This window comes from Hevea brasiliensis, chromosome 2 (assembly GCF_030052815.1).
Source record: "Hevea brasiliensis isolate MT/VB/25A 57/8 chromosome 2, ASM3005281v1, whole genome shotgun sequence".
NCBI classification, from domain to species: Eukaryota; Viridiplantae; Streptophyta; class Magnoliopsida; order Malpighiales; family Euphorbiaceae; genus Hevea; species Hevea brasiliensis.
In genome coordinates this window covers 112,454,427-112,577,828 of record NC_079494.1, presented here as the reverse complement: position 1 = coordinate 112,577,828, position 123,402 = coordinate 112,454,427, and the positions used below count along the sequence as shown (strand labels likewise).

Genomic DNA, 123,402 nt, shown 5'->3' with positions numbered 1-123,402 from the left:
TTCATAGTTCCGACTTTCCCTAGGTAGTAGGGTTGTACTTTATTTCATACTGATACACACAAGGTATACTATTCTCACTAAGTTCTAACCAAATGTTTGTCATACTGCAAAAACTATCCAAAATTTCATACTGAACACTAGATAATCTCACTCTATAGGTGTCACCTTTACTTTGCAACTAATCTGAAACCTCTGGTCTGATGGCAATTCTTATTGTAACTCTAGCTCATGCTAGGGTAACTGAGTCACTGACTCTAGTTATCACCCCACTGTGACCTCTCAATATTCTAACTCTAGACCCCTAACTAGGAGTTCCCAACTCCTCTGCAGATATAGAACTCTGTTATGGTATTACTGTACCAAAACAGAGACTGCCTGCAAACATCCTCATCATAAGCACTACAGGGAAGTACGCAGCTCTACACAATAATCTCATGTCGATTTATAATCTGCACTTACAGAGCGGACATCGAGAACATTGTATAGTTACTACGATACGTCTGATGCATAGGTCTCCTAATTTCTTATCTCTCCTGAATCTTCTATTATCACAAACTTATTATGACTGGGTCATCTACTGATGACTGCCAGTAGTGGTATCCTCATCCTTATCTAGGGCAACTGTACTTTTAAGACTCACTTTTATGTAGTCGTGCCTTACACGAAATGGGCACACCATTTAAACCCATACTGACAAAAATATAATATTTCTTGGAGTACGTATCCTCATGATAGACCTCACATGTCTACTAACTCTATTTCACATTTCAGTGTACTCCACGAAAATCAAGACACTAACTGAGGTAATCTTATATTTCCCGAGGTATAACGTAGAATCTAGAAATAAAGAATTACAGGAAAAGACGAAACAGAATCCTATACTCCGCATGTGACTCCTAGTAGACTCTTCCCAACACTTAGATAATTTTTCCCTATGAATCTGGAGCCTAAGCTCTGATACCAACTTTGTTACGACCCAACCTATGGGCCGGACCGGCACTAGGACCTGGGCCAGCTTAAAGCCCCCGAGGCCCGTAGTAAGCCTAACTATTCCTCAAATCCATAACCAGGCCCACAATTTAGGCCCAATATGCATATAAAATAATTTAAATCAAACTGTTATAATTTCATTTCAGGCCAACTTAGCCCAGAAATTTTCAGAAACTAAAATCAGGGGAGCCCAGCTCAACCCTGTTATCTCATTTACAAACTGTTTAAATACCATACAAATCTTCATTTATTAATCTCAAAAATTTAAATTAACACAACCTCTACCAAGGTCCACACTATTTCTAACACATGCGGAGTTCTAGATTTTAAATTTAGAAAAGATAGTAAAACAATTAAATAATCGACGTTAAACCTGCGAGGAAGAAAACAGGTTGCTCTGTAAAATAACTCCTCCTGTGGCCTGGAAAAATATTGAACAGGAGTGAGCGTTCGACTCAGAGAGTAAAATATCAATTTTAACCATAATCTCTATAACTATCTAAAACTAATGCACCCTGTAGAGTGAAATGCAACATCAACAACATTTTCACATCATAACATCAAAAAGGCAATTTGGAGCACTCACGCACCCTGTAACATCAATCATAATATATGGGAGCTGATCCCCTATACAGCTCTCTTAAATCCAACCTGGTGCCAGCGAAGAACTCAGCTCGGACTTCCACTTAAATACCAAATCGGGGTCCCAGCGAAGAACTCAAGCCGTGTCTACCCCGAAGGACCGGGTCCCAGCGAAGAACTCAAGCCGTGTCTACCCGTCCTATCCATAGTCCACACCACATCACACGCACGCCAACGCACGCACACTGCTCCAAATTACCACAACAACATACATGGCACTTTCACAGTTATGAATGCAACATAAATCGTGCCTAAGGTTTAACTACATAAATATATGCATATAAGTGATGCATGGGCATGCTTGAACATATAATAATAGTGAAATTACAATTAAAATTAATATTTTACTCACAAGATAATCGATGACTAATTTGGTCATTGATTTAAAAATAGCTGATCTCGATCACCTAATAATTAAATTATAAATTTATTAGTACTAAGTTAGAATAAAACTCTAAAGAGGCAACAGACAGCTTAATTTATGCCGGAAATCCGGCAGAGTTTCCCCTATACCTGGGACCTACCCAACTTGCAAAAGGCTCAAACAACACTTCTAAATTCTCAATTCCCACAATCACATCTCATCAATATCACATGGCCCCTCCTGGGCCCTCCAAATCAGACAATACTCAAAATCTTAAAAATTACGTTTTAGTCCCTATAATTGACATTTTTCAAAAATCCACTCAAACAAGCTCTAAAAATTCTAAAAATTTTCCCCACGGCCCTTAATAATATTATAAGACTATTGCAAAAGGAATTATAATTTTTCGATCATCCACGAATATTTTATGAATTTTATTCTAAATCGATATTCGTCGAAAATGAGCAACTTGGAGTTCGGGTTTACCTATGCCAATTCTGACACCTGGAACGCGTCCAGAACGTCTGAAAATGCTAGGATTGACTGTAATATTGACCACATTCTGAGACGGGCCGTCGGGCAGCCGGATCTGGCTGAAAATGCAGTCCCGACGCCAGTGAGCTATCCTCGATCCGATCGCACCTAATTTAAGTCTAAATTTTGTTAATAATTATCATAAAATTATTTTTAAATTTTAGAAACCGAAAAAGTTCGAAAATCTCACCAAGCGATCTGGACCGTCCGATTATCGCCTTTTTCAAACAGTGTCCGATCGGAGCGGGACCAGTCCTATCTCGAAGATCTCGTCGTCCTGAGTCCATCGGTGGCCTCGGATTTCCGATCCGACGGTCGGATCGCCAGAAAAGTGATCGGAAACCGAGAAACCCATATGATTTTCTTCCAACTTTCCCTCGCCGGTTCTCTTTCCTCCGGCCACCAAACGGGGTGCCACTGGTCTCATCTGAAAGTTCATCATCTTGGGAGTCCGTGGCACTTGAAATCACCGGAAATGGCCGCCGGAGTTGGCCGGGGCGACGCCGCGAAGTCGGGCCCCTGCTGCGCGCTCTCCCTCTCTCCTCTCTTTCCTCTCTCCTTCTCTCTCTTTCTGCTGCTTCCTGCTCGGTGCTGCCGCCGTCTGGTGGTTGCTCCGACACGGGGGGAGGCCGACGGTACCTCGCCAAGACCGTCTTTGGCCGTACGAAAATGGGAGGGAGAAAGTGAGGGGGAGAGTGGAGTCGGGGAGAGAGAAATGGGGGGGGGGGGAGTGCTGCATTTTTTTTGTTTTTAAGTTTCTGCAGTTTTTTTTTTTTTTTTATATGGGTTGTTACATAAGCTTAATAATTATTTTATCTCAATTATTTAATTTTAATTTGTAAAAATAAAATTCTTATTTTTTTAAAAAAAAAAATCTTTTTAGCCTATAATAACAATTTTTCTCTTTTCTTTCTTCATCTCTCTCTCAGATTCTTACTTTTACTTTATTATGATTAATTGATACTTATTTATCAATAAATTTATTTTATTTTTAATAAAATTTTTATTTATTAAGTTTATTATTAAAATAATTTATTAATTTATATTTTTATTTACTATTATTTTTTATTATTAATTTAAATTTTGTTAAACTTTAATTAATTTCTTCAATAAAAAAATTTACAACACTATTTTCTGAAATTTTATTTTAATTAAATCAAATAATTTTAGTGTCAATTTACTTATCCTCTTTAATTAAAAAAAAATATATTCTTTAAAATATAATTACAATTAAACAATTATATTCAATTAAATTTTAATAAATTGAAATAATAATAAATATAAAAATTTAAATTAATAAATAAATTTAATAAATAATAAAATTTGTTAAAAATAAAATAGTTTTATTAATAAATAAGCATTAGTTATTTTGATCGTAAAAAATTAATAATGTGAGGGAAAAAAATAGGAAATTTGATAGAATCGCAATTTTCTATTTGCAAATGAGAGGTAAAATATTCCTATCAACCATCATCTTTAAAAATTCATCTAGCATTACTGTTACAACTATTATTATAAAAACTTGTTAATTATACTAGTTAAGATCTATTTGGCATTGTTGTTGCATTCTTCCATTGCTGTTTTAAAACTCTTATTTGTAAAACTGCTATTTTGAAAAAGCAATTTATTTATTTGGTAACATAATAAAAAATTGCTGTTAAATGAAAAAAACCATTTGATATGCATTTGGTTAAAATTACTTTTTAAAATGCTGATACATGCAAAATGACCAAAACGGTTAATAACTATAGGCATATTTTTTTAACTTTATTAACAATCAACCATTTATTTATTCCTATTAATTTTTTATAACAATATTTAATTTATACAATAAAATATATTTAATTTTATTTTTTTGGTAAAATATTAACAAACATCAATAAAACCATTCACTAATATTTACAAAATAATTATAAACTAGTACTTTATATTAGGACTGAGCAAAATTCGGTTCAAACTGAAAAATCAAATCGAACCGAGTCAATTCAGTTTAATCAGTTTGGTTTTAAAATTTAATCGGTTCAGTTCGGTTCAGTTTTACATTATAAAAATTTCGGTTATTTCGGTTCGGTTCGGTTTTGAAGAGAAAAAAATCGGTTAAACCGAATAAAACCGAATAGTAATTTATATTCAAATTGAACTAAATCAAACCGAATCGATTTTTGAATTGATTTATTTTTATGGGAAATTTATGAATTATATTTAATTATATATATATATTAATTGTTTAATTTCATTGATTAATGGTTATTAGGTTCAAACCAAAGTCAAAATTAGACCAAATAACTTGAAAATAAAGTCTAAATTAAAAAATTAATCAAAAATAAAAACCGACCGGTTTAAATGGAATCGAACCAAAATAGAGCTGTTCAGTTCAATTCAATTTTTCACCCGTTTCGATTCGATTCAATTTCTAAAATTTAAAATTCGATTTTTATAATTTAATTCGATTCAGTTCGGTTCGGTTCGATTCGAACCGAATGCTCACTCCTACTTTATATATTTGATTGCAATACAATTATTTTCCACATGAATATTTTTAATAACTAAATATTTTTAAATTGATGAAGTATTAATAAACATCTATAACAATTATCAAATATATTTACAAATGATAATAATTGGCGATTAACAAAATGTTTCTCCACCAAGGGTTTTTTTTTTAACAACTTGCTATTTTTTTTTTATAAGATCTAAATGTAATTAAATTGATCCAATAAAACAGCACAGAAGTTTCTGCTTTTCACAAGTCACCCATAAGATGCATCATTTTTATTCATTCAACAACTTGATATACTACCATAACAAAAGCTGTTAAATATGAAAAGATAGATGATGGTGCTGATTAGAACAACTAATAACCAGATTGATGATGCTATAAATGCCAAGACTTGCTAGAACTTCATTTCAACACAAATTCTCTTTGATGAAACAACTAATACATGGTTATAGTGGTTAAAACCTCTAGAACTTTGTGCATTTATCAATTTACAGTGGACAAAAGCAATTTAGGGAAAGAGTAGTTTAGAATTATACTCCGTAATGATTACTAAAGAACCACTCATGTTTCAATTTCTCCATCAGACTCTAGAAAGAATGAGACTCAAATCTTCAATTCATTGTCAATTTTCCTTGCAAAGATACATGATTAGATACGTGATCCCTTCAGTAGCTCAAATATCTAACATTCCACAGTTTAACAAGCAACAATAACATCATCCATATTATACCATCGGTTCTCAACTTTGGTTTAGAAATACTCTTTCCTTCTTCCAATGATTCCAATTTGTAAAGTGAGATTGCATAGTGAAGTATAGCATCCCTTGCTGCATAATAGAAATCAAGTGCAATTCTTGGGAACGACAAACAAACATGCTGCATCAAAACACCACCTATCATCAGCAAAACAAACTTTATGAGTGAATTTAGGGACCCTTGTTAGATTTTTCATCAATACTATCAAAGAAAACAATATACCCATTGTCATTTATGGATTAGATGGCCATGCAACGCAAGAAATAATATACCCATGCCCCATTGTCAAAGAAAACCTCTTCATTTATACTCTTTTATAGGTGAAAACAAATTCTGGAACCTTAATGTATGTTGTAGTGCCATTTCTACAAATAATTTTTCAATGCAAATGACAATAGATATCTAGCAACCAAGAATTTGAGCATTATTCATGTTGGTCAAACTCACCAAACTAAAATCAGTTACAAGCTCAACATGACATTGGACATATTTTACCATATCCATATGCCCTATAATTTATAATAGAATGGCCGCAAAATCTCTTCAAGTTATAATAGAACTCAAAGACTTTGAACTTCATCATATAACTCAATAGTAACCACATTCCTCATAATGCAAGATGCCATAAGTTTAAAAAATTAATTCTAAAAAAGCCTAATAGACTCTAAATAATGAAAAGCATAACAATCACAAGAGAAACCATCTTGATGTCAAAAACAGAGCAAACCAAACTATTTAGGAGTCATCTTCGTTGATTTGAACTAGGGCAAGTAGGAATTCATAAGGACAACTGCAGTTTATGAACAATAAACAATAGGAAAACAATAATAAACCAGTACTTGCGATTGCTACTAAAATTAGGAACTAACCATTAAAACAGATTCGGCAGATGCTAATAAAGAGTATTATATCATAAGAGACTCACCTGAAATGGAAGACTTGTAGTTACCGACTAGGTTTCTGCAAGAGAAGGAGAGATTAGAGGCTAGAGAGTGGAGTTGCAAAAAAAAAAAAAAAATCCCAAAATTTCAATTCTCAAAAACCCTAGAGCTTCTAAACGATTCAGTGTAGAAAAGAAATGGAAGCCATTAAAATGAACGGTGAAGACATGGTTTGCAGGCGAAGCAAAGTAAATTTGGATTCAATTCGGTTTAGGGTTAGTAAATATGAGTAAATATAGAAACATCTAAACTAAAAATGGTTTCAACTTTCCAGTGTAGAAAAAGAAAATTTAAAGCTAGATTCAATTCGGTTTATGAATTGAGAGAGAAGATGTGAGAGAGACGAAGGAGAGGAGAAAGCGAAAGGGTTTCTTCAGAAAAAAAAAATGAAATGCTTTTACACGGGTATAATGGTAAATATAATAACATCTAAGTTTATTTTTATCCATAAAAATTATTAAAATCTGCTGCCCTCATTTTTCCGTACCTGCGTTTCTGAAAAAGCACTTATTTGCTGCTTTTCAAAACAAGAGTTTGAAATGGTTCAAACTCAATTTGAGATTTTAACCAAACAGTCTGAAAAAATACTTTTCATCTCAAACCTGCTTTTTCTCCTCTCATTACAGTGCCAAATGGGTCCTTAGAGTATATTAGATTTTAATCCAAACTTAAGTTTTATTTTTTTCCCCTAAAAACAATACAATTATAAGATTTTTTCAAGTAATTTTTGTTTTTAAACATCTAAAATTGAACTTTAAAAAAAAAACATTTTTTTTAGCCTTCAAACCTTCCTAATGGGCCTTAAGCCTCCTCGAACACTCAGGGCCTACCAAGACGATGCCCATCACTTTTGCAAGTAACGCATATCCGGGGCCATACTCAAACTATACCTTTCACAATCAGCTTGTTCATCAATCAACCATCTATAATTCAAGACACCGTTATCTGTAGTAAGAAGTCGACTACTTCTATTACATTAAAAGATATTTACAAGAGAAATTTGTTATAATAAGGCTATCCTTAAAGAAAAGGCCGAGGAGCCTGACACCAAAAATTTATATTTGTAGACCTACAGAAAAATACAAATATATATTTTTTTTCTTTTTAAAAAAAAGGAAGGGGGGTAAAAGCAAAGAAAGAAAGGCTCGGGCTGCTGGCAATATATTCTTGCCAATGGCAAAACTATGATGAAAAATCATGCATATGGTTTCCCACAACTCAAGTTACACACTTCCTAGTCAGCTTGCAACCCTCAAAATGTGCAGGTCCACGTTCAGCTAGCAGGCTAAGGTATCACTAACAAACATAACATGATCACAAAAATAATTGCTTGAGGATCAAGAGGACTAGCATGATGAAACACATAATAACAAGCACTGTTGCACACATCACCATCCCTCCTTTCTTCTGCGATCTTTCTGCCTGCAATTCCAGGATACACAACATGATTATTGGTCGATTGATCTCTAATGCTAGCGCAAACAGCTCAGTATACACCAATAAATCCCAACTAAAATCGAATACATAAATATAGATGGATGTTCTTAGCAAAATACATATTAAACCTCTGCAAAAAAACATATTCTTAAAAAAAATATATGAGCATGTGCATGTGTGTGCATGTGGTGCATGCCCACTCGTTTTATGTGAAAGAAAAAGACAGAAAACCTTCTGCAGCTGTTTAAAGCCCTCCTCTACTGATGAAGCAACATTCTGAATGTTGTAGTCTATCCGATCAACAATTGTACCCTGCTTGAGAGAATAAGTTTCTTTAACACCTCTACCTGTAACTGATAAACCTACCCACATGACGATATAAATTTGAGGCTCAAACCTGATCTATCACAAGGACAGACAGATCCCTCATGATTTGAGCAAGCTCATTCACTGATGCCACAACCTACAAAGAGAGATTACAACAATTACAGGGGAACTCAAAAATCCACTTCAAAAAATCAATTAAATCTATTTTAATACCTGTTTGATCTCTCTTTCCCTTTCCTCGGTTAAATGTTCACTCTTCTTTAGGTGAATTGTTTGGTGCTGATCAAAATCCTGGATTTGTCAACCATGGAACCAACAAATTGAGTGACATAAGTTTACCAATGTTTTTCAGAGAAACAGTTGTGAAGGAAAGTCCAGAACCAGAGCAGATACCCTTTAAGAGAAAATGTTGGGCTGTGGGTCCCACCCCCAACATTTGGGCGAAATCCTCAGAACACAAACTTTTTGACAGAAGGAAGACTTAAATCAATTATTTTACATATCCAGAAGGATATATAGAGAAAAATTCGAGGAAGGATATCTAGTGACTAATTTTATAAGTAAAAAATTCCAGAAATCAAGTAGATCCTACTAACTGTAAGCTATAAAAGGAAAGGAGCATACCGTGTCACTGAATTCATCATCTTTATATCTAGATTTGTTCTCATTTATGTTCATCTGGAAGTCAACCCCATCGTGTCCCTAAACCACCAAAAGAATAAATATTGTATGAAATAAGAACAGAAAAATACTACTGTAAATAGTAACCACTGAAAGCAGACAACAACATAAAACCACAGCAAAAAGAGCAGCCAGTTCCAGATTATATAACAAGAAACCCAAGGTGGCCAAGTGAGTGTACTTGTTCCAATAGAACAAATTGACTTTATATTTTCCTTGTTAGTAACATGTATGTAACTATGTTAATCAAGGATGCACGTATTTGTACATGTGTGAGCATATGCAGACCTCTTTTTGCTGCTGCAGACGCTTAAGGTATGTTGACTGTCTTCTCCGAAGATCCATTGAAATGTTTTGAAGGTCTGTTGCAAGAGAACGCTGTGGCAAGAGAGAAATCTCAAATCAACTAAAAATCTTCAGAAAGGATATTGAACATATAAGCACAAGACCATCCTAAAATGCATGAAGTCTGGAGCCATTGGTGAAGGTTGGTAAAGTAATGGCATATAAAGTAGTAAAAATAATTAGCAAGAAAACAATTTGCAAAATAAGAATCAGCAGTTGCACTACAGCAGGAAAACTAATCAATGCAATAGGGCCTAAAACATTAACAGAAGTACAGAAATATAAGAAATGAAGCTCTGAAATTTAGTGCATCATAACGTCCTATTGAAACAGAATGCAGTTCACATTAACCAAACAGAACCATACCTGCACATTTTTTCTAATATTTGAATCCTCAGGAGACTCACTTGCAGGAAGTTTCTGTAATCTCTTCTCAGATTTCCTCAATAAATCAGTTATTTCTCGAGTAAGGGCCTCAATCCTTCGCTGATCATCTTTGCCATCTCCAAAGGAAGGCATTAAAGCTTTCGCATGAGCCTTGACTAACTCAGCCATTTTGGTTCGGACAATCTGAATATTGGCAGCTATTTCTTCAGTATCATCCACCCAGGCCGGTGGTAAACCAATTGTAAAGGCGTCACCACTGTACCAAGGAAATGGCATTCTCAAAATGAAGACGCGTTTGTATTTTCAGAACACATTTTCAAAGACGAAAACTGAACACGAAGTGTGAAGGGAAAATGTAGGAGCAAAATTAAGAAGTTCCAGAGCTAGAAATTTTTCAGCAAACAGAAATTCCCAAAATTATTTCTTTCCAACCAACCGACATGAAGCAAGAATCAGCATACTCAACAATACAATTACAAAATTATCCAACATAGAAACGATGGGTGCAAATTATAAAAACATTTTCCTCATAATGCTACTATAATTAGGTATATTGAAATGAATGATGCATTAATGGCCAAAATTGAAAGAGTTGCCTATTTCCTTATAATTTTAATAAACAAATAGAATAATCAGGACTAAGCAACCAAAACAAAGACCCATAAACCAAGTTCATATATGGTAGTGGACAGAGAATAGTTAACCAAAAAAGGGGTTACCCAGAAGGACCGGGATCTTCAGTGCTGAGGGGAGTATAAGAGGCACGTTTGGAACGAAGAAACGAAGTGTTAACCATTTCAATAACCGGACCACCCAAAACTGACGCTGACGATGACAAAGGAGCACGCACGCTCTTCACTGCATCCCTGTGCTTTCTGTACTGAATGGTTCGGTTTCTCGTCGCCATCGATGACCAAAAAACTGGAGAAAAAGAAAAATAATCTGGGAAAGAATTTGGGATGGGAATTTGCAGTGGGTTTATCGGTGGACAAGGGATTTGTGAACAAGGAAAATGACTTCTTTGGATTTGAAGAATGTGAAAGTGAGCGGAATTGAACTACTCATGGAAATTAGGATTTTGGGGGGTTTTTGGTGGAATGGGAGAGTGTGATGACGGGTGCTTCAGCTTGAAATTTGATCTCGCGATTCAGAGGAAAGCTTTGAAAAGTAGTAAACTGACAGAATGTAATTTTGACGCTAAATTTGTGCAAAATTAATTTTAATTAAACATAAATATAAAAATTAGTTTTTTTAAAAGTAAAAAAATATAAAATTAAAATTTATTTCGAAGAAAACTAAAATTTTGTAAATATTAAATACATAAATTTTAATTTATATAATTAAAATATTTTATAAACTTTTATATTTTTATATTTTATGTTGAATTAATTCTTCTTATAAATCTATTTATATTTTTTTCCTTGAAACCGTCACGTAGTACTTGGTGATAATATCAGCTGCTGCCACGTGATGCTTATCATTTATAAGTTAATTTATTTATATGTTAAGTGTTTATTTATTTTTTTTTAATTTTTAATTATTTTATTTTATTATAAAAATTTAATTATATTTTAAAATTAATAAAAATTTAAAGTTATGTTGTAAAAATCTATAAGGAATTAGTGATTTTCTTCTAAAACAATTCATACATTTATTATATTACTTATTAATTATTATACTTAATTTTTTTATTATAATAAAATATAAATAACACCTGACATATATGTAACGAATATTTTGTTTATTAGAATTTTTTTCTTATTTAATAAATTAATTTTAATTAATTAATATATATTTAATTATATTAATGGAATAATAATTTTATTCATTAATTATTTGAATCATTTTTTAAATTTATCAATAAAAAGAAAACTAAATGGATTTCATGATTTATTTAAAATTTTAATTAAATAAAAAATATAAAAAATTATGTTTTAAAGTTTTTTCACTTTTAAAATCTGATAAATAAAAATTTATTTATTAAAAATGTTAATTAACTAAATATTTTAAAATTACAAAAACAATTCGTCCAATGCAATGCACGAGGATACAGCTGATGGGAAGGAATAAGAAGCAAATACAACCTTTTCGTAAACAAATTGAGGCTGCATTTTCATATACAAACTGGGCTACCGTTTCACCGAGACCAGGCCGTTTCGTGTTTGGGCTTACATTAGCACACTCTACACCTCTAAACTGGACCACGTAAAAAAGACGCAAGCAAAGAAATCTTTGGACTTCGGCCATAGCAGACGTGCAAGAAAAGCTAACAAAATGGCGAGCAATCCTTTGGGATATGATAAAAGCCATACAAGACACCAAGTCCTTTAATCATCTGGTCACTATTTATATAGCCGCTTTCTCCACTGGGGTCATTGCATCTGCCATCATGACTACGCAACTCCTACAAGGCATATTTACTTCCTAAATTCTTTTCTCCTCAGCTTTTTTTTTGGTTGGAAATCAATTAGATGTTGCACATTTGTTTGCTGTTAGATAAAAAATTTTCATGTTGAATCATAAGAAGCTCTAGTTTGCCCTGCCTACTGGATGAAAACATTATTTCTACTGCATGTCCCAACTCTATCTAGTGTTATATCTCAATATTTTAACTAATTTCTTGTCTAAATGTTATTGAAATTCTCGTGATTAATAGTCTGGGGGTGCAAGATCCTAGGCTCTAATTAAAGACTTGTGCTTTAGGAACTCTTTTAAAGTGATGATTAAGCACGTAGCTTATTGTGTGACGATTCACAGCAATCTCATAGATGATGGACAATAGTGCCATTCCAGTGACAATCCTTCAGGTATTTGGATCTCGTTGATTGGGCGCCAAGCTGCAGATGTTGCAAATTTGGTGAAATGTTTACTGTATCAAAAAACGCAAACCCGCGGTCAAATCTTCCTTATAAACCACAAGGCGATAAGGTCCTGCATCTTCATTAGCCCTAAAAGAGGGTGAGGGTCTCACATCTCCAAGCCAAGGAAAATGGAATATGATATTGAGCTGAATCCGTATCAAAACTCTATCTGAAAGTGTACTGGCGATATCCCTAATTCAAGGATTGCTTCATGGAAAGTTTGCCATAGTTGAAAAATCAGCAGACATACACCTTGCTTGTGTAATTCTCGTAATGATAATGGATGCCCTGCAATTGGCTTTAGACTACTTTTTTTAATAGATACGCGAATAAGTCAGTAGTTGGTAACATTTCATTGCCAAATTGCTTTACTAGGAAAGGAATGTAAAGCTTTATTCCAGTTAGTTTGTCTCTGCAAGAAACAAAATCTATTGCTTCTGGTGCACACAATACAAACCAAGATCTCATTCTTGTTCAATCACTAGAACAATCACCAACCTAACATCCATATGTGATATATATTCTGTTGCAGCATAAACCATCAGGAGTCAGGACTAGCAGTCAATTAATGTTGCACCTCGGCTATATCCCACATGCTTCTCTCGTAAACTTGGAAAACCGTTTTTTCCACTTTCTCCCCCAGCCTTGTTAGCGTTTCTTCAGAGTCCTCTGCCTGTGTCTAGATCATCGGAAAATAACCTCGTATGGAACTATACCAGCCGAATCACATCCACCATCTAACCTACGCATCATTTCAAATGCCCAAAAAAAAGGGCAAAAAAAAGATCGGATCAGATTGAGCGTTGGCACATGAAGACCATGGAGAGAAATGATCCAGCTGCAATCTTTCAACCTTCCTACAAATATGTTCAAAAGATCAAAATCAATACTGTGTTCTTTCACCATAACTTTGTTATTATCATACTATTCATCTTGTTCCTCAGCTTGCTCTGGCACCCAGTATCATTTATCATCTTTATAATCATAATGACTGCATGATCCCCTGGTGGTTTTAGGCACTGTAATCTCTGATGAAGTCGTGATATTAATCTTGTTGACGCTATAATTATCATGCTTTCTATTACAAACGTAACTGATAATATTACAGTTGCCCTGTTCTCTGAGAAAAATTAGGGTATCATCGCATTTTGGCTCGCGGGGCATTTAGAAACATTGATGTTCGATGTTTATGAAGGTGAAGAAGGGTTTGGATCGGCTGGCATGTTGCGCTTCCGAGATAATGCAGTCACTTTGCCTCTTAAAACCGCTGCATCTCCTTCTTTTTCTGCCTCCTAGTAATGCACATAGTGGTTTTTGGTTCTTTGGTTTCTCCTCCATTTATAGATTTGTTGTTCAGTATAATCGTCCCTTTGAAACCGGTGATATGGTGCTTTAACTAGTCTTCTCAGCATTTTGATAAGTGTTTTTTGTGCTTATTTTTCACTGGCTTTTGTATTTTTCCAACCTGAGCAAACTCATGTAATTCAAATGCATGTTCATTTCCGTATACGGGACAAGCCTTATTAAAAGTTCTAGTTCCATGTGCTACTCCGTACTCGGGTGATACTGCACTTGCGAAAAAAGGAAGAAATGGTTTGGGCTGGCTATACAGCCTTGTTCTGGTTACTATTGAACCTTAAATATTTGCTTCGATTTTTGAGCGGCGTGTTGGAGTTGAGAGGGGTCAAAGATATACAACGAAGGAACCATCCACAGACAAGCAGATACGTGAGCTAGTTATGCAGTAAAGTCTTGCTGGTCATAATTCTTGAACTGGGGAAGTCTTCTTTTATTCTTTTATTTGCACAGGCCACAGAGTAGTTCAAAGTTCAAACCTTTTGGTTGGAGTCTAAATTCAGGGATTTGGCCTCTACAAGGTGTGCTATTGGGTAGTTTCCTTTCGTTCAAGTCACGTAAATCATCATACCCATGTTATCAAACCCCGCACGTATAGGGTGGAAAATGAAAGAGATTTGTTTCTTTTAGTCCCTGCTAGGGCAATCCAGAACCACCTGACTCGATTACGACGTAATCCTGCCATAATCAACAACAAGTGATATGCACTGCCACTAATTCTTTGATGATATGAGTCAAAAAGATTAACTAGTTTTTATGGTCGACACTTGTGCGATAGTGTTATCAGCAATGATAGCTTCTTTTGCTCCATCATAATCGCACATAGTGTGTGTTAAAGCGAATCTCCTGTAAATATTGGAAGTCCAAGTCACTACCCTGCAAACCAATCATACTACTTTCTGCTGACACCAATTCTAGGGACAGAGGACTCAAGCATGTCTGCCGTCTCTACTCTGTGCTAAAAGAGGAGCTTTAAAAAAAATCAACAGCCGCAACTGCCTTTTCCTTGCCACGGTCTCATCACTTAGAAACGGCCAAAACCCAAAAAGAGTCCACAGTCCCTTTATTGAATAACAAATCAAATTGTCCTTAATCGACTTGCAAATCAGGTGAAATTATTCACACGTCTTCCTTATTCATTGATGGATGAAACAATCTTTACCATCTCAATTTTACTTTCTCATGCAATAAGAAGGAACAGAACAAGCAATTTATTTAAACTTAAAGAGAAAAAATTTTTGTGCACAATTTGCATGTAATATGCAGCACCAAGTGAAAGAACATGAAATCTAATGAGAGATCGATTGATTCATTTCAATTTTTCATGGCCAAGAATTAGCCCTCAGAACAATTACAAGGAGAGACAGTGAGGAAATTATTAACACAAATTACCGATAGAGACAAGATGATTCAACAAGACTTCAAACCGCAATGGAACACCTTGAACTCGCACTTGGGTGAAATCATCTGCAAAAGCAACCTTGCCGTGTACTCCTGTCTCACCACAGCCCCTTCTTTCTCCACTAATACAGCAGCCACGATCTTCTCATACCCATCACCGCTTCCGCCCACCAAATATGCCACAAGAGCAGCCTGTACAGGCCCCAGGCTTGGATTATAAGCAGCAGACTCCATGTACGACCCTCTATAGACCTTCCCTTCACAATCCATCAACGCCACCCCGGATGGGCAATTACTATACGGGGCATGTGATTTGTTGGCGGCCTCTAAAGCCTCATATTTCAAATCATCGCAAACACGACTATTAATCCCATTTGGGATGTTACTATTAGAATCGCTTAGAAAGGACAAGTGATTATGATGTGGTTCTAAAGCTAAAGCAACATTCTTATCCAAAAGGTCATCTGGCCCGAATCTGTGCGGTAGAAAGTGGGACAAAGACTCATATTTATTAGCATCTCCATTCTCAGCCACACCACCGCAATTATTACTGTTACTATCGTCTGTGATGAGGATCTGGATATCGGGGGCGTTGCGAATTTCCTGGAAAAACTGACGGCAGTGGCCACAGGGAGCGGCGGAGACGGCCAAGTAGTTGAGGCCGGGTTCAGCATTGAGACTGAGATTGGTGATGAGGAATTGTTCGGCGTGAACGGATTGGTGTAGAGGCAGGCCCGGGAACTCGAGGTTGGCTCCAAAGAAGATGCGGCCGGAGGATCCAAGGCCCACCGCACCGACGTAGTAGTTGGATATGGGCGAGCGGGCCAAGGACCGGGCCTCTTTAACTAAGGTAGGGAGGAGCTGGAGGACAGTAAGGCCTGATTGTTTCGCCATTGATTCGGCTTCGGATGCTTCGATTACGAATCTACGCTGCTCCATTTTTGCAGTGGGATTGCTTGGGATCGGAGATTTAGATCAGGGAATAAACAAATAATTTAGCAGGGGAGAGAGCCTACCCGGAAACGAGGAGGAAGGTTTAGGGGCTGTGGGGGGGAGAGAGAGAGAGAGTTGGAAGAGATAGGGATTATTTATAAGGGGGATGCGTGGTAAATTTTGCTATGTCCAGGAAGATTCCTCCTGCCTCAGATTTTCCAAGCAAATTTTTTTTTAAAATAATTTTGACCTATTAAAATTTAATTTTTCATGATTCTCATGCTATTAAATTAAAATTCATTATATTCTCTTATTATATTTTAAAGATATTTAAATCTTTGATTAAATTAAATTTATTAGCTTAGCCACTTTAATTTTTATACAAAGTATATGTGGTATGAAATTATTCATATACTTAAAATAATCCATGATGATGATAATGATGATAATGATGATGATGATAATGCGTAACAACTTATTCATTATCCTTACATAGATTTACTTTTAAGTTTATTTTTTTGAAAATAATAATTTATTTTATTTTATAGATAATTTATCATCTTTAATAATTTATATTTTAATAATTCATTCAAATAATCAAAATCATTAAATAAAAATATAAAATTTTTTGCAGTTACAAACATATTAAGTTTAAATGTATAAATAAATTATATAAAATTCATGGTTATAAGCAATTCCTTATAATTCTTAAATTTTGCTATATCCAGGAAATCAAAATTATTGTCCAATGCATGTACAGTTGTCAAATAAATACAGATTAATTTGTTGAGTGAAAGCATAAACTTTCTCATTAAGAAATATGATGGGGCATTCTGAATGAGAAATTGTCATTACTTTGCCTGGAAATTGCAATTATAATTAAATTAAAAACATTAGATAGAGATCAAAGACTCTTTTGCTTTTAATAATTGCAATTAGATTATTGATATGATACAAACTACAAATGGGTCCAGTCAAACTCCAGCAAGTCAGTGAGATGCAACCAAACAAGGGTATCATAAGCAATTTGTTTTATCATCATCCACTGTTGCTTGCAATTGACAAGTTACCTTGGAATTTTCTTTCCCTACTCATGGCTTAGCTTAAAGGCCTTCTAATAAATTTAAATTATAAAAATTTAAAAAAAAAATTCATTTTTCTTACTATTTGGGCAAATTGCAACTTCACCTTTAATCCAACTTATCTTTGCATGATTCCTTTCCTCATGAGATAAAAAAATAAAAAATAAAAAAGAGGTCTCCACACTGCAACCAGCTGATTAAAGAACATATGCTTTTAACTAATTGATGCTGATGCTGACATTGATTCACAGTGCTTGGAATTTAATATGTAGTTGGTGCAAGCTTGCAAGCATTTGTTTATTTGTTACTATGTGATGTTACTCATGATAACATCTAATAGTAGAAAATATTGTTTCTTTTGTCACTGAAATTGAAGCCCAGCTTTGTCCATTTATACACCTACCCATAGTTGGTGATAACACATGTCTAGTTTGGTTTCATGTGTTACAATATTTAAATTTAGTTGGCTGACATGCTCAACAGCTCAAGTGATCAGAAAACACACAACTTATCGTTAAACACTTATTTTAATTTAATTATAAGATGAATTATAAGATGTATACCCTGTTTGATTGTAAGGAAAGAAGCATGTTCTCCTAAGCATCTAATAAAATCTCCTCTCCTGCTGTCCGCCAAAACAAGTCAATGATTATCCTCCATTATTATACTACATAGCCTCCAAAAGCAACATGAGCTTCATGATTACACAATTAGAACGAACTGAGCCAGGGAGAAAATTAGCTTGTGTGTGGAGAGAAATCGATGGCCAAGATCTGTCATGGGCACAGCATTTAAATTAAGGGACTCAGTAATGGAAATGATATTTAAGCCATTTTAAATTGAGGATTGCCAATGATCTAACCTAACAATTAATTTTAGTGTCCTTCACTCACAATTAATTTTAACATTTTTTAAATTATTTTTTTTACTATTTAAATAAAAAATTAAAAAATAAAAATCATTAATTTTTTTTAATTTAATTAAACTAAAAAAATATTTTACCTTTTTAAAATATAAACTTATAAAATTTAACATTTTTTTAATAAATTAAATATGAAATTCTATTAAATATATGACTACATTAAACTTATCTTCAATTAAAAATTAAAATTACAGAGAGCATGCCCCTGTCAACTCGACCAAGAGGATTGAGTGGGTTACTTGATTTGATGGACCCTTTCCTACGGATAGAACTAATTCGATACTGCGAGATGGTTCTTAAGTTTGCTACGATATTTTCGATTACGACCTATATTCCAGGTACCGCAGAAGGTGCAGATTCATGCAAATAAAGTCAAGAATTTCCACTCTTCCCACGGATTTTCAATAATTTCCTAATTGAATGGCTAAAAATTCAATCTCTTTCCAAGAAACGAAAGCAATATTTTTGTTGATGTATGTAGCAGCAAGCAACGGCGCCAACAACTTTAAGAAATACAATGGGCAACTAAATCTCCTCCGGTTTACATTTTATTTCGGATTCTTAGTGTATGTACACCCTCACCCTCACTCGTGTGAACCTCATCTCAAAATTCAAGGACTGTGAATGTTTGATGCATGTTTAATTTGCCCTTATTTTGATGATTCTCGTGGTGGCAATCACTGTAATCTGGTATTGCCTTCGGTACCATGAACAACGATGTTGGAGCAACCTCGCAACAATAAGAGCAGAGTCACTTTCAGGTTTTGCCTAGTTTGCTTTGGGTTCATTTTCTTGAATTGCCATTTGCCAACCGCCGGCATTCTCACCAATTTGTTTAAATTTCTTTGCAACCCACCACCATGATCCACTTTCTCAAGAAGAAATTATCGCTATTGGACTCGGTTCATTTGCACTAGTTTCAATCCATTTGACTCAAAATTCACGCATCTTCTCCAACTTTGCATCTTCTCCAACTTTTCACGTAGTGATGTGGCGAGTTGATTCTAGTTTATCTTCTTCTTGTGCTGGTTTGCTCTTCTGAGTCAATATTTGCATTGGATCATTCTATCTTGTGGGACATTGGAAAATGCTAAATTATGAGACCATTTCTTTTCAATTACAATATTTTAGGCTAGTAAAGTTGTCTTTTGCCTGGTAAGTGAATTTGTTTACTTTCTCTTTTATCGCTTGGCACAGCCTAACTTGATATATATGCTGCACGGAATTTGACTTACGATGGATATCTCTTAAACATATAAAACTAAACGCAAGCAAAGGAAGAGAAGAAGATTTCGATATGTTAAAGCTCTCGTTACGTGGGGAAGTGAGAGTTGTTATGAGTTTCTATCAAGATCACAAACCATGGTAATTACCAATTAGTTGGGCATACCAAATCTAAACGAGATGGTTTGGCCCATAGGCCATAGCACAGAGGAGTGTGGCATACAAGAGTTAAAGAGTATGATGAACCTGTTATCCCAAGAGAAGTGTGGGAGACAAATCAAGACTGCACGTTAGATTCTCCTTCAATGGTTCTGCTCCCCAGTCATCTAATCTTGGACCGATGAGGCATTCTAAATCGCTGTGGACGTTTTGTGCAATTCCTACCCGTAGTTTATTTGAAATTTGAACCCTGAAAGAAAGATGCCAAAAGTGATGGCAAGTAACCAAAATGCTCCATTCCATCCACCATCCATGTCTGAATTTTCCGCCGAAAACAAAATGGATACTCGTTGCTGTAGGCCTCTTTTATACCCCAAAACTGTCCTCTTTTCGAACAAACGCAGCCACAAAATTCATATCAAGCTAATGGTAAGGAACTAAACTTTACAGTTTAGGAGAAACAACCTCAAATAAGCATTATGACCTGCCAACGAATGAACAATATCTTCACATGGACCTATGACTCTGGGCGAAGCTTCCTTATCAACCATTTCTTTCGTAGTTTGACATCCAGTGCCATAAATGTTTTAGCTTTCGTTTCATCCTCTAAGAAATCACATGCATCTAGTATAAGCTCTTCGTCCATGTCTGGCAAAGCTTGGACAGTTCTAATTACATTCTCTATCGAGATAAAGTTTGAATTCTCATCCTTCCTTTTATCTGATAAAGAAGAAACTGCGGTTGCCATCTCACGGAGGGCACTAGCCATGCCCTTGTCTTTGCCTCTCGCCTTTTTAGAGTGAGCAGAATTTGACTGGGTTTCCGATTGACGTTTCTTCTTCTGATCAAACACAACAGTTTTTGAACCTGTATGTTCAGACTCCAACATATAACGAACTTCTTCCATGGATACTGATGCAACTGGAGATTGAGAACCCTGTGAGTCACCAGGAAACTTGACCTCTGGAAGATCATTTTGCAGCTCCAAGCACTGAGCAGAGAAGCAGTCACTTTCATCAAAGTTTTGATCATTGCATATCATACACAAATCTTTGTAGTATGGGACAGGTCGAGTCATGAACTGCCGTGCATCTGTATGTGTCTGCATATCATCACGTCAAAGCTCTTAGAATGCTGTTGATTCACTTTCTTACAAGTCTTTAATTAGTTAATTTTTAATGATTGACTAATAATTCCAAAATCTAAATAATACAAGATATTCAATTTTGTTCTCATGGTTTCCCAACAAACAACACATACCTTGATATAGTCCTGCCAGACATAGTCATCAGCGGTCACCATTTGGCGAGTATCATCCCAAGTAAACCCAGCCAATTCAAGAAGGTTCTTTATAACATTATACTGCCTTCTCAGAGTTTTGTAGCGATTTTTCAGAACATCCACATCATAGTTAAAGCCAAACTTAGCATTAAAGGATGTAATCATATCCATCCATGCTTGTTTTCGGAATACACCATCAATCTGATTCCCTTTCCGCATATGTTCCAGCATAAGGTCAATGAAATAGCGATCCATTGGCGGTTGCCAATATGTCCTAGTACGGTTGCTTCCTGTGCTTCCTGTTCCATACCCTGTAGCCTGATGCACATCATCTAATGACTCCTTTGATGCAGAATCATCAATAACCACATTTGATACAGAGATACTGTAATTTTCATCAACTGTAATTTCATGAAAAGTCCCTGGAGCTCCCTCAGAAACACTCTTTACTTGATCGGTGTTGATGATTTCATTACCAGCTGAATCTGGCAGTGACTCTGGCACATTGTCACCTGGTTATCAATAGCAGCAAATTTTAAACCTTTCAATAACTTAATTGTATTTGATTCAGACGACATCAAGGCCAGAGTCTTACCTTTTTCTTCAATGTTAGTGTCTCCATATATCAAGCACAAATCTTTATAATATGGGATAGTTTTTATCCTATATGCACGCGCATCAGGATGTATCTGCAACAATAACCCATTAGACTTACCAATACCAATACATAGAAAAATCTTTAAATTAATGACAAGTGAAGCCTTTTCACCTTGATATGTTCATCCCAAACACTATTATCAGCTGTCACCATTTGCCGATTTTCATCCCAGCTGAACCCCCTCTGATCAAGGAGCTTCTTTACAGCCTTGAATAAATTCCTCAACGTTTTGTGCCGATTTTTCAGAACATCCTTTTCATACTGAAATCTGAACTTGGCATTAAACAATGAAGTCATATGCTTCCATGCCCGTTTACTGAATAAATGATCATCAAACTTATTCCCTTTGCTGACCTGCTCTAACAGAAGACCAATAAAGAATCTATCCATTTCAGGTGTCCATATGGTTCTCAGACGATCATTACCATTCCTAGCTCGGACACCCATTGCCTCTACAATTTTAAGAAATGCTCACTGCAAATAGAAGCACTGACAAATACACATTGCACTAAGATTAATACACTAGAATTGAAAAAAATCCCAACATAGTTTGAAATTCTAATCGCTTTGCTATTTCCATATGACAGAAATCTCTATAACATGTTTGCCCTTTAAACATGGTGAGACCCATTATAAAATTTTCCATTTTCATTAACAATTAAGCGTTTCTGAATCAAACACAGCCAACCCATATCATAATTCCAAGAGTTGTATGCAAACTTTTGTTGTTAACATCCTCAAATACACCAACCAGAACAATGAATAAGCAATAACTAGAGAGAATAGAAGGCGAGCTCGAAAGAAGTCGATCTAATGTAATATCCAATAGAGAATAAGTTTAGCCTGGTTACCCAGGAGGATAAAAATAGAACCGTGAGGGGGATAGATTAAAACTCACCTTGGAATCGAATGGAAGGACGCGGGACAGATGCAATTGGGGTTTCTGCAAGTTTAGGGATAAGGCTTTCCTGGATAGCGCTCAAATAGCCTCCTAGTTGGGATTCAGCGATAACCCTGATCGGATTACGCTTGTCTGGCACGGGGTATTGTATGACAGTTTGCCTCTGTAATTTCTATTATATATTGTATCCATTTAAGATTAAAAAAAAAAAAAACTGTTAGATAGAATTGCATTTGATGAAAATTCAAACCCTACACAGTAACACTTTTACCACCGTAAAAAGCATATAATTAGAGGAATTAATTTCTCTTATATTTTATAGATTTATGTGGTTTTCTGAAATCCCCCAAAACAAACGTGGTCTTTGAAATTATAATCAGGAGATAAATTATTATTTATCTGTTGTATAACTATTTATCCTCATAGTGAAAATAAAATTATGATAAAAGATAATTGGCAAATTTGGCATTCCAGCAATTGACGATTAAGATTTCATTTCGTTAATATATATATATATATATATATATATATATATATATATATATATATATATTTCGTATGCTTTGCCTTTTGGTATTGTTTGCTATAATTGAAACTTAAATTTAATACTTTACCACTCTAATGTTAAAGCAGAAAAAGAAATAATAGTTAATATAAAATTAAAATAATAATAATAAAATTAATTAAAAATTAATAATAATTAATAAACTAATATATACATATATAAATATATACATTATATTAATATATAATTTTTAATTTATTTCATTAATAATTTTTATTTTTTAAATTTTATATCTATTATATTTATCTATATATTTATCCATTATTCATATAATTTAGTGTATAATACAAAAATAAAATAATAAATAAATATAAAATGTATAAAACTTTTATGAGCAATTCTTCTATTTTCATTTGGATATTTAGATATTAAATTAAAGCCTTTTATATGTCATTTTTAAAAAATTTTGTGCATAATTATATGTGATTTAAAAAAAATTAATGAGTATTATTTTTTTTTTAATTTTATCTTTATTTATACTAAACACAATAACTATTTGTATAATTTTTTTAAAACTCATCTTAATATCTTATAAATTAAAGAGTATTTTGTTATAATTTAAATTATTTAATTATCATGTATAATTATTGTGCTCAATAGAAATAAAGATAAAATTAAAAAAAAAATCAATTAATGCAACCGTAATCTTTTAAGAGTGACCATTAATTTTTGACAAAATAACTCTTAAAAAGTGAAATAAAAATGAACGGAGATAATAAATTGAATGAAAGATTAAAAGTCAATAAATGTTAGTATTAATGATAAGACATTTGATTTCGTATACAAACTGGATTTCGCATATGCATTGAGCATTAGTTTGACACATTGAATGCACGAAACAATTGAATATCCATGTTAGAATTGAAATATTAAATTAACCTCATACACTAATTCTGCTCTTTTTAAACATTTCATTTGCAAGACAGCACGAGATAATTAATGACAATAATTTAAATTAATCCTTTAGCACAATGCTTCCAAAAAACTAAGAGAAAATAAGTAAAGTGGGCTCCACACATCATTACTCGAACAAAGGCCGTAATAATCCTTGATCACAAGCGAAATCTCAGTACTGAACCAAACGTGGCAATAGTCTTTGACCACAAGTGAAATCGTAAACTGCTTAGCGGAATTACTACGATGGGTAATGTAATGTTGACAAAAACTTGGGAGTTTTCAGTGGCTATAAATCCCCTTCTTAATAGATGTAATATTGGGGATGTCTTAGTTGCGACATAACTATACAACTCAAGTAAACTCAAAGCACCAACTGTTAGCCAATTGATGCAACATTTAGAGTAAACCTAATAAATTACAAGATATCCTCCTCAGAGCTACTGGTATGGGTGTAGATGGGAAATTTCCTGCATCAATTTAAAAAGTTCGGCGAGGAAATCACAGGAATCAAACTAGAAGGCGTGATCAGTGATTTAACAAAAAGCCCAGATTATAAAGTCATGAAGTTCCCCATGCAGCGCCAATAGGCAAGAGTCCAACTACATTCCCCTTTTTTAACATCTCCAATGAATGCTGCCGCTGTGCAGGAGAGGAGAGAACTTAAAAACAGCAAAATAAGCTGTTTGGCATGTTTGGAAGATTTTTATGCAGAGGCTACATCCCCGCCTCTATCATCGCCACTATGAATTATGTGAAACAAAAAATTGGAAATCAGGAAGATTAACGTCCAAACTTCGAAGCCAAGTATCAGCAGCCTGCAATAAAGAGTTTGTTTGCTCCCATTCATGGGCTCCACTTGGAGTTAAAATTGAACCTCTCAACTTGTAGGAAGCAAGGCCAAAAACAGGTAAAGCAATCTTGGAAGAAGCAATTGTGCTATTGGCCTTCCTGCCATCGAGTTCCTCAAACTGTACCTGATTTTTGCCTGTAGAAGTTACAGAAGCCAAAATAAAATCACAACTCAGTGCCAGGCACATACCATCAATTAATGAAGACACACACACACACACAAATATATATATATATATATATATAGAGAGAGAGAGAGAGAGAGAGAGAGAGAGAGAGAGAGATGTACTTCTAGCTTTTGTGGATAAGGAATGGAAGGTCAAAAAAGATGCATCCAGATTTTGTAGTGTTGGACCCGTCGGTATTCTATATATTGGGTACCTGTATCCAATTTCCAATGTAAATAAATAAGCAAGCAGAGAATAATTAGAATCACCATTACAGCATCCAATACTTAAGAATTCAATAGGGGAAACAAATACCAAGCCACAGATACCCAACTCCCAGGCAATAAATCACAGCTTCTGTAGATTTTGATATCAGGAAATTGAGATGCAAGAGATGAAACCTGAAGAAAGGGTCAGGGCAAAGGGAGTGCACAGGAGGCTGAGTCAGGACCAAAAACTGACCAAAACACAACCTTGAGATGTTAATATTCATGAACATGGAGTCATGGACTTGCCTTATCATATAAAGGCTTTCGATAATGTGGTTGCTCCTGTTCCAAATACTCATAAACAAGCAGCCCATGTGAGCTGGAAATCTCAGTTTCATCACTGGATGAACAATGAAGAGGTTTATCTCTCAAGGTAATCCTCCGCACTCCCCGGAAGTTTAGGTTCATGAGATTATGCCGACCCCACACTCCATCAACAAAACCTTTACCTCGCATTTCTGCTTCACAGTCACTACTACCAGCACTGTTCGTCTCCCTTGAAGACTCAGCATCACTATCCTCACCATGCCTCCTAATTGAATATAAAAGGCAGATATCTATAAAGAATGAGCAAGCATCTCACAAAGTTGTACATAAACACAAAACATTTCTAAAGAAAGTATATGATAATTGAACTCATGAAATCTATCTGTAGTATTGAACCTAAAACACTACCCTTAACACAGTTTAGAGCATATCCTTGTTTCAACAGATTAATTTGTCTGATGAAAGACAGATAGCAGGGGCCTTCTTCCAACAAGTTGCAGCTTTGTACAGAAAAGAATTGAAAAGGACAGGCAAGAACAATGCTGCTCAAGGTACAAGTCATTGAGAAAAGGGTTTTAATGAGACCCTCATTTGTCATATAACTTCTCTATATAAAAAACTAGAGAAGATGGATGGAATTTTTACTTTTCTAACATTTTGAATGCTCATTTGAGCTGCTCTAGAAATCAAATTGTGAAATCTAGTGGCTGGAACTACAGCATTTTACACGTCCATGAGCCCATTTTGAGAGACATGGCAAACCCAGATGAATGAACATGCCCACAATAACCATGTGTCAGGTTTGTCCGCACTTGAAGCCAAACAACTCATGATTCTTGAGCCACAATAACACTTGCAACATGGTGACTGGTTGCTGTTTTGTTTCTATGCCAGCAGTTGAACAGGCACTTAAATTTCTTAAAACAAGACTAGTTTGCATCTACTTTCTTAGTGATGTGTGTGAAAACAGACGGAAGTAAACTCAATTTGGAGGAAAACCAACAATAAGTGTCAGTTAACTATTGTGTTACACTGCTCACTTTTTTGGCATGACAAACAAGGTTTCTCTTAACTAACAGTTCAGTAAATCAGACATGCTTATCATTTGCTGCATGCACAAATTGTTTAGTTACTGGGATTCCCAGAAATATAGTTGAAAGACATTCCAACCCAGTTTTCACCACTCACTTGATCAATGGCTACCACCTGTGCAAATCAATTACAACATCTGATAATTGTTGAAAATGCTCGGATGGAACCAATTTTGATATTTGACAATGTCTTGTATCTATATCTATAGTCAATAAATCCTGAAGAAATGTGGCACCAAGTGCTAAATGATGGATTTGAAACTAGAAAAGATGTGGAATAGCCAGACACGATGTTCTACTAAAATTATGAATAACTAGGATAAAGCTCATATATGCCTAAAGTAAGCAGCCTCACCCGTCACCTGTCCAAGATGTCTAATGACAATGGATTGGTTTAGAATTCCAAACTTGCAAGTAGTTCACTCTAGCAAGTCAAAGTGATTTCATTCGACTGATACAAAAACCGAAAAACAAAAATGTTTGAAGATTTTATAACAATTCAATAATTAAACTAAAAACAATAGACCAAGGAAATTATTTCAAACAGAATTCAGCAGGGGCACAAATGGCTCTTGGAATATTTCCAGACCTGTTTATAGCCACTTAAATGTAAAGATCCATAAGAAATCCAATATAGATGAAAAATCTCTGTTAATGGCATCATGATCATGTCTAAATAGCAGATAATACAAATTAAAAGACACAGCATAAACCCAAAGCATCAAGGCAACCAAATGGTACATCAAGGCTGCTGATGAAGAAGCTATACAATTTAATATAAGAAGGGCACATGACAATGACACAAAACATAAGCTTCATATACAAACAAATGCAGCAGCAGTGCACCATCATGAGAAGCTACCCAAGAATGAGTTTATTTAAAAAGTACATTATCAAAAAATGAGAACCATGTGACCTTAAAATAAGGAGTCATGCAAAAATTTCTTCAAAAATTACTTTCTTTCACTATTTCAGTTCTAGACCTAGTTCTATTTATTGTCCACAGCGTGATATTGATTTCAGCCCTTGTATTGAGTTCAAATTTCAATATTTGAATAGGCTTGAGTGTAACAAAGTTTCCATTCCCATTAAGGAAAGATAACTTTATTTATTTTCCACTGTACTCAATCCCTGTTCAACCATATCTTCCATTTTTCTTCTGCTAACATGATTAACTACAAATGTGACGCTCAATTAGAAGATGCTCAATTAAGGATGTATGAGAAGTTTCACATTCTTTCTACTCACTTTCAAATAAGGAACCAAAAAAGCTCAATTCTAATCCCTTTCGTCTTGCAATCCATCTTAGTGATAATCATTATTCTAAGAACCAATAGACTTGAATTTCAATGTATGCAATGAAATCACCAGTCACTCCCACAAAGAATGTGTACATTATTAGTTGCACTGAATTTCCTGCATAATTCACAAGGCCCCACATGTTAAGGAACAAAGAACACACAAGGCTATATCTGCAAGCATGAGCCTTTCTGATTAACATACAATGCATGAGAAGGAAAGTTGAGAACAGATCTACATAACAGTTCAGACCACAAGATTTTTTCAGATAAAACTAGTAAAGGAAGAGTAGCCTAGGGCATAGGTCATCAGAACTTGAACAGTGGCTACATAAAATAGGAAAAAGAACGAACGTAGACTCACCTCAACCTACTTGGATCTAGATACAATTGTATGCCTGACAAGGATGGGACATAGTACTGTTTAACGGTGTCCTTCCCATTTAATAGGAAAGGCACTCCTGCTCCGTACACACTCCACTCTTTGAATGATTCCCATAGATCCCCAAGACAAAAAAATGGTTGTATATCACTGTCACCGGTTCTCTGACCCCGTAACCTTGCCTGTGGACCAAAACTGAATGATTGACAATAGAAAAAATTCCCTGGGATTGCCAAGTAAATGCAATGAAAAATTAAGGCTTTTTGCAAACTCTGAATTCTCCAATATTAATATCAGATATGTGATTTGGGGAAAAAACCACCTAAGCTGAATTGTAAGATAAATTTGACTATCCAGTGTAGTTCATCAGATCTTTATCCAGCAATTCAAAGAACCTTATTATCCTTTTCCCTCTTACGTATTGAAAGAGAACTTCAGCAGGTAAAACATGAATGGATATTATGAATTTTAAGTAAACCATTCCTTTTTCGATAGCATATAAAATAAACTTAGGCAAAGCTCCACTTCTATTGATTCTAGTTGATTTCACCAAGCAATATTTTAACTCATTAGCGCTTGATTGCCCCCAACAACTAACATCGGACCAAGCAATAGCCCCTATAATAGAGTCAAATTCAACCGTTCATGAAAATGCAAATAAATTTTGATATTCACGAATCTCTTAAGCCTTCAAGCAATCTATCAATTTCTATCCTGAACTTTTCAACTTCTATTACCAAGCACCTTAGTCCTAACAATAGTCATTTTAACTTGGCTTTAGCCGAATTTACATTGTCTTGTAAAAGGAACAGAAACTCAATAGCAAATTCTTTGTCAGAGCTACGCGTTTGAAATATATTTTCTACTGCGAATTACCTCGGCCAAGTACTGAGCAGGAACAACAGGAGTAACCGATTCCATAAGCCGATCTAAATTAGTCAAATTAGAGTTAACAGTAGGAGAAGCCGACACCGAGTTGGACATACACAATGTCGAATCGTCCGAGTCAACACGGGTCTCTGCCTCAGCCGAATCGATTCGTTTGTCGCTGACGAATGACCTCTGAAGTTGTTTCTGCAGCAGTAGCTGGTGCTGGAGGCGTCTCATCGGCGGCGGGTTATAGAATCGGTCCCCAGAGCGAGTCCGAGTCATAGCGTTAGACATTGTCAAAGTGGTATTTGGAGGGTTTTATTGGGGTTTTAAGAGAGAATTCGAGGGGCGAGTGTTAATGTACATAACTGCGAGTGTTTGCGTGTGTAGTTTTATGATTTGCATGTTCAGATTTGACTAGGAAAGAAATAAAGAGAAGCGACGACGAATGACTCGCTCAGCTGGGCACAGCTATAAATTAATTCAATTTTAATTAGTACTAGTATTTTTTAAAAAATAATTACTAATTTTAGTTTTATATTAATTATATATATAAATATATATTAAAAAAATTACTCTCCTTTTTCTCCTTCCTGCCGTTTTTAAATCTTGGTCCTACGCCATTGCTGCTTCTTCGTCTCTCATTGTCCATGGTTGAAATTTTTATTCAGTGTTACTATTATATATATGTAATTGTTAATCATGATAAATTTTTTATCACGTAAAACTCATTTCAATTAACGATTATATTATAATAAAATTATTATATATACATTAATTTTATTATATATATTTTTTTATAGCTGTAGTTTAATTTTTATATTTTAATATTTAAATATACGTGATTTAATTTGTAATAAAACTTTGCTCTATGTTTTATTATGTCAATACTTTAAGAATAAATATTCTAGAACCATTAGTTATGCTAATTAATGTAATAATCGTTGGTGTCCAATATCGAAAAAATAAAAGCAAAATGAAGGAAATATAGAGTTTGGAAAAGTAAAGCTAAATTGGCCAAATTTATTTTCACGGAGACATCTTTAAACTCAACGTACATATAATTCTGGGCAAATTTCATATAATATCAAAGCATGCCATAATTTAGATCCAAAGAAATATTACAAGTTAAGCTACAATAATGAGCCACAATGAGTTAGATTTGAGTGGATCTAAGCAGTAAAAAGTTATATTATGTTTGGATTGAAAGAAAATAATGGAGGAAAAAAAATTTGAGAGTAAAATAACTTTACTTTCCACTCACTTATGTTTGGTTAAAGAGGAAAATAAGGAGGAAAAAAAATTAAAATAAAATAAGAGTTAGATTTCACTCCCATTTCTCTCCAAATTAGGGAAAAAATAGGAGAAAAATGTTTAAAATTATAAAAATATACATATAATTTCTAGGTTTTTTTTTAACATTTAAAGGTAAAATTGCAATTTTATTATAAAAAAAGTAACTTTCCTCTAAATATTTTCTCTCCTAATTCAAATATAAAATGAAAAAATTATTTTCCATCCTAATCATTAAATCCTTTTATTTTTCTTCTATTATTTTCTTTCTCTCTCATCCAAACATAGTGTTAAATACTAGATGAGCCACCATCTATAATTAAGTAACAATTGGATCTATAAACTTGAGTAAGTTGAGTTGCACCTTGTAGAAGCTTAGGTAAAAAAAAAAATAAAAATGAATAAAATATAAAGTAAGGGGAAGTTAAACAAAATTAACTTAAATTATTTTAGTATGGCCCGATATTGATGGTCATCTACACTCTTTGACTCAAAGCAAATTTTACAATGATGCAATTATCATAATATAATACTTTTAAAGATTATTGAGTCTCATAAATGATGTGAAATTTTAAAAGGTGTTTTGTTTAGCTTATAAGTTAGACAAAATTACTTATAAGTAAAAAATTATAAATAGATTAATATTTGGTTGGGCATATAAGTTAAAAAATATACTCAAAATGAGTCAAAAGCTATAAGTAAATATGTCTTATTTAGGTAGGGATATAAATGAGTAGAATACCAGTGAAAGTCACTATATTCAAATCTGATTAATATTCTCAATATCCGAACCTTATTTAAATTTTTTCTTAATTACCCGAATCCATTCCAAACCTGCTTATTATTACCGGGTAAATATCCGAACTCGTTTAACTTTATATATTTTAATTAATAATTTATATAAAAAAATAATTTTTATTAATAATTTATATTTTAAAATTTTAATAATTCTATAAAATATTTTAATTTTATTTTATAAAAAATAAAATATATAAAAACTTATAAATATTATTATAAAAATATATTTTATATTTAATTATGTATTTATCTAAATGGGTTCGGATAATGGATACTTAACATGTAAAAACCCAAATTCAACCTAAACACATCAGGGTATTAAATTCCAAACCCGATTATATATTATCCAAATTCATTTTATTAGGGTTCGATCATATCAAATACCCTAAAAAATCTGATCTGTTGCCATCTTGTACTTAAAAGATATTTGACGTAACTATTTACTTCTAACTTTTGATCTAAATGTATTTTTTAATTTATAAAATAATTTAAAAATAAGTAATTAATTATTTGATAAAATTATTTAAAATTAATTTTTAAATAATTTAAAAGTTTAGTTAAAAGTGCTTAAAATTAATTTAATTTGTGAAAATAACAAAAAATGATATGTAATTAAATGTCGTGGATGTTAAAATAGGATAATATTGATATTTTAAAAAATTATTAGAATAATATAATCTTTTATTTAGTTAAAAAATAGTTTTAAAATAAGTAAATAAGTTATAAGTAAGAGATACCTTACTTATGATTTCTTACTTATTTTAAATATTTTTATTTTATAAACCAAATTAAATATTAATCGACTTAAAATTTTTTAGCCATATATAGGTTTGATTGACTTAAAAGCTAAACAAAATACACTCTTATGATTTATGCATTTATTTAAAAACTATTATTTGATTAAATAAAAAATTATATTATTATAATAATTTTTAAAAATATATGTATTATCCTCATTTTAATAACTATAATATTTAATTATATATTTTTTTAATAATTTTAATCAATTAAATTACTTTTAAATACTTTTTAACTAAAACAGTTAAATTACTTAAATATTATTATTTTAAAGTAATTTTATCAAATAATTAACTACTTATTTTTAATTTAATTTATAAATTAAAAAATGTATTTTAAGTAAAAAAAATACAAGTAGTTAAATCAAATATTTTTTAAAAATAAAAAACTAAAATGGTAAAATTTTTTAAAGAAAATAAAAATATAATTATTATTTTTTTTATTTCAATAGAGTACAGTGAACCAGTTACAACTGATGAAAAAAATGTAATTTTATTATATTGGCATTACACTCTCACATTAATAAAATTAGCAATGTTATTAAATTATTCCTTCTTAAAGTGCTCAGAATGTAAAGCTTATAGTAACATTTTGATAAAAATTGAATCGTTTGTCTATTTTAATTAATTGTATCATATCGTATTGTATTATATAATATGAATTTTATTAGTATTATTTTTTTTAAACATGCATTGTATGTTTTCTGTATTTGTTATATGCATTTATAATTTAATATATTTTTATATATAATTTTTATTATTTTTTATATATAATATTATTATAATATATTAATTATTATTATTATTATTATTATATAATATTTTTTATTTTGCATAACATGTATGTTATATTTGCACTATTTTTAGATTAAGTTAATAAAAAAAAATTTATCAATAAAAATAAAAAATTATAGAGGTAGAATTTATTATGAAATTTTTATTATTATAACGTAATTTAAGTGTTTTATTAATATATAAACTTAAATATTTATTATTAGTTCATATATTTTCAGATTAAATATATTCAATATAAAGTATTCAGTTTATCAAAACAAATTAATTTTTGACATTTTATAATTTTTATAAAATATATATAATTAGCATAAAAAATTAAAACTTTTTCTAATACTATTTAAGAGTTTATACATATAATAGCAAATTAAATTTAATTTTGTATAGTTTTATATAATGTTAATATTTTTTTTTATTTCTAATATTTTTTTATTTAATTTTTTTTATTTTGTTTGATAAAGTTAACTATGCGCCCCATATCAACAAGCATCAATATTATTAATTTTTATTTGACATGTAATTTACATAATTTCCTACTTTCTCATGATATGTAGAAAAACTTTAAAAATGATATTGACAAATATATTAACTAAATAAATTATTTATAAATAATAAATTAATAACTAATTTTTTACATAAAAAATAAAAAAAATTGACATTAATATATTATTATTTTTAATTGGAATGATTATAGTAAAAATGTATAGATAATTATTCGGTTTACAGTAAGACTCTTTATCAAACTAATATAAAATATATTTTTAAATTATTTATAATTATTTTTTTAAATGTAAATGTGAAATTTCAACTAAAAAAGTTATTAAATCCAAATAAAATAAAAAAATATATTAAATGATATAATATTTATATTCATATAAAAAAGGTATTATTTTAAAACCAAAATGTCACTTTGTGTTTATATTTAAATATAAATTTTTAAATTAAAATAATAATTTTACATCCAGCGTATGATTTTTAATTTTTTTTATAGGTATTCACTATTTGTTAAGTTAAATACTTAAAAAATAAAATTTATTGCATTTTTTTTATATATACGCATATTAACATTTTAAAACTTTTAATAATATACTGTTTTAAAATAAAAATTATATAAAACTTATAAATTCACTTTTAATTATAACTAAACTTATAAGAAATTAGATTAAAAGAAAGTTTCAAAAAACTTAATAAAAGAATTCATATATTTAACCAACAAAAATTAATATATTTTCTTATTCTTTCACTTAAATTTAAATATAATTATATTAAAATATTTTTACATAAACAATTATAAGATAGAGATAAAAATTCATCATGATTTATTAAAAATATGATTCATATAAATAAAATACCTACCTATTTTTGTAAATAATATAAATTATGAAATTATTTATAAAATTTTATTTTAAATTATACTATATTAAAAATTTAATGAGGTATGAATTAAATAAAAGTAGGATTAAGAAATTTATATTTATATAAACTCTAAAATTAAATTAAATAATAAAAAAATATAACTATAAATAGTATAAATAATGAAGGGTAATTTGAGAAAAGCTAATATTTTCTCCTCCCTTTATATGTTTATATATTTATATATTATATAGATAAGATAGTTTAATAATTTTTTATTATTTAATTAAATAATATTATATAATAAAATAAATATAAAAATTATTAAAATATTCTTATTATTATTTTAAATATATAAATAGTTATTATATAAAATAATAACATAAAAATTTAAAATTATTTCCACCCACTTATTTTATAGTTTAAAAACCTACGGTGATAGTTGTGAAACTATCATTTTACAACTCAAAATTATTATTCTTTTTCATGAATAATTTAAATAAATAAGGAGTATAACTATATTATATAATATGAAATCATAATAAACCATCTTCTTGTATTGATTGAAAGAGAAAGAGTTGCTGATTGTATTTGATTGTTGGTTTTGTTTTGTTTTGTTTAATTGCAATCAATGGACATTCTTTTTTATTTGCTTGAAATCAATGGACGTTTGTTTTATTTGATGGTTGAGATTGGGAAGAATCAATGAATTTAACCCATTTATTTTAGTTTAATTTAATTTAATTAGTCTCTGGAATATGTTCAGTTCAATTGCTCATAAAGTGGCTCGTCTGGCTTTGGTCTAGCGATAATGGCACAATAAACCTGGAGCCACATACTTGGTTCGATCCCCCCTCCCCATATACCTATCAAAAAAAAAAAAAATCATAAAGTACATTATTTTTGTCACACCTTACCTCCTTATAAGGTATAACATGATCTCGTAGTATACTCAATGAATCACTGAACTTCACTAATCGGTAACTCATTAAATACACTACAAGGGATTTTAACCCATTTCAATTCATTTTAATTGGTAAAATAATGTTAAAGTATTATTTTTAAACCTTTAATTGGAGTTTAAACACTAAGTAAGAAATTTGGTAAATTTTATTTTTTATAAATTTTATAAAAATTTCGATAGAGTGTCGTCTATAATTGAGAAAATTCAGTTATTCTAACACCTGTAAAAACACTCCAAATAAATTTATTTTTTCAACCTCAAACTCTAATATAGTCTCAAATCAACACAAGTCAACACAATCTCAAGACAGTATAATAAAACTTATCATCATTTCATTTAACTTAATTTACATAAACAAGTCTCCATTTATAAAAAGAAAATAAAAAATAATATTATTACGGACTTTAAAGTACAACTGCTCAATTAACTACATAGATACATATGAACAAAATAATATTTACATCAACTAATTTACAAGGGTATAAAGCAATACTCGCACAAAAATTCTTAAAGTAGCTCCTCTAACAACTTAGCAGCTCAGTCAGCTGCCTTATCTTTTGTTTTATCTGCTACCGCAAATAAAAGCTATCGCTGAATAATGATTACTCAGTAGTGCACAATAAAAATATAAAGATATTGAATATCAAAACATACATCCATAGACACAAATTTAAACCATTGCACAAGATAGTTGATATAGTTCAAGTCAACTTTTGTGATTCCATTTTGTCAAAATAATTTGTAAACCACAGTGTTGCCAATCCATATACAACTTAGGTCATGAAATAAAATTTTCAATCAATGTCGTATTGTACACCATGACAAAGCAATCTCAACCCTATTAATCGAAATCAATGAGAGAAGTGGCTAGCTAGCTATATGAGTACTCATCCGATATCTACCTCGACTAGCAAGCCAGAGAGGGAGGAATATAGTCTATCTCAACCCCATGAATAGAGGAGGAATACAGTGATACTGTCATGCTAAGTGTGAATCCAAAATCAATTCCAAAATCATGTTACTCAAACATTTTGTGCAAGGCAATAACCAATTTCATTTCAAATTTCAATTTATAAAATAGGCGACACAACAATCATCAAAGCATTATTCAACATAAATTATTCAAAAAATGCATTCAATTAAATTTTCTAATAGTAAACTAAAAGTGAAAATTTATTGTGCATAAACCTCGTATGAGTCACCTCTAGGCCTTGACTCACTTTATCCTTATCTTTCCTAGTTCCTTCCTCTACCGAAATATATAATTTATAGTGTTTCAGTATCATGTCTCATAATTAATCCAACAATTAATTTCATGCATACTTGATTATACCCCTAAATTTTCTTAAAATAGAATTCTTTGTATTTGGCATTTTGGGGTTACTATTCATTGCACTATTCAAGTCAAAATATTAACTTTTTCATATTTAATAGGTATGTTAATTATAATTACACCCACACGCCACATTTTGGATCACAAATATGTTGGCATTGATTGCCAATTGCCATTCAAAGTTTATTAAAGTTAAATCTTAAAATTTCAGTTTTGGGTCACTAATTTTACTATTCCATTGATCTATTTACAGTGGGAATTTGATCAACTTTCTTTTATTAAAATTGTTCTTTATTGTCTTAGCTTTAAATTCCTTATTAAATCACTCAATTTGGAGTTTTGTAACTCAAGTTATATTAATTTCAATGTGGCTGGTCAGATTGGTTTTAACCCAGAATTTTGGGTACCAATTATGTTCTGGCAATTTTGGTGTGTCAACTGTGGCTCACTTTTCAGATGGGTTATGATCAGAATTTGGGTTTGTGTTCTACATTAAAGTTGTAGTGTTATGTCTCAGCTTTCCATCGGTATAAATTTTAGATTATTTGGACCTTCCTGGACCAAGTTATAACCATTTGAACAAGTACTGTTCATATGGTCAATTTTGTGCAGGGTAGTATGCCTAAATTCGGATTTGACCTAACTTTTCACTAACTTAAGTTCATTTTCAGGGTAAGGTTTCAATACAAAAATTATTGCATTATGTCTTAATTTTCATCTTCAATTAGCGTCACACTAATTGGAGTATCAGGATTTCAATTTTGATCCTTTAAGTGGACCATGGTCAGGCTGTCCAAAATTGGACCCTTACCAATCAGCATTCACTTACAATTCTCACCATTCAAACACACTCTAATTGACCCCAATTTGACCAATTTGAGTCTCAAGTAGGTCATATTGCTTCAATTTCAAAAACCCCCAATTTTTTTCCTAATTTCTAAGGGCTAAGAACCCTAATTTCTCTAAATTGCATAATTAATGAAATTAATGTATATAATCACTCATATACATTTAATTGAGCTTAAATATACTTTTAATTCCATCAAAATCCCTCAAACCCTAACATTTCTCATGCTGCCGAATTCTCTCTAGGTCCCTAAAATGTTGTTTTGTTTCATTTTCCTCAATTTCTAAGTTAATTCAAGTGTACATGCATGAATATAAAGAGAGATTAGATGATTTAGAACTAACCTCTTTATGTAGCTTTTGAACTCCACTTTTCTTCAAATTTTCCTTCCATTTCTTGCTTCAATCTTCTTTTCAAAATGCAAGGGTAAGATTTAATTAAGAAAATTGAGAAATTTATGATCAATTTTAGGGTTTAGAAAGCTTGAGTTAAGCTTTCATGGAGATTTTAAGAAAGAGAAATGGGAGAGGAGAGAGGGAGGGCTCACGGCTAAGGAAGAAGGCAAATAGGAAAATTGTTTTCTTTTTATTTTAATTTCTATTTATAATAATTATCTCTAAAATTAATTAAAGATAAATTAAAATGAGTTATTAAGTCATGCTTATGTTACCTAGGATGATGTCATAAATCTCTTTTAATTTTATTTTCTTTTCATTTCTTTTTCCATAATTTCTTCAATTCAATTTTATATTTCAAAATTTTAATTTATTACATTTTATTGAATTAACCAATTTGCCCATCGCCGGTCTTATCCGATTTACCAATAATTATGTATTTTTTATAGAATCTTGATCTAATTATTTGACCTGATTCTCAACTCTTTTCTATGGTTTTCTCATTTTCACTAACTTCGCAATAATTCTTAAGACTGCAGTGTCACAATATCCCGTACGAAATTAGGGTTACAACTGACTTCGCAGTCACTTTCTGGTACGGTCACCCATCATTGTGACATTGGCTCATTTAACATTTTATGCTTTGTTTCATAGGTTTTCATTTCATCATCATGTAATGGTTATTTATTTTCATTCATGGCTTTTTTAGGTGACTTAAACATGATTCTAATTCTCTTAATTGTCTGGACAGACATCGACCATCACAATAGTGAAATATGCAAAACTATGCGTGTAGGGGTATTACAATTTTTATTTGCGTAAATATAAAATTCATCTTTCATAATTAATGAGAAGACTTACTTATATATTAATATAAAAAATAATAAATTTTTATGCTCTAAATTTGCTGAATACTCTCTCAATAAATAAAGCGCCTAATGAATACATTGAAAATCATCAATTTGAGTTGGAGTTGATGATTTTTAATTGGCAGATGGCATTCCTAATGGCTGTGCGATGCTCGCAGAAGGCACCAGCAAACTATACATACAGTTAATAAATAATTTTATAATTTAATTTAATTTAATTTAATAAGATTTTGTTATTTTTATTTTTTAAATTTTATTCATCATGATTTATTAAATAAAATACATGATAGAATTCATCTATTAAAATTAATGAATATTTTTTAATATCTTTAAATTATAAGTTACATTATTCTAAATAATAATTTTTCTATTAGTTTATTAATATATTTTTATTTAATATATATTAAAAAATAAAATTTAATAATTTTAAAAATAATTTAATGATATAAATTATTTAATTTTCAATGAATTAATACAAGTAAAGGATGTATATATTAAAAAATTAAATAAAATTTATTATTTTAATTATATTTTCTAAATTATGCAAAAAGAAAAATAAATTTAGGGGAAGTAAAATATTAAAAATGACGTAAAGATTTGAGAATTTTTTTTGTTTGCCAAAGATTTGAGCAATTGACCGCGTCAAATTTGGGCATTTCATACCTACTGCCATTGCTTTGAATTATTAACTATATTTTTTAAATTATGTAAAAATAGTAATCTTCTATGTTTATATTACTGTGAGAGTAAAAAATTTGTGTAAAATTCAATTTTCACTCATATATTTATTAGAAAATTTTAATTTAGTTTATTTTTAATTTTTATTTAAATTAATTTAATAATTTTAATTTAAGTTTAATTTAGATAAAAATTTTAAAAATTAAATTTTTTAATTTTTAATTGAAATCAAAAAATAAAAAATTTAACTTAAAAATAAAAAAAAATCAACTTCTCGTTTTTGTATTTAAATCAAGAAATAAGTATATAATTTTAATTTTTTAATTAAATTGAGATTAGATTAAAAATTTTTAATTAATTTAAAAAAATTTCAAACAGATTAAATTAAATTTTTTCAATAAATATAAGACAAAATTGAACATCTCGTCAAAAAAAAAAAAAATGACATAAGGATTTGAGAATTGACCGTGTCAAATTTGGGCATTTCGTTACCTAATATCATTGCTTTGAATATTTTTGTCACGAGTGGCTGCCTGCCTAGACATTTAGGATTCGAATGTTTGGCTTTTGGGAGCTGAAGCTATATCTTGAATCTAAAATATGTTTTATTTTTTAATATATTAGCAATTTACCAATATTAATTCAGTTAAAAAAATTAACCAATATTAATTTATTAATTAGTAAATATTTAATATTTTCATAATTCCTATTTAATTATATTTTCTTACATTTAAGCTCATAAAAAATAATTTATACATAAAAATATATATAAAAAAATATTTTTTACTATTTAGTTATAATTTTAAAATAATAATAAGTATTTATTTTATTTAAGTATAAATATATTAATATTTTAATAAAATTATTGAATTTTAAAAAATAATTTTATCTTTTAAAAAATAAAAATTATTTTAATTAAAAATAATTTAATATTTCGAAAAATATTTTTTATTAATTAATATTTTTAAATGCTTTAAATATCTAAAAAATAAAAAATATTTTTAAAATTTTTTTTTCACAAAAATAAATAGTCTTAATATTTTTATAAACTCATGTAAATATATATTTAAAACAAATATCAATTTAAATTTATATTTTAAATAAAAAATTATAAATTATCGAAGGTGGACACTAGGCTGAAAATGTATTATCTAATCAACTTTCTACAGTGAAAATAAAAAGGTGGCTTTTTTGTTTACCGAAATTACACAGTGGCCTGGAGAAGGAAGCTAAGCCAACCAAAAATATAAAAGAGGCTTTTTCATAAAAATAGAACACTCGCCAAATCTTATCTGGGACCCACGAGCTGCGAATCTTACGGCTGAGAGCCGATAGGCCAAATGAGATTGGAAAGAAGGGAAAGAAACAAAAGCCTCACGTTTTTGGAATTTGGATCCGCGAGCTGCACGTAATCAGGAAATGAATATCTCCTATGACCCCAACTAATTTCATGGCGATTCCGACGTTTCCCTCTGGCTCGATCTTATCGAACCTCGCCTCTACCTCCACATTCTTCCCAATAGCTCCCTCTCTTCTCTTCACTCCACATATTGACCAAAACCCTAAATCGGAGTGATTCGACTCACTCAACGCGCGCGCTCACAAACAGAGAAGTGTTGTCCTCTGGCCATGCGACTCTGGTTCTCTGCAATCTCCCTCTCCAAAGAGGACTTCTTGAATTTTGTTCAAATCTCCGCTTTCAAACTGCTTGATTGTACGAATTCTACAAGAAATGTCCACCGATTCTCACGCCCCTAATCCCAGGGGTGTTCTCTGCAATGCCGGCGCAGGGGCAGCTGCCGGTACTCCTTTTTCTTTTTCTTTTTCTTTTTTTTTAATATTTTTATCTTTTCTTCTTTCTTTTTCCGTTATTTATATTTTTTAATGTGCTGGTCAAACAATAGTACAAGCGAGAATTTGGATTTGTGATTGTTTCCCCTTAATTTTGACCTTTTTTCGATTTATTGTTTATTTCTTTTGTTTTCTTTCTGGTAATGCTGGTGCAGGAGTTATTGCTGCAACATTTGTGTGTCCCTTAGATGTCATCAAGACTAGATTTCAGGTTCATGGGCTTCCGAAGCTCGATAATGGAAGTATTAAAGGTATGCTTGTCTCTTCACCTCTCACACACGCATTATGTATTGGCATTAGATCACATTGGCTCAGGACAAGCATTATTTATGTTAATTACCTTTTTAAGGTCATAATTGTAATGAATTCTATTCTCTTCTTATTAGGCAAACGTGTTTTTATTTTTATTTTTTTTAGAAGGGGCAAACGTGTTTGTTTGTTTATAATCTACTACTACTACTACTACTACTATTATTATTATTATTATTATTATTATTATTATTATTATTATTATAAAGTAGGTATTTTTTCTATGATGATGCTACATGGTACCCTCTATGAAGAGATTGCCACATAAGATTAAAATTATGACTATATGCTAAGTGTATATTAAAATTATTTTCTCTTTTATTTTAAATAGATTGCCATATATGAGTATCTAATAATCACTCTCTTAATGCTATAATAAGTAGCCATTATTAATGGGTAAATATATTTATTTCATATATCTATAATTTTATATATTACATAAATATAATTTTTTTTTCTTTTTGCACCATCTTTTATGCTTTGCAAATTATTAATATTATTTTTAGAATATTATTAAAATTACTAAAGAAGATAATAATTGAATATATTATATTTCTTTAATATATTTAGAGGATATAAAAACTTTTGACATTAAAAGTGATGAAAATGATCATATGATTTAACCAACTTAAAATTATTCCATATCTTTAATCGATATTTCTATTATATTGTTATATTTTTATTATGAAATCTTTATTAAAAAATTGAGAGAGAAAAAGTTTAGTTTACATAAAAAGTAATGAAATAAAATATGGAGTAATTAACAATAAATTTAAAATATTATTTTATTTATTAATATTAAATTAAAAAATATACAAATTAAAATTATTTTTAGCCATGTGCAAAAGCACAGGCAATTACCTAGTTCTATTAGTATATCAGGATCAGGCATTAAATTGAAATGCAGTCTTAACAGTTGCTATCCATTTACTGTTGCTTATAAGTTTGTGTGCACATTCATGAACAAAAATGCAATTAATTATCAAATTTAACTTTGCCAGGAAGTCTCATAGTGGGTAGTTTGGAACAAATATTCCAGAAGGAAGGGCTACGTGGCATGTACCGGGGCCTTGGTCCTACCGTGCTCGCATTGCTTCCCAATTGGGCAGTATGTGATATTATTTCCTGAATTTATTTTCTTATTCATGCTTCTTGGAATGCTGATTTTCCACAAAAGAGAACGAAAAGAAAGAATACAGGGAATCATGCTTGTTAGTGATGCGTTTTATGATGATTTCTCTGCTATGTAAACAAGTTGAATATGAAAGGGGAAAGATTTTGGATTCCTTAGTCCTTACTACTTTGTATTGTTCATATAACTTTATCTGCAAGTGTTTTTAATTAAGGTCAATGTTCAATAATTATCATTGTTAAATTTATTGACTCTCTTTTGGAATGAGTTGACTTATAGCAATTTGTTGCTTTGAAGTAATTCTTATACTATGCAACACATTAGATGCATCAAAGTAATCTTTTATACTTTTCTGTGCACATACCTTCTGGAACCACTGAGTGGACAAATTTCCTAATTCTAAAGCAAAGCTTTGTTTAGGAAACGTAGCATGATTGATGGTCTGACGTCCTAAACAATTGGGATAGTGAAAGCTCAAAATTTTATTTTATGTTTCTTTTGGCTCAGGAATCTTGGGTAATATTTTTAACCCAGGTAACTTGATGAAAAGAGGGTATTGCTTGGTCTATCTATGGATGTTTTCTTTGCGAGTCTAGGGACTACTTATTTCTTCATTGCAAATGGGTTGAAGGATCTTTGGAGTTTTGTGTATGCTACCCTTGGAATCATTTCTTTCTGTGCAAAGAATATAGAGATGGAATTAGGTGTTGCTAGTTGCTCTTGGTATAGGACCAGGTATGGGGATATGTTGGATGCTATTCATTTGGCTATTGTTTGGAGTATATAGAGGGACTAAATTTTGAGGGTTTGAGAATTAAGATTGTAGAAAAACCTTTGTACATATAATAAGGAGAGATGAGTGCATGCTCTTCAAATATGGATGACAAGGAATTTTGGGTAGATCAATTTGCTTTTATGAATTTTGTTATTAGTGTCTATCAAAGAGACCCTTAAATTGTATACCCTGGGCTGACATTTGGGGCATCCATCTGGTTGATTCTGATTTATTTATTTTATATCAGTGTAATGCCATTCAAATCCTCTGTTCTATTATAAACTATGGTAGGTTGAAAAGGATTAATTGCACATTGGAAAGCTAAAGGATTTCCTCTTTTGATCATTTGCTGCACCAATTATTTTAATGTGATTTATCTATTGGAATGATTAAAAGCAACTACTGGGAAAGAAACAATGAAAGGAGAAGATAATTTGTTCATAAAGTGAAATAAAATATGCCTATTAAGTTGAATAAACCATAATCAACTTGATTGCCAATTTGAATTTTACTTCTTAATCCAAAATTTACTGTGCGGGGGGTTGTTTTAAAGGTAAGATGTGATCTTTAAGCTACTTTATATTGTGGCCCTCTACTCTGAAACATACCATTAGTGAGGCCACTGGTTTAATTTTAAGGATATTAAGGTTTTGGCTGATTCAGAATAATTCTGTCTTTTCTTGTTCCTCATTTTTTTAGTGGCTTTATGGGGCTTGTAATTATTCCATTGTAGTTTTCTTTCAAATGACCCAATTTTTTAATGTTTCAGGTTTATTTTTCAATATATGAGCAGCTCAAAAGCCTTCTTTCTTCCAATGGTCAGTGCTTACCTGTTGCTTTCATTAGAGATGATATAAAGCATCATTCACACTTTATTTTTTCATTTGGTGCATAGATTTTTGTGGAGGTCTCCTTGATGTTTCTTCTTCTTCTCAAGTGTTATTATGCTTGTCATTATTTGTTTTTCTTAATGCCAAGTCTTAATGTTTTTGTAATGCTGGTGCTTGTGTAGATGAGAATCATCTTTCAATAGGTGCAAATATGATAGCTGCTTCTGGTGCGGGTGCTACAACAACTATTTTCACAAATCCTCTTTGGGTTGTAAAGACAAGACTTCAAGTGCGTTCCACAAATTCATGTCGTCATTTCTATATTATTAAGAAAGAAATACAATTATTGTCACGTTTTATCATCTCTTGCTTCTTCCTCCAATAGCTTTACCATTAGTAAATTTATTGCATGCCTTTGATTTTTTCTTTCAAACGTTGAACTGTAGCCACAACCAGAAGGTTTGGGAGGGTGTTTGTATGGTGAAGAGACAAGACACTTGAGTTTCTTGTTGCTGTTGTTGTTACTTCTGATTATTGATTTTACTTTTAACTTGATAGAGTTGGAATACTTCTTGAAAGAGTTACCTTAACAATTTTATGCTTTATGCAAGATAACAAAAATATAAAACAAATCCTAAATTTACGTAATGGACATTATTTGGTAAGCAAAGCAGAATAATAGAGGAAGAATCAATGGAAGGGAGAATAATTTTAGCTTGTCGCTTGCAAGAGTTGAAAAGTTATTGCATCTTTAAAGATTTGGAAGCACTTCAATTCACTTTTTCCTCTCTCCTTTTGCACTCTAGACCCAAGGAATGAGAGCAGGTGTGGTTCCATACAGGAGTACGCTGTCTGCTTTGAGGAGAATAGCTCATGAAGAGGGTATTCGTGGGTTATACAGGTGCCATTTTCTACAGCCTATTTCAGTGAACTTATGTGAGTAATTTATTCTAGTTGCAAAGATGAAACAAAATAATAATTTTAAGCTTTGTGTGGTGAGCAGTGGTCTTGTGCCTGCATTGGCTGGCATCAGTCACGTTGCCATTCAATTTCCAATATATGAGAAGATCAAATTTTATTTGGCCAATCAAGGTAATTGCTTGTCTGTATGAGTCTTCAACTATATTGATCTGTAGAAATTAATTTTAAATTAAAGAGAATGTCACAGATAATACTACAATGGATAAACTAAGTGCACGTGATGTTGCGGTTGCCTCCTCAGTCTCAAAAATATTTGCTTCCACATTGACATATCCACATGAGGTATGTTGCTGAAAAAGTTTACTATTGTATATACTCAACTTAACTAAGCCTTTATCCCAAAAATTTGGGGTCGGCTATATGGATTCGCTTTATCTACTCTAAACGATTTTGGGTTAAATCCTCAGAAATGTTTACTATTGTATATACTCTTAGTAAAACATATATATATATATCAGCATGAAGAATAGACAAATCATGGTTGCTAGTTGCCTTGTTAAATTTCACTCCTCCCCTGCACCATGTTCAACCAAAATAATAAGAATTGAAGGATGTTTGAATTTTACAGATTACATCAACTTTTCATGGGAGGTTTGGCTTTGGTGTTTTGAGGGCCCAAATGTCAAACTGGATGGTAACAACTAACAACAGTTGTTGCTATCTGTGTTGCCTTAGTTGTCTCAAGAAATAATGAATTAGTTCTCATATGATATTTTCAGGTGGTACGCTCAAGGCTTCAAGAACAGGGCCACCATTCTGAGAAGCGTTACTCTGGCGTAGTTGATTGTATAAAGAAAGTATTTCAGCGTGATGGTTTTCGTGGTTTTTACCGTGGGTGTGCTACCAACCTTCTTAGGACCACCCCTGCTGCTGTTATTACATTCACTAGCTTTGAGATGATTCACCGGTTTCTTGTTACTCTTTTCCCCCCTGACCCACATCCTCACACATTGTGAAAGTGGATTGATTCGAGAACGTTTACGTGGATAGACCAACTTGCATCACCATGGACAACTAAGTGGAAGAATTGCTGAGGTTAGGTTGACATTGTCTCGGTGATGATACGTTTCTGGATTGCTTGTGTTATGTATTTATTTCAGGTAGTTTTTGTAGCAACAGTGACGGATATTAAAGCTACATCATCCCCGCATAGAACTTCTGCACTTAAAAGTGACTGAAGGGGAAGGAAATTTATATTGTACTGATAGTGATAATGACGACAGCAAGGGTACTTTGTGCTTGTGGACAAATATTCGAACATTTTTTCTGTGATGACTTCTGAATAAATTTTATGAGAAATTTTTTACTTTCAACTTATTTGTCATTCTAGCAGCAGGATTGCACCATGTGGACTTGGTAATTCAAATTATTATTTTTTTTCTTTTCTGAGGAATTGTTGAATAACACGAAAACCTTGTTCACCATCTGTGTTTCATTGGCTGTCTTATTCGGTGTTCTAGCCGCAGGGGTACTATCAGTCCGTGGCGACATGAATGTTTACACTTCTAAGATTAACAATGCATAGCAGCCAAGTCTATCTACTCTTAAAAGTCACGAAGGTAACTGTATGCACGAAGATCTTTTATGTACAATTCTGTAAGACGTTTTAAGATTAAATTACTCCACTAAAGACACTCTCTTGGTGCGTGGCTTCTGCTCCTGTGATTGGTCACTGGAACTTCTCTCTATCGAGGAATTTGCTTCTAAAGCCAGTAGCCCAATCGGGACTCGTAAAAGAAAGTGATTAAGCTGGGAACTGGAGAGCATAGGCTTCCTGAATGCCGATGGCCAGGCCATGCAGCATGGAGATTGGCCTAATAGTATCAGCCTTAAGTTCACTCAACTTTGTTCAACTTGAACTACACTGGAAAAACATGCACAATTTGCCTGTTTGACAGTAGGATGTCTGTCAAGGAAATTAAAAGTCCCTGGGAGAAATGAAAATATTGAATCCTTCTCTAGCAAGTTGAACTGTCCGAATCAAGGGACCTCTGTTAGTCTATTTATGTCCACCCGGCAAAGGCAAAAACATGAAGGGATAACCCAATGGTCTAATCACTCAAGTTTCTGTGCCCGATAATATCCCATTGGAACGTCCGTATCATCATCACTATCTCCTTCTTCTTCTTCTTCTTCTTCTTCTTCTTTCTTTTTATTTTTATTTTTTAAGGGGGAAGATAATTAATGCTATATTATTTGGGTTAAGATGCAAAAATTAAGTCTTAATTGTGCTGAATTATGCCTGTCCCTTAAAGAAGAACATCCCTACTAAAAAGCTTTGTAGTGCTAAAAGCCTAAAACAATGAACTTGATTTGAAAAATCTTCTCTTTCTATCACCAATGCCGGTTAAAATTGTACTAATAAAGGAAATAGTGCCCATAATTTGACGACTCATTAACCACAAAAGGGGATCCTATGACCTTCATCTCCTCATTTTTGAAGATTAAGATAACTTATAGGTCCGGTTAATAAATCAAAGGGCCTTTTATTGACTTTCTTCAATAAAATTATCTCCCTAATTAGTTGGAACAACTGGATTTTTTAAGATATTGATAGAAGCAAGAAAACACAGCCACTAGTTATGACCCAAAAAGTTCATCAAATCACTTTATACACATGAGGCTGTGCTCAAAAGAACATTCCATGTAGCAGAGCAAAAGAAAGTAATAATTTGCAAGGAAGCATACGAATTCCAACTCGTCTTGATGATATTCATTTTTTTTTCTTTTTTTTTTTTTGTGGGGCTGAAATATTACAAACAATATATTTGCAACAAGTACCATCCCATCCCCAAGTATAATTAGAGGGCAAGGGAATATAAGGAGCAAAAGGACTACCCTTTCATCACCCATCATAATTTGGTCGGTTCAAAGGAGTAGAGCCACCAAAAGATCTAGGAGTGCAATGCTTCATGATTCATTGGGAATGCTGGTTGCCCCACCCATAATTAAAAAAGAAAAAGAATAGTTAAAACAAAGGACCAAACCTATGATGCTTATTCCCTCTCTTCCTCCCTTTATCTCCTCTTCTTTTTCATGTCTTTTGATTATGGTTAAACCAAACGCCCTTAACAAGAACCACTTGGTTGCTAACTCATTAACTAAAGATTACCCACTGGCAATGAAGTTTGTTCCATCTCTTAACAAACTGCCCTTTCTTGAATGTAAAGGCCTCTTATTATTTTTTATATGTCCTATGTGAGATTTGCTCTGCACTTCTGTAACTCTATATTTTGTCGAGAATTCTCTGGTGTTTGCTTTCCAGAGGGGACACAAAGAAATATTTTCTTTCTTGAGTCCTTTTGACATTCTGGCCACCCACGAATAATAATTGCAATGATGGTTAGTGCTTTTTCTAAATCTTGCCCCCTGTTTTTATTCTTTTACTAAGTGGCATCCTGTGTGGGATAGCCTACAGTTACCCTTCATTCAGAAGTCACTGTTATCATTAATCTACAAGTTGCATCTCTTTATCCTTTTCAGCCATGGCTAGAGCTTGGAGGGTCACCGTGGTTGTAAAAGAGTATCCATAGCCTTCAGAAATCAGAAGGATGTATTAAAGGGTATCCAAATATAAGCAGAGTGAGAAGAGGAAGGGAGAACAAAGATGACGCTGAGAAATTTAGTGTTAGATATTGATGCAGACTTTGTGTCTAATATAATTAAATGGCGAAAAAATAATTTATATGATCAATTCCAACTAGTTTAAGATTAAGACTTAGATGCTGTTGCCGTAAATGTGGGCAGCAAGAGATCAATGGCTAGTCCTAGTACCTTGCTTGGATGTTGCCCATATTGAGAAATCATTTTGCTTTAGTTAGTTGCAGAACATTTGATGTCTATATATAAATATTCATTAATTTCACCTAGCCTAAGATCTTCAGCCATAACTACCAAAACAAATCTATAATCTAGACTAGAAGGTGAAGCAATTAATAAAATAATAGTAATAAAAATGAAACATAGATAGATATGGGGCAAAAGCTTCAGTAGTTGTTGTGGATAAGTGAAGCCATGTGCAGAAGTGCTCCTATTGCATGATGTGGCTTGCCATCTTCAGAACAGAAAGTGATGTGCACTGCCTTCTCAATTCATCATTTTAAGTGGCAATAGTCAAATTTTGTGGGTTCACCAAACATGTGAAAACAATTTACTCCTAAAACTGAAAATCTGAAATACTTGATTCACACTGCTCAGCCACAATAACAATGGAAGATATTCTTCTTTAATTTTGGTTTCTTCTTCTTGTGAATTTGAAATTTTTAATATATTATTTAAAAGAAACATAATTGGAATTAGCGAACATGATTCAACATTTAATTACAATTTGCATACAAACTAGGAATGATTAGCATAATTGCAGAATCCTACTAACAAAACGCGTTTGGGATTTGCAGAATTATGCAGTGTTTCCTCCTTTCATGGATGTCATATGATTATCACCCCTTGCCGTTCCTTCCAAGAAAATTCTTACTGGAAGCGCCTTAGCCTTCCTTCCTGAGTATAGGGTTAAGCTTAAATTTGAAATTATTTTTAAAACTGCTATTTAAAAAATTATTTTTCTAATATTTCAATTAAAATATATTAAAAATAAGCTATAAGATATTTATCTCAAAAAGAAATTTAAAATCTATAGCTTGTTTGTTAGAAGGGAAGTCTCGAGGAATAAAAAAAGAAAATTTTTTATTTTGATATTATAAAAAGAAATGTCTTGTAATGTAAAATTTTAATAATTTTATTTTTTTAAAGTTATGCTAAGCAATTTAATGAAAGTTTTAATTGAATTTTACTTAATTAAATCAACCCTCATTAACAAGTAAAACAGTGTTTTATTAAATATTAATTGAAATAAAAAATAATTAAAGTATAACATGTTTTTCTGTTTTAGTTTTATAATAACTAAAATTATATATATATATATATATATAGTTATAAAATTATCTACACATTTATATTAAATTTTATACACATTATGTTATAATTAAGAAACATAATAAAATTGAATAATAAAATTTTCACGTTTATGTAAAAATATTTTATAATAACACTAATGAGATAGGAATTTACTGTTTAGTTTGAGGCAAAGAGGAACTTTCCATCGAAAACAGATCAAATTTTTACGTCCTTAGCACGAAATAGAACTGCAGAAGCTCTCCTTCCATACTGCCATGATCATTTCTCCTTATTTAGAATCTGTAATTTTACCCAAATTTAATTTAATTGATTTTTTTTGTCAATGAAATAATTCATTTTTTAATTTTAAAATAATCATTTTAAAAAATAAAAATTATACGTAATTATGTAAAAATTTAATTAAATTTGAGATCTTCTAACCCCGTTTAAATAATCATTTAAATAATAATGTTAAGTAGATCTAACAGAAACGCGCCAGTAAGGACAACTGTTGTTTTACTAACCACGTGGCTCTATCCTATTGAAGCATTCTAAACAATCTTCTATAAGGCTGTCATATGATGATAGCCCCTTGTGGAAAATAAATAATCCAAGGCCGGAAGAATCCCCGTGAAGTGGGTCCAGGAAGGCCGCGCCACATGGGCCTTCCCGGGGTCCGAACCTAGTTGCTTCGGTACCGAACCATCCATTTGAATTTTTTGAACGTTAAAGCCACGAGCGTCTACTTGCTAATATCATATATGGCCTTGGATGAGCAAGGTTGTATTGTTTTGTTTTGTTTTGTCTGGATCTCTCTCAAGTTTTTTCTATCATGGGCAAGCTAAGGCAAGTTTCCCTCTCTATGAGATTTACCATAAAATTGTGTGTAACTCTTCTTCTAACTTGTAAATGAATCCAACCCCTCAAAATTAATCATATTTTCCTATTTGTATTAATAACTTTTGAACTCGAATGAGTTTTTCATTTAAGATTTTCAATTATTGAAAAAAAATTCAAAATTATTGGTAAGCTACTAATTCAATGATTAAATGCCTGAATCATAATGTAGTCTTATTAAAAAATCAAATTATGACCCTCATCTCGTTTCATAATTTTTAAAATAAAAAAAAATTAGTAAATCCCATGTATCTTCTAGCTCATTGGGTTACGCTTGCTCACTACGGAAATGCCCATTACAGGGTAAAGCCTAGTATGAATGTTCTTCATTTACAATGATCGAATATTCAATTTTGTTTAAGGGATCTATGAATTTTTACCACTTGTATCAATTTTATTGATTAAAAAAAAATTGAAATTATACTTTAATGAAATTTGATTACGCATTGTCAAGCTAGTTAATTAATAAGATTTGGATTTACTAAAAAAAAGATTTGGATAAAATAATACAAATAAATGAAATGCTTTTGAATTGTCATTTCCAAAATGTTAATAATTGAAATTTAATAAAACTTAGATAATCGAATGGAATATTTAATTTAATTTGATTTAATTAATTAGAAATATAATTGATATATTTTTTTACATTAATTTATAAATTGTTAATAAAAATAAATTATAATCTTTTTTTAAGGATTTTCAGTTAGTATTTTAGAGATAATCAAATTGATAATTGGAAACTAAAATTTTCAAGAATCATCATTATTGTCAAATTTGGACCAGATCAATTGATTTAATATAAAAAATCGGGAACTTGATTATTCGAGTTACTTTGGAAAATAAAAAATTATGTACATCTAATGTAAGTTTGAACTCATATTAGAATGAAATTAACGATTTTTAGATTAGATATTTACATTAAAATATATGTAAAATTAATTAAAATATATACAGAAGACGCATAAACTTACATATAAAAATTTAATCTACTGATTGATAAGCTTATCCTTGTATGAGTTGAGCTCTTTACAGATAAACCCTAAAAAATTATAAATTTTGGTTAAAACTCAATTGTGTAATCAGTCGGTTCACTAACGAGATATATGGGCACGGTAGGCTTTGGCCCCCTTTTTTTTTTATGTTAATTTTTGTACAAAACGATGTCATTTTGTATATCTAGTGGTCGTTTGTTAATGTCTTAATGACATATGACAATCCTTTACTAAAAAAAAAAAAATGCTTTTGTTTTATATATATATTTTTATGTCCCATACGTAATGGTGATTTCTATTATTTTTATTCATTTAATAATTTAATATTAATTCATAAAAAATGTTAATTTCATAACATAAATTTAATATTTATTAAATTTTGAATAATATAATATAGACTTATTATATTAATATTAAAAAAAATAATATACTCAAATCAATGAATGAAAAAAAGTATTAATAATTTACATTGAATCGATTTGGTTTTAGTTTAATCTAATTAAATTTTAAAATTTAACTATCTATCTTAACAATTTTAAAAATCTGAAAAATTAATAATTGAACAGAATTGATAATCAAATTACCTTTTATCATAAAAACTTAAATTTAATAACTAAATTTAACAAATTAAATTTAAGTTTTTATTTACAATCCACTAATTTTGGTAACTTGGATTTCAAGTTGATGAACGATGTGGTATTTGGTTAAAATGATGATTATGAATATGAAGGGAAGAGGAAGAAAAGGTTTGGTAACCGTTTTTCAACAAACAATCTACTGCGTGAGAGAAACACACTGCCTAACAGATGTGGTGCGTTTCGCGTAACTTTTGGAATGCTTGCTTCAGATTGCGTTGGTTTCTCATCCATTTTGCGTGCTTCTTCGCTTTAAAACTCAAACAACTTTAATAGTAAGTACATGAATTTTATTTACTCCACTCCTTAAAAATTTTATTAATAAATATTAATTCAATAACTCTAAATTTTAACTGAAGTTAAATTAATTTAAAAAATTATTTTTTTTCAATTTTTAAATTAATGTCAAAATACTTTTAACTATTTAAATAATTTGTTTTTTCCCTTTTTTTACAATATATTAAAAGCTTATTCTGGCCAAATTATTAAAAATTATCTTAAAAGCTATTGTATAACAGTGTCATAGAATGACAAGTTAGCGAGTAAATTGCAAGTCAATAAGAATCAATAAATATATAAATGGGTCTTATGAAATTCTTTTTTTTTTTTTAACTATAATTACCTTCATGCTTAGACGTCTTTTTATAATTAGTTTATGATTTAAAAAATCCAGAAAAACATAAAAACAGTTCCGTGTTTTGAATACGGAAGGCTCGGAAACAGCTTCGGATGAGTAGGTTTGGAAGGAGAGATGGAACAGTGAGAGTATAAAGCAGAGGCAAAGAAAGAGATAGTAAGCTTTGTATGGATACTTCGTAGAAGAAGAAAAAATGAGGCAAAAAGAGAAAAGCAATAAAGCTCACTGAGAATGTGAGTCTGTATTAGTATCAAAGTTATCTCACCACACCAAACAAATATCAAACTCTTTCGCTCTCTCTTTCTAGTCTCTTTCTTGTCCGATCTCCCGTTTTATCAAAGTCTTTTGACTGGAGAGATTGCAATTGAAGCTACAATTTGGCAGGAGTTGATCAGTGATTGTTCCTTTAAAACTTTCTTTGCTTGTTTTTGAGAAGCTGGAGTGAGGATTTGATGGTGGAATTGTGAGACACAGAAGAGAAAATAGTAGCAGTTGTCGTTCGGTGGGAGAAATGACTGGGGAGGGAGCATTAATGTCGTTTTCAGTGGCTTCACTGGTGGAGGATGTACTGCAACAGCACGGCAATAGACTCAGAGATCTTGATTTGGAGTCTAGAAAAGCTGAAGAAGCAGGTACTTTTTTTCTTCTTTTTTGTCCTCCTTCTTTTGTCTCATTTAACTCATTATCGATGAGATCTTTACGCTTAACGCTTTCTGTTTATTTGGAGTCGGCAGTTAACATTTATATTTGAAGAATTTAATATTCTGGAATTTAGGATTTAGTGGAGCTAGTTGAGTTGAGATGATCTTTTGCATTTTGCAGCATCGAGAAGGTATGAAGCCGCCGGGTGGTTGAGAAAGATGGTTGGGGTGGTCGCGGCTAAGGATTTGCCAGCGGAGCCTTCTGAGGAGGAGTTTAGGCTTGGATTGAGAAGTGGAATCATCCTTTGCAATTCCCTCAATAAGGTTCAGCCTGGAGCTGTGCCCAAGGTGAATTTTATTTATTTATTTTTAACTCTTGTTTTAGCTGACATTAAATTTTTTGTTTGGTATATCCCTACATGGAATGATAATTTAGAGTGATTCATTGCTCTTAGGTGGTTGAAAGTCCTTGTGATGCTGCTCTTATCCCTGATGGAGCTGCATTATCTGCATTTCAGTATTTTGAAAATGTGAGAAATTTCCTTGTTGCCGCACAAGAGATTGGGTTTCCTACTTTTGAGGCATCTGATCTGGAACAAGTATGCATTGCAATTCATCTATGTATAGCAAAATGAGTGGGAAAAGGAGCAAATACTTGTTTTTAGAATATCCTTTATAGGATTGAATATGAGGGATTCTTCTGACTAACCTTTGTAGTTAATTATATTTGCTAAAATTTCAGGGAGGAAAATCTGCCAGGGTTGTGAATAGTGTTTTGGCGCTTAAATCCTACAGTGAGTGGAAACAGACAGGTGGAAATGGAGTGTGGAAGTTTGGTGGAAATGTGAAACCTACAATCTCAACAAAATCTTTTGTACGAAAAAACGCTGAGCCATTTATGAATTCCTCATCGAGGAATTCGACAATGAATGAAAAATCTTTGAACGCTCTGTCCACTGAACTTGACTCTAATAAAATGGTTAGTAAGCTTAACTGTTCTAAAATTTGTGCCTCTGCGGGCTCTGTCCATCTTGAATATAAAGACAAATATATTTTTTTGTTCTTTTTTTCTATACAGTCTACTTTTGGTTCCTTGAGTACACTGGTTCGTGCTGTTTTGTTGGATAAGAAGCCAGAAGAAGTTCCACTGGTAAGATATTAGTGCACTTGCCACTGCTAGTTAAATTTTCAGATTTGATTAAGAGTAATATGCTGACATAGTATAACTCACCATGGCGGATGAATTTCTCTTCTGCCTAAATTAAAAATTTAATAATATCAACCTTGGACAATCTGAGGATAGAAAACCTGCCTTATTGTTTAATACTTATTTGCCAATTTGTTTACTTGGTTTGCACTACCTCAAGGAGACATTTACACTGCATTTTGACTCCTGAAACCTGAATTAGCAACACTGTCATTCGGATTTAGAATTTTTACTGCCACTACTTCCCGTAGTTCTGCTTCTATGGCTTATAACTCCAAATTTTACTTTCTTATGTCTGCAATAGTTGGTGGAATCGGTGCTAAGTAAGGTCGTGGAAGAGTTTGAGCATCGCATTGCAAGCCAATGTGAGCTGGTATTCTACTATCATTTCAGAATTTATTTTTTTCTATTCATAGAAGAAAGTGGAATTTATTCAACCCAGCTAACGGTTTGATTTTGTTTGCCGACCAATGTTGTAATTTGAAGATAAAGACTACTCCTAAAGATGTGGCTGTTTCTCAGGGCAACAAATTTGTATTTAAATCAGCATCTGATGATAAAAAGGTAAATCATCAATCTTTTTACCTTCTAAATAAGTGAAATGCTTTTTAAAATCCAAGGACATCCAAGGAATACAATTCTAATTTCTCAATACATTCTTATCTATTCTATGAAATCATACAGATTGAGGATAGACATATCAGAATGATAAAGAAAGTGGAATGCCTTCCTGAAGAGGAACTTAAAATTCAAAACCTGAAACAGCTGATGATCTTTGACCATCAACAAAGAGATATTCAGGTATGATTAGTAGAGATATTCCTTTCTTAGTTCTTGTAACAAATTAGATTGCTCAAGCCTTTTTTTTTTTTGCCTTTTCCATCAGGAGTTAAAGCATGCACTTCGTACAACAAAAGCTGGAATGCAGTTTATACAAATGAAATTTCACGAGGAATTTAACAATTTAGGTAAGTAATCTAAAAGTAAAGTTTTTTTTTTTTTTTCTTTCTCTTTGTGTGGATGGTGGGGGCAGAGTTGGTTAAGAAGAGTTCTTATCTAAGGATTGCGTTTGGTCTTACTTCATAGGCATGCACATTAAAGGTCTAGCTCATGCTGCTTCTGGTTACCGCAAGGTTCTTGAGGAAAACCGTAAGCTATACAATCAGGTGCAAGACCTCAAGGGTAAGTTACTGAATGCCTAAAGTCTAGATATCATGCTTGTTGTCCTCATAATGTACTTGAGCACTTAAGCCCTCTTGTAACTCACCAGGAAGTATTCGGGTTTATTGCCGAGTAAGGCCATTTTTGTCTGGAAAATCGAACTATTTAAGCACTGTGGATCACATAGAAGATGGAAATATTAGTATTAACACCCCATCAAAACTTGGGAAAGGACGCAAGTCCTTCGGCTTCAACAAAGTCTTTGGACCATCTGCAACACAAGGTGATTAGTTTTTCATTTGGAGTTTATTCAGATTAATACAAATCGATATTGCTTTTTACGTATTGTACTCCACTGAATTGCAGCGGAGGTCTTCTCTGATATGCAGCCATTGATTCGGTCTGTTCTTGATGGATACAATGTTTGCATATTTGCATATGGCCAAACAGGATCAGGAAAAACTTATACCATGGTATAAAAATTTGCTTTTTGCTCACGTTCTTTTGATAAAATGCTCAAATATTGTTGACTTTTTACTGTTCATATTTCCAGACAGGACCTAAAGATCTTACAGAGGGAAAACTGGGTGTAAATTATAGGGCATTGAGCGATTTATTTCTTCTAGCAGAGCAAATGAAAGACATCTTCTGCTACAATGTTGCCGTGCAAATGATTGAGATTTACAATGAGCAAGTCAGGGATCTCCTTGTCACTGATGGAAGCAACAAAAGATATCCTTCATTTTTTCCCTCAAGTTTATGAACCAGAATGATCAGTTCCTACCTTTACCAAAATTATCTTGACAAATTAAGAACTTAATAAGTCGTTCAAAATATTTTGAATTCCATTTATAATTTGGCTATCCTTAATTTGTTCACACATTAGAAATCCGCAATAGTTCTCAGACAGGCCTGAATGTACCAGATGCAAATCTAGTTCCGGTGTCATCGACATCTGATGTCATTGATCTGATGAACCTTGGACAAAGGAATCGTGCTGTTGGTGCAACAGCCCTAAATGACCGTAGCAGTCGCTCTCATAGGTGGTTATTCTTTTTCATCATCTTATATGTTTCTCTATACATGACTCTACAGCAATGACTTTTAAATTGTTGTGTTATAGTTGCTTGACTGTTCATGTTCAAGGAAGAGACTTGACATCTGGCACTATCCTTCGTGGTTGCATGCATCTGGTTGATTTGGCGGGGAGTGAGAGGGTGGACAAATCTGAAGTGACAGGAGATAGACTAAAAGAGGCACAACATATTAACAAATCTCTCTCAGCTCTAGGTGATGTAATTGCTTCACTTGCCCAAAAGAATCCACATGTTCCTTACAGAAACAGCAAACTTACACAGCTGCTTCAAGATTCACTTGGTAAGACCAAAGTAACATATTTCAGTATTCTTCTGTTCTCATCTCCCCTTTTTTCTTAATATTATTATTTGGAATTTTCCATTGTCATTTCAGGAGGGCAGGCCAAAACACTAATGTTTGTTCACATAAGCCCTGAGCCTGATGCTGTTGGAGAAACAATAAGTACACTAAAATTTGCAGAGAGGGTGGCCACTGTTGAACTAGGTGCAGCTCGAGTGAACAAAGACGGTGCAGATGTTAAAGATCTCAAAGAACAAGTGATTACATTTTCCGTCTCCTTTACAGTTTACTTCATAGTTGCCTAATCATGCTTCAAATTTTATATGTACTATATGAAAATTTATATATATATATACACATATTTTTCTTTTTCTAGATTGCTAGCCTAAAGGCAGCATTAGCGAGGAAAGATGGAGAAGCAGAACACTTCTTACATTCTGTATCTGGCAACTCTGAAGGTTACAGAAGAAAAGAAAATGAGTTATCACCATTTAATTCTAACCAGCGGCTTGGGGATGTGAATGATAGCAATAGCTTCCCGCAACCCATGGGTGATGTTGGCAACATGGAGGTGAATCTTTCTATCCCAACATCTCATTGGTTATATTTTTTCCTAAAGCTTGCTGATTACACTTGTATATTGATTATCTATGCTATTGTATTAGCAGCGTAGCAATGTCCTATTCTTGCAAAAGATGAAATAAGCTATAAATATTTTTATCTAAATATTGATATGCTGCATCTGCAGGTTCACACAAACTCTACTTCTGGGCAAAAAAGGCAGAGCTTCGATCTTGACGAGCTATTAGCAAATTCACCTCCATGGCCTCCAGTTATTAGTCCTAACAAAAATTATGGAGAGGATGAGAAGGAAATGGGGTCAGGCGAGTGGGTAGATAAAGTCATGGTGAACAAGCAAGATGCTGTAAACAGGGTTCAAAACCCTCAAGGATGCTGGGAAGCAGATAATGGTCATTTGCCTGATCTCTTTTACCAGAAATATCTTTCACACTCTTCCAAAATTTACCCTGAGCAGTCCTATAATATGTTAATGGGTAACAACCGTTTCAACAGTAGTAGTACTGAAGATATGGATGATCTTGACGCCGCCACTAGTGATTCATCAGAACCTGATTTGTTGTGGCAATTCAATCAGACCAAACTTTCTGGCATGGCCAATGGGATTGAGTCAAAAACAAAGAAGCCAATTTCAAAAGCAGCAAAGGATCCAGACTTGAGGTATTTATGATGTGTTGTGTTGTATTATGAGATATGAAAAAAATAACATCTATCAAGTGAATTTAATAAAATCTCTTAACAAATTAACTTTTGCAGCAGGAACTTAAATCCTATGCTAGGCCCTTCGCCATCACGAAAATTAACAAATGGAGTTGGTGCTCCCTTACAACGGAGGCCAGCTCCTGTTGATATGAAACGCAGAACTGGAAGTAGAAAGTAGGAAGTGTTATCCACGTTGACGGAGAAATTTCAGATTTTTTTTTTCCTTTTTCTTCTACTTCTTATATATATATATATATATATATATATATATTTCTTATTTTTTTTATCTGAGAGAAAAAAGAGAGGTTTTATTATATATATATATTTTTTCTTTGTAATGTTTATAATACAGTAAAATGGAGCAATAATTCCAGTTGCTTGTTGTTGTCCATTGGAGAGTTAACCAGATGTATCCTGTGAATCTGTGTTGCCATTCTTCTTTATGAGAAATATTGGAAACTCGATTTCTTCTCAAATAATCCATTTCTGAAATATGGTGTATCAATGAACGTGATATAATTGTAAAATTTTGGATTTAAGTTTCGGTTATAGTTACTTAAAAAAAAAAAAGTTTTTTTTAATAGATAAAATATACGCATTCACGAATTAATTAAAGAGATACTACAATAAAATATTTTGGCTTATATTGTACCACTTTCTTCAATCAGAATATTATTATCATCACTATTATTATTTATTTCACATTTTCATTATCATGCTTAATATTTGTTGTCACGATCCAACTTATGGGCCGGACTGTCACTAGGACCTAGGCCAACCTAAAACTCCCGAGGCCCGTAGTAGGCTTAACTATTTCTCAACTCAACTCCAAGGCCCATTTGGGCCCAATTTCAAGAATTCAACCGGACAGAGTCCGACCATAAAATGAATCATTCAACGGAGAGTTTTTGACTCGCCCTATATAATAAATTGGGGAGCTCAGCTCACCCTCTACATAATCAAAATGTCATAACTCAAAACTCAAATAGGAGCTGAGCTCTCTCATCCAATCCCATCATGCATACAGTTAATAATTTTACAGGTCCAACATAACTTTTATAATACAAGTCCAAAATAAAAATAAGTGCTTCTAGCATATGCGGAGTCTAAAATTTAACTCAATTGTATAAAATATATTAAATACTATTAATGGACCTGCAAAAAAGAAGAGCAGGTTAGCCATAATAAATAATCCTCCTGTAACCTAAAAAAATAGATAAACAGGAGTTAGTATTCAACTCAGAGAGTAAAATACAAATTTTAATCATAATCTCTATAACTATCTAAAGCTAATGCACCCTGTGAAGTGAAATGCAACATCGTCATAATTTTCATATCATAACAGCAAAAAGGCAATTTGGAGCGCTCACACACCCAACACTATCAAACAATACATATATGGGAGCTAATCCCCAATACAGCCCTTTTAATCTACCTCTGCCAGCGAGTGTCTCTTAAGCCGGATTTTCGCTTAATAAACCAAATGCGGGGTTCCAGCGAGTGTCTCTCAAGCCGTGTCTACTCCGAAGGACTGGGTCCCAGCGAGTATCTCTTAAGCCGTGTCTTGTTAGTAATATGTCCTAGAGCATATCATTTAGTATGTATCTTGTACATGTTTTTTAATAAAAGGCATTTCCACTTTTCCGTTTATATAATATATTTATATGTAATAGAAAAGTTCTATTGATATTTTGTTATAAATTCTATTCTTAAGTTGTTAAGAATACGAGTGACAGTATTTCTAGTACAAAGTATCATAAATAGGTTCACAATCGAGGATACTTCATAATAAGGACATGACTTATCCAGAAAGATTGTATTCATGTTTGTTCCCAAGTTATTTATATGAGATATAAATAAGATAGAATGGTGAGTCTAATGCCATATAACAAACATGATAGGCACTTATACATAATAAGTAGGCCGAACCAATGACACTTATCACAAGCACATGGAGTTTACTCTTGTCAATGCATTATCATAAATCATATCAGTGCATATAATCTTTAGACCTGAGATAGCACAGTTATCTTGTATACAGGTGGTTTGAGTTTGATACTGGTTTCATACTTGTACTGTGTATGGGTATATGGGCATGTGTTGGCTCCTACTAGTTATATATGGAGGTAGGTGTTGATCAAGATGGAATATGTTCCTCTAAGTAAATAGAGATAAAATCTTATATTCATTTAATTGTTCTTGATGTTTCAAGTTCCTGGCCAGGATAGATAGATTTATTCAGAAAAGAGTTTCTGATGAGAAAATCTTTAATCAAGAACTGGAATTAAAAGAGAACATAATATTCATAGCAAATGGGGTTTGACATAAACCATGACTCCAGCTTGAGTTGGGATTTTGTAACAGAGAGATTCTAGTGCATGGTAACATATGATTATAGGTTCATTTAAGGTAAACCTTATTACTAATTGGATGGCCATGGCATGCTATGCTAGGTGTTAACCATGGTCTATGAGGTGCATAAAATGATTTAGAGAAATCATTTATGGTAAAAAAGAGTTCTGATGATATTAAGAGTTGACATTATATCTCATTGCCAATTAGTGATGAGCCTAGTAAGTCACACACATACACAAGTTATCACCTAATTAAATATGATTTAATTAATTAATTAATTAAAGAGTTTAATTGATTAATTAAATAGGTTTGGTTTGCAATTAGATTGCAAAGTCCCTAGCATGACTTGAAACCAATCTAGATTATTGGATGTACAGTATAAGTTAAATTTATATTTAAAGTGTTTAAATATGAATTTAATTAATGAGAAATTAATTAATAAAGATTAATTGATTGATTTATATTTGATATAAATTGATTAGAAGAAGAGAAATAATTATTTTGGGTTGAGAACTCAAAATTAAAACACAGGGGCATTTTGGTCATTTTCACAGGGTGACATGTAGCACCATGAAATGGTGACATATGGAATTACATATAAGCTTGCCAAATATTTTTAATCATGTAAGATGATTAAAATTAAGATTAAATATATGTTTGACACTTGGCACAATGTGATTTGGTTAATTAAACCTAGAACCAATCAGAGGGTGATATGTGGCAAGGGTTTAATGTGTTAACCTACCTATATAAGTATTGTTATGAAAAAAAATAACACAACCAGCAGCTATTCTCTTTGGTGCCGCCACCCAAGAGGTTGCCCTTCTCTTTTTCTTTATCTCTCACCAATTCCAAGATATTAGCAAACAATTTCTTGAATTAAAAATACTAGAAATTATTTATAGTGTCCTGTTTACATATTTAATCTCTTAAAAGGCAAAACTTGATTTTCTAATTAATAGAAAAAGCCTTAGAAGCTGTTTAAGGGCTGCCATAGGTGCTCTTGTTGTGGACAAGCTAGAGGGACAACATCTGGTGTCCTGAAGATGCATCCGAAAGGCACAAATGTATTGCAGTGCATCAAGAGGTTAGTGTATTTGTTCTTAGTCTAATCTAGGATTCTAAAATTAATCTAATTAATTTTTAAAATCTTAAATGGCAAATACAGATCCAAAACATATTAAAAGTGTTTTAATATGTTGTTTATCATTGAAATCAAATAGATAAAAATAAATCTTGCATGATGCATGTGACCCTAGGTGAAAATTTTTGAATTTAATGGTATAAACATGTGTTTTTCATGCTTTCGCTCCTTCAATTGGTATCAGAGCCACTATATTTTCCATTTAGATTATTGATTATATGATTTAATTGTGTGTTTTGATCATGAGATGATTTATCCATTGCTGGTTGCAATGGATGTATGGTGGCATGCTTGAAGAACACTATCTTTGGTGCACCAATTTTGGCTTCCATGGGTGGCTCAAGGTTTAGCTTTTTAATTCTGCAATTGTTGTATGATCTAAGGCCTATCCTATAACTAATTAAAGTGTTTAATTAGTAGTTTTAATCACACAATTAAATTTTGATTTAAATTAGAATTTTAAAAATTGTTTGAATGTGATTCAAATATGAATTTTAAAAGTTATTTGAATGTGATTCAAATCTAAATTTTTAAAATTATTTGAATCATATTTAAATCTGATTTTTTAAAGTTGTTTGAATAATATTCAGATCTGAATTTTTAAAAATTGTTTGAATGTGATTCAAATCTGAATTTTTAAGGTTGTTTGAATGTGATTCAAATCTAAATTTTAAATTTGTTTGAATGATATTCAAATCTGAATTTTTAAATTTATTTAAATCATATTCAAATCTGAATTTTTAAGTTGAATATGAGATATTCACTTTAATTTAATTATGTATATTTTATTTAATTGTTAAATAGTGATATGCATGATGGATGATCATGGACTATAAAAGACCAATGTGATTAGATTTATTTTTTTTTATGTTTCTTTGGGATTGTGAATTAATTAATTTATTTTAATTTATTTTGGGCATGTATTATTAAGTTTGTAATAATTTTTGGGTTGTAATTTCATTTATTTAAGTTCTTGTAAATTCACCTTGGTATTCCAAGGATTACTATGCAATTGGATTGCAAGAAGTTCAAGGAGGTCAAGAGCATTAGTGGAACCAATGGGAGGAATTTAATATCAAGTGTTGATTATGTACTCCTTCAGTAACTCTTGTAAAATGAATGAATGAAATGCACCTAGGAATGCCCTGATTCAATTCTTGGTGGCTCAGAATTGAATCCCTTAGAAAGTCCATGATCATACCATATTTACTGCTTATCCATGAATGCATGAGATGTATGGGAATGTATGCAATTATATGATATATGCATGCTAAATGGATAATGTGCAAAGTGAGACCTTAATAGTAATTAGGATGACCATAAAATCTTCCAAACAAATGATTAAGTTGAAAATGCTATAATTAAAGTAATTATAACATGGGCTCTCCATTGGGGCAATTATTTTAACAAATTTTAAGTAGTTGCATAAGATGCAATTAATTTAAGAGATTTTCTTAAGAATAATTGTTAAGCATGAGATGTTGTAAATATGTAAATGGTTTGGTGGACAATATTGGATGTACCTGAGGACATTAAAATTATTTGCATAATTACTGGCTCAATGGGATCAACTTAACTAATGTGAGATAAGTCAATAATGGATATACCTAAGATTTTGAGCATTAGGGGCTAGGTAAATGATTGAATCTCACATGAAATGTGATGGGTAAGGAGTCACTTACTTATAGTTTATTGTAATTCCAATAATGGATGTACCTGAGGATGATCAATAAAATTATAAGAATTCAATCACCCACTAGAAATTCATCCAACAAGGATTTCTGTTTTCTACTTTGGAAGTGTAGAATTCGCTAAGTTAGTGGGAGGACCAATTTGATTAAAAGACCATAATCATTTTGGTTAATTACATGATACATTTACTAATTAATCTGGTTATTTTCTGCAGTTAATTTTCTGATAATAATGAGCACAGAACAACCACCACCATCCAATATCCTTGCAAGCATACTTGATCGCAATAGATTGACAGGACCTAATCTGTCTGATTGGCTAAGAAATTTGAAACTTGTCCTAAACCTTGAACATATAGGATATGTTCTAGATTCAAATGTTCCTGGTCCCTTACCTCTAGAGGCCACTCAAGAGGAACATGAAACTTTGAACAAGTGGAAGGAGCATGATATGAGAGCTAAGTGTTACATGCTTGCTTCCATGAGTAATGAGTTACAGAAGCAGCATGAGAACATGTAGAGTGCGAGTGAGATCCTCCTTCACTTACAAGAGTTGTATGGTGAGCACAGTAGGAATGCTAGGTATGAGATATCTAGGCAGCTATTCCGCATGAGGATGTCTGAGGGACAAAATATTGGGGATCATATCCATAAGATGATTCAGCTGATTGAGCAGTTGGAACATCTTGATTTCAACATGGATTTCCAACTATAGACGGATTTGATCCTTCAGTCCCTTCCTGAGTCTTTTGGGAATTTTGTGACAAATTTTCATATGACTAAACAGGAATGCACCTTAGCTGATTTACTCAATATGCTGGTTATTGCCCAAAAGAATATGTCGGGCAATAAAGGAAAAGAGGTTGCTTTGATTCCATCTTTTTCTGCTGGAAAGTCCAATAAGAAAAAGGGCAATAAGAAAAAAAAAACCTCAGATTCCTGGTCCTTCCAAGAAAATAGCTAAACAGAAAGGGAAGACTAAAGCTGATGGAGGCAAAGGAAAGTGTTTCCACTGCCAGAAGGATGGGCAATGGAAAAGAAACTGCCCAGAGTATCTTGCTTCTCTGAAGGACAAGAATGATAGACCTTCGAAAGGTATATCCACATCTTGTTATTTAGATTCTGATGATACTCATAGTTCATCTACAGCTTAGGTTTTAGATACTGGTGCCAGTTCTCACATTTCTAATGATATACGGGAAATAGCAAATAGTAGCAGCTTGCATTCTCGAGATGTTAAACTCCGGATTGGTAATGGCTCAATTGTTGAAGCTTTAGCCATAGGATCTAAATCTTTTTACATGTCTGGACATGTTTTATGTTTGGATAATATTTTATATGTACCTGATGCTTTTAAGAACATCATTTCTATATCTAGTTTGACTAGAAATGGCTATGAATTTCAGTTCACAGATGATGTTTGCAATATTTATTTTGGAAATAAATATGTTAGTTCGGGTTATATGAATGATGGTCTTTATTATTTGGATAATAATGAAAAACACAAAATGAATGCAAGTGATCTAAATGAATGCAATGCCATGGTGAAAACCAACTCAGGTTCAAAATATATTTGGCACTTAAGGTTATGTCATGTTGCAGAAGATAGGATTGCAAAAATGAAGAAAATAGGGATTCTATCCTCATTGGGCCCTGAGCCTACTCCAACTTGTGAATCTTGCCTTTAGGGCAAAATAACTAGATCACCCTTTGTTGGACAAGGGCTAAGGGCTGAAAATATTTTGGAGCTAATACATAGTGATGTATGTGGTCCATTTAAGGAAATGGCTAGAGGCGGTTTTCATTACTTTATTACCTTTACTGATGATAATTCAAGGTTTGGGTATTTATATTTGATGAAATATAAACATGAATCCTTTGAAAAGTTCAAAGAATTTAAATCTGAAGTAGAAAATCAAACAGGAAAGAGTATTAAAGCTCTTCGATCAGATCGTGGAGGTGAATATTTGAGTACTGAATTTGATGAATACTTGAGACAGCACGGCATTGTTTCCCAGCTGACTCCTCTAGGAACGCCACAGCTGAATGGTGTATCTGAAAGGAGAAAATTGTACCCTATTGGATATGGTACATAGTATGATGAGCTATACTGATATGCCAATCTCCTTTTGGAGATTTGCATTAGAATCAGCTTTGTACATTCTAAATAGGATTCCATCAAAATCAGTTTCTTTCACACCTTATGAGATATGGCATGGAAGAAAATCAAGTCTTAAGCATATTAAGATTTGGGGTTGTCCAGCTTATATCAAAAAGCTGAATACTGATAAATTGGAAACCAGATCAGAAAAAGGTCGATTTGTTGGATATCTAAAAGATAGTTTTGGATATTATTTTTATTTGCCTACTTCACAAAAGGTTGTGATAAGTAGAGATGCCACATTTCTTGAACAACAGTTTGTTCAAGAAGGAGGCAAAGGAAGGCAAATAGATTTGGAATTGAAGAATTCTGACCAACCAATAGATCAGATGGATATAGATCCATCTAGTCAATCTACACCAGTTGATGAAACATCTACAGCTGTTCCTTGTAGAACAACCAGGGTATCTCACCCACCAGTAAGATATGGTTTCTTTCATAAAGAATAACAAGAGTTGTCTACTCATGAAGAAGTAGATCATGGAGATGATCCACTTATCTATGAAGAAGCTATATCAGATATCGACTCTTCAAAATGGATTAATGCTATGAAATCCGAAATTGATTCCATGTATAAGAATCAAGTTTGGGATCTTGTTGACCCACCTGAAGGTATTGTACCTATAGGGAACAAATGAGTTTTCAAGAAGAAAATTAGTTCTGATGGAAAGGTAGAGACCTATAAGGCAAGGTTAGTAGCGAAAGGGTTTCGCCAAAGGCAAGGAATCGACTATGAGGAGACTTTCTCGCCTGTTGCCATGCTTAAATTAATTAGGATTCTATTAGCAATAGCTGCAGACTATGATTATGAGATTTGGCAGATGGATGTCAAAACAACTTTTCTCAATGGATACATTGAAGAAAACATTTTCATGGAACAACCTAGGGGTTTTGAATCCCAAGATGGTTCCAAGGTATGCAAGCTAAAGCGATCCATTTATGGGTTGAAGCAAGCTTCGAGAAGTTGGAACATCCGTTTTGATGAAGCCATTAAGTCATTTGGTTTTATCAAAAATGAGGATGAGCCATGTGTATATAAGAAGGTTAGTGACAGTGCTATCACTTTCCTTGTCTTATATGTGGATGATATACTGTTGATGGGTAATGACACAGGTATGTTGACAACTGTAAAGGTATGGTTGTCAAATACATTCTCCATGAAAGACTTAAGGGAGGCAACCTATATTCTTGGGATTCACATCTATAGAGATAGAGCGAAAAGAATAATTGGTTTATCCCAAAGTCTATACTTAGAAAAGGTGTTAAAGAGGTTTAACATGCTTGATTCCAAGAGAGGATTGTTACCAGTAAGACATTGTATCCATCTTTCTAAAGAGATGTCTCCAAAGACACCTGAAGGAAGAGATAAAATGGCTAGGATTCCATATGCTTTGGTTATTGAAAGTTTAATGTATGCAATATTGTGTACTAGGCTGGATATTGCATATGCTGTTAGTTTGACTAGCAGGTATCAATCCAATCCAGGTTTGGAACACTGGACAGCTGTCAAGAATATCCTTAAGTACTTGAGAAGAACTAAGTATTTATTTTTGATTTATAAAGGTGGAAACTTGCAATTGGATGGTTATACTGATTCTGATTTCCAATTAAATATCGATGATAGAAAGTCTACCTCTGGGTATGTGTTCATTTGTAATGGAGGTGCAGTCAGTTGGAAGAGTTCCAAACAGAGTACGACTGCAAATTCCACAACACAGGCTGAGTATATTGCTGCATCAGATGCTACAAAGGAAGCTGTTTGGATAAAGAAGTTCGTGACAGAACTTGCAGTAGTTCCTTCCATTGAGTCAGCAGTTCCACTACACTATGACAACAATGGAGCAGTCATACAGACTAAGGAACCCAGGTCTCACCAGAAAATCCAAACACATTGAAAGGCGCTACCACATTATCAGAGAAATAGTTGGACGAGGTGATGTAGCCATACAGAAAATAGCATCAGCTGAAAATCCAGCTGATCCATTCACTAAGCCTATGTCACAGACTCAGCTAGACCGACATCTTGAAAAGATGGGTCTAAGATATTGTAATGAATGGCTCTAGTGCTAGTGGGAGATTGTTAGTAATATGCCCTAGAGCATATCATTTAGTATGTATCTTGTACATATTTTTTAATAAAAGGCATTTCCACTTTTCCGTTTACATAATATATTTATGTGTAATAGAAAAGGTCTATTGATATTTTATTAGAAATTTTATTCTTAAGTTGTTAAGAATATGAGTGACAGTATTTCTAGTACAAAGTATCATAAATAGGTTCACAATCGAGGATACTTCATAATAAGGACATGACTTATCCAGAAAGATTGTATTCATGTTTGTTCCCAAGTTATTTATATGAGATATAAATAAGATAGAATGGTGAGTCTCATGCCATAAAACAAACATGATAGGCACTTATACATAATAAGTAGGCCGAACCAATGACACTTATCACAAGCACATGGAGTTTACTCTTGTCAATGCATTGTCATAAATCATATCAGTGCATATAATCTTTAGACCTAAGATAGCACAGTTATCTTATATACAGGTGGTTTGAGTTTGATACTGCTTTCATACTTGTACTGTGTATGGGTATATGGGTATGTGTTGGCTCCTACTAGTTATATATGGAGGTAGGTATTGATCAAGATGGAATCTGTTTCTCTAAGTAAATAGAGATAAAATCCTATGTTCATTTAATTGTTCTTGATGTTTCAAGTTCCTGGCCAGAACATATAAATTTATTCAGAAAAGAATTTCTGATGAGAAAATCTTTTAATCAAGAACTGGAATTAAAAGATAACATAATATTCATAGCAAATGGGGTTTGATATAAACCATGACTCCAACTTGAGTTGGGATTTTGTAACAAAGAGATTCTAGTGCATGGTAGCATATGATTATAGGTTCATTTAAAGTAAACCTTATTACTAATTGGGTGGCCATGGCATGCTATGCTAGGTGTTAACCATGGTCTATGAGGTGCATAAAATGATTTAGATAAATTATTTATGGTAAGAAAGAGTTCTGATGATATTAAGAGTTGATATCATATCTCATTGCCAATTAGTGATGAGCCTAGTAAGTCACACACATACACAAGTTATCACCTAATTAAAGATGATTTAATTAATTAATTAATTAAAGAGTTTAATTGATTAATTAAATAGGTTTGATTTGCAATTAGATTGCAAAGTCCTTAGCATGACTTAAAACCAAATCTAGGTTATTGGATGTACAGTATAAGTTAAATTTATATTTAAAGTGTTTAAATATGAATTTAATTAATGAAAAATTAATTAATAAAGATTAATTAATTGATTTATATTTGATATAAATTGATTAGAAGAAGAGAAATAATTATTTTGGGTTGAGAACTCAAAATTAAGACACAGGGGCATTTTGGTCATTTCACAGGGTGACATGTGGCACCATGAGATGGTGACACATGAAATTACACATAAGCTTGTCAAATATTTTTAATCATGTAAGATGATTAAAATTAAGATTAAATATAAGTTTGACACTTGGCACAATGTAATTGGGTCAATTAAACCTAGAACCAATCAGAGGGTGACATATAGCAAGGGTTTAATGTGTTAACCTACCTATATAAGTGTTGTTATGAAAAAAAATAACACAACCAGCAGCTATTCTCTTTGGTGCCTCCACCCAAGCGGTTCCCCTTCTCTTTTTCTTCATCTCTCACCAATTCCAAGAGATTAGCAAACAATTTCTTAAATTAAAAATACTAGAAATTGTTTCTAGTGTCCTGTTTACATATTTAATCTCTTAAAAGGCAAAACTTGATTTTCTAATTAATAGAAAAAGCTTTAGAAGCTATTCAAGGGCTGCCATATGTATTCTTGGTGTGGACAAGCTAGAGAAACAACATCTGGTGTCCTGAAGATGCATATGAAAGCCATAAATACACTGCAGTGCATTAAGATGTTGGTGTATTTGTTCTTGATCTCATCTAGGGTTCTAAAATTAATCTGATTAATTTTTAAAATCTTAAATGGCAAATACAGATCCAAAAAAACATATTAAAAGTATTTTAATATATTGTTTATCATTGAAATCAAATAGATAAAAATAAATCTTGCATGATGCATATGACCCTAGGTAAAAATTTTTGAATTCAATGGTATAAACATGTGTTTTTCATGCTTCCGCTTCTTCATGTCTACCCGTCTTGTCCATATCCAATACCACACCACACACACGCCATGCATACACACTGCTCCAAATTACCACAAACAACATCCATGGCACTTCAATAATTATAAATGCAATATAAAACGTGCCTAGTGTTTAACTACGTAGATACGTATTTATAAGTGATGCACGGCATGCTTGAACATATAATAATATCAAAATTACAATTAAAATTAATATTTTACTCACCAACTTAAATCGAGGTCACTGCGACGGCTGGACGGAGGAGGAAGGCTGTCCCGACTCACCTGACAATTTCATTGTAATTATTTAATATATTTGGCTCAATACAAGTTTAGAAAAGAACAAAGACACCCAAAGTTGTGCTGAAAATCCGGCAGAGTCTCCCCTATACCTATGACCTACCCAACCTGCAAAATGGTTCAAATAACACTTCTAAACTCAACCCATATCTTATCATCATTATATGGCCCCTCCTTGGCCTTCCAAACCAAGCAATAATCACAACATCAGACAACTCAATTATAATACTTCAAAACTAATATTTTTCAAAAACTATCCAAACTAAGTTTAAAAATTCTATAAACCTGTCCTGCGGTCCTTAACAATATTATAAGGCTATTGCAATAAGAATCGTAATTTTCTTATCATCCACGAATATTTTATAAATTTTATTTTAACCCAGTACAAGGCAAAAATTGCGAAATATAAAGTTCAAGTTTACCTATGCTAAATCTGATAACTGGAACGCGTCCAGAACTTCTGAAAACGGTGGGGTAGCTTATAATTTTGACCTTGTTCTGAAATGGTTCTAGCAGCTTATATGCTCGACCTGAAATTACAGATCCGGGTGACAATCGAATTTCCATGAAATGAAAGTACATACGCGAAGTCCACAATACCAGAGTTAGAATAATGTGTATATATATATATATATATATATATATATATATAATTATTTAAAAATTAGGAATATTACATTTGCATTCATTTGATTTTGATTAATATTATAATAATAGCGAAATCTATAATTTAGTATGTATTTTTCAAAAGAAATAATTTAATTATTAAAATTTGATAAGAGTTATAGTTTTATTTTTCTGTTTCATCAAATATATCGTTAAATATATAAAAAGATCATTAAAATACCCTTTACTCTTTAATTTTCTAACTTAAATAATTTAGTTTCTAATTTTTTTTATTACAAATAAAATAGTTTCAATCAATAAATTATTTTATTTATAAAGTTTAAATTAAGATAAAATTTTCTTTGAGGTATAAAATTTTACTCACTAAATTATTTAAATTAAAAAAAATAAAATTAAAAACATTTTAATCATTTTTAGCATTTTACTAAATCTCATGGATTAACGAACTTGATTTTAAAAATATATGATCTAAGTCATAAATTTTACTAAATTTCAGATACTAAATTATAATTTGTTCAAATATATAAATAAATTAATTGTAAGCTATTTATAAAGATAATATTATTTTTGTTTAATATTATATATTATTATATCTATTAAAGAACTTGATTTTAAAAGTATATGATTTAAGTCGTAATTTTTACTAAATTTTAGATATTAAATTATAATTTGTTCAAATATATAAATAAATTAATTGTAAGCTATTTATAAAGAAAATATTATTTTTGTTTAATATTATATATTATTATATCTATTTTATAAAGTGAAGATTTTTGTTTAGTTAAAAAATATTTAGAATTTAACCTTGATATATGAAATGATAAAATTAAACATGCTATTAATCTTAATATTTACAATAGTTTCTTAATTTAAATTTTAATAATTAATTTTGTTAATTATAAATTTATAACAAATATTTTTATATAATACCATATTATATATATTAATGATATTTCTTTTATAAAGTAAAGTTTTTTTTAATTAACAAAAAATTTAGAATTTAACTTTTTAAACAATTATAATAAATCAGAGAATAAAATTAAATATACTACAAACTTTAATAATTATAATATTTTATTAATTTAAGTTTTAATTATTAATTTATGATCTTCACCGACTATATATGTTAAATATTCTAAACCTAAAAGTAAAACTTCGTCGTTTAAGGAGTCCATCTTTTTCTCTCATCGTCTCACGCTTTCAGGCCCTCGGCTCTCCGCCTCGACTTTCGGCAGACTGCAGCCGGCTATTCACTCTCACAGTCTCTCGATTCACTCGGTACTCTCATCGCCATCTGTTTATCTACCTCAACCTCTTTCTCTCTCTCTGTCTCTGTCTCTGTCTCTCTCTCTCTCTCTCTCTCTCTCTCTATATATATATATATATCATTGCCTTCTAATCTTTCCGCCGCACAGAAGAATCCCCCGCCTCTGAATCTAGCCGCAGCACAGAAGCAAAGCGTTGCCTGCCCCTCAACCTTGCCGCTGCACGGAAGCAATTTGCTGCCCCTCATCCTTCCCGCATCACAGAAGCAATCCATCAGGTGAGTGGGTTTTGCAGCTCTTTGTTGTTCATAACTTGCGGTTGTTTATTTCCTTTTGTAAATTATATTGGAATTGGTAGTTTGTCAAGCGATGGATTTCTTGTAGTTTTGTTTCTTTTAAATTGAGCCAATGATATTTCATACGTTTTTTAATTACCTTTCTCAAACTAATGTCAAGAATTGCAGCAAATAGAGCCTAGTGCATTGAGAAATAACTCATTTTGAGCATTCACAAGCAATGACTACATGATTTAGTGAAGCAAAGAGCATTGGTTGGATTTAAACATAGCATTTACTTTTGACCCCTCAGACTGGACAATGAAACTAAGAGAAGTAGGAGCTTGGAATTATATTCTAGAAAATAGATCTTTATCATAGTGCTTGGTTCAGTTCTACCACAAATTTTGGAATTCATTTGAATTGAATTCTAGCTAGAATTCATTTGAAATGAACTCCATTGTCTGGTATCACACAACTTAATATGCATAATTCAATTGAATTTCACTTAATTAATGTTTGGTATAATTCCGGACTTGAAATTCGTAAAATTAAAAACTTAAAATTTTCTACAAAATTTTAAAAAATTTATACCTAATAAATTTATAACAATTAACAAACATATATTACTAAGTGCATTATGAGCTTAAATATTAAAAATTTAAGACGATTATAAAATATCTTATATAGTTGTTCAAGCATATTAATAGTAAATGGATAAAAAAATCTAATTTGTGGTGTGCATCTTTTTCTTTAGACAATGGAGTTTCATTGGGATAAAGTTTCTTGATAAGGATATTTTAGTCTCAAAAATGTTTTTATATAAGTTTTGTGGAATTCATGTCAAATTCCATCAAATTTGATAGAAATTGGTTTTAGTTATAACCAATCTCTAGAATTGAATTTTGGAAACCAAACACACAAAATATGGAATCCAATTGAATTCCCCAAAATTTTGTGTTTTGGATTTGAAACAAACAAGCTTTATCTGTTGCCAACAGGAACAAGTAAACCAAAACACCAAGGAAAATGGATGCTGGTCTGAATGGAGATTCTATGGAAAAGCTTAAGGGTGTGCGAATTACCTCTCTTGATGATGATGATGATGATGATTTTGAAGGACAAGAAAATGAAGAAGAACAAGAACCAACTCTTGAAGAAGAAGAAGACGATGATGATGACGAAGAAGAAGAACCAGTAACCCTAGGTTTTGTGGAGAAGCCTAAACATTCTTGGTCTCTTCTTCGGCAATTATTTCCTAGCAAGGCTGGTGGTGTGCCGGTATATGTCTTTGACTCTTAAAAGGCTTCTTTTCCCTCTGGCAATAGTTTACTTCAACACTTCATCAACTCTTCTATAGATTTATCAAATGAAATAATCTCTTTGAGCTAGAGATCCATATTATTGGTACAAAATTTTAATGGAAGCAATTTTTTTCCTTGAAGATAAACATAGTTATTGCTTAACTTTGGTGAGAATTTGAAGCTCTTAATCCTGTAGGCATGGTTAGATCCAGTCAATGTACCATCTGGAAGGTCCTGTGCTTGTGACATATGTGGAAATCCCCTTCAATTTTTGCTTCAGGTATTATACACAATTTTCAATGCTACATTATAATCTGGATCAAATTCTGATTATCCTCAATTGAGATTCTCTGGCTCAGAAAGATATCTTAAAAATAGTATTTGTAAAATACTCTTCACTTCTTTGTTCTGGTGGTCCTTCTCTCACTCCTCTTTCTTTTCCAGTCCTGTCTACTGTGGATGTGACAAGAGACAGAAATATATGAAAAAAATTGACCTTGTTGATTGATTCCTTAGGTCTATGCACCAATATCTGAGAAGGAATCAACATTTCATCGAACATTATTCTTATTTATGTGCCCCAAAATGTCGTGTCTTCGTCGTTATCAACATGAACAATGGAAGTGCAGGTCAAAGAACTCATCTCGAAGGTATAACATGTGTCATTAATATTCCTTTTTTTGTTTTATAATTATTCTTATTTTTTTTCCTGCACAATCACAAGGAATAACTGAATAGTGTCTATTTTGTATTCTTAAATGCATGATTAATTATGTAATGTATTTTGAAGTGTGAAGGTTTTCCGTTGTCAATTGCCTCACCTTAATCCTTTTTACTCAAGTGAGGCCCCAAGACTTGATGGAACGGACAAACCTTCTAGATCTGGAGGTATCTTGCTGTCTCAATTTTTGTTCTTTCTTTATAAACTCACACCATAGATTGTTTGGAGATGTTATATATCAGCCTTGACTGTGTTTTGTTAACATAAGATCCCTTCTTAATTTTATCTAATATTGTGTGCTGCCATCCTAAGCCTTATTAACCAATATGGATAACTAGTGTTATACTTTATTCACTATACCATCTGTGATTGATAATGATATTAGGGGTGATATGTTTAAGTTTATCACAAAGCATTGTAAGTTTTTTTGTTTGATGATAGTTTAGGTTAACAACTTGACCATATCAGAACAAAGTGATTTTCTTCTAGTGGTAATGATGCAGTATTGGAAGAGGATTAAACTTAGGAATCATAGTCATTATAGAATTAGGAATTATATTTTATTAAGTTTAATTAGTTTTATATTCCTAATTTGAGTTAAATTTAGGGTTTCTAATCATAATGTAATTAGGGTTGAAAACTCTATAATTAGGCCTAGGTTTTCTATTATTAGTAGCTTTGATTATGATTATATTATTGATAACTAAATGAAGTTATTGAGAATTAGCTCTCTAGAATTTGTTTCTTTTCCTCAAAATCTTGAGAATTTGTTTCTCTTGATCTTTATTATTCCTGTTCTAGAACAGGTATTAATACTTGCTAAACAATTTAAGCATTATTTGTGTGATAAGATAGTGGCAAGGACCTTAGTACCTTAGAACTGATCGATTACTTAAGAGCTGAATTGATGCTTTGGTGTTATATGTGGCATTGTGGGTACCTAGGGCATAAAACGTTTTTCAAATCTTTTCCATTTGAAGTATATGTATGTACTTTCATCTCATGAACACTCTTGATGGCCTTACTTTTTTTATTTTTTTTTAATTTTTGCTTTTTTTTTTAGTTGCACTTTGTAATTGGTGTGGTACCTGGAAAGGAGATCAATTTTGTAGTAGTTGCAAAAAAGCACGTTACTGCTCGCAGCAACACCAGGTAATATGATGTCTTAAGTTCACATTAGTTTAATTTATGACATCCATTCCTAATTTATGTGCATTTTCCTCTTTCTTTCTTTTCAAAATTTTCAGGTTGTGCACCGTAAAATTAATTGTCAGCAACTGAGTCTTTCTTCTCAATTACCTAACTCTAGCTCCAGCAGTGGCGAAACCACTTCATTGGAGATAATTAAAGGTTAATATATTCATTATGAACGTAAGAAATTACACTGATTTACTTTATTTTATAGTGTATACATGTTACCATACTTTTTCTTCTTGTATAATAATTTTGATCATAAAAGGCAATTGCATTTGATATGGTTGATCTTATACATACACCTAATACAACAATGCCTATTTATCTGGCATATAGTAATGCCTGAAACTTGGGTGCTTAAGGAATGCATAGTTGATTACATTTTATATAATAAAATTGAGAATCACAAGTACTTGGTATCTGATGTGTTTATGCACACATCTGTGTATAGAATTAACAATGGCCTTGTGTTGGGTTTATTTAATGAAGTTTATGCATCATAAATAGTTTTGTAAAATTTTACTTCTGATTAGATTTGGTGTTTTCAAACAGCTGCTAGCAATGCTCTTTGGCTAGAGTACGAGATAATAAATGAGGATGAAAGTGAATTGCATGCTGAAATGTCTGATGATAAGGCATATGATAAGCCGTTGATATCAAAGAAGAGAACTGATGACTCAATGATGTCATTAGTGGACTGTTTCAAGGTGTCAATTGTCGATATTAGTAATGGAAAAAAAATTTTTAAATACTTTTTGAGTTCCCTCCATGCTTATTTACTGTTGGTAACAGGGGGATAGTGACAGAAAATGCTGGGCTTCTTTCCAAGAGCGTATAGCCAAAGCTCCAGAACAAGTGTTGAGGTAATAATGAACTCATCAAATTCACTGTTTGTATGCATTTATGGTCCTCAATATGACATGGAAAATTCACTGTTTATAGACTCATCAAGCTCTGCATTTAGTGTATAATTTATTGGCTATCATATGGAAGCTGGAAATGCAAAGCAAGGGGATCCCATTTGGTGGATGATTTTAGAGGCATGATGGTTCGTAATTCCAGAGAAACCACAAGTTGTCAGCCACACATGCAAATTTATGCACAAATGATTATTTAGTCCAGGGTTCCAAACAAATATTTGGGTTATAGTATTTATCCAATATATTTGTGCTCTATATGTCATCATATATCATTTGGGACCAAAATGATTTAAGTGAACAATTTCTTAATAAGTGTTGGGAGTTAGTATTGTGAGATACACAAATGTTGTAATCATGGGTCAAATGGTTTGCTCTGCTGGATGGCAGCAAGCTTCATATCTGCTGTAAATTATAATCTGAAAAGTTGGTTGACTTTTGATATAGTGTTTTGGTGGTTTCTTACCTAGTTGAATCACATTTTCTTTCCTATTTGTATTTCACTGTTTGTTTTCCTTGCTGGTTTCTTTATTGATTTGTATGTCATACTACAATTTCCAATGTTTTAATGTTTGTATAATTGTATACTATAACAGATATTGCAGGAATGCCAATGCAAAACCCCTCTGGCCGACGTCTAGTGGCCGGCCATCTAAGGATGATATTCCTAACTGCAGTTATTGTGGCAGTTCCTCAGATTTTGAATTTCAGGTGCACCTTTAATCCCTTGTATGTCTCTGGTATTTGTTTCTTCCAAGTTGCATTGTTTTTCAATTCGTATTTCATTGTGAATCTTGAATCTCCATTCTCAATAAAGCTGTAAAATGATATTTGGTGGGTCAAATTGTGCTTATATATATTCTATTAAATGAATTTTCCTTTATTTTGATTTGATGGTGCCAGGTCTTGCCCCAGTTGCTTTACTATTTCGGCGTGAAGAATGACGATGTGGATTCTCTTGATTGGGCAACTATCGTTGTGTATACGTGCAGAGCCTCTTGTGAGGCTAGTGTAGCTTACAAACAAGAGTTTGCTTGGGTTCAACTCTGACGACCTTTTGCTGATGTAGTTTATCCAATTTACATGGGACATTGTGGATCTTGAATCTCCATTCTCATTATAATCGTATTCGATGCTTTTAGTCCAAATCGCTTTCCAGAATAACCAAAATGCCTCGGACGCGCAACAACCTGAAATGAGTTGTAACCATATAATACATTTTAAATATGCGGCCTTAGCAGTTCATAACTCTCTTGCTCTATAATTCAATTTTGATAGAATTGGGCTTAAGTGTAACCAATTTTATAAAATTAAAACTGTAAGATTCTAAATGAATTTTTGCGCAAATCATATATGATATTTATCGATATACAAATGAATTTCATGGATGCTCTTAGTTTAAGATGGAAATTCAGCTGCCCACGTGGAATTTGCAAAACCCTTTTTGAGTACCGAGGTATGCAAGACCAAGTCCCCAAACTGTTGAGTAGCAAAGTTCAGTGCATTCTAAGTGGAATGTGTTCTTTTCCGTTGAACAATGTCTCGTTTCAAAGAGAATTCTTGGGTATTTATTACCATCCAAATTATGCATGTTTTATTACCAGGTTGATGCTTTTTTTCCCCTCTTGGATCGATACTTGGTACGTCCACTTATTTTGCTATATCCAAATTTTCAATATAACAGTGTCCGGTCACACCTGCAAACAACATGGAACCACTTTCTGCATAATGCCATATAACGTTTTGATATCACTTACTGTAAATATTAAATCAAGCAACAGCAATATGGCAGGCGGAGGTCGGCGGGTTCCAAATCACTCAAATGGAGAAATTTCTCGCCATTGGCACCATAAGCGTTATAACTTGCTTTGCAAGCTTTATTAATTATCAATTTTCCAGGATATCCTGGATAAGCTCCAGCACCAAATATTCCAGGACAAACCGAGTCAGCCTCCAATGGTGGGCATCACCCTGGAAGTAACAATTCTTATAAGGGTTGGTAGCAGATAAAGCAAAAACAGTTGCAATGTTGATAATAATCCCATCAGCCTAAGACCATTAGGTGCTACAAGGAACTAGAGGACCATAAGCTGGAACTACATAAGGCCAGACACAAAATCCAGAACACTGTTCCGACTCTCCTACATGATACTGTAATGAAACTCACAAGAATCCCTTGCAAAATTTATCCACAATTGTGTCCTTAGAGGTCAAAACTAGGCAAAAAAAATTAAAGTCTTTAGGTGATCTTTAGGCAACTCCGCTTAAGTAGTTTGCGCTTAGCCGGTCCCAAGCCCAGATAAAGGAGGAGTGTTATGGTAGGTGACAACCAACGTAAAAATTTCGTAATACCTTATGATACAGATTCAAATGATATAAACGTTGGGGCGTCCTCTACTTACGACGCGCTACATAGGAGCCCGGGTGTAGCGAGAAATATGTAAGGGTGTAGGGTATTCACCAAAAGCGACGCGCCATGCCGGCACCTGGGTGTGGTGTTAAGTGAGCAAGGGTTCTTGGACAGGTGTGGGTAAAGAAGTTAGTCCATAGGACAGATAGTATAACAGATAGTGGAACAGAACACAAGATAGACATAGAAAACAATATAAAATATCATAGAGGGAGACTAATTAGGAAGGAACAGAATAGGAGGAGGATCAGGGTTGGTACTTGGAATATTGGATCACTTACAGGAAAATTAATGGAGCTTGTAGATACCTTGGAAAGAAGAAGGGTGAATATTACTTGCATTCAGGAGACTAAATGGGTAGGAGAGAAAAGTAAGGAAGTGGGTAATTCATGGTACAAACTATGGTTTACCGGAAAGGAGAGAAACAAGAATAGAATGGGCATAATCATAGACAGTATATTGAAAGATGCAATAATAGCGGTGAAAAGAGTAGGAGATAGAATTATACTAGTAAAGCTAGTACTAAAAGGAGAAACAATAAATGTAGTTAGTACTTATGCCCCACAAATAGGACTAGACAGTGAGAGTAAACAAAGATTTTGAGAATATATGGATGATTTAATGCAAAGCATACCAAATGAAGAGAATGTTTTCATTGGTGGAGATTTGAATGGACATGTAGGAAGTGATAGACAAGGTTATGAGAATGTTAATGGAGGTTTTAGTTTTGGCAGTCGAAATGAGGAGGAAAAAAACATCCTGGATTTTGCTATGGCATATGACCTAATACTAGCAAATACCTACTTTATAAAAAGAGAGTCACATTTAGTGACTTTCAAAAGTAAGCAACATAGAAGCCTAATCGACTTCCTCTTAACTAGGAAGACAAATAGAGCTCTATGCAAGGATTGCAAGGTCATTCCAGGAGAGACTTTAACAAGTCAACATCGGTTGGTGGTCTTGGATGTCAAGTTTAGGAACAATTCAAGTAAGGTCAGAAGAAATAGTGTAGCTCGAACAAAGTGGTGGGAGTTCAAAGGAGTAAAGAAAGTGAAGCTCAAAAATGAGCTTCTCGAGTCCAAAGAATAGAAGCTGGATATGGAGGCCAATGATATGTGGATATAGATGGCATCAAAGATTAGAGAAGTAACTAGAAAAGTACTTGAAGAGTCGAAAGGATATGGACCACCCTCAAAAGAGAGATGGTGGTGGAATGAGGAAGTACAAAGGCAGTGAAAAGAAAAAGGGAATGGTATAAGAAATTACCTAAATGTGATAATAATGAGGCATATGAACAGTACAATATAGCAAAAAAAGAGGCAAAAAAACAGTTAGTCAAGCAAGAGCACAGGCCTTTGAAAAATTATATGAGAAACTTGGAACTAAAGAAGGGGAGAAAGATATTTATAAATTAGCAAGGAGGAGAGAAAGGAAATTTCAAGATCTCAATCAAGTTAGGTGCATTAAGGATAAAGAAGGAAAAGTGTTAATGAATGATGAGGACATTAAAGAAAGATGGAGAAATTATTTTAATGATCTCTTTAATAATAATCAAAATGATAATAGCGTGAATATAGACTATAGAACAATAGAAAAGAATGTGAATTATACTAGAAGGATTAAATCTTTAGAAGTAAAGAAAGCACTTAAGAGAATGAAAGTGGGTAAAGCCTGTGGATCCGATGAAATACCAATTGAAGTATGGAAGTGTTTGGGAGATATGAGAGTGGCATGGTTAACTAAATTATTTAATAAGATTCTAAACTCAAAGAAAATACCTCATGAATGGAGGAGTATTTTAGTACCTATTTTTAAAAATAAGGGAAACATACAGAGTTGCTCAAACTATAGGGGAATTAAACTCATGAGCCATACTATGAAGTTGTGGGAGAGAGTTGTGGAGCATCGACTACGTCATGATACTTCTATCTCTCTCAATCAATTTGGTTTCATGCCCGGTCGTTCAACTATGGAAGCGATCTTTTTCATTAGAAGCTTGATGGAGAAATATAGAGATGTGAAGAAAGATCTACACATGATTTTTATTGATTTTGAGAAGGCTTATGATAGTGTTCAAAGAGATGTCTTATGGAATGTGTTAGAGCAAAAGAGGGTATCTATTAGGTACTACTATTGTGCACACAGTGGTAGGGGACACAAGAGATTTTTCGATCTCAATTGGATTACTCCAAGGATCAGCCATAAGTGCTTACCTTTTTACATTAGTTTTAGATGAGTTAACGAAACATATACAAGAAAGTATTTTTTGGTGCATAATGTTTGCGGATGATATTGTTTTGATAGATGAGACACGAGAAGGAGTCAATAGAAAGCTAGAGCTTTGGAGAAATACTCTTGAGTCAAAGGGTTTTAAGTTAAGTAGAACGAAGATAGAATACATGCATTGCAAGTTCAGTGAAGGCCAAACTGGTGATAGGGAGGGAGTTAGTTTGAATGGAGTGGTACTGTCCCAAAGTAATCACTTTAAATATCTAAGCTCAGTCCTTTAAGTAGATGGGGGATGTGAGGAGGATGTTAGTCATAGGATTAAAGCCGGATGGTTGAAGTGGAGACGTGCCACGGGAGTTTTATGTGATCACAAGATTCTCAATAAGTTGAAAGAAAAATTTTAGGTACAGCCATATGACCAGCTATGTTATATGGTAATGAGTGTTGTGCACTAAAAGAGTCATATGGGTCTAAGATAAGAGTTGCAGAAATGAGAATGTTAAGGTGTATGAGTGGCCATACTAGATTAGATAAATTCCGTAATGAGAGTATTAGAGAAAAGGTAGGAGTGGTGCCAATTGAAGATAAGTTGAGAGAAGGGAAATTAAGATGGTTTGGTCATGTGAAGTGTAGACATATGGAGGCTCTAGGTAGACAAGTAGAGCACATTAGGTTAGAGGATAGAAAGAAAAAAAAGGGATAAACCTAATTTGACTTGGAGGAGAGTAGTACAACATGACCTAAAAGTATTATATATTTCTGAGGATTTAATTTAAAATTATTTAGAGTGGAGAAAGTGAATCTATATAGCCGATCATTTTTGAGATAAAGGCTGAGTTAAGTTAAGTTGAGTTGAGTTGAGCTGAAGTGAATTGAATTGAGTTGAGTTGAGCTGAAGTGAGTTGAGGTGATCTTTTGGCCTTTATCTTGTTCTTGACAACCCCGTCTGCTCGGACACGCCGGATATTCTTACCCAAAGAATATACGTCACCAACTGGTTTAACGACATTGAAAGCCCTAGAAACTGGCTTTTGAGCCTTGTCGTTGTAAGAACCAGTTATTTTCCACCATGTTAAGACACTGTTCATACACTCATCAAGCTCTGCATTTAGTGTATAATTTATTGGCTATCCCATGGAAGATGGAAATGCAAATTAAGAGGTCCCATTTGGTGGTTGATTTAAAAGGCCTGACGGTTCTTAATTCTAGAAAAACCTCAAATTTTCAGCCACACATACTAATATACACACAAAGCAATTATTTAATCAAAGGTTCCAGATAAATACTAGGGTTATAGCATTCATCCTACAACATTTGTGCTGTATATGTCATCATATATCGCTTTGGGACCAAAATGATCAAGTGAACAATTACTCAATTTGTGCTGGGAGTTTGTACTGTGATATACACAAATGTTGTGAGTCACGTATACTGATAGTTTGCTTTGTTGTGGTTCATGAATCCGACCATCGCGGCGCCACATGCCATTTCCCTAGTATTCGATCAGAGCTTAGACCCAACACCTTTTCTTGTATTCTACCAGAGGTTAGACCCAACTCCTTTCCTTATTCTCCGTCGCTGTATGTTAAAGCATAACTCCTCGCTGCTTGCATCCTCCAAATCTTCAGTATCTCAGCCTATTTGCGCATTTATGTATATTTGTGCCTGAACATTTTGGTGGTGATGTTATGTTTTGTGCAGGATTTAGCTGAAGATAATGGCGATGGGGATTCTGGTTCGGCGACTCTCTCGTGGGTCGACGACTTTGCAGACGGTCGTCTCATTGCGTCATGCGAGCTGGAGATTGTATTCTAAGGCCTTTAGGGAAGAGCGAGACACTTTTGGACCCATTCAAGTTCGAGCTGATAAGTTCGTCTTTCTCCTTTCCAAGTTTTCAGGTTTGTCGCTCTCTACTCTTTTCAGTAATAAACAAGATGCCTCTGTTTATATATAATAAACAAGATGCCTCTGTTTATATATATATGTGTGAAATTTAAATTCCCCTGGCTAATTGCTTGCTTCTTGTACACTTTAGGTTGTGGGGTGCACAAACTCAAAGATCATTGCAAAATTTTGAAATTGGCGGCGAGCGTGAGCCGATGCAGGAACCAATCATTCGTGCCTTTGGAATTCTTAAGAAGTGCGCTGTCAAGGTTGGTTTATTTATTAATTAATCTTTAGTAACTTTTATACATGCTTATCTATTCTAGCTGGACTTTGATTATGGTACCTTACTAATGAATATCTACTTCAGTGCTTAAAGATGTTGCTTTTGTAGTATTGCAGGTGAACGAGTAGTATGGCTTGATCCATCCATGGGGAAGGCTGTAAGCAAGCTGCTTGAAAGGTGGCTGAAGGGAAGCTAAATGATCATTTCCGACTTGCTGTATGGCAAACTGGCAGTGGCACTCAGAGTAACATGAATGCCAATGAGGTCAGTTAGTTTTTTGTTTCTTTAAGCCCACTATGCTCATCAAAGAAAGAAAATTAAACTTAAAAACAGAAAAAAAAAAAAAAACACTGTTATCCGGTGAATTAATATGATCAGGATAATAAAGAGGAATGGATTTTTAGATCTTCCCAAAAATCATTAATAGATATCTTGCGACATCTGCCTTTAGGGATTAGTGCAGAATATTATGGCCCTTGAAAACGCATCTCATACATTCATATAAGTTTATGGCTTGCTACCTCTGTGCTAGATGTATTAGTCATATAAGGATTTATATTAATTTGTGCTCACTCTTTGATTCATAAAACCTGGGTTTCAGCATTGATGACCATCTTGCCATCTCTTCTACTGATTTGACATGCCATTATCATCTCTTAAAAAATTTTTGCAAATTGGATGGAAATGATATCAATCTCTTGGTTTACCCTCAGGGATCCTCTCAAATGGTGTTCGTAATGATGCTTGTTCCTGAATCCACTGGTGCAATCTTATCGCTGGGATCTTTCCTAGTAAATAGTGCATATCCTAGGTGCATAAATGAAAATTTTGATTTGTTTATTGGTTGGCTTATAGAGTTGAAATTGAACCAAAGGCCTTCCCCCGTTATTTCCTTAGTTCTGTCACTGACAGGGTGCCATGTGTTATTCAAGTTAACCTGATTAATGGATGATGATCAAATGCATCAACACATCGAACTGTCTTGTCATATAAGATCTTGCATAAGCATACTACCGGTTTACCTGCCCAGGCCACCAAATATATGTCCAAACTGGTAATTTAATATGTTTTCTGTCTTTGATGGTTCAATGCTCACTAAAAAGTGCTTCTCTATAGATTCATAATCAAACCATGTGAAATGTGAAATTCAATTTGAACAACACACCCCAAACTGTATGTATAAAACATTTGCATTTTGCATAGAGTTAGACTTCTTCTGACTGTCAGATATTGAAAAAAATCCTGCTCTTGCCAATATGATATTTTATATTGAGGTGCTATCATGGACTTCCAGGTTATTGCCAATAGAGCATCTGAGATTCTTGGACATAAGCGTGCTGAAAAGTTTGTACACCCAAATGACCATGTGAACAGATCACAGTCTTCCAATGACACCTACCCAACTGTAAGTGTGACTTACATTATAACTCGCAGTGGATTCATAAATGTTATTTGTTGATGGTTTCAATTGGAATATAGAACTACTATGATTCAGTTGCAAACTATCTATGTGAAATGTTATGTGCAATCAGTTATCTTGCACTTTTGCAGGTAATGCACATTGCTGCTGCAACAGAAATAAATTCAAGATTAATACCAAATTTGAGGGAAAAGCTTGATTAATCCTCTCAAGCTTGGTATTTATTTATACAGCTTTGGAGAATGCAAAATAGGAAGCTAACATAATTACAGGAGATCCTAATGACATAAATACAGCTGATTCTATTCTGTAATTATAGCCTAATTGCAGTAACTAAATAGGAAATAATTAGGGTAATGTCTCAACATTTACTTTAATACAACTAAAAACATATTCTTAGAGGTTTTTCCTGCAGTTAGCTAGCCAGTAAGCCAAGTTTCTCTTTATTTGTTTTATAAGTAACAGCAGCTATTGATGGGGTTGACAATGGAAAGCCTCCCTCATTTTGTAAGGTAGGTTCACCTTACTTGAGAAAATTACATGCGCCGACGGAAAACTTTATTCTTTGATCAAGAGAGCATTTTTAAAGGTGTGGATTGTCTAACAATACTTTGCTAGTTTTACCATCTTAAGAAATCCATGCTTTATATAAAAATATAAAATTGATCTAATTGCGCAATTTAGCTTATTGATCAAAGTAAATATAAAAACCTTAATACAGAAGATAATATTGTAGGCTGCAAACGATTTTATGATTAATCCCGCAGCAACACCGTCATTCGAGTTGAACAACCCATCCCCATTGGACACCTTTCCTCCACTCAGCATTGGCAGTCTCTATTTGACCGTAGCGCAGCCATGCTCCCAAACAGACGCTCAAAATTGAATTAAAAAAAAAAAATAGAAAAAAAAGCCCAAAGAATTCCCCATCACGGCGTCACGTGCCATTTTACTAGTGTTCGATCAGGGCCCGACTCCATTTTCATCTTCTTATCCGTCGCTGTCCGTCGCGTTGGGTAAAGCAAACTCCTCAACGTTCGCATCCTCCAAATCTTCAGCGTCTCAGCTTCGACTCCGTTTAGGTTCGATTTCTCTGTAACCAAAACCTATTTGCGTATTTATGTATTTGTACCTGAACATTTTGTTGGTGGTCTTATGATTTGTGTAGGATTTAGTTGAAAAAAAATGGCGATGGGGGTTGTGGTTCGGCGCCTTTCTCGTGGATCGACAACTTCGCAGACGGTCGTTTCATTGCGTCATGCGAGCTGGAGATTGTATTCTACGGCCTTCAGGGAAGAGCGAGACACTTTTGGACCCATTCATGTTCCCGCTGATAAGTTTGTCTTTCTCCAGAATTCTCCTTTTTAAGTTTTCAGCTTTGTCGCGCTCTACTCATTTCATGGAGCACACCATAAAAAGAAGATGCCTCTGTTTATTTATTATTATTTTTTATTTAAATTCCTCTGGCTAATTGCTTGTTTCTTGTATGCTTTAGGTTGTGGGGTGCACAAACTCAAAGATCATTGCAAAATTTTGAAATTGGCGGCGAGCGTGAGCAGATGCCTGAACCAATCATTCGTGCCTTTGGAATTCTTAAGAAGTGCGCTGCCAAGGTTTATTTATTTTCTAATCTTTGGTCACTTTTATACCTGCTTATTTCATTTAGTTTTTCTAGCTGGACTTTGACAATGATACCTTACTAATGAATATCTACTTCAGTTCTTAAGATGTTGCTTTTGTACCATTGCAGGTGAACATGGAGTATGGGCTTGATCCATCCATAGGGAAGGCTATAATGCAAGCTGCTCAAGAGGTGGCTGAAGGGAAGCTAAATGATCATTTCCCACTTGTTGTATGGCAGACTGGCAGCGGCACCCAGAGTAACATGAATGCAAATGAGGTCGGTTAGTTTTGTGTTTTCTTCAACCACACTATGCTCATCAAAGAAAGAAAATGAAACTAAGAAAATGAAACTTCAAAACGGAAAAAAATAACCACTGTTATCCAGTGAATTAATATGATCAAGATGTGAAGAGGAATGGATTTTGAGATCTTCCCAAAATCATTAATGGATATCTTGTGACACCTGCCTTTAAGGATTAGTGCATAATAATATGGCCCTTGAAAGTGCATCTCATACATGATACATTCATAAGAGTTTGTGGAGCTTGCTTCTCTGTTCTAGATATATTATAGTCGTCTAGGGATTCATATTAATTTGTGGTCATTCTTTGATTTATAAAACCTTAAAAGGTTTCGGCATTGATGACTATCTTAACATCTATTCAACTGATTCGATGCTATATCATGAAACTTATGCCATTATGTCTCTTACTCAAAAAATTTTTGCAAATTGGATGGAAATGATTCTCATTTCTTGGTTTAATGGGTCGGGTTTTTGTAAGTGCCGGATTCGATCGGACTCTTTTACTAGAACGGGTTTGGGTAGTATATAATTGGACTTTGAAAGGTCGGGTTCAAATTCTACATGTTACACGAACTAATTTATATAAATATTTAATTAAATATAAAATATATGTTGTTTATAATAATATTTATAAATTTTTATATATTTGATTTTATATAAAATAAAATTGAAATATTTCATGAAATTATTAAATTTTTAAAATATAAATTATTAATAAAAATATTTTTTATGTAGTTTATTAATTAAAATATATAAAATTAAATAGGTTTTGGTAATAATAATCAGGTTTGAGATAGGTTCATGTTTTGAGAATATTAATCGGGCTCGGGTAGGGTAATTTTTGTAAGTATTGCCATCCCTCAAGGATCCTCTTAAATGGTCTTTTGTAATGATGCTTCGTTCTGAATCTACTGGTGCAATCTTACCAATCAATAATATACTTTCTTTCCTCTCTTCTTCTATTCTATTCTCTAACTTCTTCTTTTCTCTATTCTATTTTCTCTTTTGTTAATACCGGTGGTTAGGGTTCCAAACCTAACAATATCCTAGGTGCATAAAATGAAATTTTTTATTTGTTTATTGTTTGTTTTTTAGAGTTAAAATTGAACCAAAGGCCTTCCCCTGTTATTTCCTTAATCCTGTCACTAACGTAGTACCACGTGGTATTCAATTAAACCATGATTCCTGGATGATGATCAAATGCATCAATACATCATATAAGAACTTGCACATGCAAACTACCTGTTGACCTGTCTAGGCCGCCAAACACATGCTCAAACTGATAATTTAAGAAGTTTCCCGTCTTTGATGCTATGATGCTTACTAACAGTGCTTCTCTATAGATTCATAATCAAACCATGTGAAATATAAAATTCAATTTGAACAACACCACAGAACTGTATACTCAACTCAACTTAACTCAACTAAGCCTTTATCCCAAAAATTTGGGGTCGGCTATATGGATTCTTTTTTTCCACTCTAAATGATTTTAGGTTAAATCCTTGGAAATGTATAATGCTTCTAGGTCATGTTGTATTACTCTCCTCCAAGTCAGTTTAGGTCTACCCCTTCTTTTCTTTCTATCCTCTAACCTAATGTGCTCTACTTGTCTAATTGGAACCTCTGTATGTCTACGCTTCACATAACTAAACCACCTCAATCTCTCTTCTCTCAATTTATCCTCAACTGGCACCACTTCTACCTTTTCTCTAATACTCTTATTACGGACTTTATCTAGTCTAGTATGGCCACTTATACACCTTAACATTCTCATCTCCGCAACTCTTATCTTAGACACATACGACTCCTTCAGTGCCCAACAGTCACTACCATATAACATGGCCGGTCGTATGGTTGTACGGTAAAATTTTCCTTTCAACTTATTGGGAATATTGCGATCACATAAAACTCCCGGCACGTCTCCTCTTCAACCATCCGGCTTTAATCCTATGACTGACATCCTCCTCACATTTCCCATCTACTTAAAGGACTGAGTCAAGATATTTAAAGTGATTATTTTGGGACAGTACCGCTCCATCCAAACTAACTCCTTTCCTATCACCAGTTCGGCCTTCACTGAACTTGCAATGCATGTATTCTGTTTTCGTTCTACTTAACTTAAAGCTCGTTGACTCTAGAGTACTTCTCTAAAGCTCTAGCTTTCTATTGACTTTTTCTCGCGTCTCATCTATCAGAATTATATCATCTGCAAACATCATGCACCAAGGGATACTCTCTTGTATATGTTTCGTCAATTCATCTAAAACTAATGTAAAAAAGTAAGGACTTGTAGCTAAATCTTGGTGTAATCCAACTGAGATAGGAAAATCTCTTATGTCCCCTCCCACTGTGCGCATAATAGTAGTTGCTCCTTCATACATATCTTTCAACACTTGTATGTACCTAATAGATACCCACTTTTGTTCTAATACTCTCCATAAGACATCTCTTGGAACACTATCATAAGTCTTATCCAAATCGATAAAAATCATGTGCAGATATTTCTTCACATTTCTATATTTCTCCATCAAGCTTCTAATGAGAAAGATCGTTTCCATAGTTAAACGACCGAGCATGAAGCCAAATTGATTGGGAGAGATAGAAGTATCATGACGTAGTCGATGTTTCACAACTCTCTCCTATAACTTCATAGTATGGCTCATGAGTTTAATTCCTCTATAGTTTGAGTAACTCTGTATGTCTCCATTTTTTAAAAAAATAGGTACTAAAATGCTCCTCCTTCATTCATCAATCATTTTCTTTGAGTTTAGAATCTTATTAAACAATTTAGTTAACCATGCCACTCTCATATCTCTCAAACACTTCCACACTTCCACACTTCAATTGGTTTTCCATCGGGTCCACAGGCTTTACTCACTTTCATTCTCTTAAGTGCTTTCTTTACTTCTAAAGATCTAATCCTTCTAATATAATTCATATTTTTTTCTATTGCTCTGTAGTCTATATTCACGCTATTACTATTTTGACTATTATTAAAGAGATCATCAAAATAATTTCTCCATCTTTGTTTAATGTCCTCATCTTTTATCAATATTTTTCCTTCTTTATCTTTAATATCCTTAATTCACCTAACTTGTTGAGATCTTGATATTTCTTTTCTTTCCTCCTTGCTAATCTATAAATATCTTTCTCCCCTTCTTTAGTTCCAAGTTTCTCATATAACTTTTCAAAGACCTGCGCTCTTGCTTAACTAACTATATTTTTTGCCTCTTGCTTTGCTATCTTGTACTGTTCATATGCCTTATTATTATCACACTTAGGTAATTTCTTATACCACTCTCTTTCTCTTTACTGCCTTTTGTACTTCCTCATTCCACCACCATTTCTCTTTTGAGGGTGGTCCATGTCCTCTAGACTCTCCAAGTGCTTTTCCAGCTACTTCTCTAATCTTTGATGCCATCTGTATCCACATACCATTAGCCTCCATATCCAGCTTCCATGCTTCGGACTCGAGAAGCTCATTTTTGAACTTTACTTGCTTTACTCTTTTGAACTCCCACTATTTTGTTTGAGCTACACTATTTCTTCTGACCTTAATTAAATTGTTCCTAAACTTAACATCCAAGACCATTAATCGATGTTGATTTGTTAAAGCCTCTCCCGGAATGACCTTGCAATCCTTGTATAGAACTATATTTGTCTTCCTGGTTAAGAGGAAGTCAATTTGGCTTCTGTGTTGCTCACTTTTGAAAGTCACTAAATGTTACTCTCTTTTTATAAAGTAGGTATTTACTAGTATTAGGTCGAATGCCATAGCAAAATCCATGATGCTTTTTCCTTCCTCATTTCGGCTGCCAAAACCAAAACCTCTATGAATATTCTCATAACCTTGCCTATCACTTCCTACATGTTCATTCAAATCTCCACCAATGAAAACATTTCTCTTCATTCAGTATGCTTTGCATTAGATTATCCATATCTTCCCAGAACATTTGCGTACTCTCACTATCTAGTCCTATTTGTGGGACATAAGTACTAACTACATTTATTGTTTCTCCTTCTAGTACTAGCTTTACTAGTATAATTCTATCTCCTACTCTTTTCACAGCTATTACAATATCTTTCAATGTACTGTCTATGATTATGCCTACTCCGTTCTTGTTTCTCTCCTTTCCGGTAAACCACAGTTTGTATCATGAATTACCCACTTCCTTGCTTTTCTCTCCTACCCATTTAGTCTCCTGAATGCAAGCAATATTCACCCTTCTCCTTTCCAAAGTATCCACAAGCTCCATTAATTTTCCTATAAGTATAAAACATTTGCATTTTGCTTGGAATTAGACTTCCTCTGATAATCAAATATTTTTTTTTTTTAATGTCAATATGATATTTTATATTGAGTTGCTATCTATCATGGACTTCCAGGTTATTGCCAATAGAGCTGCTGAGATTCTTGGACATAAGCGTGGGGAAAAGTTTGTACATCCAAATGACCATGTGAACAGATCACAGTCTTCTAATGATACCTTCCCAACTGTAAGTGTGACTTACTTTATAACTGGCAGTGGATTCATAAATCTTATTTGTTGATAGTTTCAATAGGAATATAGAACCTACTATGATTCAGTTGCAAACTATCCATGTGAAATGTTATGTGCATTTTCCTTGTTAAATTACTGGATTCTTGTAGTTTTTCTTAATCAGTTGTCTTGTGCTTTTGCAGGTAATGCACATTGCAGCTGCAACAGAAATAAATTCAAGATTAATACCAAATTTGAGAAATTTGCACACTACACTGCTTTCAAAGGTTTGATATTTTATTATTAATCTACAAAAGTGAATGGAGACAAGATAACTCAATTGAACTGCTGCTATGTGTCCTGCATATTGTAAAGGCTGTTTCATTCTTTTTTCCCCTTATAATTACATGCACCAGGATAAACCTTTCAGCTATTTTGTTAAACAGAACTTGCATTCACATGCTACAGCATCTAGGACAAACTTATTCGCTGGACAACATTAGAAATAGGAGGTCAATGAATGATAAGAGTGACATTCATTTCCAAACCATCAAGTGTATCACTTTAGTATTCTAAGCATTATTTCATTAATTCTACACTTTTCATCAATTATTGTATTTCCTTCTTTCTTTCCAGCAAGTTTTGTGTACATTGACAAGTGAACCTACAAGTCATGACAATGGGGGCGCAAGCTTGAGCTTTATCAGTCCCTTTTTTCCCCTCTCATTTGTTTACAAGAATTTTTTCTTTTACTCATGTTGCCCCCCTTGTTTGTGACATGTATGTCTTACCTAGATGTTTAGTGTTATATCTGACTTGGTTATGATGAATCATCCTTTGATTTATTCATGTTGGTAGTATCTAGTATTCTAATGTATCTCTAGTGTGGTATTTTCCTTTTGCACTTAAAGCATAAGTTATATTATTATAGCCATTATATCAGGACTCATATTTCTCCTTCTGTTCTAACCAGTCTACTGAATTCAAAGATATTGTCAAAATTGGTCGCACACACACTCAAGATGCAACACCTTTGACTCTCGGGCAAGAGTTTAGTGGCTATACCACACAAGTTAGATATCTTTACCATATCATTCTGTGATTCCCTTTTTGGTCCCTATTCTTTGATTGTTTGTTCTTACATTCAGTTGTTTGTGCCCTATTTGCAGGTGAAGTATGGAATTGATCGGATCATGTGTACTCTTCCTCGCATGTATCAGGTTTGCTGCACACAGATAGTAGATAAATTTTTATTTTTCCATCCACTTTTGTCCTTTTCTGTTATCTTTGAGAGTTTTGACGGACTGAATGCAATACTTATGCAGCTTGCACAAGGTGGAACTGCTGTTGGAACTGGATTGAACACAAAGAAGGGGTATGTATTGTAATGCCTTATTGGTAAAGCTTTTTTGTTTTGATGCATTTGTTTGTTTTACTTTTGGCCTCTACAGGTGACTGTTCTTGTTTTATCCCTAACGCTTGAATTATTGCACTTTTTGAGCTCTACTTTTCTCCAGTGAGTTAAAGTTTGACATAATGTCCCACTTCCTAATGGTGCAACCAGACTTGGAATCTTAAGGTTTTTGTTGTTGTGGGGGGGGGGGGGAGGCGGGCAGAGGGGGATACTTGGGATATAGATAGTCCATGGGACACACTGGTTTGAGAGGAAACACTATTTTGTTCATCTCTTCTTGGGATCTAACATGAAAATTCATTAATTGCTATTGAAAAAACAGATATTTTGCTGACAAGATTTTTAATGGTTACTGTTGTTTTACATCCATCTAGATTTGATGTCAAAATAGCTGCAGCAGTGGCTGAGGAAACAACACTACCATTTGTGACAGCCGAAAACAAGTTTGAAGCTTTGGTTAGTTTCTTACTTCTTCATGATTGTGTTTTCCTTTTTTCTTCCAAGACATTTGCCTGTTTTGATTCCATTGTTGCGGAATTCTGACAGGCTGCTCATGATTCTTTTGTTGAAAGTAGTGGAGCCCTTAACACTGTGGCTACCTCTCTAATGAAGATTGCAAATGACATACGCTTATTAGGAAGGTTTGCATAATAGCTGGATAATCCTTACTGTACCCCAACTTGTCATCATCTGGTTTAGTTTTGTGTTTTGACACTCTTTCCTTGAGCAGTGGTCCTCGATGCGGCCTTGGTGAACTCATACTTCCTGAAAATGAACCAGGCAGCAGTATTATGCCAGTAAATCTTCATCTATCTTATTTCTTTGTGGATCTGAAATTCCTTAACTCAGACAGTTGCTAATATTAAGATTTTATCATATATAGTCTTCGTGACAATTTTTTTCCTGTTTCAGGGAAAGGTTAATCCGACCCAGTGTGAGGCACTCACTATGGTCTGTGCTCAGGTAAATTTTGATGCCATCTCTTCTGTTTCATTGAAATCATTTGGTCAAGTGAACTCATCTGCAAGCAGTCTGAGAGTTTGATGTCTTAAGTTCTGTTATTAATTTATATGTTGACCTCTGAATTTTTAATGATTTGTAATTTTGCAGGTCATGGGCAATCATGTGGCTATTACAGTGGGTGGATCGAATGGCCATTTTGAGTTAAATGTGTTCAAACCTATGATTGCTAGTAATCTCATACATGTATGTTACATTTCCCAAAGATCAAATGGTTATTATCCAGTTATTTCCTGTGCTTTTCTTATTATTTTTGAGTTGAGAAGTTCCAAATATCAAACCCTTAACATCATTGTGGTACATTCACTGTTCCAAACCCTTACAAGTATTTTCACTCTTTGTTGGCAGTCTGTAAGATTGCTTGGGGATGCATCTGCTTCCTTTGAAAAGAACTGTGTGAGGGGAATTCAAGCTAATAGGGAGAGAATTTCAAAATTACTTCATGAGGTCGGTTCTTGCTAAATAAAGAGATTATTTATGCATTTGATAGATCCAAACCTAATTTGATCATGTGTTCTTGCCATGCGACCATTTGCTTTGTCTTGCAGTCGCTAATGCTTGTCACATCGTTGAATCCTGTAAGTTTTCATCCCATGTCCATCTTTTTACATTTCCTTTCTCTTTGCGTTGAATACTTACATGAATACTTCAATTCCAGAAAATTGGTTATGACAATGCTGCAGCAGTTGCCAAGCTAGCTCATAAGGAAGGAAGTACTCTAAAGGTGATAATTTCTTCTATCCTTGTGATTCTGTGACCTGATTCATGTTTGTGTTCTCTGATGTATATGTGTTGTGATGGTTACAAATCTAGTTAGATTATTTTTAAGATGCTTATATCATAGAAAAATATTCTCTGTTCAATTTTTTTTCCTCCACATTAGCTATTAAGGGCATAGAATGCATCTAAAATAATTTACTATTAGCAATGATGGAGAATATCTCCTATCTGTATTCATGTAAAGACTGAAGAGAATTGTTTTTTTAAGGTGAAATATCATATCTTACAAGATGTAGTTTTGCAGGAATCTGCATTAAAACTTCGAGTGCTTACCAGTGAAGAATTCGATAGCCTTGTGGTGCCTGAAAAAATGATTGGCCCTTCTGACTGAGAACTTACTTTCGTGAGACTTTCAGCATCACGTCCAGGGTATTTATTTTGGTTTTTGCAACATATTGTATCACTTGATAGGGAATAATGACAAGTGGTGATTCGACTTTGATACAACTAAAAACATATTCTTTGAGGCTTTTCCTCGAGGCAGCTAGATAGCTAGCAAGCCAAGTTTCTCTTTATTTGTCAGATAAGTAACAGCAGCTATTGATGGCGTTAATAATGGAAAGCCTCCCTCATTTTGTAAGGTAGGTTCACCTTACTCGAGAAAATTATATGCGGCAACGAAAAACGTTATTCCTTCATCAAGAGAGCATTTTTAAAGGTGTGGATTGTCTAATAATATTTTGCTAGTGTATCATTTCTTTTCTGTTCAAGTCTATATCCTGTCAACTTCTCTCCATGATCGCATATGCATAAATTGAGCCATCATCATGATGGGAGTCGGGTGTGAGAATCGATGGATGTCATATACTCATAATCCCCAGTCTACAAATCTCAAAATAAAAATCAAATCATCTCAAAGGCAAAAAGATTAAAGGAATCCTTCATTAGCGCCAATGGCCAAACCCTTGTTGATTATAGTCGTATTTGATGGTTTTAGTCGAAATCACTTTCCAGAATAACCAAATGAGTTGTAAGCATATAATTCATTTTAAATTTGTGGCCTTGGTAGTTTATAACTCTCTTGCTCTATGATTCATTTATAAATTGTAAATTTTGATAGAATTTGGCTTCAGTGTAACCAATTTTATATAATTAAAAATGTATGATTCTAAATGAATTTATGCGCAAGTCACATATGGAATGTATTGATGTACAAATGAATTTCCTGAATGCTCTTAGTTTAAGATGGAAAATCATCTGCTCATATGGAATTTTGCAGCGCCCTTTTTGAGTATCGAAGTATGCTAGACCAAATCCCTAAACTGTTGATTAGCTAAGTTCAATGCAATGGAAGTGGAATGTGTTTTTTATTCTTTGAATAATGTCTCGTTTCAAAGAGATTTCTTGGGTATTCATAACAATCAAATTATGTATGTATTATTACCAAGACGATGCCCTTTTCTCTCTTAATCGATAATTGGTAGTTGGTACGTACACTTTATATTTGCTATATCCAAATTCTCGATATAGCAGTTTTCTGTCACACAAGCAAATTTTCAACATAGAACCATTTTCTGCATAATGCCGTATAATCTTTTACTTGCTATCTCTTCCTGTAAATTTTAAATCAAGCGGCAACAGCCTTGCAGACCGAGGTCGGCAAGTCCCAAATTGCTGGAAGGAGAAATTTCTTGCCATTGGCACCGTAAGCGTTATAGCTTGCCTTGCTAGTTTTATCAACGATCAACTTTCCAGGATATCCTGGATAAGCTCCAGCACCAAATATTCCAGGACAAGCGGAGACAGCCTCCAGTGGTGCCAAGGCATTGCCCTGGAAGTAACCATTCTTATAAGGGTTGGTAGCAGCTCCTGCAAGAACAGTTGCAATGTTTATAATAATCCCATCAGCACTAACACCATTAGGTGCCACCAGGGCAGGCCCTGGACCATAAGCTGGAACTGCATAAGGCCAGGCACAAAATCCAGGACACTGTCCCGAGTCTCCTACATGTGCATATACTACTTTAACCTTGGAGAGCTGAGCACTGTCATGAAACCCACAGGAATCCCTGCAAAATTTCTCCACGATTGTGTCCTTAGAGGTCAAAACTAGGTAAAAACCTTTAGAGTCTTCAGGAAGTCTTTTGGCTTTTATATTGTTCTTGACAACGTCAGCTATTTGGGCACGCCTGATATTCTTGCCCAAAGAATATACATCGGCAACTTGTTTAACGACTCTAAAAGCCCTAGAAACAGGCTTCTGAGCCTTGTCCTTGTAAGAACCAGTTATTTTCCACCATGTTAAGACACTGGGCTTTAGATGGGGATCAATGACCTCGGGGTTGAAAGAAGCAAAGAAATCAAGTATGGAATTTCTGTCTTTTATGGAGAAAAATCCATACCATACAAGGTAGACATTGATAACACTGGGTTCTGTCAAAAGAGGGCCTCCATGGTACGCGAGTGTGTTGGATGTTAGGGCTACAGAAGAAGATTGGGTTTGGGTTTGGTTAGAATATGATCGGGGTGCTAAGGCCAGGGCAACTATAGTAATCAGGGGGCAGAGCAGAGACCTCGCTAACATTTTGATCTTTCTTGGATATAAATGAAGGATTATTGTTATTGTGAAGGACAGAATGTTGTGTTTGAAGGCTCATGATATATAGCCTTTTTATAGGGAGCAACTATAACTGCAAGTCCCTATTTTAAGTGGATAAATCTGAGGTTTTGAATGCATGTTGTAACAGAGTTCACCTTGCCAAGTTTGACTTTCATTTCCTGTTGTGACAATCCTTTCTGAGTGGTGAATATTAGTAGATATCATGGCAATGACTTGCTAGTCAAGTTGCCAATTATTATTTAATCTATTAACCATTAGCTCTCCTTTAAATTATATATATGTTAAAAATTGGATAATTAGGTATAAAATGTCTATCTTCAATATCCCAACTTTTAATTATGCATTGGGTTCATGGCAATCCAATTATGATTCACTGGAGATTAATAAAGAAATATAGAGTCTTTGATCACTTTCGTCTATTAGTTGTTTATTGTATTACAAAATTAAGTGGGTTTGTGATTGATATAAAATTGATATATTTAAATTTTTAGATTAAGTATTCTTTGATAAATTTATTTATTTTTAAATAAGATAAAAAAAATTAATAAAAAAATTGATATAAAATATATTTTTTCCTGTTCATTTAATTTAATTTATCAATAACTAAATGAGACAAGAGTGACTAATTATTAGATATACTGTATTTTCTTTCTCATAAAAAAATGAATTCTCTTTATAATATAAAAAGTAGATTCCATATGAATGTGAAAAATATTACATTTATGCCGAATGCATTTAATAAAATATCAACAAGAGTTGCATACACATGACAATTTTCTCCTTTAATAATTGTGACCATCATGAGAGAATTCAAACTCATATCCCAAAGTGTAAAATAATAATGGTGTATTTAAAATAAATTTGATCTTATATTAAAATTAGTTTAATAATTTTTAAATTAAAAATTTATAATTAAAATTTCTATAAAATTAATTAAAAAATGTATAATTAAAATAATAAATATATGAATTTTAATATAAATATTTAATTTAATAATAAAATCAAATTTATAATAACGACACCCAAATGATAATGGATGTCATAATGAAAACATTAATTTGTGCATTAGGCTAGCATTGGCAATCACAATTGCAGCAAAAGTGGCAAATGAACCAAAAAAAAATAACAAAACAAAAGTGGTTAACTAATAAACATGAATATGGATAGAGCTGAATTCAGGCAATTTACAGTTAAATTTAGGCAATTTTAGGTTGGATGGACGACGACGACGACAACGACGACGGCGACGACAATAATAATAATCCAAACCACATGCATATGTAGCCACCAACATATCTAACTTCAGCTTGACGCTAGAAACTAGAAACGACACGTCTCTTGTGGTCACTGATTGCTTTATCCAATCTCTTATCCATGCAAATTTAAACAGTGACATCTATGATTTAACTTCTAATAATCGATTAACTCTTAAATTATTCTCACAATTATTGGCGAATAATTCAGTTGCGTTTGATGCTACCATGCATAGTACAGTATAGATAAACGTCAAATTGCAAGGGCTCCATGTAATTAATGTTCAAGATAAGCATAATTAGCACGTACGTAGCAGCAACATCCCATCTGAGAACATATATAGGGAGAGAGAGAGTTTTATTCTGTATTATTTTGTGAAAAGAATGGAACTGGAACCAGTCGCTTGCTTTTTTCTGAATAGGCAACAGTCACCACATATCAGCCTCTTTTTCTTGATGAAATTTTTTGATAGATTTAGTGTAACACATCATTCCTAAAGTATATTAATAATATTATATAATGTTTAAATAGTGATGGACAAACTCATCATTTATCTATAATCATTCTTAATCGTAAAATGATGTGAAAAAATATCATTAATTAATTAATTTATTTATAATTATGTGATAAATTAATGAGTATTTGATTTAATTTATAAAAATTAACTTATAAATATTTAATATTTATGTGCTAATTTAAACTTATAAGCATTTAAGATTTTAAATAGTTATATATTTAATTAAAGTGTATATAAATAGCTGATAAATAGTGAATAAATATATTTATTATTAATATGATTAAAAATGATATCAAATGAAATTTAGGATGAAATTTTATAATAATAATAATAATATAATAAATTACTTATTAAATTAATTTATAATCATAAAATTTATAAATATTAAAATAAAAAATTGAGACTAACCGCTTATTTTTTTAACTTATAAATTTAATTTATAAGTTTAAAAATTATTATTTATAAACTGATTTCTAAACTAAGAGAAACCCTTTAAATCTACGTAAGTATTCATGACAACAATGCTTCACCAGCCTATTCTTTGACAATCTGGATTTGCCGACAGTAGAGTTTCCCTTCATGATTTTGTATTGTCAATTTCACATCAAGAATTTATTGTTCATATTTAACTCTCAAAAATAATTTTGGCAATCTTTTTGTAAAATATGCTAAAACTCTTTTTTATTTTGTTTTATTCGACCTAAGATGGGTTTTATATTTAAGGTATATTAATAGAATAGGATTTTCTGTTGATGCTTAAAATAAAATTAGTGGCCAAACGCTTTCAAATTAAATTAAAATAACAAAATTAATAAATTTTAATTTATTTTTAAAATTCTGAAAATTTTGTGTAACACCCCTGATTTTTTATATATTATTATTGGGCTTCGTGTAGGTATCCTCAATTCGCAGAAATTCGGAATGTCCGATGAATTTCCAAAAGTCTCCGAATTGGATCGAGGTTTTGGCTACCCCACCATTGTCAGGCATCCCGAGCGCGTTCCCAAAGTCGGAATCGGCAAAGGTAAACCCGAACCTTGCTTTTTCGTAATTTTCTAGTGCTTAAATAGGATTAAAAATCCATAAAATATTCGTGGTAGCTTAGAAAATTATGATTCTTTTTGTAATAGCTTAGTAATATTGCTAAGGACCGCGGGGCAAAGTTTTAGAATTTTTAGAGCTTGTTTGGGCAGTTTTTGCAAAAATGATCAATAATAAGGACTAAATTGAAATTTTGCGTATTGTGATGGATGACTGATTTGATGGGCCCAGGAGGGGCTGTGTGATATGATTGAGCTGTGGATATATGGATTGTAAATATAGAAGTGTGTTTTGAGTCATTTTGTAGGTTGGGTAGGTCCTAGGTATAGGGGAGACTATTTTCGCACGACTTAGGGCGTATTGGTCTTTTCTTTGTTTGTATTGAGTCAAATTTATTAAATGATTGTAATAAAATTGTCGTGAGCGAGACTTTCTTCCTCCGCCAGATTGTCGTCAAGAGTAAAATATTAATTTTAATTGTAATTTCGATATTATTATATGTTCAGCATGCTCATGCATCACTTATATGCATATATTTATGTAGTTAAACTCTAGGCACGATTTATGATGCATTGATAAATGTTAAAGTGCCATGATGTTGTTGTGGTAATTTGGAGCAGAGTGATGCGTTGGCGTGCGTGTGATGTGGTGTGGACTATGGATAGGACGAGTAGTCACGGCTTGAGTTCTTCACTGGACTCGATCCTTCGAGGGTAGTCACGGCTTGAGTTCTTCGGGACCCTCGATTTGGTTTATTAGCGAAAGTCCGGCTTGAGTTCTTCGGCACCGTGTTGGATTTAAGAGAGTCGTATAGGATCACCCCATATGTTATGATTGATGCTACAGGGTGCGTGAGTGCTCCAAATTACCTTTTTGATGTTATGATGTGAAGATGATATTGATGTTGCATTTCACTCTACAGGGTGCATTAGTTTTAGATAGTTATAGAGATTATGGTTAAAATTGATATTTTACTCTCTGAGTCGAACGCTCACTCCTGTTCAATATTTTTTCAGGCTACAGGAGGATTTTATTTTGGTTAACTTGCTTTTCTCCTTCGCGGGTTGTTTATCAATATTTGTGTAATTTTATTTACTCCTAGAATTTTCGCATGTGTTAAAAGTATTTATTTGATTATGGTCTGTAATATTATTATCATGTTGGACCTGTAAACGTATAATGATATGCATGTTTGATGGATTTGATGAAGGAGCTGAGTTTCCATTTATTTTTATGAGGATATGAGTATGTGGAGGGTGAGCTGAGCTCCCCAATTGAGTATTTATTATGTTTACAGGTCGAGTGAGTCGAAAACTCCCCGTTGGAAAGTCCATTTTATGGCCGGACTCTGTCCGTTTGTGTTTCATGATATTGGGCCCAAATGGGCCTTAGAGTTGGGTTAATGAACAGTTAGGCTTACTACGGGCCTCGGGGGCTTTAGGCTGGCTCAGGTCCTAGTGCCGGTCCGGCCCATAGGTTGGGTCGTGACATTTTGAATTTAAATATAATCCTAATGCAATAAAAACATACTTATACAATAAAACTTAATTTTCTTAATTACCTATGTCTAAAAATTTAAAAATTATTTTGTATTTTATTAATTAAAAAATATTATTATGTAATAATTTTAATTCATTTTGATCAATTAAATAAAATATGTTAATAAATAAAAGTTATTAAAATTAAAATTATAAGACAAAAAATTAAGATTTTTTGAAACAAAGGTAAAATCAGTATTTAAATATTGGACTGAATTTTTTGGGCTTGGGATTTTCACAAAAAATTTTGGACTTGTGTTGACTATTTAAAGATCAAGAACTTACGTTGCAGGCCCAATTTCCACCTGTGGGCTGCAGCTTTTGCTAATCGCTCTCGCGTTACGTCGTTTCTGTGTCACAGCCGCGTCTCCAACCTCCAATTCATTCTCTTGGAATCCTCCATATTTAACCAGAGAGAATTAGTGAAGGATTACTAGAGGATTCCGGTTGATAACTTTATTTGATTTCAAGGGTTTAGTTGAACTAAGAGAGGCAATATGGAAACGCATATGGAAAATTCGTGGTAATTTTAGTTTGCCTTCCAGTTTAGCTCTGTTTGGTTATTAGAAAACGTTGGAAGGATCATTACTTCTTCTCTCTCTTTTATTTGCTATTGAACTTCAATTAGTTAAAAAGGAACTTGTATGTTTATGTTGAATTTACATTTTATTCCAAGAATTTTGCTCTGTCCCTAAATTTTGAAAAATTAATTTAGGTTTTATTATTACACTTTAATTCATATATTTGAAATAAATTTTTTTTTAATTTAATATATAAAATAATTGGTTTCTGGAAAGATTAAGTTGTTCTATATGTTGAGATTACAAGACTTGATATATCGTGTAAAATTTTGAAACTAAATAATTAATTTCAAAAAATTCTGGAATAAAAGTGTAATATGGTTTAAAATGTCAAAACTCAAGTATTAAATAATTAATTTTTTAAAATTTAGAGATTAAAGTTTAAAGTAAAGCAAAATCTAGAGATTAAATTATAAATTTCTCTATATTTATTTAGTCAGCGAGTGGGTTGATGTATAGTATAGTAACAGCTTCCAGGTTCGTAACAAAATTGGATTGTTTAATCAACACCTGGACAAGTAATCTTCAAGTTGAATATTTACTTATGTGTAATCAATTATGAGTTATGAAGCATTGTTTGTAGCCTATTTTAATATGCAATTAAGTAGTTTTGTAAGGGCAAATGTCTACCCCTCAATGAACCATTCCTTGGTAATAATTTAGGGGTTAATTAATGAATGAATTAGAGTTTTTCTTTTTCTTTCTGCATTTCACACATCTACATAAGTAATCTTCTGGATTTGCTTGCATTTGGTAGTTTGGAAGGTGATAGCAATGCATTGGTCTTGCCTGCAAAGAAACGTAGTAAAAGGAACGGCATGAATCAGGTAAATGCATTGGATTAATAGGCTCCTTGATTATGTTCTATTATTAAATGTAAGTGATTGAATGCCAAGAACTTTATTGTACAGGAGAATGAACGGGTCCAAAAAAAATAAAAACCTGAAGTTGAGCAAATCTCAGGAAAGAAAGTTGAAGAAATTGGAGATGTATGCTTGAATATGGCTTTTAGCATACTTTTTTTTCTCCATTTTTGTGTTCATCGAAGTTAAAGAAGCTTTTGATTTCTCGGCAAGAGAAGGAGAAAGCATTTTTACTAACAAAAAGCATTAAGACCTTGGAGCAAGTCGGATGCTTTTTAGCCCCCAAATGCTTAACTTCTATCTTTTCTGTTAACTTTCTAGGAAGCTTTTACTAAGTTTGAAAACCAATATAAAATTTATTTTTCAGGAAATACAAGAAACCAGAGGATGCTTTTTCACTTCTTCAATCATCAAGAAATGTAAATCGAGTTTGTATCATAGGACCAATTTTTTATCTCCAAGCAGGTTGAAACTGTGAAAGAAAAAAGCCGGATGGCAGCACAATTTTCCAAGGCAGGCCTAGTAGTTTCTCATAGTGATCAATCTATCAAAATCTATCAATGCTTCTAGCAGCTGCACGGCTTCAGGTATTTGAAGAGGTCAAGGAAGGGGAGCGGCTTCTTGTTGTTGCCACTAATGTAGCTGAAACCTCTTTAACTATCCCAGGCATAAAGTATGTTGTTGATACTGGAAGGGAAAAGGTGAAGAATTACAACCTCTCTAATGGCATGGAAACATATGAAATGCGGTGGATAAGGCATTAGCTACTCAACATGCAGGCAGAGCTGGAAGAACTGGTCTTGGACACTGTTACTGCCTCTATTCAGCTGGAGTCTTTAATAACATATTTTCTGACTTCTCTTGTGCTTACATCTCTAATTTGCCTGTTGATAGTATTGTTCTTGTCCTGAAGTCCATGAGTATTATTAAGGTGGGTTTTCTTATGTGTCCTGGTGTTTAACTACTTCACTGTTGCATATGATGGGTGATTTCATAATGGTATCTATGTGACATAGTTCACCTGTATGTGAGCTTGATCAATAGAAGACCATAAACTTATGGTTATGTGTTGATATTATGACTAATTAATTTTTCAATGTGGATTTCACTTTTTTTTTGGTTTTTGTTGGAATTGTGGGTGGGTGTGGGATAGATAGGTGGCGGAAGCGAGGGTGATGCTCTTATCACATGCTATTCCCAAGTAGTAGGTCAGCAGCACAATTAAATGTTCTTAATGGTTTTGGACCTGAAGAAGTTAAAGAGTCCTGTTGAATTGTTTATCTTATGTCTTCATGTGAACGGTTTGTACATTGCTGGCATGTTGTTTTCATACCTATTTTTCATTTTCAATAATTAATGAATTTACTTTTTCTCCCTTCTTTTGCTTAATGTTGCTAAAACTTCTTGTGTTGTGTGGTTTTTATATGTTTTAAATATTTTGGTGACTTAGTTCTGTCTATTCTACATTAACCTTGTATATCTAATTCTTTACTATTTTGTTGCCTTCTATTATGGGTATTCAAGTTTGAAAATTTTTCCATTTCCAACTCCTCTAGAGTCCACTGCCTTGATAGAAGCAGAAAACTGCTTGAAGACTATTGAAAGCTGAAACACTTGACGACAATGGAAGATTGACAACCCTCGGGAAGGCCATGGCTGATTTTCCCACCAGTCCTTCCCATTCTAGGATACTTCTTACCGTTATCCAAATTATGAGGAAGGTGAAAAATTATCTGGTCCTGGGATATTCAGTTGCAGCAGCTGCAGCATTGAGCCTGAGTAATCCTTTTCTTGTGGAGTTTGTAGGAAGTTATGATAATAGTAATGGCTAAGGGGAGGATGGGATACTGACTGTCTAGACAATGAGAAAAACTTGGACAAGCAGGAGAATATAGGAGAAAGAAATAAAGAAACAACCAAATTATTTCGTGTAAAATTTTGTAACCTACCAGTGATGCTCTGGCTTTAGCTTATGCATTGCATTGTTTTGGACTTTCAAACAGCCCAGTGGAATTTTGCTCTGAAAATGCCTTGCACCTTAAAACCACGGAAGAAATATCCTTCAGTGAGAGCCCTCTTCTACTGAATGAGGGAAAGCTCTTAGTCCAAGCTATCTCTGCTGGCTGGGCTGATAAGAGTTTCCAAACACATCATAGGAGATTCAAAGTCATCTGAAGGAAATGTAAAAGGAAATTCGGTTTGGTATGAAGCCTGTGGGGTTAAAGAAATCCTATTCCTCCATCATTGGTCATCTCTTTCTAATTTAGCTCCTAAGTTTTTGGGGTACAGTGAATTGCTTCATACAAAACGACCATAATTCGAGGAGCAACAAGTGTGAAATCAGAATGCCCAGTCAAATATGCAAGGCCTTTGTCTAGCGTTTCTGCTGTTGAGGACCACAAATCTTTTTATGAGCCTCAAACTGACCAAGTATATTGTTGGATCAGTCCAACTTTTAATTCTTGTCTGTGGACTGGCAGCTTCCACTGTACAGTGTGCGGGTTAGTGATAATGAAGAACGCGTGAAGGTATTTGCTTACAGTTTCCATTGTAGGTGGAAGGCGAGTTGGGAACCTTCTATTTAAGTTAGAAACTAAGTTGATCGATAGTTGTGCTATGTTAAGAGAGGTATGGAAAGAGAATCCAGACAAGTTGCATTTAGAAATGTTATATAGGTTTAAGAAGAGCTTTCATAGTCATTTTGTATCACTTTGGTAACAAATGCATGTTGAAGTTCAATTAGGGCCACATGAACGCTTTCCCAAGAAGGTGAAGAAGGATAAAAGCAAAGAGGATTAGTTTGGGCGCTAGAAAATTGTGGATATTGTATTCCTGAAAGAGCTCCATTGGTTTGTGTCAAATAGAAAAGAAGGAACTTCCTCTGTGAATTGAGCAAGATCCACCAATTAGAAACTAATCACATGTCCCCATTTTTTTATTTTGTAGTACAGAAGTCCATTTACTGGGGAAAAGAGGTAATATCGACTGCTAGGGGAGAATCTTTTTGAGCAAAGTCTGCTGAATCTATTGAGTTCTTGAATTTGGTGAAGAGTGAATGTTGCTTAATGCAATCGATACAAATTATCGGAACACAGTTATATAGGTATGAAATAAGACTAAATTTAGCCCTATGCTTGCATCAAATGCCGATTTACAATCACTAGACTCAAGCTTGGTATGGCATCTGAAGGAATGGAAAAGGCAAGAATGAAATCCTTCAAACGACATACTCATCTCTGGATGATGGCAAGAAATTTAGCTGGTACTAACTCTAAAATCTTGTTGAATTTTCTGCAAGTTATTTAACTACTTCAAAGGCTTGTTCAATTCGTTCTGAAAGTTAAATGCTTTGAAATCTCGAAATGAAATTCTATTATATCATTTGGTATATATTGAAGTTGAAATCGACTGAAAATCTGTATTGTGCTTGGTAAGATGTAATATTTCTTTATTATAGTTTTCAATTTATTTTTAGGGGCTTGTTTGGTTTACCCCGAATGACTGAATTTAATGGAGAAAGATTTTCATTTAGGTGTCCTTATGAATCAATCATCATTCCATTTTTCTTGTTTAAGAATGAAATTTTATATTCTCGAATCGCATGCTGAGTCCTTTTCTGTCCTCTTCAACAGGCTTTGTCTGTTGGAACAATTTTTGCGGGCTAATTACCAGATATGCTTGCCTTGTATAGAAGCATGGACAACGTATAATACCATGACAATGCAGTGGGTGAGTCGCACAAAAGCAAATTTTGTTTTCCAGAGCATAGTCAAGTTTGAAATGAAATCTTATCTGTTCTTGTATGTCTACATTTCTAAATGGATTGTTAGTTGGTGATGACATTTCATCAAGAGAATTTCATTTTGAGATGATTAAACTCAGTTTTATAGTAATTTTAAATGATTTTCAAATTTAAATTATGTTTTTACCTAGATGAAAGTGAATCAAACATAAAAATATCATAAATAATATGGATTATTGTTTATCTAACAAGAAAGCAAATCTTACTTTAGAAAATATTTTCATATTCAAAACAGCATGGTAAAATTCTTTGAACAAAAGATGAGACACAAACACCAATGTTTATTGTCTACTTGGCCTCAATAAGAAGGCAATTCCATTACGGTATTACCAACCAGAAATATTACTTGCTGAGACTGAGCAGCCATGGCTACAGAGGAAACCTAACCACAGTCCACAGGCGCAGTCAAACTATGGTATTGCTACTTGTACAGTCGTCACAAATTCGCCAGTTTTCGACCCGATTCTATGCATCTAAAAGTGTCTGGTACCAACCAATACCATTGGCGCGTCCTGTCATGGGCCATGCCCATGCTCTTTAGTCGCCGCAAATTTGCCGCCATCTAGTTTACCTCTTTGGACATCTACGCACCAAAGATACAACGGCTGTCGTTTCACATAGCCACTTTATAAGGCGCCCAAACTAGCAAGGATTATTAGTCCTGGATGGCTGGATGTGCACCTGCGATCGCCATCCGTAATGGCAAGTCCAGGTGGTCAGCCCAATCAAAGGAGTAATTATACAGTAAAATCGTAATTCTATGTAAATAATTTATATAAAATAATAAAATAATAAAATATAAATAAATATTTAAAATGATTGAATAATTATTTTTTTACAATTCATTATTAAATAATAATTATTTAATAGAACTTATTTATATATATTTATTTATATTTTTAATTGACTTACCATTTTACGTAAAGCCTATTACATAGAATTACCGTTTGATTTTGTAATTTCTCCAAACGCAGACTTTGAATTCGCTGTTTCAACCTTCTTTTGTTGTCCGTGACGCTTTTGAAGTGCTCCTTCTGCTATTCTGTAGTCTTTTTTTCTTCCCTCGCTTCTCTTACGGCTTTTGCTCCCTTTCATTACCAGGCTCTCTAACATTGAGAGCCCCTCTCATTTTAACATGGTTTTTGCTTCTTAAGAAAATGAACGGCTCAGATCAATCTCTCAGACATCTGCTACTCATCTCTCGCCGTCCACTTCTTGCTTACTTCTGGTAATGATACTCTTACTGTTTATGAATTTCTTCATTTTTTTTTCGTTTTGGTTTTAATTTGGGTTCATCTGTGGATATTGATTTTTTCGTCTATCACTTACTCTATTTATCAAGGAAAATCTGCTGATTTATTCTATTTTTGCAACGCTGTGAATCTTGTTTAATCACGTTTTAGCTATGATTAGCTTCGGTTTTAAGCATCATTAGTTTGCAACTGCATATCTGTTTATTTCTTTATTTATTCAGATGAAATATTGTAAAATTGGGGATAAACAAGTTGGTGTGCTTAATTAGATTTCAATTTGTAGTATTAGTAGTGAACATGCTAGAGAAGTATTTTAGGGGAGGATTTTATCTCCTTAACAAAGCATCCTGTTCAAATCTATCATCCAAATTGATTGCATTTGTGAAAATTGGAGTCATCTTTGGAGTGTATGTAATAGAATCAGTATTTTAGTTTCTTTTTCAGACGTACCATAGCTATAGACACCACCAAGAAGGGGAAGATCTTAATCTTGTCATTGATTAGGAAAAAGGAAATGCTGTAAATAAAGTAGTTTGTGTTGTAGTTTTGTAGCAACCTAATCTCCTTTTTTTCAATTAAGAATGGTCATTTTTGCTCTTTGAACTCTTATATTTTTCTGATGGTATTGTCATTATGTTTTCTGAGATTTTATTATGACTCTTTTTTTTGGGTGATATTTTCAGATTTACTTTGGCAGTTATGGGAATAATGGAGTCCTGTGATTGCATTGACACACAATGGAACCACGAGGAGCTTCTTGTGAAATATCAGTATATATCGGATGTTTTAATTGCCTTTGCATATTTCTCTATTCCAATTGAGCTCATATATTTTGTACAAAAATCTGCATTCTTCCCGTATAGATGGGTGCTTATGCAATTTGGTGCTTTTATTGTTCTCTGTGGAGCAACACACTTCATAAACTTGTGGACCTTCACTATGCATCCTAAAGCCGTTGCCATGGTGATGACTTTAGCGAAAATTTCTTGTGCCATTGTATCATGCGCAACTGCTTTGATGCTTGTTCACATTATTCCTGATCTTTTGAGTGTTAAAACTCGGGAATTATTTCTTAAGAACAAGGCTGAAGAACTTGACAGGGAGATGGGGCTTATTCTTACACAGGAAGAAACTGGAAGGCATGTAAGAATGCTGACTCATGAAATTAGAAGCACACTTGACAGACATACTATACTGAAAACCACTCTTGTTGAGTTGGGTAGGACCTTATGCCTGGAGGAATGTGCATTGTGGATGCCATCACGGTCTGATTTAACTTTGCAACTTTCTCATACCCTAAACTACCAAATACAACTTGGAACTACTGTTTCAATGAACCTTCCAATAGTCAATGAAGTCTTCAACAGTGCTCGAGCAATACGTATACCATATACCTGCCCACTGGCTAGGATCAGACCTCTTGTCGGTAGATACACAGCACCAGAAGTTGTTGCTGTTCGTGTGCCACTTTTACATCTTTCAAATTTCCAAATCAATGACTGGCCAGACCTCTCTGCAAAAAGCTATGCAGTCATGGTTCTGATTCTCCCTACAGACAGTGCTAGAAAGTGGCGAGACCATGAGTTGGAACTTGTTGAAGTTGTTGCAGATCAGGTCTTTTATGATTTAAATATATATCTTTTTGTTCTGTTTTCCCATTTTTTTAGTCTAGAGATCTAATTCATGTGTCTTGCAACCTGCTATAGTATGATGTCATGATGCAAAATATGAGAAATTGAGAATTAAGTCACATGTGTCTCTTTCAATATTCATGTTTTGCCTGTTATATATGATTCCTTGTTTTTCTTTTTCTTTCGATTTTTAAATCATTCTCATTGTATTAGATTTAATAAAAATTTGGAGTACTGTACTCAGAACATGACCTTCAGTTCTTAACTCCTTTGGATATTCCTATAGGTTGCTGTTGCTTTGTCACATGCTGCTATTCTGGAAGAGTCTATGCGGGCACGTGATCAGCTCATGGAGCAGAATGGTGCTTTGAAATCAGCTCGTCAAGAGGCAGAAATGGCAATTCATGCTCGTAATGATTTCCTTGCTGTGATGAACCATGAAATGAGGACACCGATGCATGCAATTATTGCATTGTCTTCACTTCTTTTGGAGACTGACCTAAGTTCAGAACAAAGAGCAATGATTGAGACAATACTAAAGAGCAGTAACCTTTTGGCAACACTTACTAATGATGTTTTAGATCTTTCTAGACTTGAAGATCGCAGCCTGGAGTTGGAATTTGGGATGTTCAACCTTCAAGAGGTTTTCAGAGAGGTGAAAATCCCTCATTTTTCCTGTAACATGTACTGATAGAATTTTATTTAATCTCATCCTGTGATACCATTCATATGCAAGCAATGTGGTTATTGATTTTCTTGCTCTGGAAAATGCAGGTCATTAATTTGATAATGCCCATTGCATCCTTAAAGAAGTTGTCCATGACTTTGATCATGGCTCCAGATTTGCCTGTATGTGCCGTTGGTGATGAGAAACGTCTTATGCAAACTATTTTAAATGTAGTAGGTAATGCTGTCAAGTTCACAAAGCAGGGCTATGTTACAGTTATAGCTTCTGTTGCAAAACCAGATTCTTTAAGAGACTGGCGACCTCCTGAATTTTACCCAATTACAAGTGATGGCCACTTCTACCTACGAGTACAGGTTTTTGATCAATGCATTTGAATGATGCTCATATTGTTGAGTTTAGTTTTCTTCTCTCACAATCTTAGAATTTGCTTTTTGGCATTCCTTGGCATGCTGTAGTTGCTATTTGTTTTGTGGCAGTCATTTGGGCTCTAGTTTTTCTTTTATGTCATTATTCTCTCATCATGGTTAACTTATGTTGTTGTCGGCATTTATATCTCAAGTTTTTGGAAAATGCATTGCTTTGCTGTTATAGCATTTCTTTGGAATTTGATCTGGTTTGTTATTCACCCTATGATGTTGTTTGTCATAGGTTAAGGATTCTGGCTGTGGTGTTCTCCCCCAAGATATCCCACTCCTCTTTACTAAATTCTCTCAGCATCGTAGTGGATCGAACCGAAATAATGGTGGTGCAGGACTTGGACTTGCCATCTGTAGAAGGTAGAGAAAGAAATGATGTTCAAATACACTGCCCGGACATCAGATTATATAATTAAAATATATTTTACCACTACAAATTGCTATACGATTTTTTGTGAAAGATTACATTTATCCTTTGCTTTGAACATTGTCCCTTCATTTTAACCCAAATAACCGGCAAGGTATTTACTGGCTAAACTATATGAAAACGGCCATAAGGATTAGGTTGCATTTTGTTTATGCCTATATACTGTTTCCTTCCTTGACCTGTTATTTTTTATTTGCATTTACACAGTTTCAAATAATTGAATCAGGTTTGTAGATCTAATGGGAGGCCATATATGGATTGAGAGCGAAGGCCTTGACAAAGGTACCAACGCTACATTCATTGTCAAACTTGGGCTTTGCAACAATCCTTGTGATTCATCCATGCAACAAGTTGCATCTAGGGATCGACCAAACCATGGAAGTGCAGATTTTAGTGGACATAAACCATCATTCAGGGATCATGACTGGGTGGCTTTTCCTAATCCGCGGTACCAGAGAAGTCTTTAAATACCAATACAAGCAAATGTGTTGGCATTATGAGAATGATACCTACCTCATTTTTCTTTGTTATACATTTCGGCGCTGAAACTGGTGATGAGGACTGATGAATACAGTCCGAACCCTGTCATATCCTCTGCTAATACAGTTAAGGCTAGGTATTTAATATGCAAACTAAGAATAGCATATGCAAGTAAATAAACATCCTACAGAAGAATTTGCTGTTGTACTTGATTATGATATAGTGTTAATTAATAATGTGAAAGGTCATGAGCTAGAAGTTCATGATTATGTTTCTATAGGGCTTATGGTGTATTCTGCTTATGATTTTTACTTTTTTTCTTGTATCTCAACGAGTATCCTTACTGACTTGACACCTACTCGTTTGGAAGAGTCGTACCGTAACAGTAAAGCTTGCTGCTGAAGGCTTGTCCTAACTACTGCAACAGTATCATCCTCTACTACAAGCCCCTTTTTACTAGTGACTAGTGGGATGGCGCAAAGTAAAAAATTCTGAAACTAGGAGAATTGCTCCAGTATCTTATTCTCGAACTACGTAAAGTAGGAGAATCCTTGGTGCTACTTGAAGATTTTAATCGAGTTTGCGAATCCCGTTAGCAATGTGAAGAACATCTTTACGAACATCTGCAATTCCTCGGGAAGCAAACGCCGCAATTAAATTTTTGCTTGGTTCTTGTCCAGGCCTTAGTGTTTGTTATGTTAAACGAGATCTCAACGCAGTCGCAATCTCGCAGCCTACGGCCTAGTCATGAGCGTGTTTAGAATCCTCCAACCCGCCTTCAAGCCGCGTTGTATGTCGAATTCTCTCAGGACCTTTGGTAATGAATGTCTTTCTCAGATTAAAAAAAAGAGAATTAAGCTGTTGCATACAACCCTACCTCTCTTTCCTCTTTCACAGGTAGAGATGCGATGCCCATTGCCGGGCCCCCTCTACCTACATATGCTCTGCACACCGACCAACGCCCCATCCAACATATGAATTGCCAAACAAGATAAAGGAAATATATGACATGGTTAGGAGGATGGATAACTAGATAAAGAACAACCGCTGTTGACCAGGAAAATGAAAATTTTGAATATAAACTATAAAGATATCAAAATATAGGCAAGGCGAAAAGCACAGAGGAACAAATAATCAAAAGCTAATGCTGCATAGTGTCAATATTTTAAACTTCTAACATCTACGACAAAAAATAACATGGTCCAAGTCAACAAAAAACCACACTGGCTCAACAAAACTACTTTGCCACAATAAGAGGATCTCTAGAGCTCTTAATTTGGGTCCTCACTTCTTGGATTTCTTAGATACCCTGAATACAAAGCAAAATTGCAAAAATCAACACATGAAACAAAAATTACCAGCTTTTATTACAGACATGATTTTTATCACATATACTTACTCGAATGATTGAGATGCAGCAGCAGGTGGTTCAGCTATAGGTTTTTCTCCACCACCTGGGCCCTGCACAGAATTTAAAACACAAGAATATCAGAAACCCATAATTGGAATTAAAATAAATGAGACTGATCCTCAGCGATATTAAACCATGGATAAAACTAGTTTAGACTATACTTGGGCCAAACGCTCCTCCCTCCTAGCAATTTTTCTTTCCCTGCTTGCCTTGTTCTTTGCCCTCTTAGCCTCAAATTGGTCAGACAGAGTCTTCTCTCTTGCCTTCTCAGCCTTTGACTTGTGAATACTTTCCATAAGAACTCTCTTGTTCTTAAAGACATTACCTTTAACCTTCATGTACATATCATGGTACATGTGCTTGTCAATCTTCTTTGACTCTCTGTACTTGCGGAGCAAACGCCTAAGAACACGCATCCTTCTCATCCAGAGAATTTTTGTTGGCAGCCTAGCCTCTCTTGTGCCCTTGCGCTTACCTGGAATCATTGCAATCCGCTTGACAATCAATCAAAACTTGTCCACACTAAATTTTAAAACAACGCATACAAAATAAACCAGTTCATAAATGAAAAAAAAAACACTAAACAACTATTCCTCTAAAGACTTCATAGATATTTTGTTTTTTAATCAAGTTAAATTACAGCAAAAATCTCCTAATTGAATGAGCGGAGGGGAGCCTCAATATAGCCTAGAACAACAATCATTAGAGATTACCCATAGTGTTTACAAAATGCAATTACCCAATAAATCTTAGTCGCACACACATAATAAACTAAAAAATAATTCCAGAATTTTTTTTCATAGTTCAAGAAAAATATACCATATCCAGAATGTCGTCCTTTTCTCTTAGCTTCCTTCATACGGCGTGCACGAGATCGGGAGTGAATCTTTGTTGGCTTCCTAATGATGAATCCATCCTTAACCAACTTCCTTATGTTTTGGCCTGTATTTGCAAAGCACATTCAATTCATGAGACATTAGAAAATTCCAAGTCACAAATCATCCAAAATATATAAATGATTATAACAAATAGATAACTTTCCTGATGACAAAAAGCAAAAGCCCTTAAGCACAATATTATAACACACTATATACTGCTGCAAATACAACAAAAATTACAAATTCAAGATTGGATAATATGTTAAAAGAATTATCGCACATACAAGGTGGACAACCAAAACAAAGAAAAGCATATGGTTCGTTGTTTAGTTTGTGCTGGACACTGGCATACCCAGACATATCTATTCAGGCTTTCTAGAGAGAATATTTTATAAAACCAGATATCATAGAGAGACCAATTAACTGAGAAGTCTGCGACCTTTTCTAAAACTCAAGGAATTACACACATTGATCTCTGACATCTTAATAAATCTCTCACATAATAGACAAATTCTAAATTAATTTTGGATAATGAATCCATATTTTGAAGGTAGAGGAAACATCAAGAATACTTGTTTTTACTGAAAGAATAATCATACACTGAAAATTTTCAAAACAATATTAGGTGCAAGTCATCAAAAAACAGAAAACTTAGGGTGAGGTGCAGCGATAGGAAAATAATGAAACTAACAGGAAGCTTGTAGAAGATTTCTAGCGTCAGCAAATGGGAAATGACATGAAGCTTACCCAAAGTTCACTAAGCCCTTTATCCAACAATAGAATCTATCGGAACGGACACCAAACCACATTTATAGCACAATTACAAACACTTTGTACTAGAACGATATCGATTGCTATCCTAAAAGGACGATAAACCAATGCTACTCCAGGCCGAGAAAATTTACACAATGAAGCATGTACACTATCAAATAAATCAATCTGAATCCCATCATCGAGAAATATGAAAAGAACACGAGAGAAGCGAACTTACGGGAGTTGGCCATGGAGATTTCATTGACTTCATTTGGATCGAGCCACACCTTCCCCTTGCCGCACTTGAGGACGCTGGCGGCAAGCCGCTTTTGGAGTTTCAACGAAACCATTACTCTCCTTCTCTCTCCCCCTCCCGCTCCCTCTCTGTTTACCGCTGCTGCTGCAGAGAGATGAAAGAGCACAATGTTAAGTGGAAATATATACCACGGAATTTCTTCGCTACATCCCTAGGGTTTGCACACAGGCTTCTTATTGTTTGGGCTTAGGTTTGTAGCTAATTGTAATGGGCCCACTGAAATATAAACTGGGCCTACAGTTTGAAGCTTAGCGGGCCATGGTCATCAAATATGGGCCTGGCTATTAATTCAGAGTGCCCAGCGCAGGCGTAACTCTCCAGTTTCTAGTTTCTACTACCATCTCTTTTTTTTTTATTTTTTTAAATATTAACAAAAAAGAGAGATTATTATAATAGATGTTGGATAATCTCATTTTCATCATAAAATTAAGATACTAATTCACATTTAAGTCATTACATTTAAACCGTTAAATCACTAAAAATATAATTAAAAAAATTACTAATAAATGAAGAACAGTAAGCTGCAACTAGTAATAATTATAATATAGGCGATTAGGGATTATGATTATTTACTAATAAATGAAGAACAGTAAGCTGCAACCGTTAAATCCCAATACGCTATTGTTCTTTTCTGGATGGACTGGTAGGGTTGTGCATGTTTATCAGCTCGTTGAATTAAGCTGAAAAATCATATTAAATCGATAATAATTATATTAAATTGAATTTATTTTATTATTTTGATTAAATTATGATTATTTATTAAGAATTAAATTAAAATCATATTAAAATTAAATTAGAAATTGATTTCATATATATATATATATTTTTTAAATGTATTATATGCTTTCGATATAATTATATATTTATATGTAACATAATTAAAATTGTCATATGTGTGTGGACTATATATAATATAATATTATCTTCATTTTTTTATACTTTTTTAATAATTTTTATTATAAAAATATAAAATTATTTTATAATTCTCAATTATAAGTGTATTATTATATTATATATATACTTAATTTATAATTATATTTATGTTTTGTAGTTAAAAATTATAAAATTAATGAGTTGATAAAATACATATTATATAATATATTTGTGCTATTATTTTATATAATATGTTTAATCATAAATTATATATGTGTCTTATAATTAAATATTATATAATTTAAAAATAATTAAAAGATATTTTATTTAATATACTATGTATTAATAATATATATTAAAATTTAAATACTAATTTAAATATAATTTTTTATAAAAATAATTATATAAAATTATTTTAAAAACAAAGAATCTGAGTAATACCAGATTGAATTAGAATGGCAAAATTGATAACCAATTCAATCTGAAATTAAAATAATAAAAAATTAAATCAAAATTATACTTAAATTTCGGCGTAATTTCTGCACAGTTCCAATTCCAAACCGAAATTGCACGCCATCACCGACTGAATTCAGATAATCTAGATAAGGCTTCATGGGCTTCATTAGCTAATTCAAACTTCGATAAGGCTTCCTTTGCAACATTCCAGCTTTTAGCTCCCACCCCAATTTGAAAATGCAATTAGGCTTAATTTTATATATAATTATCAAATTTATTTTTTTTATTATAATTAACATTGTAATTTTACAAAAACTTTAATATTATTGAATTAAAATTGATTGATATTAAATTTATTTGGGTAATAAAATTATAAATTTATTAATAAAAAAATTTGCTTATCATATTATTTTTTTTTTTACTAAAATCCTATCAAAATATAATAATATTGATCTTATTAAAATTGAGTATTATATAAATTGCTATAAATTAAAATTTAGTAACATACTAAAGTAGGTAATAAATTCAATTATATATATGAAATTAAACAAGCAAAGCAAGCATAAAGCTCCGAATTTTTCATAAGAAAAATTTTCTCTCCATCATTAATTTTATTTTTCATTTCCATTTTGTTATAAACCAAATGACGAATTTTCTAACATTAGAAATTCACTTATGAATTTCTTTATTAAAAAAAAAAAATTAAGCATTTCAATTGTTTAAGAACTAACATGAAAATGACAATTTATCTCAATTTTTTTTTTCATGTGTTAATCTTTGAGTGAATTCAAGCAATCAAAACTCAATATCAAAATTTAAACTTCATCAATATAATTTATGAAATATTAATTTTTAATACTTTAAAATATTCTATGATTTTCCCTCGTTAGTCTTAGGGTTTACGCTGCAGCCGTTAATTATTAATTATTTTTCGCCGCACATGCTTACCATTTATAGGTCATGGATTTTGTAGTACAAGGGGTCCCACTACACGTAGCCAGCACGTGGATATTTCTTACGGTCGTTTAAATTTTACAACACATTATACTTTTTAGAATAAAAATTTTATATTTTTGGGTTCAATATTTTTTATAAAAAATTAATAAATTTTTTTATTTTTAATTATTATTTATTTTAAATAATTTAATTTTTAAAAATATAAAACTAGAACAAAACTCTCAACTTATAAATTCAGGAATTATTTGATTAAAATGAATCCAATTGCAAATATTACATGTTTTAACTTGCAAAAATTTTAGAATTAAATTTTGTAGAATTAGTCATAATTAAAATTAATTTTCATTAAATTTTAAATTTTATATGCATTAATTAAATGATTAAATTTCAAATTATGTAAAATTAGTACATTATTTATTAAAAAAATGTATTATTTTAATTCTTACTAAAATTTGGGTCCAAGTGATTTTAAATTAAAAATTATGGGTTAAATTGAAAAAAAAATTAACTTAGTCTAATTAAACTTGACTCGTAATGTCACGACCCAACCTATTGGGCCGGACCGACACTAGGACCTAGGCCAGCCTAAAGCCCCCGAGGCCCGTAGTAAGCCTAACTATTCCTCAACCCATAATCAAGCCCATAATTTAGGCCCAATATGCATATAAAAATAATTTATATTAAACTGTTATAATTTTATTTCGGGCCTTCTTAGCCCAAAAATCATCAGAGACTAAAATTAGGGGAGCCCGGCTCAACCCTGTTACCTCATTTTACAAATTATTTAAATACCATACAAATCTTCATTTATTAATCTGAAAAATTTAAATTACACGATTCCTAATAAGGTTCATACTATTACTAACACATGCGGAGTTCTAGATTTTTAATTTAGAAAAGATATTAAAACAATTAAGTAATCGACGTTAAACCTGCGAGGAAGAAAACAGGTTGCTCTGTAAAATAACTCCTCCTGTGGCTGAAAATATTGAGCAGAGTGAGCGTCGACTGCAGAGTAAAATATCAATTTTAACCATAATCTCTATAACTATCTAAAACTAATGCACCCTGTAGAGTGAAATGCAACATCAATAACATTTTCACATCATAACATCAAAAAGGTAATTTGGAGCACTCACGCACCCTGTAACATCAATCATAATATATGGGAGCTGATCCCCTATACAGTCTTCTTAAATCCAACCTGGTGCCAGCGAAGAACTCAAGCCGGACTTTCGCTTAATAACCAAATCGGGGGTCCCAGCGAAGAACTCAAGCCGTGACTACCCCCCAAAGGATCGGGTCCCAGCGAAGAACTCAAGCCGTGACTACCCGTCCTATCCATAGTCCACACCACATCACACGCACGCCAACGCACGCACACTGCTCTAAATCACCACAACAACATACATGGCACTTTCACAGTTATGAATGCAACATAAATCGTGCCTAAAGTTTATCTACATAAATATATGCATATAAGTGATGCATGGGCATGCTTGAACATATAATAATAGTGAAATTACAATTAAAATTAATATTTTACTCACAGTACACCGATGACTATTGTGGCTGCTGGACGCAGAAAAATAGCTGATCTCGATCACCTAATAATTAAATTATAAATTTATTAGTACTAAGTTAGAATAAAACTCTAAAGAGGCAATAGACAGCCTAATTCATGCCGGAAATCCGGCAGAGTTTCCCCTATACCTGGGACCTACCCAACCTGCAAAAAGGGCTCAAATAACACTTCTAAATTCTCAATTTCCACAATCACATCTCATCAATATCACATGGCCCCTCCTGGGCCCTCCAAATCAGACAATACTCAAAATCTTAAAAATTACGTTTTAGTCCCTATAATTGATATTTTGCAAAAATCCACTCAAACAAGCTCCAAAAATTCTAAAATTTCGCCCCGCGGTCCCTAATAATATTATATGACTATTGCAAAAGGAATTATAATTTTTCGATAATCCACGAATATTTTATGAATTTTATTCTAAATCGATATTAGCCGAAAATGAGCAACTTGGAGTTCGGGTTTACCTATGCCAATTCTGACACCTGGAACGCGTCCAGAACATCTAAAAATGCTAGGATTGACTGTAATATTGACCATGTTCTGAGATTGGCCGTCGGGCAGCCGGATCTGCCTGCAAATGCAGTCCCGACGCCGATGAGCTATCCTCGATCCAATCGCACCTAAATTAAGTCCAAATTTTGTTAATAATTATCATAAAATTATTTTTAAATTTTAGAAATCGAAAAAGTTCGAAAATCTCACCAGCGATCCGAACTGGTCCGATTATCGCCTTTTTCAAACGGTGTCCGATCGGAGCGGGACCAGTCCTATCCCGAAGATCTCGTCGTCTTGAGTCCATCGGTGGCCTCGGATTTCCAATCCGACGGTCGGATCGCCGGAAAAGCTGCAGGAAAGCTCGAAACCCATATGTTTTTCTTCCAACTTTCCCTCACCGAATCTTCTCCCTCCGGCCACCGTTGGAGGCGAGGCCGGTTGGTTCTTGAAGCTTGTCGTGTCGGAGTTGAACGAGCCCACTCGTCGGAAACAACCACCGATGACGCCGGAACGGCTCGAAAGTGGCGGCCTCGCACATGCGTCCACCTCCTCTCTCATTGAAACTAGCCTCCATTGCCGCCCTTTGCCGCCTTGCTTGTGTAGAGGCTCGTCGAGCATGCCGAGACTCACCTGTATTCATCGCCAACAGGTGTGTCCTTTGCCGGCCGGAAAAATGAAGAAAGGAAGAGAAAGAGAGGGTGAAAGGGAGAGAGTGCGTGGGGGTGAGGGGGGGTTTGCATGGGTCTGTTTCCAAATTTCAAATTTTTTTTTTTTTTTAATTTAAAGGTTGGCAGTGACAGTGGATTTCCACTGTCACACGCCAACCTCAAATCAATCAATATATTATTTTTTTTTTCTGGGTTGTTACATTCTTCCCCCCTTAAGAAAAATTCGTCCTCGAATTTTCGAATAAACAAGAGATAAGGAAAAGAAGATTATTAGAACAAGTGCAATCATTACTCCTCCAGTTATGCAGAGATTGGTAAAACATTTATTCTTCAAACTCTTCTTATATATTATATATGATATTCTACCACTCTCTGATTCTACTATAGTATCCTATTTGTCATCATCTCTTTCTAGAGATGCTCTTATCTCTTGGCTATTCACTGACCACTCTTTTGACATCTCAGGTATTCATTATAACTCTATTACTCTCGACTTAATCTCTGATAACTTTAATTAACTTTGGCGCTTACCTCACCTTTATTACGCCCTAACGTGTCTCTTAGTGACTTCAGTCCTCATCCCTTTGTTTCAATAATCTCTGTTTCCCCAAAACATGACTTATGTTCCTTATTCCATGGTATCCTATGAGTAGCTTTTCTGTAGCACCTAATCTAGGCATCTTGTTCGAGATCTTCACTCTTCTTATGACCTCAGTGGTCAATACCTATAAATCTTCTCATTCCCATGCTGCCTCAAATTTTTAATCTCTTTTGTGTCATTACTAAGGTACTTAGACCAACCTCTATCCATCTTATGTAACTAGTCAGGTAGAGTCTCCTCCAAAGGCTAAGTGTATCATTTATCAATATTAGAAAGTGGACTGGGTTTCTCCTTCTAGGTAATAAAAGTGTTTATATTCTCTGACAACTCAATTGATGCGACTTTATCAATTCTCGCTCCTCCTCTGGAATGAGAATATCTAGACTTCTTCCTAAAACTTCTTAGTATGTGGCCTACTTCTGATACATTGGCACTCAGATTGAGGCTCTACTACTCCTTTAATCTATCATCTCATAATAAATTGTTTTAAACATCTCTTAGTGTATTCCTAGCATACCTATTCCTCCTTATCCTCATCATTATAACTAGCTATGCCGAGCTTTCTTTCTATCCTTTGGATCTTATCCACTTCCTTTTCCTATTTCTGCTATTGTTGATATCCTTTCAACCTACTGCATTTATTCCTAAATCTTAATTCTATTTCACCCTTACACCTTTTCCTTTAAGAATGTCCATCCCATCATCAACTTTAACTTTCATTTTTTATTTCTTAGTCTTATCTTGATTATTAGTTCCATTACTTCGGGAATTCTAACCTTACGGTTTACTCCTACCAGCACATTCTTCACCTTTTGTAACACTTATAATTAACCATAGAAAATTCTTTTTGTATCCCCTTTTTCCAACTTAACTATCAGAACATTATCATTCTTTACCAGCCTTAGTAGGAAATTACTTATCCTGGATGGATATGAGCCCCAGAAACTATAAGTTCCATCTGAACTAACACGGCTATGGAAAGTGTGTGCCATGCCTTATTTCTAAACAAAATACTTCACATGTTCATTCTCCTTAATATAATCACATATACTGCCCATAGCTTTCCAAACTTCAGTCTCCACTTTTCCCATTAGCAACAATTCTATTCACTGTAAATCATTAGCAATTAGCACTTCCTCCAGCTCATAATTTAAAATAATCACAAGCCCTAGTAGCTAACTCAATTTGACTCCTGTTATTACTCTGATCGTCCTTTCATACTTAACACTAGGTATGCACTTACTGTCATTCTCATATCAGGAAATTGTGTATGAATTGGTGCCTACCAAACTCTCAAATAACTAGGTCTCCTTGATTCAGTCTCTGTTCCTTATATAACCCTCTAGAACCAAAAGCACAAGCTAAACTTGAAAAGAAAGAAAAATATCCTCTTATATTTAATTACGCCCGATTGTCCATATAACAACGTTTAACCTATGTTTCTTGGTCTTTCTCTCCAAATTTCATCATCTCCTAGCACAATTGTGCTCTACCCATAATGCATCATCTGCATGAACCCTTTACCGTACCATTGTCCTTCCTGATATAATATTTTATAATTTATTAACTTTACTTATACTCGACCTATGATTCATATCTATCATCGTTTATATTGTGCCCTTAACTTTTGTTGATTCCTGAAAGATTTCTCTTACTAATAGATTCTTCCAACACTAATTCCACCCTTATCTATGGTCATTAATTTGATGCTTGAACTTTCTAGTGATTTAAAACCACCCAGACTTGTCACTTTTTGTTATTCTAGCTCTAGACTCTTAACCAGAAGTTCCCAACTCCTCTGCAGATATAGAACTCTGTTCTGGCATAACTGTACCAAAACAGAAGCCATCCGCAAACACCCTCATTATGGAGCACCACGGGGATGCACGTAGCTCTACACAATAATCTCATGTCGATACTGTAATCTGCAGCTTACAGAGCAGACATCGAGAACATTGTATAGTTACTATGATACGTCCTGACAGACTAGGTCTCCTAATCTCTTATCTCTCTTGAATATTCTATTATCACAAACTTATTCTAACTGGGGCATCCACTGATGACTACCAGCAGTGGTATCCTCATCCTTATCTAGGGCAACTGTACTTTCAAGACTCACCTTTATGTACTCGTGCCTTGCACGAAATGGGCACACTATTTAAACCCATACAGACAGAAACATAGCATTTCTTGGAGTACGTATCCTCATGACAGACCTCAACACGTCTGCTAACTCTATTTCACATTTCTATGTACTCCATGAAAATCAAGAAACTAATTGAGGCACTTTTATATTTCCCGAGGTATAA

General features: G+C 33.1%; 13 protein-coding genes and 3 pseudogenes across 18 annotated transcripts; 8 read left to right on the top strand and 8 right to left on the bottom strand.

The window, feature by feature from the left end:
- Positions 1–2,365: 2,365 nt before the first annotated feature.
- Positions 2,366–6,011, bottom strand: LOC131177976 (uncharacterized). Its single transcript, XM_058143162.1, has 4 exons — positions 6,008–6,011; positions 5,717–5,922; positions 2,721–3,183; positions 2,366–2,638 (listed from the first exon to the last, which is right to left on the bottom strand). Exons 1-4 carry the CDS (start codon positions 6,009–6,011, stop codon positions 2,436–2,438), a joined length of 876 nt encoding a protein of 291 aa, XP_057999145.1. The 3' UTR covers positions 2,366–2,435.
- Positions 5,628–11,084, bottom strand: LOC110659256 (syntaxin-42). 2 transcript variants are annotated; one of them, XM_021817133.2, is made up of 10 exons: positions 10,623–11,084; positions 9,883–10,159; positions 9,460–9,549; positions 9,115–9,192; positions 8,704–8,781; positions 8,561–8,626; positions 8,395–8,475; positions 7,214–8,148; positions 6,711–6,745; positions 5,628–5,922 (listed from the first exon to the last, which is right to left on the bottom strand). In XM_021817133.2, the coding sequence occupies exons 1-8, from the start codon at positions 10,808–10,810 to the stop codon at positions 8,041–8,043; spliced, it is 966 nt and encodes a 321-aa protein (XP_021672825.1). In that variant the 5' UTR covers positions 10,811–11,084; the 3' UTR covers positions 5,628–5,922; positions 6,711–6,745; positions 7,214–8,040. The 2 variants fall into 2 exon arrangements, with proteins under 2 accessions (XP_021672825.1, XP_057995133.1); XM_058139150.1 differs by having other exon boundaries at positions 5,628–5,905.
- Positions 11,085–12,674: 1,590 nt separating this feature from the next.
- LOC131177975 (PRA1 family protein F2-like) lies at positions 12,675–14,791 on the top strand (annotated as a pseudogene).
- Positions 14,792–15,403: 612 nt separating this feature from the next.
- On the bottom strand, positions 15,404–16,645 carry LOC110659257 (cytidine deaminase 1). Its single transcript, XM_021817134.2, has one exon. The coding sequence runs from the start codon at positions 16,458–16,460 to the stop codon at positions 15,531–15,533; it is 930 nt and encodes a 309-aa protein (XP_021672826.2). The 5' UTR covers positions 16,461–16,645; the 3' UTR covers positions 15,404–15,530.
- Positions 16,646–19,748: 3,103 nt separating this feature from the next.
- Positions 19,749–22,873, bottom strand: LOC110659258 (L10-interacting MYB domain-containing protein). Of its 2 annotated transcripts, none has more exons than XM_021817136.2 (5): positions 22,679–22,873; positions 21,892–22,269; positions 21,718–21,811; positions 21,102–21,634; positions 19,749–20,943 (listed from the first exon to the last, which is right to left on the bottom strand). In XM_021817136.2, exons 2-5 carry the CDS (start codon positions 22,225–22,227, stop codon positions 20,359–20,361), a joined length of 1,548 nt encoding a protein of 515 aa, XP_021672828.2. In that variant the 5' UTR covers positions 22,228–22,269; positions 22,679–22,873; the 3' UTR covers positions 19,749–20,358. The 2 variants fall into 2 exon arrangements, with proteins under 2 accessions (XP_021672828.2, XP_021672829.2); XM_021817137.2 differs by lacking the exon at positions 22,679–22,873 and having other exon boundaries at positions 21,892–22,048; positions 22,135–22,270.
- A 1,415-nt stretch (positions 22,874–24,288) lies between these two features.
- Positions 24,289–29,781, bottom strand: LOC110659259 (uncharacterized). The gene is made up of 6 exons (XM_021817138.2): positions 29,343–29,781; positions 28,449–28,648; positions 25,675–25,960; positions 25,475–25,560; positions 25,282–25,373; positions 24,289–25,128 (listed from the first exon to the last, which is right to left on the bottom strand). Exons 1-6 carry the CDS (start codon positions 29,628–29,630, stop codon positions 24,884–24,886), a joined length of 1,197 nt encoding a protein of 398 aa, XP_021672830.2. The 5' UTR covers positions 29,631–29,781; the 3' UTR covers positions 24,289–24,883.
- Positions 29,782–40,777: 10,996 nt separating this feature from the next.
- On the top strand, positions 40,778–46,646 carry LOC110659260 (nicotinamide adenine dinucleotide transporter 1, chloroplastic). The gene is made up of 9 exons (XM_021817139.2): positions 40,778–41,257; positions 41,462–41,557; positions 42,617–42,723; positions 44,292–44,340; positions 44,535–44,641; positions 45,159–45,253; positions 45,356–45,444; positions 45,521–45,615; positions 46,053–46,646. The coding sequence occupies exons 1-9, from the start codon at positions 41,188–41,190 to the stop codon at positions 46,287–46,289; spliced, it is 945 nt and encodes a 314-aa protein (XP_021672831.1). The 5' UTR covers positions 40,778–41,187; the 3' UTR covers positions 46,290–46,646.
- Positions 46,647–53,543: 6,897 nt separating this feature from the next.
- Positions 53,544–59,443, top strand: LOC110659262 (kinesin-like protein KIN-14I). Of its 2 annotated transcripts, none has more exons than XM_058139118.1 (19): positions 53,544–54,019; positions 54,210–54,376; positions 54,484–54,627; positions 54,771–55,007; positions 55,107–55,178; positions 55,540–55,608; positions 55,722–55,799; positions 55,920–56,036; positions 56,122–56,203; positions 56,322–56,417; positions 56,506–56,679; positions 56,763–56,869; positions 56,950–57,130; positions 57,280–57,439; positions 57,520–57,773; positions 57,867–58,030; positions 58,150–58,344; positions 58,522–59,012; positions 59,112–59,443. In XM_058139118.1, exons 1-19 carry the CDS (start codon positions 53,899–53,901, stop codon positions 59,230–59,232), a joined length of 3,030 nt encoding a protein of 1,009 aa, XP_057995101.1. In that variant the 5' UTR covers positions 53,544–53,898; the 3' UTR covers positions 59,233–59,443. The 2 variants fall into 2 exon arrangements, with proteins under 2 accessions (XP_057995101.1, XP_057995099.1); XM_058139116.1 differs by having other exon boundaries at positions 59,109–59,443.
- A 13,214-nt stretch (positions 59,444–72,657) lies between these two features.
- Positions 72,658–78,343, top strand: LOC110659263 (uncharacterized). 2 transcript variants are annotated; one of them, XM_021817141.2, is made up of 12 exons: positions 72,658–72,797; positions 72,938–73,062; positions 74,061–74,340; positions 74,560–74,643; positions 74,880–75,013; positions 75,154–75,251; positions 76,148–76,236; positions 76,332–76,434; positions 76,831–76,985; positions 77,071–77,141; positions 77,792–77,906; positions 78,099–78,343. In XM_021817141.2, exons 3-12 carry the CDS (start codon positions 74,089–74,091, stop codon positions 78,243–78,245), a joined length of 1,248 nt encoding a protein of 415 aa, XP_021672833.2. In that variant the 5' UTR covers positions 72,658–72,797; positions 72,938–73,062; positions 74,061–74,088; the 3' UTR covers positions 78,246–78,343. The 2 variants fall into 2 exon arrangements, with proteins under 2 accessions (XP_021672833.2, XP_021672832.2); XM_021817140.2 differs by having other exon boundaries at positions 72,935–73,062.
- A 622-nt stretch (positions 78,344–78,965) lies between these two features.
- On the bottom strand, positions 78,966–82,922 carry LOC131177974 (protein PHOSPHATE-INDUCED 1-like; annotated as a pseudogene).
- Positions 82,923–83,058: 136 nt separating this feature from the next.
- LOC110659213 (uncharacterized) lies at positions 83,059–85,271 on the top strand. The gene is made up of 5 exons (XM_058139100.1): positions 83,059–83,379; positions 83,536–83,732; positions 83,870–83,987; positions 84,113–84,268; positions 84,718–85,271. The coding sequence occupies exons 2-4, from the start codon at positions 83,552–83,554 to the stop codon at positions 84,198–84,200; spliced, it is 387 nt and encodes a 128-aa protein (XP_057995083.1). The 5' UTR covers positions 83,059–83,379; positions 83,536–83,551; the 3' UTR covers positions 84,201–84,268; positions 84,718–85,271.
- Positions 85,272–86,068: 797 nt separating this feature from the next.
- On the top strand, positions 86,069–95,626 carry LOC110659264 (fumarate hydratase 1, mitochondrial). The gene is made up of 18 exons (XM_021817142.2): positions 86,069–86,506; positions 86,593–86,761; positions 86,920–87,037; positions 87,175–87,324; positions 91,738–91,848; positions 92,036–92,119; positions 92,806–92,904; positions 93,002–93,052; positions 93,158–93,207; positions 93,621–93,702; positions 93,793–93,887; positions 93,977–94,043; positions 94,159–94,209; positions 94,357–94,452; positions 94,615–94,713; positions 94,815–94,844; positions 94,925–94,990; positions 95,291–95,626. Exons 2-18 carry the CDS (start codon positions 86,610–86,612, stop codon positions 95,375–95,377), a joined length of 1,488 nt encoding a protein of 495 aa, XP_021672834.2. The 5' UTR covers positions 86,069–86,506; positions 86,593–86,609; the 3' UTR covers positions 95,378–95,626.
- A 769-nt stretch (positions 95,627–96,395) lies between these two features.
- On the bottom strand, positions 96,396–97,676 carry LOC110659265 (protein EXORDIUM-like 2). The gene has a single exon (XM_021817143.2). It carries the CDS (start codon positions 97,568–97,570, stop codon positions 96,614–96,616), a length of 957 nt encoding a protein of 318 aa, XP_021672835.2. The 5' UTR covers positions 97,571–97,676; the 3' UTR covers positions 96,396–96,613.
- A 4,809-nt stretch (positions 97,677–102,485) lies between these two features.
- On the top strand, positions 102,486–106,280 carry LOC110659266 (ATP-dependent RNA helicase DEAH13-like; annotated as a pseudogene).
- Positions 106,281–108,263: 1,983 nt separating this feature from the next.
- LOC110659267 (ethylene response sensor 1) lies at positions 108,264–112,376 on the top strand. Of its 2 annotated transcripts, XM_021817144.2 has the most exons (6): positions 108,264–108,430; positions 109,139–110,069; positions 110,373–110,741; positions 110,861–111,127; positions 111,423–111,550; positions 111,844–112,376. In XM_021817144.2, the coding sequence occupies exons 2-6, from the start codon at positions 109,155–109,157 to the stop codon at positions 112,082–112,084; spliced, it is 1,920 nt and encodes a 639-aa protein (XP_021672836.2). In that variant the 5' UTR covers positions 108,264–108,430; positions 109,139–109,154; the 3' UTR covers positions 112,085–112,376. The 2 variants fall into 2 exon arrangements, with proteins under 2 accessions (XP_021672836.2, XP_057995056.1); XM_058139073.1 differs by lacking the exon at positions 111,844–112,376 and having other exon boundaries at positions 108,266–108,430; positions 110,861–111,167; positions 111,423–111,552.
- Positions 112,377–113,147: 771 nt separating this feature from the next.
- Positions 113,148–115,563, bottom strand: LOC110659269 (60S ribosomal protein L19-1). The gene is made up of 5 exons (XM_021817145.2): positions 115,378–115,563; positions 114,328–114,450; positions 113,670–113,983; positions 113,497–113,558; positions 113,148–113,406 (listed from the first exon to the last, which is right to left on the bottom strand). Exons 1-5 carry the CDS (start codon positions 115,487–115,489, stop codon positions 113,382–113,384), a joined length of 636 nt encoding a protein of 211 aa, XP_021672837.2. The 5' UTR covers positions 115,490–115,563; the 3' UTR covers positions 113,148–113,381.
- Positions 115,564–123,402: the final 7,839 nt, after the last annotated feature.

Coding starts and splice junctions, on each gene's coding strand:
- LOC110659264 (XM_021817142.2), top strand. CDS start 86,610: ATGGCGATGGGGGTTGTGGTTCGGCGCCTTTCTCGTGGATCGACAACT. Junction 86,762..86,919: donor ATTCATGTTCCCGCTGATAA/GTTTGTCTTTCT, acceptor TGTATGCTTTAG/GTTGTGGGGTGCACAAACTC. Junction 93,053..93,157: donor CTCTTCCTCGCATGTATCAG/GTTTGCTGCACA, acceptor ATACTTATGCAG/CTTGCACAAGGTGGAACTGC.
- LOC110659256 (XM_021817133.2), bottom strand. CDS start 10,810: ATGGCGACGAGAAACCGAACCATTCAGTACAGAAAGCACAGGGATGCA. Junction 10,160..10,622: donor GAAGATCCCGGTCCTTCTGG/GTAACCCCTTTT, acceptor TCCTTGGTACAG/TGGTGACGCCTTTACAATTG. Junction 8,627..8,703: donor GGGAAAGAGAGATCAAACAG/GTATTAAAATAG, acceptor CTCTCTTTGTAG/GTTGTGGCATCAGTGAATGA.
- LOC110659263 (XM_021817141.2), top strand. CDS start 74,089: ATGGATGCTGGTCTGAATGGAGATTCTATGGAAAAGCTTAAGGGTGTG. Junction 75,014..75,153: donor TCAAAGAACTCATCTCGAAG/GTATAACATGTG, acceptor TGTATTTTGAAG/TGTGAAGGTTTTCCGTTGTC. Junction 76,986..77,070: donor CATTAGTGGACTGTTTCAAG/GTGTCAATTGTC, acceptor TGTTGGTAACAG/GGGGATAGTGACAGAAAATG.
- LOC110659259 (XM_021817138.2), bottom strand. CDS start 29,630: ATGTCTAACGCTATGACTCGGACTCGCTCTGGGGACCGATTCTATAAC. Junction 25,961..28,448: donor CTAGATCCAAGTAGGTTGAG/GTGAGTCTACGT, acceptor ATATTCAATTAG/GAGGCATGGTGAGGATAGTG. Junction 25,374..25,474: donor AGTTGGGTATCTGTGGCTTG/GTATTTGTTTCC, acceptor AATTGGATACAG/GTACCCAATATATAGAATAC.
- LOC110659260 (XM_021817139.2), top strand. CDS start 41,188: ATGTCCACCGATTCTCACGCCCCTAATCCCAGGGGTGTTCTCTGCAAT. Junction 44,642..45,158: donor TTGTAAAGACAAGACTTCAA/GTGCGTTCCACA, acceptor TTTGCACTCTAG/ACCCAAGGAATGAGAGCAGG. Junction 45,445..45,520: donor ATTTTATTTGGCCAATCAAG/GTAATTGCTTGT, acceptor AGAATGTCACAG/ATAATACTACAATGGATAAA.
- LOC110659257 (XM_021817134.2), bottom strand. CDS start 16,460: ATGGAGCAGCGTAGATTCGTAATCGAAGCATCCGAAGCCGAATCAATG.
- LOC110659265 (XM_021817143.2), bottom strand. CDS start 97,570: ATGTTAGCGAGGTCTCTGCTCTGCCCCCTGATTACTATAGTTGCCCTG.
- LOC110659213 (XM_058139100.1), top strand. CDS start 83,552: ATGGCGATGGGGATTCTGGTTCGGCGACTCTCTCGTGGGTCGACGACT. Junction 83,733..83,869: donor TCTCCTTTCCAAGTTTTCAG/GTTTGTCGCTCT, acceptor TGTACACTTTAG/GTTGTGGGGTGCACAAACTC. Junction 83,988..84,112: donor TTAAGAAGTGCGCTGTCAAG/GTTGGTTTATTT, acceptor TTGCTTTTGTAG/TATTGCAGGTGAACGAGTAG.
- LOC110659267 (XM_021817144.2), top strand. CDS start 109,155: ATGGGAATAATGGAGTCCTGTGATTGCATTGACACACAATGGAACCAC. Junction 110,742..110,860: donor TTCAAGAGGTTTTCAGAGAG/GTGAAAATCCCT, acceptor TGGAAAATGCAG/GTCATTAATTTGATAATGCC. Junction 111,551..111,843: donor GGACTTGCCATCTGTAGAAG/GTAGAGAAAGAA, acceptor TAATTGAATCAG/GTTTGTAGATCTAATGGGAG.
- LOC110659258 (XM_021817136.2), bottom strand. CDS start 22,227: ATGGGTGTCCGAGCTAGGAATGGTAATGATCGTCTGAGAACCATATGG. Junction 21,812..21,891: donor TTTGGGATGAACATATCAAG/GTGAAAAGGCTT, acceptor TTATTGTTGCAG/ATACATCCTGATGCGCGTGC. Junction 21,635..21,717: donor CACTAACATTGAAGAAAAAG/GTAAGACTCTGG, acceptor ATTGATAACCAG/GTGACAATGTGCCAGAGTCA.
- LOC131177976 (XM_058143162.1), bottom strand. Junction 3,184..5,716: donor TGCTTGTTAAACTGTGGAAT/GTTAGATATTTG, acceptor GTACGGCCAAAG/ACGGTCTTGGCGAGGTACCG. Junction 2,639..2,720: donor CGGACGGTCCAGATCGCTTG/GTGAGATTTTCG, acceptor GACTTAAATTAG/GTGCGATCGGATCGAGGATA.
- LOC110659269 (XM_021817145.2), bottom strand. CDS start 115,489: ATGGTTTCGTTGAAACTCCAAAAGCGGCTTGCCGCCAGCGTCCTCAAG. Junction 113,984..114,327: donor AGGACGACATTCTGGATATG/GTATATTTTTCT, acceptor CAATGATTCCAG/GTAAGCGCAAGGGCACAAGA. Junction 113,407..113,496: donor GCTGCATCTCAATCATTCGA/GTAAGTATATGT, acceptor CTTTGTATTCAG/GGTATCTAAGAAATCCAAGA.
- LOC110659262 (XM_058139116.1), top strand. CDS start 53,899: ATGACTGGGGAGGGAGCATTAATGTCGTTTTCAGTGGCTTCACTGGTG. Junction 57,774..57,866: donor GCTGCTTCAAGATTCACTTG/GTAAGACCAAAG, acceptor TTGTCATTTCAG/GAGGGCAGGCCAAAACACTA. Junction 58,345..58,521: donor GTGATGTTGGCAACATGGAG/GTGAATCTTTCT, acceptor CTGCATCTGCAG/GTTCACACAAACTCTACTTC.